The sequence below is a fragment of the Silene latifolia genome, chromosome 10 (genome assembly GCF_048544455.1).
Source record: "Silene latifolia isolate original U9 population chromosome 10, ASM4854445v1, whole genome shotgun sequence".
Classification (NCBI taxonomy): domain Eukaryota; kingdom Viridiplantae; phylum Streptophyta; class Magnoliopsida; order Caryophyllales; family Caryophyllaceae; genus Silene; species Silene latifolia.
In genome coordinates this window covers 6,585,855-6,730,033 of record NC_133535.1, presented here as the reverse complement: position 1 = coordinate 6,730,033, position 144,179 = coordinate 6,585,855, and the positions used below count along the sequence as shown (strand labels likewise).

Genomic DNA, 144,179 nt, shown 5'->3' with positions numbered 1-144,179 from the left:
AAACTTTGCGTGACCGCTTTATCTGACACGGGGAACTTTCTATGTGATTTTAGGAGAATTTTTTTAGGGACCAGGAATCTGAAAACCAGTATATTATATACTTCAATTTGAGTCGTTCGAAGGTCGATCTGGGACCTGTTTCTTTTTCTCCATGTTTTTCAATCACGCGTCGAGCTCGTTTCGGAATTAACATGTACGATTTCACCTCAAATTACGAGCTTTTAACACATTTTAACAATATTTTCACGATAACCCGAGGATCGTGAATGATGGTTTGTGGCACACCGGCACCCCCAGGATGTCTTCCGTTGGTACTCAAACTTTGCGTGGACGCTTTATCGACACGAGGAACTTTCGATGTGATTTAGGAGAATTTTGTTCGGGGACCCCGGAATCAGAAAACCGTGTATTATACACTTCAATTTGAGCCTTTCGGAAGGTCGTACTGGACCCTGTTTCTTTTTCTCCCTGTTTTTCAATCACGCTTCCGAGCTCGTTTGGGAATTAACATGTTCGATTTGACCTCAAATAACGAGCTTTTAACACATTTTTCACGATAACCCGAGGATCGGCGAATGCTGGTTTGTGGCATACCGACACCCCCAAACATCTTCCGTTGGTACTCAAACTTTGCGTGACCGCTTTATCTGACACGAGGAACTTTCTATGTGATTTCCGGAGAATTTTGTTCCGGGACCCGGAATCCCGAAAAACCGTGTATTACACTTCAATTTCAGCCGTTCGGAAGGTCGCACGGACCTGTTTCTTTTTCTCCTGTTTTTCAATCACGGGTCCGAGCTCGTTTAAGGAATTAACATGATCGATTTCAACCTCAAATAACGAGCTTTTAACACATTTTAACACTTTTTCACGATAACGAGAATCGGCGAATCTTTGGTTTGTGGCACACCGGCACCCCAAACGTCTTCCGTTGGTACTCAAACTTTGCGTGACCGCTTTATCGACACGGGAACTTTCTATGTGATTTCGGAGAATTTTTTTCAGGGACCAGATCTGAAAAACCGTGTATTATATACTTCAATTTGAGCCGTTCGGAAGGTCGTACCGGACCCTGTTTCTTTTTCTCCATGTTTTTCAATCACGCGTCCGAGCTCGTTTCAGGAATTAACATGTACGATTTCAGCCTCAAATAACGAGCTTTTAACACATTTTAACACTATTTTCACGATAACCCGAGGATCGGCGAATGATGGTTTGTGGCACACCGGCACCCCCAGATGTCTGCCGTTGGTACTCAAACTTTGCATGGACGCTTTATCTGACACGAGCAACTTTCTATGTGATTTCCGTAGAATTTTGTTCCGGAACCGGAATCCGAAAAGTGTATTTATAAACTTCAATTTGAGCGTTGGAAGGTCGATCAGGAACTGTTTCTTTTTCTCCCTATTTTTCAATCACGCGTCCGAGGTCATTTCAGGAATTAACATGTTCGATTTAAGCCTCAAATAACGAGCTTCTAACACATTTTAACACTATTTTCACGATAACCCGAGGATCGGCGAATGCTGGTTTGTGGCACACCGTCACCCCCAGATGTCTTCCGTTGGTACTCCAACTTTGCGTGGCCACTATATCTGATACGAGGAACTTTCTATGAGATTTCCGGAGAATTTTGTTCTGGGACCTCGGAATCCCGAAAAACCGTGTATTATACACTTCAATTTGAGCCGTTTGGAAGGTTGTACCGGACCCTGTTTCCTTTTCTCCCTGTTTTTCAATCACGCGTCCGAGCTCGTTTCAGGAATTAACATGTTCGATTTGACCTCAAATAACGAGCTTCTAAACATTTTTCTTGATAACCGAGGATCGGTGAATCTTTGGTTTGTGGCATACCGACACCCCCAAACATCTTTCGTTGGTACTCAAACTTTGCGTGACCGCTTTATCTGACACGAGGAACTTTCTATGTGATTTACGGAGAATTTTGTTAGGGACCGGAATCCAAAACCGTGTATTACACTTCAATTTGAGCCGTTCGGAAGGTCGTACCGGACCCTGTTTCTTTTTCTCCCTATTTTTCAATCACGGGTCCGAGCTCGTTTCAGGAATTAACATGATCGATTTCAACCTCAAATAACGAGCTTGTAACACATTTTAACACATTTTTCACGATAACCCGAGGATCGGCGAATGCTGGTTTGTGGCACACCGGCCACCCCAAATGTCTTCCGTTGGTACTCAAACTTTGCGTGGCCGCTTTATCTGACACGAGGAATTTTCTATGTGATTTCCGGAGAATTTTGTTCAGGGACCCGGAATCAGAAAAACCGTGTCATATACATTTCAATTTGAGCCGTTCGGAAGGTCGTATCAGGACCCATTTTCATTTTCTCCTGTTTCTAAATCACGCGTTCGAGTTTGTTTCAGGAATTAACATATTCGATTTGACCTCAAATAACGAGCTTTTAACACATTTTAACACATTTTCACGATAACCCGAGGATCGGCGAATCTTTGGTTTTGGCACACCGTCACCCCAGGATGTCTTCCGTTGGTACTCCAACTTTGCGTGGCCACTATATCTGATACGAGGAACTTTCTATGAGATTTCCGGAGAATTTTGTTCCGGACCTCGGAATCCCGAAAAACCGTGTATTATACACTTCAATTTGAGTAGTTTGGAAGGTTCAGGACCGACTGTTTCCTTTTCTCCTGTTTTTTTTTCAATCACGCGTCCGAGCTCGTTTGAGAAATTAACATGTTCGATTTGACCTCAAATAACGAGCTTCTAACACATTTTTCTTGATAACTTGAGGATCGGCGAATCTTTGGTTTGTGGCATATCTGACACCCCCAAACATCTTTCGTTGGTACTCAAACTTTGCGTGACCACTTTATCTGACACGAGGAACTTTCTATGTGATTTCCGGAGAATTTTGTTCCGGGACCCCGGAATCCCGAAAAACCGTGTATTATACAATTCAATTTGAGCCGTTCGGAAGGTCGTACCGGACCCTGTTTCTTTTTCTCCTAATTTTCAATCACGCGTCCGAGCTCGTTTCAGGAATTAACATGATCGATTTCAACCTCAAATAACGAGCTTGTAACACATTTTAACACATTTTTCACGATAACCCGAGGATCGGCGAATGCTGGTTTGTGGCACACCGGCCACCCCAAATGTCTTCCGTTGGTACTCAAACTTTGCGTGGCCGCTTTATCTGACACGAGGAAATTTCTATGTGATTTCCGGAGAATTTTGTTCAGGGACCCCGGAATCCCGAAAAACCGTGTCATATACATTTCAATTTGAGCCGTTCGGAAGGTCGTACCAAACCTGTTTCTTTTTCTCCCTGTTTTTCAATCACACGTCGAGCCCATTTCAGAATTAACATGTTCGATTTGACCTCAAATAACGAGCTTTTAACACATTTTAACACATTTTTCACGATAACCCGGGGAACGGCGAATGCTGGTTTGTGGCACACCGACACCCAAAAAGTTCTTCCGTTGGTACTCAAACTTTGCGTGGCCGCTTTATCTGACACGAGGAACTTTCTATGTGATTTCCGGAGAATTTTGTTTCGGGACCCCGAAAAACCGTGTATTATACACTTCAATTTCAGCCGTTCGAAGGTCGTCTAGGACCACTGTTTCTTTTTCTCCGGTTTTTCAATCACGCGCCCGAGCTCATTTCAAGAATTAACATGTTCAATTTAAGCCTCAAAAAACGAGCTTCTAACACATTTTAACACTATTTTCACGATAACTCGAGGATCGGCGAATGCTCGTTTTGGCACACCGGCACCCCTGGATGTCTTCCGTTGGTACTCAAACTTTGCGTACGCTTTATCGACACGAGAAACTTTCTATGTGATTTCCGGAGAATTTTGTTAGGGATCCCGAATCCAAAAACCGTGTTTCTTTTGAGCCTTTCGGAAGGTCATACTAGGACTGTTTCTTTTTCTCCTATTTTTCAATCACGCGTCCGAGCTCATTTCAGAATTAACATGTTCGATTTCAGCCTCAAATAACGAGCTTTTAACATATTTTAACACATTTTTCACGATAACCCGGAGATCGGCGAATGCTGGCAATTTGAGCCGTTCGGAAGGTCGTACCGGACCCTGTTTGTTTTTCTCGCTGTTTTTCAATCATCGTCTGAGCTCATTTCAGGAATTAACATGTTCGATTTCAGCCTCAAATAACGAGCTTTTAACATATTTTAACACATTTTCACGATAACCGAGGATCGTGAATCTTTGGTTTGTGGCACATCGGCACCCCAAATGTCTTCCGTTAGTACTCAAACTTTGCGTGGTGCTTTACCTTTAACGAGGAATTTTCTATGTGATTTCCGGAGAATTTTGTTTCGGGACTAAATCGAAAAACCGTTTATTATACACTTCAATTTGAGCCGTTCGGAAGGTCGATAGGACCATGTTTCTTTTGCTCCTTTTTCAATCACTCGTCCGAGCTCATTTGAGGAATTAACATGTTCGATTTCAGCCTCGAATAACAAGCTTTTAACACATTTTAACACATTTTTCACGATAACCCGAGGATGAGCGAATGCTGGTTTGTGGCACACCGGCACCCCCAAACGTCTTCCGTTGTTACTCAAACTTTGCGTGACCGCTTTATCTGACACGAGGAACTTTCTATGTGATTTCTGGAGAATTTTGTTCCGGGACCCCGGAATCCGAAAAACCGTGTATTACACTTCAATTTGAGCCGTTCGGAAGGTCGTACTGACTGTTTCTTTTTTCTCCTGTTTTTCAATCACGGGTCCGAGCTCGTTTGAGGAATTAACATGATCGATTTCAACCTCAAATAACTAGCTTTTAACACATTTTAACACATTTTTCACGATAACCCGGGGATCGGCGAATGCTGGTTTGTGGCACACCGGCACTCCAAAAAGTCTTCCGTTGGCACTCAAACTTTGCGTGGCCGCTTTATCTGACACGAGGAACTTTCTATGTGATTTTCCGAGAATTTTGTTCCCGGATCAGGAATCCGAAAAACGTGTCATATACATTTCAATTTGAGCGTTCGAAAGGTCGTCTGGGACCCAATTTCATTTTCTCCTGTTTTTTAATCACGCGTCCGAGCTCGTTTCAAAAATTAACATGTTCGATTTAAGCCTCAAATAACGAGCTTCTAACACATTTTAACACTATTTTCACGATAACCCGAGGATCGGCGAATGCTCGTTTGTGGCACACCGGCACCCCCATATGTCTTCCGTTGGTACTCAAACTTTGCGTGGCGCTTTATCGACACGAGAAACTTTCTATGTGATTTCCGGAGAATTTTGTGCGGGACCGGAATCCAGAAAAACCGTGTATTATACACTTCAATTTGAGCCTTTCGGAAGGTCATATCGGACCCTGTTTCTTTTTCTCCCTGTTTTTCAATCACGCGTCCGAGCTCGTTTCAGGAATTAACATGTTCGATTTCAGCCTCAAATAACGAGCTTTTAACACATTTTAACACATTTTTCACGATAACCCGGGGATCGGCGAATCTTGGTTTTGGCACACCGCACCCCAAAACTCTTCCGTTGGTACTCAAACTTTGCGTGGCCGCTTTATCGACACGAGGAACCTTCTATGTGATTTCCGGAGAATTTTGTTCGGGACCCCTTTAATCCCAAAACCGCTTTATACACTTCAATTTGAGCGTTCGGAAGGTCGTATCAGGACCCGTTTCTTTTTCTCCTGTTTTTCAATCACGCGTCCGAGCCCATTTCAGGAATTAACATGTTCGATTTCAGCCTCAAATAACGAGCTTTAACACATTTTAACACATTTTTCACGATAACCCGAGGATCGACGAATCTTTGGTTTGTGGCACACGGCACCCCAAAAAGTCTTTCGTTGGTACTCAAACTTTGCGTGGCCGCTTTATCTGACACAAGGAACTCTCTATGTGATTTCCGGAGAATTTTGTTCCGGGACCGGAATCCCAGAAAAAAACCGTGTATTATACACTTCAATTTGACCGTTCGGAAGGCGAGGACCCTGTTTCTTTTTCCCTGTTTTCCAATCACGCGTCCGAGCCCATTTCAGGAATTAACATGTTCGATTTCAGCCTCAAATAACGAGCTTTTAACACATTTTAACACATTTTTCACGATAACTTGGGGATCGGCGAATCTTTGGTTTGTGGCACACCGCACACCCAAAAAGTCTTCCGTTGGTACTCAAATTTTGCGTGACCGCTTTATCTGACACGAGGAACTTTCTATGTGATTTTCGGAGAATTTTGTTCCGGGACCCGAATTGAAAAAGTGTATTATACACTTCAATTTGAGCCGTTCGGAAGGTCGTCACGTGCACTGTTTCTTTTTCTCCCTGTTTTTCAATCACGCGTCCGAGCCCATTTAAGGAATTAACATGTTCGATTTCAGCCTCAAATAACGAGCTTTAACACATTTTAACACATTTTTCACGATAACCCGAGGATCGACGAATGCTAGTTTGTGACACACCGGCACCCCCAAATGTCTTCCGTTAGTACTCAAACTTTGCGTGGCCGCTTTACCTCAAACGAGGAACTTTCTATATGATTTCCGGAGAATTTTGTTCAGGGACCCCGGAATCCCGGAAAACCGTGTATTACACTTCAATTTAAGTCATTCGGAAGGTCGTCACAGGACCCTGTCTCTTTTTCTCCTTGTTTTTCAATCACGCGTGCGAGCTCATTTGAGAAATTAACATGTTCGATTTGACCTCAAATAACGAGCTTTTAACACATTTTTCATGATAACCCGAGGATCGGCGAATCTTTGGTTTGTGGCATACCGGCACCCCAAATGTCTTCCGTTGGTGCTCAAACTTTGCGTGATCGCTTTATCGACACGAAGAAATTTCTATGTGATTTTAGGAAAATTTTGTTAGGAATCCCAAAAATCGTGTATTATACACTTCAATTTAAGCCGTTCGGAAGGTCGCAGGACCATGTTTCTTTTGCTCCCTTTTTTTCAATCACGCGTCCGAGCTCATTTCGGGAATTAACATGTTCGATTTCAGCCTCAAATAACGAGCTTTAACACATTTTTCATGATAACTCGAGGATCGTCGAATCTTCGGTTTGTGGCACGCCGGCACCCCCAAATGTCTTCCGTTGGTACTGAAACTTTGCGTGGCCGCTTTATCCGACACGAGGAACTTTCTTTGTGATTTCCGGAGAATTTTGTTCAGGGATCCCGGAATCCCGAAAAACCGTGTTTCTTTTGAGCCTTTCGGAAGGTCATACTGGGACCCTGTTTCTTTTTCTCCCTATTTTTCAATCACGCGTCCGAGCTCGTTTCAGGAATTAACATGTTCGATTTCGCCTCAAATAACGAGCTTTTAACACATTTTAATATATTTTTCACGATAACCCGGGGATCGGCGAATCGGCAATTTGAGCGTTCGGAAGGTAAATCTTAGGACCCTGTTTGTTTTCTCGCTGTTTTTCAATCACGCGTCGAGCTCATTTCGGGAATTAAAATGTTCGACTTGACCTCAAATAACGAGCTTTTAACATATTTTAACACATTTTCACGATAACCGAGGATCGACGAATCTTTGGTTTGTGGCACATCGGCACCCCCAAATGTCATCCGTTAGTACTCAAACTTTGCGTGGTGCTTTACAAACGAGGAAATTTCTATGTGATTTCGGAGAATTTTGTTTCGGGACTCGGAATCCGAAAAACCGTTTATTATACACTTCAATTTGAGCCGTTCGGAAGGTCGTACCGGACCATGTTTCTTTTGCTCCCTGTTTTTCAATCACTCGTCCGAGCTCATTTGAGGAATTAACATGTTCGATTTCAGCCTCGAATAACGAGCTTTTAACACATTTTAACACATTTTTCACGATAACCCGAGGATGAGCGAATCTTTGGTTTGTGGCACACGGCACCCCAAACGTCTTCCGTTGTTACTCAAACTTTGCGTGACCGCTTTATCTGACACGAGGAACTTTCTATGGTATTTATGGAGAATTTTGTTCAGGGACCGGAATCCAGAAAAGCCGTATTACACTTCAATTTGAGTAGTTCGGAAGGTCGTCAGGACCCCTGTTTCTTTTTCTCCTGTTTTTCAATCACGGGTCCGAGCTCGTTTCAGGAATTAACATGATCGATTTCAACCTCAAATAACTAGCTTTTAACACATTTTAACACATTTTTCACGATAACCCGGGGATCGGCGAATCTTTGGTTTTAGGCACACAGGCACTCAAAAAGTCTTCCGTTGGCACTCAAACTTTGCGTGGCCGCTTTATCTGACACGAGGAACTTTCTATGTGATTTTCGAGAATTTTGTTCGGGATCCGGGAATCAAAAACCGTGTCATATACACTTCAATTTGAGCCGTTCGGAAGGTCGTCTTAGGACCGTTTCTTTTTCTCCTGTTTTTCAATCACGCGTCCGAGCCCATTTCAGGAATTAACATGTTCGATTTAAGCCTCAAATAACGAGCTTCTAACACATTTTAACACTATTTTCACGATAACCCGAGGATCGGCGAATGCTCGTTTGTGGCACACCGGCACCCCCATATGTCTTCCGTTGGTACTCAAACTTTGCGTGGCCGCTTTATCTGACACGAGAAACTTTCTATGTGATTTCCGGAGAATTTTGTGCGGGACGAGGAATCCGGAAACCGTGTATTATACACTTCAATTTGAGCCTTTCGGAAGGTCATATCAAACCCTGTTTCTTTTTCTCCCTGTTTTTCAATCACGCGTCCGAGCTCGTTTCAGGAATTAACATGTTCGATTTCAGCCTCAAATAACGAGCTTTTAACACATTTTAATATATTTTTCACGATAACCCGGGGATCGGCGAATCTTGGTTTGTGGCACACCGCACCCCAAAAATTCTTCCGTTGGTACTCAAATTTTGCGTGACCGCTTTATCTGACACGAGGAACTTTCTATGTGATTTTCGGATAATTTTGTTCCGGGACCCCGGAATTCGAAAAACCGTGTATTATACACTTCAATTTGAGCCGTTCGGAAGGTCGTACCGTACCATGTTTCTTTTTCTCCTTGTTTTTCAATCACGCGTCCGAGCTTATTTCAGGAATTAACATGTTCGGTTTCAGCCTCAAATAACGAGCTTTAACACATTTTAACACATTTTTCACGATAACCCGAGGATCGTGAAAGCTAGTTTGTGACACACCGGCACCCCCAAATGTCTTCCGTTAGTACTCAAACTTTGCGTGGCCGCTTTTCCTCAAACGAGGAACTTTCTATATGATTTCCGGAGAATTTTGTTCCGGGACCCCGGAATCCGGAAAAACCGTGTATTAAACACTTCAATTTGAGCCGTTCGGAAGGTCGTCTTTAGGACCCTGTCTCTTTTCTCCTTGTTTTTCAATCACGCGTCGAGCTCATTTCGAAATTAACATGTTCGATTTGACCTCAAATAACGAGCTTTTAACACATTTTTCATGATAACCCGAGGATCGCGAATCTTTGGTTTGTGGCATACCGGCACCCCAAATGTCTTCCGTTGGTGCTCAAACTTTGCGTGGATGCTTTATCGACACGAAGAACTTTCTATGTGATTTCAGGAAAATTTTGTTAGGCACCGAGAATCCGAAAAATCGTGTATTATACACTTCAATTTAAGCCGTTCGGAAGGTAAACCGGACCATATTTCTTTTGCTCCTGTTTTTCAATCACGCGTCCGAGCTCATTTCAGGAATTAACATGTTCGATTTGAGCCTCAAATAACGAGCTTTAACACATTTTTCATGATAACCGAGGATCGCGAATCTTGTTTTAGGCACGCCATGAGTACCCCAAATGTCTTCCGTTGGTCTCGAAACTTTGCGTGGCCGCTTTATCCGACACGAGGAACTTTCTATGTGATTTTCGGAGAATTTCTTTAGGGCCCCCGGAATCCCAAAAAAAGTGTATTATACACTTCAATTTAAGCCGTTCGGAAGGTCGTCGGACCTGTTTCTTTCTCTCCCTGTTTTTGAATCACGCGTTCGAGCTTGTTTCAGGAATTAACATGTTCGATTTGACCTCAAATAACGAGCTTCTAACACATTTTAACACATTTTTCACGATAACCCGAGGATCGGCGAATCTTTGGTTTGTGGCACACCGGAACCCCAAATGTCTTCCGTTGGTACTCAAACTTTGCGTGGCCGCTTTATCTGACACAAGGAACTTTCTATGTGATTTCCGAAAATTTTTGTTCCGGGACCGGATTCAAAACCGTGTATTATACACTTCAATTTGAGCGTTCGGAAGGTAAATGACCAGGACCTGTTTGTTTTTTCTTTGTTTTTCAATCACGCGTCCGAGCTCATTTCAGGAATTAACATGTTCGATTTGAGCCTCAAATAACGAGCTTTTAACACATTTTAACACATTTTTCACGATAACCGAGGATCGATTTGAATCTTTGGTTTGTGGCACATCGGCACCCCAAATGTCTTCCATTAGTACTCAAACTTTGCGTGGTGCTTTACTGAAACGAGGAACTTTCTATGTGATTTCCGGAGAATTTTATTTCGGGACTCCGGAATCCCGAAAAACCGTTTATTATACACTTCAATTTGAGCTGTTCGGAAGGTCGTAGGACCATGTTTCTTTTGCTCCTGTTTTTCAATCACTCGTCCGAGCTCATTTGAGGAATTAACATGTTCGATTTCAGCCTCGAATAACGAGCTTTTAACACATTTTAACACATTTTTCACGATAACCTAGAGGATCGGCCGAATCTTTGGTTTGGCACACGGCACCCCAAACGTCTTCCGTTGGTACTCAAACTTTGCGTGACCGCTTTATCTGACACGAGGAACTTTCTATGTGATTTACGGAGAATTTTGTTCCGGGACCCGAATCCGAAAAACCGTGTATTACACTTCAAATTGAGCCGTTCGGAAGGTCGTAAATAGGACCTGTTTCTTTTTCTCCTGTTTTTCAATCACGGGTCCGAGCTCGTTTCAGGAATTAACATGATCGATTTCAACCTCAAATAACTAGCTTTTAACACATTTTAACACATTTTTCACGATAACCCGGGGATCGGCGAATGCTGGTTTGTGGCACACCGGCACCCCAAAAAGTCTTCCGTTGGCACTCAAACTTTGCGTGGCCGCTTTATCTGACACGAGGAACTTTCTATGTGATTTTCGGAGAATTTTGTTAGGGATCGGGAATCCAAAAACCGTGTCATATACATTTCAATTTGAGCCGTTCGAAAGGTCGTCAGGACCCAATTTCATTTTCTCCTGTTTTTCAATCACGCGTCCGAGCTCGTTTCAAAAATTAACATGTTCGATTTAAGCCTCAAATAACGAGCTTCTAACACATTTTAACACTATTTTCACGATAACCCGAGGATCGGCGAATGCTCGTTTGTGGCACACCGGCACCCCCATATGTCTTCCGTTGGTACTCAAACTTTGCGTGGCCGCTTTATCTGACACGAGAAACTTTCTATGTGATTTCCGGAGAATTTTGTGCCGGGACCCCGGAATCCCGAAAAACCGTGTATTATACACTTCAATATGAGCCTTTCGGAAGGTCATATCGGACCCTGTTTCTTTTTCTCCCTGTTTTTCAATCACGCGTCCGAGCTCATTTCAGGAATTAACATGTTCGATTTCAGCCTCAAATACAAGCTTTTAACACATTTTAACACATTTTTCACGATAACAGGGGATCGGCGAATGTTTGGTTTCAGGCACACCGGCACCCCAAAACTCTTCCGTTGGTACTCAAACTTTGCGTGGCCGCTTTATCGACACGAGGAACCTTCTATGTGATTTCCGGAGAATTTTGTTCAGGGACCCTGAATCCCGAAAAACCGTGTATTATACACTTCAATTTGAGCCGTTCGGAAGGTCGTAGGACCCTGTTTGTTTTTCTCCCTGTTTTTCAATCACGCGTCCTAGCCCATTTCAGGAATTAACATGTTCGATTTAAGCCTCAAATAACGAGCTTTTAACACATTTTAACACATTTTTCACGATAACCTCGGGATCGGCGAATGCTGGTTTGTGGCACACCGGCACCCCAAAAAGTCTTTCGTTGGTACTCAAACTTTGCGTGGCCGCTTTATCTGACACAAGGAACTCTCTATGTGATTTCCGGAGAATTTTGTTCCGGGACCCCGGAATCCCGAAAAACCGTGTATTATACACTTCAATTTGACCGTTCGGAAGGTCGTACCGGACTCTATTTCTTTTTCTCCCTGTTTTTCAATCACGCGTCCGAGCCCATTTCAGGAATTAACATGTTCGATTTCAGCCTCAAATAACGAGCTTTTAACACATTTTAACACATTTTTCATGATAACCCGGGGATCGGCGAATCTTTGGTTTGTGGCACACGGCACCCCAAAAAGTCTTCCGTTGGTACTCAAATTTTGCGTGACCGCTTTATCTGACACGAGGAACTTTCTATGTGATTTTCGAGAATTTTGTTCGGGACCGAATTAAAAACCGTGTATTATACACTTCAATTTGAGCCGTTCGGAAGGTCGTACCGTGCACTGTTTCTTTTTCTCCTGTTTTTTCAATCACGCGTCCGAGCTTATTTCAGGAATTAACATGTTCGGTTTCAGCCTCAAATAACGAGCTTTAACACATTTTAACACATTTTTCACGATAACCCGAGGATTGAATGCTAGTTTGTGACACACCGGCACCCCCAAATGTCTTCCGTTAGTACTCAAACTTTGCGTGGCCGCTTTTCCTCAAACGAGGAACTTTCTATATGATTTCCGGAGAATTTTGTTCGGGACCAGAATCCGGAAAAACCGTGTATTAAACACTTCAATTTGAGCCGTTCGGAAGGTCGCATTTAGGACCTGTCTCTTTTTCTCCTTGTTTTTCAATCACGCGTCGAGCTCATTTTAAATTAACATGTTCCATTTCAGCCTCAAATAACGAGCTTTTAACACATTTTTCATGATAACCCGAGGATCGGCGAATCTTCAGTTTGTGGCACACCGGCACCCCCAAACGTCTTCCGTTGGTACTCAAACTTTGCGTGACCGCTTTATCTGACACGAGGAACTTTCTATGTGATTTCTGGAGAATTTTGTTCCGGGACCCCGGAATCCCGAAAAACCGTGTATTACACTTCAATTTGAGCCGTTCGGAAGGTCGCATCGGGGACCTGTTTCTTTTTCTCCTGTTTTTCAATCACGGGTCCGAGCTCGTTTCAGGAATTAACATGATCGATTTCAACCTCAAATAACTAGCTTTTAACACATTTTAACACATTTTTCACGATAACCCGGGGATCGGCGAATGCTGGTTTGTGGCACACCGGCACCCCAAAAAGTCTTCCGTTGGCACTCAAACTTTGCGTGGCCGCTTTTTACGACACGAGGAACTTTCTATGTGATTTTCGGAGAATTTTGTTCGGGATCCGGGAATCCCGAAAAACCGTGTCATATACATTTCAATTTGAGCCGTTCGAAAGGTCGTCAGGACCCAATTTCATTTTCTCCTGTTTTTCAATCACGCGTCCGAGCTCGTTTCAAAAATTAACATGTTCGATTTAAGCCTCAAATAACGAGCTTCTAACACATTTTAACACTATTTTCACGATAACCCTAGGATCGGCGAATGCTCGTTTGTGGCACACCGGCACCCCCATATGTCTTCCGTTGGTACTCAAACTTTGCGTGGCCGCTTTATCTGACACGAGAAACTTTCTATGTGATTTAGGAGAATTTTGTGTCGGGACCAGGAATCCCGAAAAACCGTTTATTATACACTTCAATATGAGCCTTTCGGAAGGTCATATCGGACCCTGTTTCTTTTTCTCCCTGTTTTTCAATCACGCGTCCGAGCTCGTTTGAGAATTAACATGTTCGATTTCACCTCAAATACAAGCTTTTAACACATTTTTCACGATAACCCGGGGATCGGCGAATCTTTGGTTTTGGCACACCGGCACCCAAAAACTCTTCCGTTGGTACTCAAACTTTGCGTGGCCGCTTATATCGACACGAGGAACCTTCTATGTGATTTCCGGAGAATTTTGTTAAAAGGGACCCTTAATCCCGAAAAACCGTGTATTATACACTTCAATTTGAGCCGTTCGGAAGGTCGCAGGACCTGTTTCTTTTTCTCCTGTTTTTCAATCACGCGTCCGAGCCCATTTCAGGAATTAACAAGTTCGAGTTAAGCCTCAAATAACGAGCTTTTAACACATTTTAACACATTTTTCACGATAACCTCGGGATCGGCGAATGCTGGTTTGTGGCACACCGGCACCCCAAAAAGTCTTTCGTTGGTACTCAAACTTTGCGTGGCCGCTTTATCTGACACAAGGAACTCTCTATGTGATTTCCGGAGAATTTTGTTCCGGGACCCCGGAATCCCGAAAAACCGTGTATTATACACTTCAATTTGACCGTTCGGAAGGTCGTACCGGACCATGTTTCTTTTTCTCCCTGTTTTTCAATCACGCGTCCGAGCCCATTTCAGGAATTAACATGTTCGATTTCAGCCTCAAATAACGAGCTTTTAACACATTTTAACACATTTTCACGATAACCGGGGATCGGCGAATCTTTGGTTTGTGGCACACCGGCACCCCAAAAAGTCTTCCGTTGGTACTCAAATTTTGCGTGACCGCTTTATCTGACACGAGGAACTTTCTATGTGATTTTCGGAGAATTTTGTTCGGGACCCGGATTAAAAAACGTGTATTATACACTTCAATTTGAGCCGTTCGGAAGGTCGTACCGTACCATGTTTCTTTTTCTCCCTGTTTTTCAATCACGCGTCCGAGCTTATTTCAGGAATTAACATGTTCGGTTTCAGCCTCAAATAACGAGCTTTAACACATTTTAACACATTTTTCACGATAACCCGAGGATCGACGAATGCTAGTTTGTGACACACCGGCACCCCCAAATGTCTTCCGTTAGTACTCAAACTTTGCGAGGCCGCTTTTCCTCAAACGAGGAACTTTCTATATGATTTCCGGAGAATTTTGTTCCGGGACCGGAATCCAAGCAAAACCGTGTATTAAACACTTCAATTTGAGCCGTTCGGAAGGTCGTACCGGACCCTGTCTCTTTTTCTCCTTGTTTTTCAATCACGCGTCTGAGCTCATTTCAGAAATTAACATGTTCGATTTCAGCCTCAAATAACGAGCTTTTAACACATTTTTCATGATAACCCGAGGATCGGCGAATGCTGGTTTGGGGCATACCGGCACCCCCAAATGTCTTCCGTTGGTACTCAAACTTTGCGTGACTGCTTTATCTGACACGAAGAACTTTCTATGTGATTTCCGGAAAATTTTGTCCCGGCACCCCGGAATCCCGAAAAATCGTGTATTATACACTTCAATTTAAGCCGTTCGGAAGGTCGTACCGGACCATGTTTCTTTTGCTCCCTGTTTTTCAATCACGCGTCCGAGCTCATTTCAGGAATTAACATGTTCGATTTCAGCCTCAAATAACGAGCTTTTAACACATTTTTCATGATAACCCGACGATCGACGAATGCTGGTTTGTGGCACACCGGCACCCCCAAATGTCTTCCGTTGGTACTGAAACTTTGCGTGGCCGCTTTATCCGACACGAGGAACTTTCTATGTGATTTCCGGAGAATTTCTTTCCGGGACCCCGGAATCCCGAAAAACCGTGTATTATACACTTCAATTTAAGCCGTTCGGAAGGTCGTACCGGACCCTGTTTCTTTCTCTCCCTGTTTTTGAATCACGCGTTCGAGCTCGTTTCAGGAATTAACATGTTCGATTTCAGCCTCAAATAACGAGCTTCTAACACATTTTAACACATTTTTCACGATAACCCGAGGATCGGCGAATCTTTGGTTTGTGGCACACCGGAACCCCCAAATGTCTTCCGTTGGTACTCAAACTTTGCGTGGCCGCTTTATCTGACACAAGGAACTTTCTATGTGATTTCCGAAAATTTTTGTTCTGGGACCCCGGAATTCCGAAAAACCGTGTATATGATTATACACTTCAATTTGAGCCGTTCGGAAGGTCGTACCGGACCCAGTTTGTTTTTCTCGCTGTTTTTCAATCACGCGTCCGAGCTCATTTCAGGAATTAACATGTTCGATCTCAGCCTCAAATAACGAGCTTTTAACATATTTTAACACATTTTTCACGATAACCCGAGGATCGACGAATGCTGATTTGTGGCACATCGGCACCCCCAAATGTCTTCCGTTAGTACTCAAACTTTGCGTGGCTGCTTTACCTGAAACGAGGAACTTTCTATGTGATTTCCGGAGAATTTTCTTTCGGGACTCCTAATCCCGAAAAACCGTTTATTATACACTTCAATTTGAGCCGTTCGGAAGGTCGTACCGGACCATGTTTCTTTTGCTCCCTGTTTTTCAATCACTCGTCCGAGCTCATTTGAGGAATTAACATGTTCGATTTCAGCCTCGAATAACGAGCTTTTAACACATTTTTACACATTTTTCACGATAACCCGAGGATCGCCGAATCTTTGGTTTTGGCACACCAAGCACCCCAAAAGTCTTCCGTTGGTACTCAAACTTTGCGTGACCGCTTTATCTGACACGAGGAACTTTCTATGTGATTTCGGAGAATTTTGTTCGGGACCCGGAATCCGAAAAACCGTGTATTACACTTCAATTTGAGCCGTTCGGAAGGTCGCACGGACCCTGTTTCTTTTTCTCCTGTTTTTCAATCACGGGTCCAAGCTCGTTTCAGGAATTAACATGATCGATTTCAACCTCAAATAACTAGCTTTTAACACATTTTAACACATTTTTCACGATAACCCGGGGATCGGCGAATGCTGGTTTGTGGCACACCGGCACCCCAAAAAGTCTTCCGTTGGCACTCAAACTTTGCGTGGCCGCTTTATCTGACACGAGGAACTTTCTATGTGATTTTCGGAGAATTTTGTTCCGGGATCGGGAATCCCGAAAAACCGTGTCATATACATTTCAATTTGAGCCGTTCGAAAGGTAAACGGACCCAATTTCATTTTCTCCTGTTTTTCAATCACGCGTCCGAGCTCGTTTCAAAAATTAACATGTTCGATTTAAGCCTCAAATAACGAGCTTCTAACACATTTTAACACTATTTTCACGATAACCCGAGGATCGGCGAATGCTCGTTTGTGGCACACCGGCACCCCCATATGTCTTCCGTTGGTACTCAAACTTTGCGTGGCCGCTTTATCTGACACGAGAAACTTTCTATGTGATTTCCAGAGAATTTTGTGCCGGGACCCCGGAATCCCGAAAAACCGTGTATTATACACTTCAATTTGAGCCTTTCGGAAGGTCATATCGGACCCTGTTTCTTTTTCTCCCTGCTTTTCAATCACGCGTCCGAGCTCGTTTCAGGAATTAACATGTTCGATTTCAGCCTCAAATAACGAGCTTTTAACACATTTTAACACATTTTTCACGATAACCCGGGGATCGGCGAATCTTTGGTTTGTAGGCACACCGGCACCCCAAAAAGTCTTTCGTTGGTACTCAAACTTTGCGTGGCCGCTTTATCTGACATAAGGAACTCTCTATGTGATTTCCGGAGAATTTTGTTCCGGGACCCCGTAATCCCGAAAACCGTGTATTATACACTTCAATTTGAGCCGTTCGGAAGGTCGTACGGCACTGTTTCTTTTTCTCCTGTTTTTCAATCACGCGTCCGAGCTCATTTCTGGAATTAACATGTTCGATTTCAGCCTCAAATAACGAGCTTTTAACACATTTTAACACATTTTTCACGATAACCGGGGATCGGCGAATCTTTGGTTTGTGGCACACCGGCACCCCAAAATGTCTTCCGTTGGTACTCAAATTTTGCGTGACCGCTTTATCTGACACGAGGAACTTTCTATGTGATTTTCGGAGAATTTTGTTCCGGGACCCCGGAATTCGAAAAACCGTGTATTATACTTCAATTTGAGCCGTTCGGAAGGTCGTACCGGACCCTGTCTCTTTTTCTCCTTGTTTTTCAATCACGCGTCTGAGCTCATTTCAGATATTAACATGTTCGATTTCAGCCTCAAATAACGAGCTTTTAACACATTTTTCATGATAACCCGAGGATCGCGAATCTTTGGTTTGTGGCATACCAAAGACCCCAAATGTCTTCCGTTGGTACTCAAACTTTGCGTGATCGCTTTATCGACACGAAGAACTTTCTATGTGATTTCGGAAAATTTTGTCCGGCACCGGAATCCCGAAAAATCGTGTATTATACACTTCAATTTAAGCCGTTCGGAAGGTCGTACCGGACCATGTTTCTTTTGCTCCCTGTTTTTCAATCACGCGTCCGAGCTCATTTCAGGAATTAACATGTTCGATTTCAGCCTCAAATAACGAGCTTTTAACACATTTTTCATGATAACCCGACGATCGGCGAATGCTGGTTTGTGGCACACCGGCACCCCCAAATGTCTTCCGTTGGTACTGAAACTTTGCGTGGCCGCTTTATCCGACACGAGGAACTTTCTATGTGATTTCCGGAGAATTTCTTTCCGGGACCCCGGAATCCCGAAAAACCGTGTATTATACACTTCAATTTAAGCCGTTCGGAAGGTCGTACCGGACCCTGTTTCTTTCTCTCCCTGTTTTTGAATCACGCGTTCGAGCTCGTTTCAGGAATTAACATGTTCGATTTCAGCCTCAAATAACGAGCTTCTAACACATTTTAACACATTTTTCACGATAACCCGAGGATCGGCGAATCTTTGGTTTGTGGCACACCGGAACCCCCAAATGTCTTCCGTTGGTACTCAAACTTTGCGTGGCCGCTTTATCTGACACAAGGAACTTTCTATGTGATTTCCGAAAATTTTTGTTCGGGACCCGGATTAGAAAAACCGTGTATATGATTATACACTTCAATTTGAGCCGTTCGGAAGGTCGACGGACCCGTTTGTTTTTTTCTCGCTGTTTTTCAATCACGCGTCCGAGCTCATTTCAGGAATTAACATGTTCGATCTCAGCCTCAAATAACGAGCTTTTAACATATTTTAACACATTTTTCACGATAACCCGAGGATCGACGAATGCTGATTTGTGGCACATCGGCACCCCCAAATGTCTTCCGTTAGTACTCAAACTTTGCGTGGTCGCTTTACGAAACGAGGAACTTTCTATGTGATTTCGGAGAATTTTCTTTCGGACTCGGAATCCCGAAAAACCGTTTATTATACACTTCAATTTGAGCTGTTCGGAAGGTCGTGACTGGGACCATGTTTCTTTTGCTCCTGTTTTTCAATCACTCGTCCGAGCTCATTTGAGGAATTAACATGTTCGATTTCAGCCTCGAATAACGAGCTTTTAACACATTTTTACACATTTTTCACGATAACCCGAGGATCGGCCGAATCTTTGGTTTCAGGGCACACCAAGCACACCCCAAAAGTCTTCCGTTGGTACTCAAACTTTGCGTGACCGCTTTATCTGACACGAGGAACTTTCTATGTGATTTACGGAGAATTTTGTTCGGGACCCCGGAATCCCGAAAAACCGTGTATTATACACTTCAATTTGAGCCGTTCGGAAGGTCGTACCGGACCCTGTTTCTTTTTCTCCCTGTTTTTCAATCACGGGTCCGAGCTCGTTTCAGGAATTAACATGATCGATTTCAACCTCAAATAACTAGCTTTTAACACATTTTAACACATTTTTCACGATAACCCGGGGATCGGCGAATGCTGGTTTGTGGCACACCGGCACCCCAAAATGTCTTTCGTTGGTACTCAAACTTTGCGTGGCCGCTTTATCTGACACGAGGAACTTTCTATGCGATTTCCGGAGAATTTTGTTCCGCGAACCCGGAATCCCGAAAAACCGTGTATTATACAGTTCAATTTGAGCCGTTCGGAAGGTCGTACCGTACCCTGTTTCCTTTTCTCCTTGTTTTTCAATCACGCATCCGAGCCCATTTCAGGAATTAACATGTTCGATTTCAGCCTCAAATAACGACCTTTTAACATATTTTTCACGATAACCTCAAATAACGAGCTTTTTAATCACGGATCAGCGAATGCTGGTTTGTGGCTTACCGGCACCCCCAAATGTCTTCCGTAAGTACTCAAACTTTGCGACGCCGCTTTATCTGACACGAGGTACTTTCTATTTGATTTCCGGAGAATTTTGTTGTTAGGGACCCTAATCCCGAAAAACCGTGTATTATTCACTTCAATTTGAGCCGTTCGTAAGGTCGTACCGGAACCTGTTTCTTTTTCTCCCTGTTTTTCAATCACGCGTCCGAGCTCATTTCAGGAATTAACATGTTCGATTTCAACCTCAAATAACGAGCTTTTAACACATTTTTCACGATAACCCGAGGATCGGCGAATGCTGGTTTGTGGCACACCGGCACCCCCAAATGTCTTCCGTTGGTACTCAAACTTTGCGTGGCAGCTTTATCTGAAACGAGGCACTTTCTATTTGATTTCAAGGAATTTTGTTCGGGACCCGGAATCCGAAAAACCGTGTATTATATACACTTCAATTTAAGCCATTCGGAAGGTCGTATCGGACCCTGTTTCTTTTTCTCCCTGTTTTTCAATCACGCGTCCGATGTCGTTTCAGGAATTAACATGTTCGATATCAGCCTCAAATAACGAGCTTTTATCACATTTTAACACATTTTTCACGATAACCCGAGGATTGGCGAATGCTGGTTTGTGGCACACCGGCACCCCCAAATCTCTTCCGTTGGTACTCAAACTTTGCGTGGCCGCTTTATCTGACACGAGGAACTTTCTATGCGATTTCCAGAGAATTTTGTTCCGGGAACCCGGAATCCCGAAAAACCGTGTATTATACACTTCAATTTGAGCCGTTCGGAAGGTCGTACCGGACCCTGTTTCTTTTTCTCCTTGTTTTTCAATCACGCATCCGAGCCCATTTCAGGAATTAACATGTTCGATTTCAGCCTCAAATAACGAGCTTTTAACATATTTTTCACGATAACCCGAGGATCAGCGAATGCTGTTTTGTGGCACACCGGCACCCCCAAATGTCTTCCGTTGGTACTCAATCTTTGCGTGGCCGCATTATCTGACACGAGGAACTTTCTATGTGATTTCCGGAGAATTTTGTTCCGGGACTCCGGAATCCCGAAAAACCGTGTATTATACACTTCAATTTGAGCCGTTCGAAAGGTCGCACGGACCTCGTTTTTTTTCTCTTTGTTTTTCAATCACGCGTCTGAGCTCATTTCAGAAATTAACATGTTCGATTTCAGGCTCAAATAACGAGCTTTTAACACATTTTTCACGATAACCCGAGGATCGGCGAATGCTGGTTTGTGGCATACCGGCACCCCCCAAATGTCTTCCGTTGGTACTCAAACTTTGCGTGGCCGCTTTATCTGACACGACGAACTTTCTATGTGATTTCCGGAAAATTTTGTTCCGGCACCCTGGAATCCCGATAAACCGTGTATTATACACTTCAATTTGAGCCGTTCGGAAGGTCGTACCGGACCATGTTTCTTTTGCCCCCTGTTTTTCAATCACGCGTCCGAGCTCATTTCAGGAATTAACATGTTCGATTTCAGCCTCAAATAACGAGCTTTTAACACATTTTAACACATTTTTCACGATAACCTGAGGATTGGCGAATGCTGGTTTGTGGCACACCGGCACCCCCAAATGTCTTTTGTTGGTACTCAAACTTTGCGTGGCCGCTTTATCTGACACGAGGAACTTTCTATGCGATTTCCGGAGAATTTTGTTCCGCGAACCCGTAATCCCGAAAAACCGTGTATTATACAGTTCAATTTGAGCCGTTCGGAAGGTCGTACCGTACCCTGTTTCTTTTTCTCCTTGTTTTTCAATCACGCATCCGAGCCCATTTCAGGAATTAACATGTTCGATTTCAGCCTCAAATAACGAGCTTTTAACATATTTTTCACGATAACCTCAAATAACGAGCTTTTTAATCACGGATCAGCGAATGCTGGTTTGTGGCTTACCGGCACCCCCAAATGTCTTCCGTAAGTACTCAAACTTTGCGACGCCGCTTTATCTGACACGAGGTACTTTCTATTTGATTTCCGGAGAATTTTGTTCCGGGACCCCGGAATCCCGAAAAACCGTGTATTATTCACTTCAATTTGAGCCGTTCGTAAGGTCGCATCGGAACTGTTTCTTTTTCTCCCTGTTTTTCAATCACGCGTCCGAGCTCATTTCAGGAATTAACATGTTCGATTTCAACCTCAAATAACGAGCTTTTAACACATTTTTCACAATAACCCGAGGATCGGCGAATGCTGGTTTGTGGCATACCGGCACCCCCAAATGTCTTCCGTTGGTACTCAAATTTGCGTGGCCGCTTTGTCTGACACTAGGAACTTTCTATGTGATTTCCGGAGAATTTTGTTCCCGGACACCGGAATCCCCAAAAACCGTGTATTATACACTTCAATTTAAGCCGTTCAGAAGGTTGTACCGGACCCTGTTTCTTTTTCTCACTATTTTTCAATCACGCGTCCGAGATCATTTCAGAAATTAACATGTTCGATTTCTGCCTCAAATAACGAGCTTTTAACACATTTTAACACATTTTTCACGATAACCCGAGGATCGGCGAATGCTGGTTTGTGGCACACCGGCACTCCCAAATGTCTTCCGTTGATACACAAATTTTGTGTGGCCGCCTTATCTGACACGAGGACCTTTCTATGTGATTTCCGGAGAATTTTGTTCCGGGACCCCGGAATCCCGAAAAACCGTGTATTATACACTTCAATTTGAGCCGTTCAGAAGGTCGTACCGGACCCTGTTTCTTTTTCTCCCTGTTTTTCAATCATGCGTCCGAGCTCATTTCAGGAATTAACATGTTCGATTTCAGCCTCAAATAACGAGCTTTTAACACATTTTAACACATTTTTCACGATAACCCGAGGATCGGTGAATCTTTGGTTTGTGCCAGGCACAACGGCACTCCCAAATGTCTTCCGTTGGTACTCAAACTTTGCGTGACCGCTTATATCGACACGAGGAACTTTCTATGTGATTTCAGAGAATTTTGTTCCAGGACCGGAATCCTGAAAAACCGTGTATTATCACTTCAATTTGAGCCGTTCGGAAGGTCTTACCGGACCCTGTTTATTTTTCTCCCTGTTTTTCAATCATGCATCCTTGCTCATTTCAGGAATTTACATGTTCGATTTCAGCCTCAAATAACGAGCTTTTAACACATTTTTCACGATAACCCGAGGATCGGCGAATGCTGGTTTATTTGTGGCACACCGGCACCCCCAAATGTCTTCCGTTGGTACTCAAACTTTGCGTGGCCGCTTTATCTGACACGAGGAACTTTCTATGTGATTTCCGGAGAATTTTGCTCCGGGACCCCGGAATCCCGAAAAACCGTGTATTATACACACTTCAATTTGAGCCGTTCGGAAGGTCGTACCGGACCGTGTTTCTTTTTCTCCCTGTTTTTCAATCACGCGTCCGAGCTCATTTCAGGAATTAACATGTTCGATTTCAGCCACAAATAACGAGCTTTTATCACATTTTAACACATTTTTCACGATAACCCGAGGATCGGCAAATGCTGGTTTGTGGCACACCGGCACACCCAAATGTCTTCCGTTGGTACTCAAACTTTGCGTGGCCGCTTTATCTGACACGAGGAACGTTCTATGTGATTTCCGGAGCATTTTGTCCCGGGACCCCGGAATCCCGAAAAACCGTGTATTATTACTTCAATTTGAGCCGTTCGTAAGGTCTTACCGGACCCTGTTTATTTTTATCCCTGTTTTTCAATCACGCGTCCGAGCTCATTTCAGGAATTAACATGTTCGATTTCAGCCTCAAATAACGAGCTTTTAACACATTTTTCACGATAACCCGAGTATCGGCGAATACTGGTTTGTGGCACACCGGCACCCTCAAATGTTTTCCGTTGGTACTCAAACTTTGCGTAGCCGCTTTATCTGACACGAGGAACTTTTTATGTGATTTCCGTAAAATTTTGTTACGGGACTCCGGAATCCCGAAAAACCGTGTATTATACACTTCAATTTGAGCCGTTCGGAAGGTCGTACCGGACCCTGTTTCTTTTTTCCCATTTTTTCAATCACGCGTCCGAGCTCATTTCAGGAATTAACATGTTCGATTTCAGCCTCAAATAACGAGCTTTTAACACATTTTAACACATTTTTCACGATAACCCGAGGATCGGCGAATGCTGGTTTGTGGCACACCGGCACCCCCAAATGTCTTCCGTTGATACTCAAACTTTGTGTGGCCGCCTTATCTGACACGAGGAACTTTCTATGTGATTTCCGGAGAATTTTGTTCCGGGACCTCGGAATCCCGAATAACCGAGTATTATACACTTCAATTTGAGCCGTTCGGAAGATCGTACCAGACCCTGTTTCTTTTTATCTCTGTTTTTCAATCACGCTTCCGAGCTCATTTCAGAAATTAACATGTTCGATTTCAGCCTCAAATAACGAGCTTTTAACACATTTTAACACATTTTTCACGATAACCCGAGGATCGACGAATGCTGGTTTGTGGCACACCGGCACCCCAAATGTCTACCGTTGATACTCAAACTTTGTGTGGCCGCCATATCTGACACGAGGAACTTTCTATGTGATTTCCGGAGAATTATGTTCCGGGACCCTGGAATCCCGAAAAACCGTGTATTATACACACTTCAATTTGAGCCGTTCGTAAAGTCGCACGACTGTTTTTTTCTCCTGTTTTTCAATCACGCGTCCGAGCTCATTTCAGAAATTAACATGTTCGATTTCAGCCTCAAATAACGAGCTTTTAACACATTTTTCACGATAACCCGAGGATCGGCGAATGCTGGTTTGTGGCACACCGGCAATCCCAAATGTCTTCCGTTGGTACTCAAACTTTGCGTGGCCGCTTTATCTGACACGAGGAATTTTCTATGTGATTTCCGGAGAATTTTGTTCTGGGACCCTAGAATCCCAAAAAACCGTGTATTATACACACTTTAATTTGAGCCGTTCGGAAGGTCGTACTGGACCCTGTTTCTTTTTCTCCCTGTTTTTCAATCACGCGTCCGAGCTTATTTCAGGAATTAACATGTTCGATTTCAGCCTCAAATAACGAGTCTTTAACACATTTTAACTCATTTTTCACGATAACCCGAGGATTGGCGAATGCTGTTTTGTGGCACACCGGCACCCCCAAATGTCTTTCGTTGGTACTCAAACTTTGTGTGGCCGCTTTATCTGACACGAGGAACTTTCTATGTGATTTCCGGAGAATTTTGTTCCGGGATCCCGGAATCCCGGAAAACAGTGTATTATACACTTCAATTTGAGCCGTTCGTAAGGTCGTACCGGAACCTGTTTCTTTTTCTCCCTTTTTTTCAATCACGCGTCCGAGCTCATTTCAGGAATTAACATGTTCCATTTCAGCCTCAAATAACGAGATTTTAACACATTTTTCACGATAACCCGAGGATCGGCGAATGCTGGTTTGTGACACACCGGCACTCCCAAATGTCTTCCGTTGGTACTCAAACTTTGCGTGGCCTCTTTATCTGACACGAGGAATTTTCTGTGTGATGTCCGGAGAATTTTGTTCCCGGACCCCGGAATCCTGAAAAACTGTGTATTATACACTTCAATTTAAGCCGTTCGGAAGGTCGTACCGGACCCTGTTTCTTTTTCTCACTATTTTTCAATCACGCGTCCGAGATCATTTCAGAAATTAACATGTTCGATTTCAGCCTCAAATAACGAGCTTTTAACACATTTTAACACATTTTTCACGATAACCCGAGAATCGGCGAATGCTGGTTTGTGGCACACCGGCACTCCCAAATGTCTTCCGTTGATACACAAATTTTGTGTGGCCGCCTTATCTGACACGAGGACCTTTCTATGTGATTTCCGTAGAATTTTGTTCCGGGACCCCGGAATCCCGAAAAACCGTGTATTATACACTTCAATTTGAGCCGTTCAGAAGGTCGTACCGGACCCTGTTTCTTTTTCTCCCTGTTTTTCAATCATGCGTCCGAGCTCATTTCAGGAATTAACATGTTCGATTTCAGCCTCAAATAACGAGCTTTTAACACATTTTAACACATTTTTCACGATAACCCGAGGATCAGTGAATGCTGGTTTGTGGCACAACGGCACTCCCAAATGTCTTCCGTTGGTACTCAAACTTTGCGTGACCGCTTTATCTGACACGAGGAACTTTCTATGTGATTTCCGGAGAATTTGGTTCCAGGACCCCGGAATCCTGAAAAACCGTGTATTATCACTTCAATTTGAGCCGTTCGGAAGGTCTTACCGGACCCTGTTTATTTTTCTCCCTGTTTTTCAATCATGCATCCTTGCTCATTTCAGGAATTTACATGTTCGATTTCAGCCTCAAATAACGAGCTTTTAATACATTTTTCACGATAACCCGAGGATCGGCGAATGCTGGTTTATTTGTGGCACACCGGCACCCCCAAATGTCTTCCGTTGGTACTCAAACTTTGCGTGGCCGCTTTATCTGACACGAGAAACTTTCTATGTGATTTCCGGAGAATTTTGCTCCGGGACCCCGGAATCCCGAAAAACCGTGTATTATACACACTTCAATTTGAGCCGTTCGGAAGGTCGTACCGGACCCTGTTTCTTTTTCTCCCTGTTTTTCAATCACGCGTCCGAGCTCATTTCAGGAATTAACATGTTCGATTTCAGCCACAAATAATGAGCTTTTATCACATTTTAACACATTTTTCACGATAACCCGAGGATCGGCAAATGCTGGTTTGTGGCACACCGGCACACCCAAATGTCTTCCGTTGGTACTCAAATTTTGCGTGGCCGCTTTATCTGACACGAGAAACGTTCTATGTGATTTCCGGAGAATTTTGTCCCGGAATCCCGAAAAACCGTGTATTATTACTTCAATTTGAGCCGTTCGTAAGGTCTTACCGGACCCTGTTTATTTTTCTCCCTGTTTTTCAATCACGCGTCCGAGCTCATTTCAGGAATTAACATGTTCGATTTCAGCCTCAAATAACGAGCTTTTAACACATTTGTCACGATAACCCGAGGATCGGCGAATGTTGGTTTGTGGCACACCGGCACCCTCAAATGTTTTCCGTTGGTACTCAAACTTTGCGTGGCCGCTTTATCTGACACGAGGAACTTTTTATGTGATTTCCGTAAAATTTTGTTACGGGACCCCGGAATCCCCAAAAACCGTGTATTATATACACTTCAATTTGAGCCGTTCGGAAGGTCGTACCGGACCCTGTTTCTTTTTTCCCAGTTTTTCAATCACGCGTCCGAGCTCATTTAAGGAATTAACATGTTCGATTTCAGCCTCAAATAACGAGCTTTTAACACATTTTAACACATTTTTCAAGATAATCCGAGGATCGGCGAATGCTGGTTTGTGGCATACCGGCACCCCCAAATGTCTTCCGTTGGTACTCAAACTTTGCGTGACTGCTTTATCTGACACGAAGAACTTTCTATGTGATTTCAGGAAAATTTTGTTCCGCACTGAATCCCGAAAAATCGTGTATTATACACTTCAATTTAAGCCGTTCGGAAGGTCGTACCGGACCATGTTTCTTTTGCTCCCTGTTTTTCAATCACGCGTCCGAGCTCATTTCAGAATTAACATGTTCGATTTGACCTCAAATAACGAGCTTTTAACACATTTTTCATGATAACCCGACGATCGGCGAATGCTGGTTTGTGGCACACCGGCACCCCCAAATGTCTTCCGTTGGTACTGAAACTTTGCGTGGCCGCTTTATCCGACACGAGGAACTTTCTATGTGATTTCCGGAGAATTTAATTCCGGGACTCCGGAATCCCGAAAAACCGTGTATTATACACTTCAATTTAAGCCGTTCGGAAGGTCGTACCAGACCCTGTTTCTTTCTCTCCCTGTTTTTGAATCACGCGTCCGACCTCGTTTCAGGAATTAACATGTTCGATTTCAGCCTCAAAGAACGAGCTTTTAACACATTTTAACACATTTTTCACGATAACCCGGGGATCGGTGAATGCTGGTTTGTGGCACACCGGCACCCCCAAATGTCTTCCGTTGGTACTCAAACATTGCGTTGCCGCTTTATCTGATACGAGGAACTTTTTATGTGATTTCCGGAGAATTTTGTTCCGGGACCCCGGAATCCCGAAAAACCGTGTATTATATACACTTCAATTTAAGCCATTCGGAAGGTCGTACCGGACCCTGTTTCTTTTTCTCCCTGTTTTTCAATCACGCGTCCGAGCCCAGTTCAGGATTTAACATGTTCGATTTCAGCCTCAAATAACGAGCTTTTAACACATTTTTCACGATAACCCGAGGATCGGCGAATGCTGGTTTGTGGCACACCGGCACCCCTAAATGTCTTCCGTTGGTACTCAAACTTTGCGTGGCAGCTTTATCTGAAACGAGGCACTTTCTATTTGATTTCCAAGGAATTTTGTTCCGGGACCCCGGAATCCCGAAAAACCGTGTATTATATACACTTCAATTTAAGCCATTCGGAAGGTCGTACCGGACCCTTTTTCTTTTTCTCCCTGTTTTTCAATCACGCGTCCGATGTCGTTTCAGGAATTAACATGTTCGATATCAGCCTCAAATAACGAGCTTTTATCACATTTTAACACATTTTTCACGATAACCCGAGGATTGGCGAATGCTGGTTTGTGGCACACCGGCACCCCCAAATGTCTTCCGTTGGTACTCAAACTTTGCGTGGCCGCTTTATCTGACACGAGGAACTTTCTATGCGATTTCCAGAGAATTTTGTTCCGGGAACCCGGAATCCCGAAAAACCGTGTACTATACACTTCAATTTGAGCCGTTCGGAAGGTCGTACCGGACCCTGTTTCTTTTTCTCCTTGTTTTTCAATCACGCATCCGAGCCCATTTCAGGAATTAACATGTTCGATTTCAGCCTCAAATAACGAGCTTTTAACATATTTTTCACGATAACCCGAGGATCGGCCGAATCTTTGTTTTTTGTGGCACACCGGCACCCCCAAATGTCTTCCGTTGGTACTCAATCTTTGCGTGGCCGCATTATCTGACACGAGGAACTTTCTATGTGATTTCCGGAAAATTTTGTTCCGGGACTCCGGAATCCCGAAAAACCGTGTATTATACACTTCAATTTGAGCCGTTCGAAAGGTCGTACCGGACCCTGTTTCTTTTTCTCGCTGTTTTTCAATCACGCGTCTGAGCTCATTTCAGAAATTAACATGTTCGATTTCAGGCTCAAATAACGAGCTTTTAACACATTTTTCACGATAACCCGAGGATCGGCGTATGCTGGTTTGTGGCATACCGGCACCCCCCAAATGTCTTCCGTTGATACTCAAACTTTGCGTGGCCGCTTTATCTGACACGACGAACTTTCTATGTGATTTCCGGAAAATTTTGTTCCGGCACCCCGGAATCCCGATAAACCGTGTATTATACACTTCAATTTGAGCCGTTCGGAAGGTCGTACCGGACCATGTTTCTTTTGCCCCCTGTTTTTCAATCACGCGTCCGAGCTCATTTCAGGAATTAACATGTTCGATTTCAGCCTCAAATAACGAGCTTTTAACACATTTTTCACGATAACCCGGGGATTGGCGAATGCTGGTTTGTGGCACACCGGCACCCCCAAATGCCTTTCGTTGGTACTCAAACTTTGCGTGGCCGCTTTATCTGACACGAGGAACTTTCTATGCGATTTCCGGAGAATTTTGTTCCGCGAACCCGGAATCCCGAAAAACCGTGTATTATACAGTTCAATTTGAGCCGTTCGGAAGGTCGTACCGTACCCTGTTTCTTTTTCTCCTTGTTTTTCAATCACGCATCCGAGCCCATTTCAGGAATTAACATGTTCGATTTCAGCCTCAAATAACGAGCTTTTAACATATTTTTCACGATAACCTCAAATAACGAGCTTTTTAATCACGGATCAGCGAATGCTGGTTTGTGGCTTACCGGCACCCCCAAATGTCTTCCGTAAGTACTCAAACTTTGCGACGCCGCTTTATCTGACACGAGGTACTTTCTATTTGATTTCCGGAGAATTTTGTTCCGGGACCCCGGAATCCCGAAAAACCGTGTATTATTCACTTCAATTTGAGCCGTTCGTAAGGTCGTACCGGAACCTGTTTCTTTTTCTCCCTGTTTTTCAATCACGCGTCCGAGCTCATTTCAGGAATTAACATGTTCGATTTCAACCTCAAATAACGAGCTTTTAACACATTTTTCACAATAACCCGAGGATCGGCGAATGCTGGTTTGTGGCATACCGGCACCCCAAATGTCTTCCGTTGGTGCTCAAATTTCGCGTGGCCGCTTTGTCCGACACTAGGAACTTTCTATGTGATTTCCGGAGAATTTTGTTCCGGACACCGGAATCCCCAAAACCGTGTATTATACACTTCAATTTAAGCGTTCGAAGGTAAACAGGACCTGTTTCTTTTTCTCACTATTTTTCAATCACGCGTCCGAGATCATTTCAGAAATTAACATGTTCGATTTCAGCCTCAAATAACGAGCTTTTAACACATTTTAACACATTTTTCACGATAACCCGAGGATCGGCAAATGCTGGTTTGTGGCACACCGGCACTCCCAAATGTCTTCCGTTGATACACAAATTTTGTGTGGCCGCCTTATCTGACACGAGGACCTTTCTATGTGATTTCCGGAGAATTTTGTTCCGGGACCCCGGAATCCCGAAAAACCGTGTATTATACACTTCAATTTGAGCCGTTCAGAAGGTCGTACCGGACCCTGTTTCTTTTTCTCCCTGTTTTTCAATCATGCGTCCGAGCTCATTTCAGGAATTAACATGTTCGATTTCAGCCTCAAATAACGAGCTTTTAACACATTTTAACACATTTTTCACGATAACCCGAGGATCGGTGAATGCTGGTTTGTGGCACAACGGCACTCCCAAATGTCTTCCGTTGGTACTCAAACTTTGCGTGACCGCTTTATCTGACACGAGGAACTTTCTATGTGATTTCCGGAGAATTTTGTTCCAGGACCCCGGAATCCTGAAAAACCGTGTATTATCACTTCAATTTGAGCCGTTCGGAAGGTCTTACCGGACCCTGTTTATTTTTCTCTCTGTTTTTCAATCATGCATCCTTGCTCATTTCAGGAATTTACATGTTCGATTTCAGCCTCAAATAACGAGCTTTTAACACATTTTTCACGATAACCCGAGGATCGGCGAATGCTGGTTTATTTGTGGCACACCGGCACCCCCAAATGTCTTCCGTTGGTACTCAAACTTTGCGTGGCCGCTTTATCTGACACGAGGAACTTTCTATGTGATTTCCGTAGAATTTTGCTCCGGGACCCCGGAATCCCGAAAAACCGTGTATTATACACACTTCAATTTGAGCCGTTCGGAAGGTCGACGGACCGTGTTTCTTTTTCTCCTGTTTTTCAATCACGCGTCCGAGCTCATTTCAGGAATTAACATGTTCGATTTCAGCCACAAATAACGAGCTTTTATCACATTTTAACACATTTTTCACGATAACCCGAGGATCGGCAAATGCTGGTTTGTGGCACACCGGCACACCCAAATGTCTTCCGTTGGTACTCAAACTTTGCGTGGCCGCTTTATCTGACACGAGGAACGTTCTATGTGATTTCCGGAGCATTTTGTCCCGGGACCCCGGAATCCCGAAAAACCGTGTATTATTACTTCAATTTGAGCCGTTCGTAAGGTCTTACCGGACCCTGTTTATTTTTATCCCTGTTTTTCAATCACGCGTCCGAGCTCATTTCAGGAATTAACATGTTCGATTTCAGCCTCAAATAACGAGCTTTTAACACATTTTTCACAATAACCCGAGGATCGGCGAATGCTGGTTTGTGGCACACCGGCACCCTCAAATGTTTTCCGTTGGTACTCAAACTTTGCGTAGCCGCTTTATCTGACACGAGGAACTTTTTATGTGATTTCCGTAAAATTTTGTTACGGGACTCCGGAATCCCGAAAAACCGTGTATTATACACTTCAATTTGAGCCGTTCGGAAGGTCGTACCGGACCCTGTTTCTTTTTTCCCATTTTTTCAATCACGCGTCCGAGCTCATTTCAGGAATTAACATGTTCGATTTCAACCTCAAATAACGAGCTTTTAACACATTTTAACACATTTTTCACGATAACCCGAGGATGTGAATGCCGGTTTGTGGCACACCGGCACCCCAAATGTCTTCCGTTGATGCTCAAACTTTGCGTGGCCGCCTTATCTGACACGAGGAACTTTCTATGTGATTTCCGGAGAATTTTGTTCCGGGACCTCGGAATCCCGAATAACCGAGTATTATACACTTCAATTTGAGCCGTTCGGAAGATCGTACCAGACCCTGTTTCTTTTTATCCCTGTTTTTCAATCACGCTTCCGAGCTCATTTCAGGAATTAACATGTTCGATTTCAGCCTCAAATAACGAGCTTTTAACACATTTTAACACATTTTTCACGATGACCCGAGGATCGACGAATGCTGGTTTGTGGCACACCGGCACCCCAAATGTCTACCGTTGATACTCAAACTTTGTGTGGCCGCCATATCTGACACGAGGAACTTTCTATGTGATTTCCGGAGAATTATGTTCCGGGACCCTGGAATCCCGAAAAACCGTGTATTATACACACTTCAATTTGAGCCGTTCGGAAAGTCGTACCGGACCCTGTTTCTTTTTTCCCAGTTTTTCAATCACGCGTCCGAGCTCATTTCAGGAATTAACATGTTCGATTTCAACCTCAAATAACGAGCCTTTAACACATTTTAACACATTTTTCACGATAACCCGAGGATCGGCGAATGCTGGTTTGTGGCACACCGGCACCCCCAAATGTCTTCCGTTGATACTCAAACTTTGTGTGACCGCCTTATCTGACACGAGGAACTTTCTATGTGATTTCCGGAGAATTTTTGTTCCGGGACCCCGGAATCCTGAAAAACCGAGTATTATACACTTCAATTTGAGCCGTTCGGAAGATCGTACCGGACCCTGTTTATTTTTCTCCCTGTTTTTCAATCACGTGTCCGAGCTCATTTCAGGAATTAACATGTTCGATTTCAGCCTCAAATAACGAGCTTTTAACACATTTTAACACATTTTTCACGATAACCCGAGGATCGGCGAATGCTGGTTTGTGGCACACCGGCACCCCCAAATGTCTTCCGTTGATACTCAAACTTTGTGTGGCCGCCTTATCTGACACGAGGAACTTTCTATGTGATTTCCGGAGAATTTTGTTCCGGGACCTCGGAATCCCGAATAACCGAGTATTATACACTTCAATTTGAGCCGTTCGGAAGATCGTACCAGACCCTGTTTCTTTTTATCCCTGTTTTTCAATCACGCTTCCGAGCTCATTTCAGGAATTAACATGTTCGATTTCAGCCTCAAATAACGAGCTTTTAACACATTTTAACACATTTTTCACGATAACCCGAGGATCGGCGAATGCTGGTTTGTGGCACACCGGCACCCCCAAATGTCTTCCGTTGGTACTCAAACTTTGCGTGGCCGCTTTATCTTACACGAGAAACGTTCTATGTGATTTCCGGAGAATTTTGTCCCGGGACCCCGGAATCCCGAAAAACCGTGTATTATCACTTCAATTTGAGCCGTTCAGAAGGTCTTACCGGACCCTGTTTATTTTTCTCCCTGTTTTTCAATCACGCGTCCGAGCTCATTTCAGGAATTAACATGTTCGATTTCAGCCTCAAATAACGAGCTTTTAACACATTTTTCACGATAACCCGAGGATCGGCGAATCTTGGTTTTAGGGCACACGGCACCCCCAAATGTCTACCGTTGATACTCAAACTTTGTGTGGCCGCCTTATCTGACACGAAGAACTTTCTTTGTGATTTCCGGAGAATTTTGTTCCGGAATCCCGAAAAACCGTGTATTATACACTTCAATTTGAGTCGTTCGGAAGGTCGTACAGACCTGTTTCTTTTTCTCCTGTTTTTCAATCACGTGTCCGAGCTCATTTCAGGAATTAACATGTTCGATTTCAACCTCAAATAACGAGCTTTTAACACATTTTAACACATTTTTCACGATAACCCGAGGATCGGCGAATGCTGGTTTTGTGGCACACCGGCACCCCAAATGTCTTCCGTTGATACTCAAACTTTGTGTGGCCGCCTTATCTGACACGAGGAACTTTCTATGTGATTTCCGGAGAATTTTGTTCCGGGACCCCGGAATCCCGAATAACCGAGTATTATACACTTCAATTTGAGCCGTTCGGAAGATCGTACCAGACCCTGTTTCTTTTTATCCCTGTTTTTCAATCACGCTTCCGAGCTCATTTCAGGAATTAACATGTTCGATTTCAGCCTCAAATAACGAGCTTTTAACACATTTTAACACATTTTTCACGATAACCCGAGGATCGGCGAATGCTGGTTTGTGGCACACCGGCACCCCCAAATGTCTTCCGTTGGTACTCAAACTTTGCGTGGCCGCCTTATCTTACACGAGAAACGTTCTATGTGATTTCCGGAGAATTTTGTCCCGGGACCCCGGAATCCCGAAAAACCGTGTATTATCACTTCAATTTGAGCCGTTCAGAAGGTCTTACCGGACCCTGTTTAATTTTCTCCCTGTTTTTCAATCACGCGTCCGAGCTCATTTCAGGAATTAACATGTTCGATTTCAGCCTCAAATAACGAGCTTTTAACACATTTTTCACGATAACCCGAGGATCGGCGAATGCTGGTTTGTGGCACACCGGCACCCCCAAATGTCTACCGTTGATACTCAAACTTTGTGTGGCCGCCTTATCTGACACGAAGAACTTTCTTTGTGATTTCCGGAGAATTTTGTTCCGGAATCCCGAAAAACCGTGTATTATACACTTCAATTTGAGCCGTTCGGAAGGTCGTACAGGACCCTGTTTCTTTTTCTCCCTGTTTTTCAATCACGTGTCCGAGCTCATTTCAGGAATTAACATGTTCGATTTCAACCTCAAATAACGAGCTTTTAACACATTTTAACACATTTTTCACGATAACCCGAGGATCGGCGAATGCTGGTTTGTGGCACACCGACACCCCCCAAATGTATTCCGTTGATACTCAAACTTTGCGTGGCCGCCTTATCTGACACGAGGAACTTTCTATGTGATTTCCGGAGAATTTTGTTCCGGGACCTCGGAATCCCGAAAAACCGTGTATTATTATACACTTCAATTTGAGCCGTTCGGAAGGTCGTACCAGACCCTGTTTCTTTTTCTCCTTGTTTTTCAATCACGCGTCCGAACTCATTTCAGGAATTAACATGTTCTATTTCAGCCTCAAATAACGAGCTTTTAACACATTTTTCACGATAACCCGAGGATCGGCGAATGCTGGTTTGTGGCACACCGGCACTCCCAAATGTCTTCCGTTGGTACTCAAACTTTGCGTGGCCGCTTTATCTGACACGAGGAATTTTCTATGTGATTTCCGGAGAATTTTGTTCTGGGACCCTAGAATCCCGAAAAACCGTGTATTATACACACTTCAATTTGAGCCGTTCGGAAGGTAAATCTTGGACCTGTTTCTTTTTCTCCCTGTTTTTCAATCACGCGTCCGAGCTCATTTCAGGAATTAACATGTTCGATTTCAGCCTCAAATAACGAGCCTTTAACACATTTTTCACGATAACCCGAGGATCGGCGAATGCTGGTTTGTGGCACACCGGCACCCCCAAATGTCTTTCGTTGGTATTCAAACTTTGCGTGGCCGCTTTATCTGACACGAGGAACTTTCTATGTGATTTCCGGAGAATTTTGTTCCGGGACCTGGAATCCCGAAAAACCGAGTATTATATATACACTTCAATTTGAGCCGTTCGGAAGATCGTACCGGACCCTGTTTCTTTTTCTCCCTTTTTTTCAATCACGCGTCCGAGCTCATTTCAGGAATTAACATGTTCGATTTCAGCCTCAAATAACGAGCTTTTAACACATTTTAACACATTTTTCACGATAACCCGAGGATCGGCGAATGCTGGTTTGTGGCACACCGGCACCCCCAACTGCCTTCCGTTGATACTCAAATTTTGTGTGGCCGCCTTACCTGACACGGGGAACTTTCTATGTGATTTCCGAATAATTTTGTTCCAAGACCCTGGAATCCCGAAAAACCGAGTATTATAAACTTCAATTTGAGCCGTTCGGAAGGTCGTACTGGACCCTGTTTCTTTTTCTCCCTGTTTTTCAATCACGCGTCCGAGCTCATTTCAGGAATTAACATGTTCGATTTCAGCCTCAAATAACGAGCCTTTAACACATTTTAACACATTTTTCACGATAACCCGAGGATCGGCGAATGCTGGTTTGTGGCACACCGGCACCCCCAAATGTCTTCCTTTGATACTCAAACTTTGTGTGACCGCCTTATCTGACACGAGGAACTTTCTATGTGAATTCCGGAGAATTTTTGTTCCGGGACCCCGGAATCCTGAAAAACCGAGTATTATACACTTCAATTTGAGCCGTTCGGAAGATCGTACCGGACCCTGTTTGTTTTTCTCCCTGTTTTTCAATCACGCGTCCGAGCTCATTTCAGGAATTAACATGTTCGATTTCAGCCTCAAATAACGAGCTTTTAACACATTTTAACACATTTTTCACGATAACCCGAGGATCGGCGAATGCTGGTTTGTGGCACACCGGCACCCCCAAATGTCTTCCGTTGATACTCAAACTTTGTGTGGCCGCCTTATCTGACACGAGGAACTTTCTATGTGATTTCCGGAGAATTTTGTTCCGGGACCCCGGAATCCCGAATAACCGAGTATTATACACTTCAATTTGAGCCGTTCGGAAGATCGTACGGCACTGTTTCTTTTTATCCCTGTTTTTCAATCACGCTTCCGAGCTCATTTCAGGAATTAACATGTTCGATTTCAGCCTCAAATAACGAGCTTTTAACACATTTTTCACGATAACCCGAGGATCGGCGAATCCTTGGTTTTTGGCACACCGGCACCCCCAAATGTCTTCCGTTGGTACTCAAACTTTGCGTGGCCGCTTTATCGACACGAGAAACGTTCTATGTGATTTCCGGAGAATTTTGTCCCGGAATCCCGAAAAACCGTGTATTATACACTTCAATTTGAGCCGTTCGGAAGGTCGTACCGGACCCTGTTTATTTTTCTCCCTGTTTTTCAATCACGCGTCCGAGCTCATTTCAGGAATTAACATGTTCGATTTCAGCCTCAAATAACGAGCTTTTAACACATTTTTCACGATAACCCGAGGATCGGCGAATGCTGGTTTGTGGCACACCGGCACCCCCAAATGTCTTTCGTTGGTATTCAAACTTTGCGTGGCCGCTTTATCTGACACGAGGAACTTTCTATGTGATTTCCGGAGAATTTTGTTCCGGGACCCCGGAATCCCGAATAACCGAGTATTATACACTTCAATTTGAGCCGTTCGGAAGATCGTACCAGACCCTGTTTCTTTTTATCCCTGTTTTTCAATCACGCTTCCGAGCTCATTTCAGGAATTAACATGTTCGATTTCAGCCTCAAATAACGAGCTTTTAACACATTTTTCACGATAACCCGAGGATCGGCGAATGCTGGTTTGTGGCACACCGGCACCCCCAAATGTCTTCCGTTGGTACTCAAACTTTGCGTGGCCGCTTTATCTGACACGAGAAACGTTCTATGTGATTTCCGGAGAATTTTGTCCCGGGACCCCGGAATCCCGAAAAACCGTGTATTATCACTTCAATTTGAGCCGTTCAGAAGGTCTTACCGGACCCTGTTTATTTTTCTCCCTGTTTTTCAATCACGCGTCCGAGCTCATTTCAGGAATTAACATGTTCCATTTCAGCCTCAAATAACGAGCTTTTAACACATTTTTCACGATAACCCGAGGATCGGCGTATGCTGGTTTGTGGCACACCGGCACCGCTAAATGTCTTTCGTTGGTAATCAAACTTTGCGCGGCCGCATTATCTGACACGAGGAACTTTCTATGTGATTTCCGGAGAATTTTGTTCCGGGACCCCGCAATCCTGAAAACCGAGTATTATACACTTCAATTTGAGCCGTTCGGAAGATCGTACTGGACCCTGTTTATTTTTCTCCCTGTTTTTCAATCACGCGTCCGAGCTCATTTCAGGAATTAACATGTTCGATTTCAGCCTCAAATAACGAGCTTTTAACACATTTTTCACGATAACCCGAGGATCGGCGAATGCTGGTTTGTGGCACACCGGCACCCCCAAATGTTTTCCGTTGGTACTCAAAATTTGCGTGGCCGCTTTATCTGACACGAGGAACTTTCTATGTTATTTTCGGAGAATTTTGTTCCGGGACCCCGTAATCCCGAAAAACCGTGTATTACACCTCAATTTGAGCCGTTCGGAAGGTCGTACCGGGCCCTGTTTATTTCTCTCCCTGTTTTTCAATCACGCGTCCGAGCTCATTTCAGGAATTAACATGTTCGATTTCAGCCTCAAATAACGAGCTTTTAACACATTTTTCACGATAACCCGAGGATCGGCGAATGCTGGTTTGTGGCACACCGGCACCCCCAAATGTCTTTCGTTGGTATTCAAACTTTGCGTGGCCGCTTTATCTGACACGAGGAACTTTCTATGTGATTTCCGGAGAATTTTGTTCCGGGACCCCGGAATCCCGAAAAACCGAGTATTATATATACACTTCAATTTGAGCCGTTCGGAAGATCGTACTGGACCCTGTTTCATTTTCTCCCTGTTTTTCAATCACGCGTCCGAGCTCATTTCAGGAATTAACATGTTCGATTTCAGCCTCAAATAACGAGCTTATAACACATTTTAACACATTTTTCACGATAACCCGAGGATCGGCGAATGCTGGTTTGTGGCACACCGGCACCCCCAAATCCCTTCCGTTGATACTCAAATTTTGTGTGGCCGCCTTACCTGACACGGGAAACTTTCTATGTGATTTCCGAAGAATTTTGTTCCAGGACCCTGGAATCCCGAAAAACCGAGTATTATAAACTTCAATTTGAGCCGTTCGGAAGATCGTACACGGACCCGTTTATTTTTCCCCTATTTTTCAATCACGCGTCCGAGCTCATTTAAGGAATTAACATGTTCGATTTCAGCCTCAAATAAGAGCTTTTAACACATTTATCACGATAACCCGAGGATCGGCGAATGCTGGTTTGTGGCACACTGGCACCGCCAAATGTCTTTCGTTGGTACTCAATCTTTGCGCGGCCGCTTTATCTGACACGAGGAACTTTCTATGTGATTTCCGGAGAATTTTGTTCCGGGACCCCGCAATCCTGAAAACCGAGTATTATACACTTCAATTTGAGCCGTTCGGAAGATCGTACCGGACCCTGTTTATTTTTCTCCCTGTTTTTTAATCACGCGTCCGAGCTCATTTCAGGAATTAACATGTTCGATTTCAGCCTCAAATAACGAGCTTTTAACACATTTTTCACGATAACCCGAGGATCGGCGGATGCTGGTTTGTGGCACACCGGCACCCCCAAATGTTTTCCGTTGGTACTCAAAATTTGCGTGGCCGCTTTATCTGACACGAGGAACTTTCTATGTTATTTTCGGAGAATTTTGTTCCGGGACCCCGGAATCCCGAAAAACCGTGTATTACACCTCAATTTGAGCCGTTCGGAAGGTCGTACCGGGCCCTGTTTATTTCTCTCCCTGTTTTTCAATCACGCGTCCGAGCTCATTTCAGGAATTAACATGTTCGATTTCAGCCTCAAATAACGAGCTTATAACACATTTTAACACATTTTTCACGATAACCCGAGGATCGGCGAATGCTGGTTTGTGGCACACCGGCACCCCCAAATCCCTTCCGTTGATACTCAAATTTTGTGTGGCCGCCTTACCTGACACGGGAAACTTTCTATGTGATTTCCGAAGAATTTTGTTCCAGGACCCTGGAATCCCGAAAAACCGAGTATTATAAACTTCAATTTGAGCCGTTCGGAAGATCGTACCGGACCCTGTTTATTTTTCCCCCTATTTTTCAATCACGCGTCCGAGCTCATTTAAGGAATTAACATGTTCGATTTCAGCCTCAAATAAGAGCTTTTAACACATTTATCACGATAACCCGAGGATCGGCGAATGCTGGTTTGTGGCACACTGGCACCGCCAAATGTCTTTCGTTGGTACTCAATCTTTGCGCGGCCGCTTTATCTGACACGAGGAACTTTCTATGTGATTTCCGGAGAATTTTGTTCCGGGACCCCGCAATCCTGAAAACCGAGTATTATACACTTCAATTTGAGCCGTTCGGAAGATCGTACCGGACCCTGTTTATTTTTCTCCCTGTTTTTTAATCACGCGTCCGAGCTCATTTCAGGAATTAACATGTTCGATTTCAGCCTCAAATAACGAGCTTTTAACACATTTTTCACGATAACCCGAGGATCGGCGGATGCTGGTTTGTGGCACACCGGCACCCCCAAATGTTTTCCGTTGGTACTCAAAATTTGCGTGGCCGCTTTATCTGACACGAGGAACTTTCTATGTGATTTCCGGAGAATTTTGTTCCGGGACCCCGGAATCCCGAAAAACCGAGTATTATATATACACTTCAATTTGAGCCGTTTTGCCAGGTCTATACCGGACCCTGTTTATTTTTCTCCTTGTTTTTCAATCATGTGTCCGAGCTCATTTCAGGAAATAACATGTTCGATTTCAGCCTCAAATAACGAGCTTTTAACACATTTTAACACATTTTTAACGATAACCCGAGGATCGGCGAATGCTGGTTTGTGGCACACCGGCACCCCCAAATGTCTTCCGTTGGTACTCAAACTTTGCGGGGCCGCTTTATCTGAAACGAGGAACTTTCTATGTGATTTCCGGAGAATTTTGTTCCGGGACCCCGGAATCCCGAAAAACCGTGTATTTATAAACTTCAATTTGAGCCTTTCGGAAGGTCGTACCGGACCTTGTTTCTTTTTCTCCCTGTTTTTCAATCACGCGTCCGAGCTCATTTAAGAAATTAACATGTTCGATTTCAGCCTCAAATAACGAGCTTTTAACACATTTTTCACGATAACCCGTGGATCGGCGAATGCTGGTTTGTAGCATACCGGCACCCGCAAATGTCTTCCGTTGGTACTCAAAATTTGCGTGGCCGCTTTATCTGACACGAGGAACTTTCTATGTGATTTCCGGAGAATTTTGTTCCGGGACCCCGGAATCCCGAAAAACCGTGTATTACACTTCAATTTGAGCCGTTCGGAAAGTCGTACCGGACCCTGTTTCTTTTTCTCCTTGTTTTTCAATCATGCGTCCGAGCTCATTTAAGGAATTAACATGTTCGATTTCAGCCACAAATAACGAGCTTTTAACACATTTTTCACGATAACCCGAGGATCGGCGACTGCTGGTTTGTGGCACACCGCCACCCCCAAATTTCTTCCGTTGGTACTCAAACTTTGCGTGGCCGCTTTATCTAACACGAGTAAATTTTTATGTGATTTTCGTAGAATTTTGTACCGAGGCCCCGGAATCTCGAAAAACCGTGTAGTGCACGTCAATTTGAGCAGTTCGGAAGGTCGTACCGGACCCTGTTTTTTTTTTATTCCTGTTTTGCAATCACGCGTCGGTGCTCATCTAAGGAATTAACATGTTCGATTTCAGCCTCAAATAACGAGCTTTTAACAAATTTTTCACGATAACCCGAGGATCGGCGAATGCTGGTTTGTTGCACACCGGCACCCCCAAATGTCTTCTATTGATACTCAAACTTTGCGTGGCCGCTTTATCTGACACGAGGAACTTTCTATTTAATTTCCGAAGAATTTTGTTCTAGGATTCCGGAATTCCGAAAAACCGTGTATTATACACTTCAATTTGAGCCGTTCGAAAGGTCGTACCGGACCCTGTTTCTTTTTCTCCCTGTTTTTCAATCACGCGTCCGAGCTCATTTCAGAAATTAACATGTTCGATTTCTGCCTCAAATAACGAGCTTTTAACACATTTTTCCCGATAACTCGAGGATCGGCGAATGCTGGTTTGTTGCACACCGGCACCCCCAAATGTCTTCCGTTGGTACTCAAACTTTGCGTGGCCGCTTTATCTGACACGAGGAACTTTTTATGTGATTTCCGGAGAAATTTTTTCCGTAATCCCGAAAAACCTTGTATTATACACTTCAATTTGAAACGTTCGGAAGTTCGTACCGGACCCTGTTTCTTTTTCTCCCTATTTTTCAATCACGCGTCCGAGCTCATTTCAGGAATTAACATGTTCGATTTGAGCCTCAAATAATGAGCTTTTAACACATTTTTCACAATAACCCGAGGATCGGCGAATGCTGGTTTGTGGCGCACCAGCACCCCAAAATGTCTTCCGTTAATACTCAAACTGTGCGTGACCGCCTTATCTGACACAAGGAACTTTCTATGTGATTTCCGGAGAATTTTGTTCAAGGACCCCGGAATCCCGAAAAACCGTGTATTATACACTTCAATTTGAGCCGCTCGAAAGGTCGTACCGGACCCTGTTTCTTTTTCTCCTTGTTTTTCAATCACGCGTCCGAGCTCATTTCAGGAAATAACATTTTCGATTTCAGCCTCAAATAACGAGCTTTTAACACATTTTAACACATTTTTCACGATAACCCGAGGTTCGGCGAATGCTGGTTTGTGGCACACCGGCACCCCCAAATGTCTTCCGTTGGTACTCAAACTTTGCGTGGCCGCTTTATCTCACACGAGGAACTTTCTATGTGATTTCCGGAGAATTTTGTTCTGGGACCCTGGAATCCCGAAAAACCGTGTATTAAACACTTCAATTTGAGCCGTTCCGATGGTCGTACCGGACCCTGTTTCTTTTTCTCCCTGTTTTTCAATCACGCGTCCGAGCTCATTTCAGGAATTAACATGTTCGATTTCAGCCTCAAATAACGAGCTTTTAACACATTTTTCTCGATAACCCGAGGATCGGCGAATGCTGGTTTATGGCACACCGGCACCCGCAAATGTCTTCCGTTGATACTCAAACTGTGCGTGACCGCCTTATCTGACACAAGGAACTTTCTATGTTATTTCCGGAGAATTTTGTTCCGGGACCCTGGAATCCCGAAAAACCGTGTATTATACACTTCAATTTGAGCCGTTCGGAAGGTCGTACCGGACCCTGTTTCTTTTTCTCCCTGTTTTTCAATCACGCGTCCGAGCTCATTTCAGGAATTAACATGTTCGATTTCAGCCTCAAATAACGAGCTTTTAACACATTTTTCACGATAACCCGAGGATCGGCGAATGCTCGTTTGTGGCACACTGGCACCCCCAAATGTCTTCCGTTGATACTCAAACTTTGCGTGGCCGCCTTATCTGACACGAGGAACTTTCTATGTGATTTCCGGAGAATTTTGTTCCGGGACATGGAATCCCGAAAAACCGTGTATTACACACTTCAATTTGAGCCGTTCGAAGGTCGTACCGGACCCTGTTTCTTTTTCTCCCTGTTTTTCAATCACGCGTCCGAGCTCATTTCAGAAATTAACATGTTCGATTTCAGCCTCAAATAACGAGCTTTTAACACATTTTTCACGATAACCCGAGGATCGGCGAATGCTTGTTTGTGGCACACCGGCACCCCCAAATGTCTCCCTTTGGTACTCAAACTTTGCTTGGCCGCTTTATCTGACACGAGGAACTTTTTATGTGATTTCCGGAGAATTTTGTTCCGTAATCCCGAAAAACCTTGTATTATACACTTCAATTTGAGCCGTTCGGAAGGTCGTACCGGACCCTGTTTCTTTTTCTCCCTATTTTTCAATCACGCGTCCGAGCTCATTTCAGGAATTAACATGTTCGATTTCAGCCTCAAATAACGAGATTTTAACACATTTTACACGATAACCCGGGGATCGGCGAATGCTGGTTTGTGGCACACCGGCACCCACAAATGTCTTCCGTTAATACTCAAACTGTGCGTGACCGCCTTATCTGACACAAAGAACTTTCTATGTGATTTCCGGAGAATTTTGTTCTGGGACCCCGGAATCCCGAAAAACCGTGTATTATACACTTCAATTTGAGCCACACGAAAGGTCGTACCGGACCCTAATTCTTTTTCTCCTTCTTTTTTAATCACGCGTCCGAGCTTATTTCAGGAAATAACATGTTCGATTTCAGCCTCAAATAACGTGCTTTTAACACATTTTAACACATTTTTCCCGATAACCCGAGGTTCGGCGAATGCTGGTTTGTGGTACACCGGCACCCCCAAATGTCTTGCGTTGGTACTCAAACTTTGCGTGGCCGCTTTATCTGACACGAGGAACTTTCTATGTGATTTCCGGAAAATTTTGTTCCGGGACCCTGGAATCCCGAAAAACCGTGAATTATGCACTTCAATTTGAGCCGTTCGGAAGGTCGTACCGGACCCTGTTTCCTTTTCTCCCTGTTTTTCAATTACGCGTCCGAGCTCATTTCAGGAATTAACATGTTCGATTTCAGCCTCAAATAACGAGCTTTTAACACATTTTTCACGATAACCTGAGGATCGGCGAATGCTGGTTTGTGGCACACCGGCACTCCCAAATGTCTTCCGTTGATACTCAAACTTTGCTGGCCGCCTAATCTGACACGAGGAACTTTCTATGTGATTTCCGGAGAATTTTGTTCCGGGACCCCGGAATCCCGAAAAACCGTGTATTACACTTCAATTTGAGCCGTTCGGAAGGTCGTACCGGACCCTGTTTCTTTTTCTCCCTGTTTTTCAATCAAGCATCCCAGCTCATTTCAGAAATTAAAATGTTCTATTTCAGCTTCAAATAACGAGCTTTTAACACATTTTACACGATAACCCGAGGATCGGCGAATGCTGGTTTGTGGCACACCGGCACCCACAAATGTCTTCCGTTAATACTCAAACTGTGCGTGACCGCCTTATCTGACACAAGGAACTTTCTATGTGATTTCCAGAGAATTTTTTTCTGGGACCCCGGAATCCCGAAAAACCGTGTATTTTACACTTCAATTTGAGCCACTCGAAAGGTCGTACCGGACCCTGTTTCTTTTTCTCCTTGTTTTTCAATGACGCGTCCGAGCTTATTTCAGGAAATAACATGTTCGATTTCAGCCTCAAATAACGAGCTTTTAACACATCTTAACACATTTTTCACGATAACCCGAGGATCGGCGAATGCTGGTTTGTGGCACACCGGCACCCTCAAATGTATTCCGTTGATACTCAAACTTTGCGTGACCGCCTTATCTGAAACGAGGAACGTTCTATCTGATTTCCGGAGAATTTTGTTCTGGGACCCCGGAATCTCGAAAAACCGTGTATTATACACTTCAATTTGAGCCACTCGAAAGGTCGTACCGGACCCTGTTTCTTTTTCTCCTTGTTTTTCAATGACGCGTCCGAGCACATTTCAGGAAATAACATGTTCGATTTCAGCCTCAAATAACGAGCTTTTAACACATTTTTCACGATAACCCTAGGATCGGCGAATGCTGGTTTGTGGCACACCGGCACCCTCAAATGTATTCCGTTGTAACTCAAACTTTGCGTGACCGCCTTATCTGAAACGAGGAACTTTCTATCTGATTTCCGGGACCCCGGAATCTCGAAAAACCGTGTATTATACACTTCAATTTGAGCTGTTCGAAAGGTCATACCGGACCCTGTTTCTTTTTCTCCTTGTTTTTCAATCACGTGTCCGAGCTCATTTCAGGAAATAACATGTTCGATTTCAACCTCAAATAACGAGCTTTTAACACATTTTAACACATTTTTCACGATAACCCGAGGATCGGCGAATGCTGGTTTGTGGCACACCGGCACCCCCAAATGTCTTCCGTTGGTACTCAAACTTTGCGGGGCCGCTTTATCTGAAACGAGGAACCTTCTAAGTGATTTCCAGAGAATTTTGTTCCGGAATCCCGAAAAACCGTGTATTATACACTTCAATTTGAGCCATTCGAAAGGTCATACCGGACCCTGTTTCTTTTTCTCCTTGTTTTTCAATCACGTGTCCGAGCTCATTTCAGGAAATAACATGTTCGAGTTCAACCTCAAATAACGAGCTTTTAACACATTTTTCACGATAACCCGAGGATCGGCGAATGCTGGTTTGTGGCACACCGGCACCCTCAAATGTATTCCGTTGATACTCAAACTTTGCGTGACCGCCTTATCTGAAACGATGAACTTTCTATCTGATTTCCGGAGAATTTTGTTCTGGGACCCCGGAATCTCGAAAAACCGTGTATTATACACTTCAATTTGAGCCACTCGAAAGGTCGTACCGGACCCTGTTTCTTTTTCTCCTTGTTTTTCAATGACGCGTCCGAGCTCATTTCAGGAAATAACATGTTCGATTTCAGCCTCAAATAACGAGCTTTTAACACATTTTTCACGATAACCCTAGGATCGGCGAATGCTGGTTTGTGGCACACCGGCACCCTCAAATGTATTCCGTTGATACTCAAACTTTGCGTGACCGCCTTATCTGAAACGAGGAACTTTCTATCTGATTTCCGGAGAATTTTGTTCTGGGACCCCGGAATCTCGAAAAACCGTGTATTATACACTTCAATTTGAGCTGTTCGAAAGGTCATACCGGACCCTGTTTCTTTTTCTCCTTGTTTTTCAATCACGTGTCCGAGCTCATTTCAGGAAATAACATGTTCGATTTCAACCTCAAATAACGAGCTTTTAACACATTTTAACACATTTTTCACGATAACCCGAGGATCGGCGAATGCTGGTTTGTGGAACACCGGCACCCCCAAATGTCTTCCGTTGGTACTCAAACTTTGCGGGGCCACTTTATCTGAAACGAGGAACCTTCTAAGTGATTTCCGGAGAATTTTGTTCCGGAATCCCGAAAAACCGTGTATTATACACTTCAATTTGAGCCATTCGAAAGGTCATACCGGACCCTGTTTCTTTTTCTCCTTGTTTTTCAATCACGTGTCCGAGCTCATTTCAGGAAATAACATGTTCGATTTCAACCTCAAATAACGAGCTTTTAACACATTTTTCACGATAACCCGAGGATCGGCGAATGCTGGTTTGTGGCACACCGGCACCCCCAAATGTCTTCCGTTGGTACTCAAACTTTGCGTGGCCGCTTTATCTGAAACGAGGAACTTTCTAAGTGATTTTCGGAGAATTTTGTTCCGGGACCCCGGAATCCCGAAAAACCGTGTATTATACACTTCAATTTGAGCCTTTCGGAAAGTCGTACCGGACCCTGTTTCTTGTTCTCCCTGTTTTTCAATCACGCATCCGAGGTCATTTTAGAAATTAACATGTTCGATTTCAGCCTCAAATAAAGAGCTTTTAACACATTTTTCACGATAACCCGTGGATCGGCGAATGCTGGTTTGTGGCATACCGGCACCCCCAAATGTCTTCCGTTGGTACTCAAACTTTGCGTGGCCGCTTTATCTGACACGAGGAACTTTCTATGTGATTTCCGGAGAATTTTGTTCCGGGACCCCGGAATCCCGAAAAACCGTGTATTGCACTTCAATTTTACCTGTTCGGAAGGTCGTACCGAAACCCTGTTTCTTTTTCTCCCTGTTTTTCAATCACGCGTCCGAGCTCATTTAAGGAATTAACATGTTCGATTTTAGCCTCAAATAACGAGCTTTTAACACATTTTTCACGATAACCCGAGGATCGGCGACTGCTGGTTTGTGGCACACAGGCACCCCCAAATGTCTTCCGTTGGTACTCAAACTTTGCGTGGCCGCTTTATCTGACACGAGTAAATTTCTATGTGATTTTCGGAGAATTTTGTTCCGAGGCCCCGGAATCTCGAAAAACCGTGTATTACACTTCAATTTGAGCCGTTCGAAAAATCGTACCGGACCCTATTTTTTTTTTTTTTCCTGTTTTTCAATCACGCGTCGGAGCTCATTTAAGGAATTAACAAGTTCGATTTCAGCCTCAAATAACGAGCTTTTAACACATTTTTCATGATAACCCGAGGATCGGCGAATGCTGGTTTGTGGTACACCCGCACCCCCAAATGTCTTCCGTTGGTACTCAAACTTTGAATGGCCGCTTTATCTGACACGAGGAACTTTCTATGTGATTTCCGGAGAATTTTGTTCCGGGACCCCGGAATCCCGAAAAACCGTGTATTATATACGCTTCAATTTGAGCCGTTCGGAAGGTCGTACCGGACCCTGTTTCTTTTTCTCCCTGTTTTTCAGTCACGCGTCCGAGATTTTTTCAGGAACATGTTCGATTTTAGCCTCAAATAACGAGCTTTTAACACATTTTTCACAATAACCCGAGGATCGGCGAATGCTTTTTTGTGGCACACCAGCACCCCCAAATATCTTCCGTTGGTACTCAACCTTTGCGTTGCCGCTTTATCTGACACGGGGAACTTTCTATGTGATTTCCGTAGAATTTTGTTCCGGGACCCCGGAATCCCGTAAAACCGTGTATTATACACTTCAATTTGAGCCGTTCGGAAGGTAAACGGACCTGTTTCTTTTTTCTCCTGTTTTTCAATCACGCGTCCGCGCTCATTTCAGGAATTAACATGTTCGATATCAGCCTCAAATAACGAGCTTTTAACACATTTTAACACATTTTTCACGATAACCCGAGGATCGGCGAATACTGGTTTGTGGCACACCGGCACCCCCAAATGTCTTCTGTTGGTACTCAAACTTTGCGTGACCGCTTTATCTGACATGAGGAACTATCTATGGGATTTTCGGAGAATTTTGTTCCGGGACCCCGGAATCCCGAAAAACAGTGTATTAATATACTTCAATTTGAGCCGTACGGAAGGTCGTACCAGACCATGTTTCTTTTTCTCCCTGTTTTTCAATCACGCGTCCGAGCTTATTTCAGGAATTAACATGTTCGATATCAGCCTCAAATAACGAGCTTTTAACACATTTTAGCACATTTTTCACGATAATCCGAGGATCGGCGAATGCTGGTTTGTGGCACACCGGCACCCCCAAATGTCTTCCGTTGGTACTCAAACTTTGCGTGGCCGCTTTATCTGACACGAGTAATTTTCTATGTGATTTCCGGAGAATTTAGTTCCGGGACCCCGGAATCCCGAAAAACCGTGTATTATACACTTCAATTTGAGCCGTTCGGAAGGTCGTACCGGACCCTGTTTCTTTTTCTCCTTGTTTTTCAATCACGCGACCGAGCTCATTTAAGGAATTAACATGTTCGATTTCAGCCTCAAATAACGAGCTTTTGACACATTTTTCACGATAATCCGAGAATCGGCGAATGCTGGTTTGTGGCACACCGGCACCCCCAAATGTCTTCCGTTAGTACTCAAACTTTGCGTGGCCTCTTTATCTGACACGCGGAACTTTCTATGTGATTTCCGGAGAATTTTGTTCCGGGACCCCGGAATCCCGTAAAACCGTGTATATACACTTCAATTTGAGCCGTTCGGAAGGTCGTACCGGACCCTGTTTCTTTTTCTCCCTGTTTTTCAATCACGCGTCCGCGCTGATTTCAGGAATTAACATGTTCGATATCAACCTCAAATAACGAGCTTTTAACACATTTTTCACGATAACCCGAGGATCGGCGAATGCTGGTTTGTGGTACACCCGCGCCCCCAAATGTCTTCCGTTGGTACTCAAACTTTGCGTGGCCTCTTTATCTAACACGAGGAACTTTCTATGTGATTTCCGGAGAATTTTGTTCCGGGACCCCGGAATCCCGAAAAACCGTGTATTATATGCACTTCAATTTGAGCCGTTCGGAAGGTCGTACCGTACCCTGTTTCTTTTTCTCCCTGTTTTTCAATCACGCGTCCTACATTTTTTCTGGAACATGTTCGATTTTAGCCTCAAATAACGAGCTTTTAACACATTTTAACACATTTTTCACGATAACCCGAGGATCGGCGAATGCTGGTTTGTGGCACATCGGCACCCCCAAATGTCTTCCGTTGGTACTCAACCTTTGCGTGGCCGCTTTATCTGACACGGGGACCTCTCTATGTGATTTCCGGAGAGTTTTGTTCCGGGACCCCGGAATCCCGAAAAACCGTGTATTATACACTTCAATTTGAGCCGTTCGGAAGGTCGTACCGGACCCTGTTTCTTTTTCTCCCTGTTTTTCAATCACGCGTCCGCGCTCATTTCAGGAATTAACATGTTCGATATCAGCCTCAAATAACAAGCTTTTAACACATTTTAACACATTTTTCACGATAACCCGAGGATCGGCGAATGCTGGTTTGTGGTACACCCGCACCCCCAAATGTCTTCCGTTGGTACTCAAACTTTGCGTGGCCACTTTATCTGACACGAGGAACTCTCTATGTGATTTCCGGAGAGTTTTGTTCCGGGACCCCGGAATCCCGAAAAACCGTGTATTATACACTTCAATTTGAGCCGTTCGGAAGGTCGTACCGGACCCTGTTTCTTTTTCTCCCTGTTTTTCAATCACGCGTCCGAGCTTATTTCAGGAATTAACATGTTCGATATCAGCCTCAAATAACGAGCTTTTAACACATTTTAACACATTTTTCACGATAATCCGAGGATCGGCGAATGCTGGTTTGTGGCACACCGGCACCCCCAAATGTCTTCCGTTGGTACTCAAACTTTGCGTGGCCGCTTTATCTGACACGAGTAATTTTCTATGTGATTTCCCCCGGAATCCCGAAAAACCGTGTATTATACACTTCAATTTGAGCCGTTCGGAAGGTCGTACCGGACCCTGTTTCTTTTTCTCCCTGTTTTTCAATCACGCGACCGAGCTCATTTAAGGAATTAACATGTTCGATTTCAGCCTCAAATAACGAGCTTTTAACACATTTTTCACGATAATCCGAGAATCGGCGAATGCTGGTTTGTGGCACATCGACACCCCCAAATGTCTTCCGTTGGTACTCAAACTTTGCGTGGCCTCTTTATCTGACACGAGGAACTTTCTATGTGATTTCCGGAGAATTTTGTTCCGGGACCCCGGAATCCCGTAAAACCGTGTATTATACACTTCAATTTGAGCCGTTCGGAAGGTCGTATCGGACCCTGTTTCTTTTTCTCCTTGTTTTTCAATCACGCGTCCGCGCTCATTTCAGGAATTAACATGTTCGATATCAGCCTCAAATAACGAGCTTTTAACACATTTTAACACATTTTTCACGATAACCCGAGGATCGGCGAATGCTGGTTTATGGTACACCCGCACCCCCAAATGTCTTCCGTTGGTACTCAAACTTTGCGTGGCCGCTTTATCTGACACGAGGAACTTTCTATGTGATTTCCGGAGAATTTTGTTCCAGGACCCCGGAATCCCGAAAAACCGTGTATTATATACACTTAAATTTGAGCCGTTCGGAAGGTCGTACCGGACCCTGTTTCTTTTTCTCCCTGTTATTCAATCACGCGTCCGAGATTTTTTCAGGAACATGTTCGATTTCAGCCTCAAATAACGAGCTTTTAACACATTTTAACACATTTTTCACAATAACCCGAGGATCAGCGAATGCTGGTTTGTGGCACACCGGCACCCCCAAATGTCTTCCGTTTGTACTCAACCTTTGCGTGGCCGCTTTATCTGACACAAGGAACTCTCTATGTGATTTCCGGAGAATTTTGTTCCGGAATCCCGAAAAACCGTGTATTATATACACTTCAATTTGAGCCGTTCGGAAGGTCGTACCGGACCCTGTTTCTTTTTCTACCTGTTTTTCAATCACGCGACCGAGCTCATTTAAGGAATTAACATGTTCGATTTCAGCCTCAAATAACGAGCTTTTAACACATTTTTCACGATAATCCGAGAATCGGCGAATGCTGGTTTGTGGCACACCAAGCACCCCCAAATGTCTTCCGTTGGTACTCAAACTTTGCGTGGCCTCTTTATCTGACACGAGGAACTTTCTATGTGATTTCCGGAGAATTTTGTTCCGGGACCCCGGAATCCCGTAAAACCGTGTATTATACACTTCAATTTGAGCCGTTCGGAAGGTCGTACCGGACCCTGTTTCTTTTTCTCCCTGTTTTTCAATCACGCGTCCGCGCTCATTTCAGGAATTAACATGTTCGATATCAGCCTCAAATAACGAGCTTTTAACACATTTTAACACATTATTCACGATAACCCGAGGATCGGCGAATGCTGGTTTGGGGTACACCTTGTGACACCCCTCGTTGAGGTAACTAAAAGAACTAGTAAATCGTGGCGGAAACATGATATTTTTGAAAACTTTTAAGGCTTCTAAAGAAGTCCAACACGAGGCATCACCAACACGATAAATAAGTTTAGTTAGTTAAATTTAAGTTTACAACACAAGTCTATTTATTGGGGAAAAGATATCCCACGAATTAACATAAATTCGAAAAGTAGGTGAGTCTATTATGTAATAACTAATAAGGTCCGAGGTAAGAACTCGCTAGCTCACACGGTCTTCCCCACTTAGCTTCATCACCAACCTGTCATTCATAATAGATATGAAAGCCAGGTCGGTGGGGAGTAACTCAGGGTTCTCCCAGCCACAATATGTCAAAATACAAGTAATTAGGAATTTAATTAAATAAACAAGCATGAGAGTAAATACTTACGGCATTACGAAAATCATGATTTAGCGGGCATAAGAAATTAGGAATGGTAAAGCACTAATGAGAGAAGAATTATTAGGTCAAACTGTCACATATCAACCCGACTCAAATGTACGACAATTACAAATTATAGACTCAAACAAGACAACCCTCTAGACTCCAACCTCTTGGTAGGACGACGATCATAATACGGTCCTAGTCTAAACCTGGCCAGACTCTCGGGATGGACGACACCCGATTCGACAAACGATACCAAATCGTATCCAAGACTCGAAATATGGTACACCTAACCGTGCCCGAAAGTCGAGTAACCTCAAGCGGAACCTTGTCACCTAACCGTGACCCCCGGTCCGAAGAGGCGGAAGGAAAAATAGCCCAACTCGGAAACAATGGCACCTAACCGTGACCCAATGTCCGAGGGCAAATAAATAGGGAATGTCGAGTAGTCTCACAATGTAAAACGTCACACTCGGGTCCGAACAAGAACCATAACCATTTTGCATGTTCATAACATTAATGAGTCTTAAAGTAACCAATTATCGATAGGATAGAAGATACATGCATAACTCAATCATTATTAGAAGTCGCAAGTGAAATAGAGCAAACAGGGGACTCCCAGCCGGGTGGTGTACCGGCCGCCGGGCCACCGGCTGGGACAACAGGCAAAAGTTGGAAATTAATAAAAAATTACAGTGCACTCCCAGCCGGTCAGTAGACCGGCTGCCGGTCCATCGGCTGGGAATACGGCCAAATTTCAAAAACACATAAAACCTTCAGTGCACTCCCAGCCGGTCAGTAGACCGGCACTGACCGGCTGCCGGTCACCCGGCTGGGAATACGCCCAAAACTCAAAATCACCTAAAACCTTTAGTGTACTCCCATGGCCAAGAGATGGCCGCATTGGCGGTCACCCTACTGGGAATACGCCCAAAACTCAAAATCACCTAAAACGTTCAGTGTACTCCCAGCCGGTCAGTAGACCGGCTGCCGGTCACCCGGCTGGGACTACAGGCTTACGAAATATGTTCAAAAACTTACAGGGATCTCCTAGCCGGTCAGTAGACCGGCTGCCGGTTCACCGGCTGGGACTACAAACACACGGGTTCAAAGCAAAACACTTCCAAACCATTTGAAACCAACAAAAATTGTTTCTCATCAATTGTTTACGTATCCTAGCATGATTCTAACTCGGAAAAACAACATATTTGAGCATGTGAATGGTTAATTTCGGATTCAAGAGATGTAGCATGAGATTTTCATCCAAACATGTGAGAATTGCAAACAAGCATGATATTCAACAACCAAATTAGCACCAATCATGAAAGATACAACTTTTATCATTCATATGAGATTATAACTACATAAAACCACACAATTTTAACATAAAAGTCGAGTAACCCATCACCGTTAGCTTTTTGCACTTCAATCTTCTAAAGACTCGTCAATGATGTAGCTATCCTCCTCCGGGTTATCCAAGTTCTCCCCTAAACACAAAAATAAAGGTATTAAGTCAAGAATCCACATCCTTGTAAGATGAGAATTTTGAAATAGAGGAAAAGATGACAACTTTCTTACTTAGAAAGAAGGGAAATGAGAAAAGGAAGAGAATGGCGCGAAAAGGAACGAGATTGGTGAAGAATTGAGTGAATTATGGTGATTTTAGGGTTGAGAGCAAAGGGTTGAACAATGGTGGAGTGGTTGTTGGGGAAATTTCAGAAATTAGAATGAGGGAGATTAAGTTGTGAGGGTTTAGTTGGGGGTTAGTGTAGAGGAAAGAGGAGAGAAAAGACCCATGAGTCAAGTTAAGCCCAATAACTCAAAATGAGTCGGTATCCACTAGAATCTTCGTCCCAAGTCTACTATAACTCGAGACGGAGAATAATATTATTAAAATCTACGCTATTATTACCGTTACACGGCTATGACGATGTTTTATGAAAATAAGCTTTAAATAATAATTATTTAATAAAAATTACTTAAAAGTTTATTTAAAAATATTAAGAAAGTGCGGGGTGTTACAATCACCCCACCTTTTAAAAGTTTCGTCCTCGAAACTTGAAACGAAAGGTATTACCTTAAGAAAACAAACTAGGGTACTTGACACGCATGGAAGCTTCCGGCTCCCAAGTCTCTTCTTCTACATCTCCACACTTCCACAAAACCTTCACCAAGGGCACCACTTTGCTCCTTAGCTTCTTCTCCTTCTTATCCAAGATACGAATCGGTCTCTCCTCGAAAGAAAGACTAGGCTCAAGCTCGGGAATCTCATTTTGCAACACATGACTAGGGTCGCTAATGTATTTCCTAAGTTGAGAAACATGAAAGACATCATGAACTTTACCCAAACTCGGGGGCAATTCCAACTTATAAGCCACGGCACCAATCCTCTCTACCACTTCATAAGGTCCAATGTACTTTGGACTCAACTTCCCTTTGACTCCAAATCTCTTTACTCCTTTCATCGGGGACACTTTCAAGAATACTTTATCTCCAACTTCAAACTCCAAGGGTCGACGGCGAACATCGGCATAAGACTTCTGTCGATCTTGGGCGGCTTTCATTCTTTCACGGATGAGCTTCACTTGATCAATCGTCTCGGCTAACTTGTCGGGTCCTAGGTCACGAACATCACTTGCTTGATCCCAACAAATCGGACTTCGGCATTTCCTTCCATAAAGGGCTTCATAAGGGGCCATCTTGATAGAAGCATGATAACTATTGTTGTAAGAGAATTCCACCAAAGGTAAGCTCTTCTCCCAACTAGAATGAAAATCAAGGGCACAAGCACGCAATAAGTCTTCTAGAGTTTGAATCGTCCTCTCGGATTGTCCATCGGTAGCGGCATAAAATGCGGTACTCATCAACAACTTACTACCCATAGCATCTTGTAAAGCTTTCCAAAATCTTGAACAAAACCTCGGGTCGCAATCCGAAATGATCTCCTTAGGAACACCATGGTAACGAACGATCTCATCAACATAAGCACTAGCAAGACGGTCTAGACTCCAAGTCTCTTTGATAGGAATGAACCTAGCACACTTGGTTAACCTATCTACCACAACCCAAATGGCGTCCTTTCCACCAACGGTCTTAGGCAAAGCCATCACAAAATCCATGGAAATGGACTCCCACTTCCATAAAGGAACATCCAATGGTTGTAGCAAACCACCGGGTCTCTTATGCTCAATCTTCACTTGTTGACAAGTAAGACACCTTCCAACATATGACACAATGTCATTCTTCATGTTAGGCCACCAAAACTGAAGCTTCAAATCCTTATACATCTTGTCTCCTCCGGGGTGAATCGAATAAGGTGATAGATGAGCTTCATCTAGAACTCTCTTCCTCAAGTCAACGGCATCGGGCACATACATGCGTCCTCGGTAACGAAGGTAACCTCTAGCATCAATCTCACAATCCTTAGCTTTCCCTTCAAGAAGCTTGGCTTGAAATATTTTAAAAGTAGCATCGTCCACAAGGCTATCTAGAATCTCACGGTGAAGAACGGGCTCGGCAACCATAGCACCAAAATAATCAAAACCACTCTCCACAAGTTGCAAACTCAACTTACGAAACTCGGCACAAAGGTCATCGGGGAGTACACGAATAGCACTCAAGGGATGAGTAGACTTCCTACTAAGGGCATCGGCAACCACATTTGCCTTTCCTTCATGATACAACAACTCCATGTCGTAATCATTCACCAATTCCAACCATCGTCGTTGTCTCATATTCAAATCCTTTTGGGTGAAGATGTACCTCAAACTCTTATGGTCGGTGTAGATACGGCAATGGACTCCAATGAGGTAGTGTCTCCACATCTTCAAAGCATGAACGATGGCGGCTAATTCCAAATCATGAGTGGGATAGTTCACCTCTTGAACCCTCAATTGTCGCGAAGCATAGGCAACAACTCTTCTATTTTGCATGAGAACACAACCCAAACCCATCTTAGAAGCATCACAAAACACATCAAAATCAACTCCATCCTCGGGCAAGGTCAACACGGGGGCGGTAGTCAACCTCTTCTTCAACTCTTGGAATGCACTTTCACAAGCTTCGGTCCACACAAACTTGGTCTCTTTCTTCAAAAGTTGAGTCATGGGTCTAGCAAGCTTGGAAAAATCTTTCACAAAGCGACGGTAGTAACCCGCCAAACCCAAGAAACTACGGATCTCACCAACATCGGTTGGACTCTTCCACTCAATCACGGCTTCAATCTTCGAAGGATCCACCATGACACCATCCTTAGATATAACATGGCCTAGAAAAGACACTTTAGACAACCAAAATTCACACTTGGAGAATTTGGCAAACCACTTTTGTCGACGGAGGATTCCCAAAATGATACGAAGGTGATCGGCATGCTCTTCTTCGGACTTGGAAAAGATGAGGATATCGTCAATGAAAACCACAACACACTTGTCTAAGAACTCACTAAAGGTCCGGTTCATTTGGTCCATGAAGATAGAAGGGGCATTGGTTAAACCAAAGGGCATCACCTTAAACTCGAAATGTCCATATCTCGTGCTAAAGGCGGTCTTAGGGATATCGGACTCACGAACGGGAATTTGGTGATAACCGGATCTCAAATCAATCTTGGAGAAAGTAGAAGCACCTTTGAGTTGATCAAACAAATCTTCAATCCTTGGTAGAGGATACTTGTTCTTGATGGTAACACGGTTAAGCTCACGGTAGTCAATGCAAAGTCTCATGGATCCATCTTTCTTCTTCACGAAGAGAACGGGAGCACCCCAAGGCGAGGCACTAGGTCTAATAAATCCTTTCTCAATCATCTCATCAAGTTGCTTTCTCAACTCCTTCAACTCGGTTGGCGCCATACGGTACGGGGCTTTAGCAATCGGACCGGTTCCGGGTACAAGGTCGATAGAGAACTCAACATCACGCTCGGGAGGAATTCCGGGCAACTCTTCGGGAAAGACATCGGCGAACTCACAAACCACGGGCACTTCTTCGATCTTTGGTAAGGGAGGGGAGGTAGAAGTCACCACACAAAGAAAGATTTGGTAACCTTTCCTCCTCATACTCATCAACTTCAAGGCGGAGATCAACTTCACACCTTCTTGGGAACGGACTCCTCTATAGGACACACGAGTGCCTAACGGACTCTTGAGGCGAATCTTTTGGTCTCTACACTCGAATCTTGCATCATACTTTGACAACCAATCCATACCCAAAATTACATCGAATTCCTCAAGGGGAAAACGAAGTAGGTTAGCGGGGAATAAGGTTCCCGAAATAGAGATAGGAATGTCGGAGAAAGAAAGGGAACAAGAGATCATCTCTCCGGAAGGTAAGGATATAGAAGTTTCCTCACTAGGAATTGGTTCAACGGCTAGCTTTTCGGAGAATTTGGAAGATATAAAGGATAAAGATGCGCCGGTATCAAATAAAATGAGGCAAGGTTGATCAAAAATTGAGAACATACCCGTGATGATATCGGGATGAGCGGCGGCTTCGGCCCGACTCATGACAAAGATGGTTCCTCTTGGCCTAGCATTTGGAGTAGGAGCATTCTTCTTCTCGGGGCAATCGGCAACACGATGTCCGGGCTTCTTACAGTGAAAGCAAGTCAAGGGCTTGCCATAACATCCAACTCTGGGGTGTAGAGCTTGTCTACAATGGTAGCACTTACGGTCCTTCTCAAGTTCATTAGTTGGTGTGGGAACTTGTCCTCTAGGTTCTTGAACTCTTGGTCCTTGTCCTCCATGGTCTTGCATCCTTGGCACAAACCTTCTCTTGTTGGCATAGTTGGAAGTAGAAGGCACAAATGGTCTCTTGCCATGAAAGTTAGAACGATAAGAATGAGAAGAGGAGTGGGTTTTGGAATCTTCTTCAATGGCCTTCAAAGAGCTTTCGGCCAAAATAGCATCATCATAGACTTCCACAAAGGTAGTTGAGCTTCTTCTCACCATGCTTTCCACCTTAGGATTCAACTTGTTCTTGTAGAAGTAGACACGATCCTCTTCATCTTTCACGAATTTGGAGGCATAATGAGCAAGTTCATTAAACTTGTCGGTGTAGGCTTGAATTGATAGCTTCCCTTGCTTGAATTCCATGAATTCCTTCAATCTTTGTTGCCTGAGCTCCTTAGGGTAGAAGCGGGTTTCCACAAGTGACTTGAAGCGGCTCCAATCAAAGTTGGGGTCTTGAGTAGCGGTAGGACCGGTCAAAGTCCACCACCTATCGGCTTCATTCACAAGAAAGTGAGAGGCTAATCTCACCTTGTCCTCCTCTCGGGCATCAAAGAGAGAGAAGTTCTTCTCCATATCACGAAACCACTCCGAGAGAGCAACGGGATCCACTTCACCACCATAGGTCCTAGCCTTGTTCCTTGCTAGTTGACTTGCAATCCAAGCATAACTTCCTTGACGGTTAGCTTCGGGTGCAGGGGGAGCGGGTTGAGCATTTTGTTGATTAGCAAGTACTTGAGTGAGGGCTTGCATGATAGCATTTTCCACATTGGTCGCTCGTACCATCTTTTCGCACAAGAGCAAACAAGTTAGAACCTATCACAAAACATACACAAAAAGGCTACCAACTTAGGTCCTTAATTCTACCCATCTCTCATTCATTATTCAAGGTCAAGTTGAAATTTAAGTTGGGGTACACGTGTGTGCGTCGGGAGCAATATATGCTCTGATACCAACTGTGACACCCCTCGTTGAGGTAACTAAAAGAACTAGTAAATCGTGGCGGAAACACGATATTTTTGAAAACTTTTAAGGCTTCTAAAGAAGTCCAACGCGAGGCATCACCAACACGATAAATAAGTTTAGTTAGTTAAATTTAAGTTTACAACACAAGTCTATTTATTGGGGAAAAGATATCCCACGAATTAACATAAATTCGAAAAGTAGGTGAGTCTATTATGTAATAACTAATAAGGTCCGAGGTAAGAACTCGCTAGCTCACACGGTCTTCCCCACTTAGCTTCATCACCAACCTGTCATTCATAATAGATATGAAAGCCACAGTCAGTGGGGAGTAACTCGGGTTCCTCCCAGCCACAATATGTCAAAATACAAGTAATTAGGAATTTAATTAAATAAACAAGCATGAGAGTAAATACTTACGGCATTACGAAAATCATGATTTAGCGGGCATAAGAAATTAGGAATGGTAAAGTACAAATGAGAGAAGAATTATTAGGTCAAACTGTCACATATCAACCCGACTCAAATGTACGACAATTACAAAGTATAGACTCAAACACGACAACCCTCTAGACTCCAACCTCTTGGTAGGACGACGATCATAATACGGTCCTAGTCTAAACCTGGCCAGACTCTCGGGATGGACGACACCCGATTCGACAAACGATACCAAATCGTATCCAAGACTCGAAATATGGTACACCTAACCGTGCCCGAAAGTCGAGTAACCTCAAGCGGAACCTTGTCACCTAACCGTGACCCCCGGTCCGAAGAGGCGGAAGGAAAAATAGCCCAACTCGGAAACAATGGCACCTAACCGTGACCCAATGTCCGAGGGCAAATAAATAGGGAATGTCGAGTAGTCTCACAATGTAAAACGTCACACTCAGGTCCGAACAAGAACCATAACCATTTTGCATGTTCATAACATTAATGAGTCTTAAAGTAACCAATTATCGATAGGAAAGAAGATACATGCATAACTCAATCATTATTAGAAGTCGCAAGTGAAATAGAGCAAACAGGGGACTCGGTAGGGTGGTGCCCTGCCGCCAAGCCACCGGGCTGGGACAACAGCAAAAGTTGGAAATTAATAAAAACTTACAGTGCACTCCCAGCCGGTCAAGAGACCTTTCGCCGGTCCACCTACTGGGAATACGCCAAATTTCAAAAACACATAAAACCTTCACAGAGTGCACTCCCAGTGGTCAAGAGACCGGCTGCCGGTCACCCGGCTGGGAATACGCCCAAAACTCAAAATCACCTAAAACCTTTAGTGTACTCCCAGCCGGTCAGTAGACCGGCTGCCGGTCACCCGGCTGGGAATACGCCCAAAACTCAAAATCACCTAAAACGTTCAGTGTACTCCCAGCCGGTCAGTAGACCGGCTGCCGGTCACCCGGCTGGGACTACAGGCTTACGAAATATGTTCAAAAACTTACAGGGATCTCCCAGCCGGTCAGTAGACCGGCTGCCGGTCCACCGGCTGGGACTACAAACACACGGGTTCAAAGCAAAACACTTCCAAACCATTTGAAACCAACAAAAATTGTTTCTCATCAATTGTTTACGTATCCTAGCATGATTCTAACTCGGAAAAACAACATATTTGAGCATGTGAATGGTTAATTTCGGATTCAAGAGATGTAGCATGAGATTTTCATCCAAACATGTGAGAATTGCAAACAAGCATGATATTCAACAACCAAATTAGCACCAATCATGAAAGATACAACTTTTATCATTCATATGAGATTATAACTACATAAAACCACACAATTTTAACATAAAAGTCGAGTAACCCATCACCGTTACCTTTTTGCACTTCAATCTTCTAAAGACTCGTCAATGATGTAGCTATCCTCCTCCGGGTTATCCAAGTTCTCCCCTAAACACAAAAATAAAGGTATTAAGTCAAGAATCCACATCCTTGTAAGATGAGAATTTTGAAATAGAGGAAAAGATGACAACTTTCTTACTTAGAAAGAAGGGAAATGAGAAAAGGAAGAGAATGGCGCGAAAAGGAACGAGATTGGTGAAGAATTGAGTGAATTATGGTGATTTTAGGGTTGAGAGCAAAGGGTTTAACAATGGTGGAGTGGTTGTTGGGGAAATTTCAGAAATTAGAATGAGGGAGATGAAGTTGTGAGGGTTTAGTTGGGGGTTAGTGTAGAGGAAAGAGGAGAGAAAAGACTCATGAGTCAAGTTAAGCCCAATAACTCAAAATGAGTCGGTATCCACTAGAATCTTCGTCCCAAGTCTACTATAACTCGAGACGGAGAATAATATTATTAAAATCTACACTATTATTACCGTTACACGGCTATGACGATGTTTTATGAAAATAAGCTTTAAATAATAATTATTTAATAAAAATTACTTAAAAGTTTATTTAAAAATATTAAGAAAGTGCGGGGTGTTACAACCTACACCCCCAAATGTCTTCCGTTGGTACTCAAACTTTGCGTGGCCGCATTATCTGACACGAGGAACTTTCTATGTGATTTCCGGAGAATTTTGTTCCGGGACCCCGGAATCCCGAAAAACCGTGTATTATATACACTTCAATTTGAGCCGTTCGGAAGGCCGTACCGGACCCTATTTCTTTTTCTCCCTGTTATTCAATCACGCGTCCGAGATTTTTTCAGGAACATGTTCGATTTCAACCTCAAATAACGAGCTTTTAACACATTTTAACACATTTTTCACAATAACCCGAGGATCGACGAATGCTGGTTTGTGGCACACCGGCACCCCCAAATGTCTTCCGTTGGTACTCAACCTTTGCGTGGCCGCTTTATCTAACACGGGGAACTTTCTATGTGATATCCGGAGAATTTTGTTCCGAGACCCCGGAATCCCGAAAACCGTGTATTATACACTTCAATTTGAGCCGTTCGGAAGGTCGTACCGGACCCTGTTTCTTTTTCTCCCTGTTTTTCAATCACGCGTCCGAGCTCATTTCAGTTATTAACATGTTCGATATCAGCCTCAAATAACGGGCTTTTAACACATTTTAACACATTTTTCACGATAACCCGAGGATCGGCGAATACTGGTTTGTGGCACACCGGCACCCCCAAATGTCTTCCGTTGGTAGTCAAACTTTGCGTGGCCGCTTTATCTGACACGAGGAACTTTCTATGTGATTTCCGGAGAATTTTGTTCCGGGACCCCGGAATCCCGAAAAACTGTGTATTAATATACTTCAATTTGAGCCGTACGGAAGGTCGTACCAGTCCATGTTTCTTTTTCTCCCTGTTTTTCAATCACGCGTCCGAGCTTATTTCAGGAATTAACATGTTCGATATCAGCCTCAAATAACGAGCTCTTAACACATTTTAACACATTTTTCACGATAACCCGAGGATCGGCGAATGCTGGTTTGTGGTACCCCCGCACCCCCAAATGTCTTCCGTTGGTACTCAAACTTTGCGTGGCCGCATTATCTGACACGAGGAACTTTCTATGTGATTTCCGGAGAATTTTGTTCCGGGACCCCGGAATCCCGAAAAACCGTGTATTATATACACTTCAATTTGAGCCGTTCGGAAGGTCGTACCGGACCCTATTTCTTTTTCTCCCTGTTTTTCAATCACGAGTCCGAGATTTTTTCAGGAACATGTTCGATTTCAGCCTCAAATAACGAGATTTTAACACATTTTAACACATTTTTCACAATAACCCGAGGATCGACGAATGCTAGTTTGTGGCACACCGGCACCCCCAAACGTCTTCCGTTGGTACTCAACCTTTGCGTGGCCGCTTTATCTAACACGGGGAACTTTCTATGTGATATCCGGAGAATTTTGTTCCGGAATCCCGAAAAACCGTGTATTATACACTTCAATTTGAGCCGTTCGGAAGGTCGTACCAGACCCTGTTTCTTTTTCTCCCTGTTTTTCAATCCCGCGTCCGAGCTCATTTCAGTTATTAACATGTTCGATATCAGCCTCAAATAACGAGCTTTTAACACATTTTAACACATTTTTCACGATAACCCGAGGATCGGCGAATACTGATTTGTGGCACACCGGCACCCCCAAATGTCTTCTGTTGGTACTCAAACTTTGCGTGGCCGCTTTATCTGACACGAGGAACTTTCTATGTGATTTCCGGAGAATTTTGTTCCGGGACCCCGGAATCCCGAAAAACTGTGTATTAATATACTTCAATTTGAGCCGTACGGAAGGTCGTACCAGACCATGTTTCTTTTTCTCCCTGTTTTTCAATCACGCGTCCGAGCTTATTTCAGGAATTAACATGTTCGATATCAGCCTCAAATAACGAGCTTTTAACACATTTTAACACATTTTTCACAATAACCCGAGGATCGACGAATGCTAGTTTGTGGCACACCGGCACCCCCAAACGTCTTCCGTTGGTACTCAACCTTTGCGTGGCCGCTTTATCTAACACGGGGAACTTTCTATGTGATATCCGGAGAATTTTGTTCCGAGACCCCGGAATCCCGAAAAACCGTGTATTATACACTTCAATTTGAGCCGTTCGGAAGGTCGTACCGGACCCTGTTTCTTTTTCTCCCTGTTTTTCAATCACGCGTCCGCGCTCATTTCAGGTATTAACATGTTTGATATCAGCCTCAAATAACGAGCTTTTAACACATTTTAACACATTTTTCACGATAACCCGAGGATCGGCGAATGCTGGTTTGTGGTACACCCGCACCCCCATATGTCTTCCGTTGGTACTCAAACTTTGCGTGGCCGCTTTATCTGACACGAGGAACTTTCTATGTGATTTCGGAGAATTTTGTTACGGGACCCGGAATCCGAAAAACCGTGTATTATATACACTTCAACTTGAGCCGTTCGGAAGGTCGCATCGGACCCTATTTCTTTTTTCTCCTGTTTTTCAATCACGCGTCCGAGATTTTTCAGAACATGTTCGATTTCAGCCTCAAATAACGAGATTTTAACACATTTTAACACATTTTTCACAATAACCCGAGGATCGACGAATGCTAGTTTGTGGCACACCGGCACCCCCAAACGTCTTCCGTTGGTACTCAACCTTTGCGTGGCCGCTTTATCTAACACGGGGAACTTTCTATGTGATATCCGGAGAATTTTGTTCCGAGACCCCGGAATCCCGAAAAACCGTGTATTATACACTTCAATTTGAGCCGTTCGGAAGGTCGTACCAGACCCTGTTTCTTTTTCTCCCTGTTTTTCAATCACGCGTCCGCGCTCATTTCAGGTATTAACATGTTTGATATCAGCCTCAAATAACGAGCTTTTAACACATTTTAACACATTTTTCACGATAACCCGAGGATCGGCGAATGCTGGTTTGTGGTACACCCGCACCCCCATATGTCTTCCGTTGGTACTCAAACTTTGCGTGGCCGCTTTATCTGACACGAGGAACTTTCTATGTGATTTCCGGAGAATTTTGTTACGGGACCCCGGAATCCCGAAAAACCGTGTATTATATACACTTCAACTTGAGCCGTTCGGAAGGTCGTACCGGGCCCTGTTTCTTTTTCTCCCTGTTTTTCAATCACGCGTCCGAGATTTTTTCAGGAACATGTTCGATTTGAGCCTCAAATAACGAGCTTTTAACACATTTTAACACATTTTTCACAATAACCCGAGGATCGGCGAATGCTGGTTTGTGGCACACCGGCACCCCCAAATGTCTTCCGTTGGTACTCAACCTTCGCGTGGCCGCTTTATCTGATACAAAGAACTTTCTATGTGATTTCCGGAAAATTTTGTTCCGAGACCCCGGAATCCCGAAAACCGTGTATTATACACTTCAATTTGAGCTGCTCGAAAGGTCATACCGGACCCTGTTTCTTTTTCTCCCTGTTTTTCAATCACGCGTCCGAGCTCGTTTCAGGAATTAACATGTTCGATTTCAGCCTCAAATAACGAGCTTTTAACACATTTTAACACATTTTTCACGATAACCTGAGAATTGGCGAATGCTGGTTTGTGGCACACCGGCACCCCCAAATGTCTTCCGTTGGTACTCAAACTTTGCGTGGCCGCTTTATCTAACACGAGTAATTTTCTATGTGATTTCCGGAGAATTTAGTTCCGGGATCCCGGAATCCCGAAAAACCGTGTATTATACACTTCAATTTGAGCCGTTCGGAAGGTCGTACCGGACCCTGTTTCTTTTTCTCCCTGTTTTTCAATCACGCGACCGAGCTCATTTAAGGAATTAACATGTTCGATTTCAGCCTTAATTAACGAGCTTTTAACACATTTTTCACGATAATCCGAGAATCGGCGAATGCTGGTTTGTGGCACACCGGCACCCCCAAATGTCTTCCGTTGGTACTCAAACATTGCGTGGCCTCTTTATCTGACACGAGGAACTTTCTATGTGATTTCCGGAGAATGTTGTTCCGGGACCCCGGATTCCCGTAAAACCGTGTATTATACACTTCAATTTGAGCCGTTCGGAAGGTCGTACCGGACCCTGTTTCTTTTTCTCCCTGTTTTTCAATCACGCGTCCGCGCTCATAACAGGAATTAACATGTTCGATATCAGCCTCAAATAACGAGCTCTTAACACATTTTAACACATTTTTCACGATAACCCGAGGATCGGCGAATGCTGGTTTGTGGTACCCCCGCACCCCCAAATGTCTTCCGTTGGTACTCAAACTTTGCGTGGCCGCATTATCTGACACGAGGAACTTTCTATGTGATTTCCGGAGAATTTTGTTCGGGACCCGAATCCAAAAACCGTGTATTATATACACTTCAATTTGAGCCGTTCGGAAGGTCGTACCGGACCCTATTTCTTTTTCTCCCTGTTTTTCAATCACGAGTCCGAGATTTTTTCAGGAACATGTTCGATTTCAGCCTCAAATAACGAGATTTTAACACATTTTAACACATTTTTCACAATAACCCGAGGATCGACGAATGCTAGTTCAGGCACACCGGCACCCCCAAACGTCTTCCGTTGGTACTCAACCTTTGCGTGGCCGCTTTATCTAACACGGGGAACTTTCTATGTGATATCCGGAGAATTTTGTTCCGAGACCCCGGAATCCCGAAAAACCGTGTATTATACACTTCAATTTGAGCCGTTCGGAAGGTCGTACTGCACTGTTTCTTTTTTCCTGTTTTTCAATCCGCGTCCGAGCTCATTTCAGTTATTAACATGTTCGATATCAGCCTCAAATAACGAGCTTTTAACACATTTTAACACATTTTTCACGATAACCCGAGGATCGCGAATCATCGATTTTAGGCACACCGGCACCCCCAAATGTCTTCTCGTTGGTACTCAAACTTTGCGTGGCCGCTTTATCGACACGAGGAACTTTCTATGTGATTTCCGGAGAATTTTGTTCGGGACCCCTAATCCCGAAAATCGTGTATTAATATACTTCAATTTGAGCGCACGGAAGGTCGTATCGGACCATGTTTCTTTTTCTCCTGCGTTTTTCAATCACGCGTCCGAGCTTATTTCAGGAATTAACATGTTCGATATCAGCCTCAAATAACGAGCTTTTAACACATTTTAACACATTTTTCACGATAATCCGAGGATCGGCGAATGCTGGTTTGTGGCACACCGGCACCCCCAAATGTCTTCCGTTGGTACTCAAACTTTGCGTGGCCGCTTTATCTAACACGAGTAATTTTCTATGTGATTTCCGGAGAATTTAGTTCCGGGACCGCGGAATCCCGAAAAACCGTGTATTATACACTTCAATTTGAGCCGTTCGGAAGGTCGTACCGGACCCTGTTTCTTTTTCTCCCTGTTTTTCAATCACGCGACCGAGCTCATTTAAGGAATTAACATGTTCGATTTCAGCCTCAATTAACGAGCTTTTAACACATTTTTCACGATAATCCGAGAATCGGCGAATGCTGGTTTGTGGCACACCGGCACCCCCAAATGTCTTCCGTTGGTACTCAAACTTTGCGTGGCCTCTTTATCTGACACGAGGAACTTTCTATGTGATTTCCGGAGAATGTTGTTCCGGGACCCCGGAATCCCGTAAAACCGTGTATTATACACTTCAATTTGAGCCGTTCGGAAGGTCGTACCAGACCCTGTTTCTTTTTCTCCCTGTTTTTCAATCCCGCGTCCGAGCTCATTTCAGTTATTAACATGTTCGATATCAGCCTCAAATAACGAGCTTTTAACACATTTTAACACATTTTTCACGATAACCCGAGGATCGGCGAATACTGATTTGTGGCACACCGGCACCCCCAAATGTCTTCTGTTGGTACTCAAACTTTGCGTGGCCGCTTTATCTGACACGAGGAACTTTCTATGTGATTTCCGGAGAATTTTGTTCCGGGACCCCTAATCCCGAAAAATCGTGTATTAATATACTTCAATTTGAGCGCACGGAAGGTCGTACTGGACCATGTTTCTTTTTCTCCCGTTTTTCAATCACGCGTCCGAGCTTATTTCAGGAATTAACATGTTCGATATCAGCCTCAAATAACGAGCTTTTAACACATTTTAACACATTTTTCACGATAATCCGAGGATCGGCGAATGCTGGTTTGTGGCACACCGGCACCCCCAAATGTCTTCCGTTGGTACTCAAACTTTGCGTGGCCGCTTTATCTAACACGAGTAATTTTCTATGTGATTTCCGGAGAATTTAGTTCCGGGACCGCGGAATCCTGAAAAACCGTGTATTATACACTTCAATTTGAGCCGTTCGGAAGGTCGTACCGGACCCTGTTTCTTTTTCTCCCTGTTTTTCAATCACGCGACCGAGCTCATTTAAGGAATTAACATGTTCGATTTCAGCCTCAATTAACGAGCTTTTAACACATTTTTCACGATAATCCGAGAATCGGCGAATTCGGTTTCAGGCACACCGGCACCCCAAATGTCTTCCGTTGGTACTCAAACTTTGCGTGGCCGCTTTATCCGACCCGAGGAACTTTCCATGTGATTTCCGGAGAATGTTGTTCGGGACCCCGGAATCCCGTAAAACCGTGTATTATACACTTCAATTTGAGCCGTTCGGAAGGTCGTACCAGACCCGTTTCTTTTTCTCCCTGTTTTTCAATCCCGCGTCCGAGCTCATTTCAGTTATTAACATGTTCGATATCAGCCTCAAATAACGAGCTTTTAACACATTTTAACACATTTTTCACGATAACCCGAGGATCGGCGAATACTGATTTGTGGCACACCGGCACCCCCAAATGTCTTCTGTTGGTACTCAAACTTTGCGTGGCCGCTTTATCTGACACGAGGAACTTTCTATGTGATTTCCGGAGAATTTTGTTCGGGACTTTAATCCCGAAAAATCGTGTATTAATATACTTCAATTTGAGCGCACGGAAGGTCGTACTGACCATGTTTCTTTTTCTCCCTGTTTTTCAATCACGCGTCCGAGCTTATTTCAGGAATTAACATGTTCGATATCAGCCTCAAATAACGAGCTTTTAACACATTTTAACACATTTTTCACGATAATCCGAGGATCGGCGAATCTTTGGTTTTCAGGCACACCGGCACCCCCAAATGTCTTCCGTTGGTACTCAAACTTTGCGTGGCCTCTTTATCTGACACGAGGAACTTTCTATGTGATTTCCGGAGAATGTTGTTCCGGGACCCCGGAATCCCGTAAAACCGTGTATTATACACTTCAATTTGAGCCGTTCGGAAGGTCGTACGGACCACTGTTTTTTCTTTTTCCCTGTTTTTCAATCCGCGTCCGAGCTCATTTCGAGTTATTAACATGTTCGATATCGCCTCAAATAACGAGCTTTTAACACATTTTAACACATTTTTCACGATAACCCGAGGATCGGCGAATCGATTTTGGCACACCGGCACCCCCAAATGTCTTCTGTTGGTACTCAAACTTTGCGTGGCCGCTTTATCTGACACGAGGAACTTTCTATGTGATTTCCGGAGAATTTTGTTCCGGGACCCCGGAATCCCGAAAAACTGTGTATTAATATACTTCAATTTGAGCCGTACGGAAGGTCGTACCAGACCATGTTTCTTTTTCTCCCTGTTTTTCAATCACGCGTCCGAGCTTATTTCAGGAATTAACATGTTCGATATCAGCCTCAAATAACGAGCTTTTAACACATTTTAACACATTTTTCACGATAATCCGAGGATCGGCGAATGCTGGTTTGTGGCACACCGGCACCCCCAAATGTCTTCCGTTGGTACTCAAACTTTGCGTGGCCGCTTTATCTAACACGAGTAATTTTCTATGTGATTTCCGGAGAATTTAGTTCCGGGACCGCGGAATCCCGAAAAACCGTGTATTATACACTTCAATTTGAGCCGTTCGGAAGGTCGTACCGGACCCTGTTTCTTTTTCTCCCTGTTTTTCAATCACGCGACCGAGCTCATTTAAGGAATTAACATGTTCGATTTCAGCCTCAATTAACGAGCTTTTAACACATTTTTCACGATAATCCGAGAATCGGCGAATGCTGGTTTGTGGCACACCGGCACCCCCAAATGTCTTCCGTTGGTACTCAAACTTTGCGTGGCCTCTTTATCTGACACGAGGAACTTTCTATGTGATTTCCGGAGAATTTTGTTCCGGGACCCCGGAATCCCGTAAAACCGTGTATTATACACTTCAATTTGAGCCGTTCGGAAGGTCGTACCGGACCCTGTTTTTCAATCACGCGTCCGCGCTCATTTCAGGTATTAACATGTTTGATATCAGCCTCAAATAACGAGCTTTTAACACATTTTAACACATTTTTCACGATAACCCGAGGATCGGCGAATGCTGGTTTGTGGTACACCCGCACCCCCAAATGTCTTCCGTTGGTACTCAAACTTTGCGTGGCCGCTTTATCTGACACGAGGAACTTTCTATGTGATTTCCGGAGAATTTTGTTTCGGGACCCCTGAATCCCAAGAAACCGTGTATTATATACACTTCAACTTGAGCCGTTCGGAAGGTCGTACCGGACCCTGTTTCTTTTTCTCCCTGTTTTTCAATCACGCGTCCGAGATTTTTTCAGGAACATGTTCGATTTGAGCCTCAAATAACGAGCTTTTAACACATTTTAACACATTTTTCACAATAACCCGAGGATCGGCGAATGCTGGTTTGTGGCACACCGGCACCCCCAAATGTCTTCCGTTGGTACTCAACCTTCGCGTGGCCGCTTTATCTGATTTAGAGAACTTTCTATGTGATTTCCGGAGAATTTTGTTCCGAGACCCCGGAATCCCGAAAACCGTGTACTATACACTTCAATTTGAGCCGTTCGGAAGGTCGTACCGGACCCTGTTTCTTTTTCTCCCTTTTTTTCAATCAAGCGTCCGAGCTCATTTCAGTTATTAACATGTTCGATATCAGCCTCAAATAACGAGCTTTTAACACATTTTAACACATTTTTCACGATAACCCGAGGATCGGCGAATACTGGTTTGTGGCAGACCGGCACCCCCAAATGTCTTCCGTTGGTACTCAAACTTGGCGTGGCCGCTTTATCTGACACGAGGAACTTTCTATGTGATTTCCGGAGAATTTTGTTCCGGGACCCCGGAATCCCGAAAAACCGTGTATTATACACTTTAATTTGAGCCGTTCGGAAGGTCGTACCGGACCCTGTTTCTTATTCTCCAAGTTTTTCAATCACGCGTCCGAGCTCATTTTAGGAATTAACATGTTCGATATCAGCCTCAAATAACGAGCTTTTAACACATTTTAAAACATTTTTTACGATAACCTGAGGATCAACGAATGCTAGTTTGTGGCACACCGGTACCCCCAAATGTCTTCCATTGGTACTTAAACTTTGCGTGGCCGCTTTATCTGACACGAAGAACTTTCTATGTGATTTCTGGAGAATTTTGTTCCGGGACCCCGGAATCCCGAAAAACCGTGTATTGTACACTTCAATTTGAACCGTTCGGAAGGTCGTACCGGAACCTGTTTCTTTTTCTCCCTGTTTATCAATCACGCGTCTGAGCTCATTTCAGGAATTAACATGTTCGAATTCAGCCTCAAATAACGAGCTTTTAACACATTTAAACACATTTTTTACGATTACCCGAGGATCGGCGAATGCTAGTTTGTGGCACACCGGCACCCCCAAATGTCTTCCGTTGGTACTCAAACTTTGCGTGGCCGCTTTATCTGACACGAGGAACTTTCTATGTGATTTTAGGAGAATTTTGTTCTGGGACCCCAGAATCTCGAAAAACCGTGTATTATACACTTCAATTTGAGCCGTTCGGAAGGTCGTACCGGACCCTGTTTCTTTTTCTCCCTGTTTTTCAATCACGCGTCCGAGCTTATTTCAGGAATTAACATGTTCGATTTCAGCCTCAAATAACGAGTTTTTAACACATTTTAACACATTTTTCACGATAACCCGAGGATCGGCGAATGCTAGTTTGTGGCACACCGGCACCCCCAAATGTCTTCTGTTGGTACTCAAACTTTGCATGGCCGCATTATCTTCTATGTGATTTCCGGAGAATTTTGTTCCGGGACCCCGGAATCCCGAAAAACCGTGTATTATATACTTCAATTTGAGCCGTTCGGAAGGTCGTACTAGACCATGTTTCTTTTTCTCCCTGTTTTTCAATCACGCGTCCAAGCTCATTTCAGGAATTAACAAGTTCGATATCAGCCTCAAATAACGAGCTTTTAACATATTTTAACACCTTTCTCACGATAACCCGAGGATCGGCAAATGCTGGTTTGTGGCACACCGGCACCCCCAAATGTCTTCCGTTGGTACTCAAACTTTGCGTGGCCGCTTTATCTGACACGAGGAACTTTCTATGTGATTTCCGGGAAATTTTGTTCCGGGACCCCGGAATCCCAAAAAACCGTGTATTATACACTTCATTTTGAGTCGTTCGGAAGGTCGTACCGGACCATGTTTCTTTTTCTCCATGTTTTTCAATCATGCGTCCGAGCTCATTTCTGGAATTAACATGTTCGGTTTCAGCCTCAAATAACGAGCTTTTAACACATTTTCCCGATAACCCGAGGATCGGCGAATACTGGTTTGTGGCAGACCGGCACCCCCAAATGTCTTCCGTTGATACTCAAACTTTGCGTGGCCGCTTTATCTGACACGAGGAACTTTCTATGTGATTTCCGGAGAATTTTGTTCCGGGACCCCGGAATCCCGAAAAACTGTGTATTATACACTTCAATTTGAGCCGTTCGGAAGGTCGTACCGGGCCCTGATTCTTTTTCTCCATGTTTATCAATCACGCATCCAAGCTCATTTTAGGAATTAACATGTTCGAATTCAGCCTCTAATAACGAGCTTTTAACACATTTTAACACATTTTTTACGATAACCCGAGGATCGGCGAATGCTAGTTTGTGGCACATCGGCACCCCCAAATGTCTTCCGTTGGTACTCAAACTTTGCGTGGCCGCTTTATCTGACACGAGAAACTTTCTATGTGATTTCCGGAGAATTTTGTTCCGGGACCCCGGAATCCCGAAAAACCGTGTATTATACACTTTAATTTGAGCCGTTCGGAAGGTCGTACCGGACCCTGTTTCTTATTCGCCCAGTTTTTCAATCACGCGTCCGAGCTCATTTTAGGAATTAACATGTTCGATATCACCCTCAAATAACGAGCTTTTAACACATTTTAAAACATTTTTTACGATAACCTGAGGATCAACGAATGCTAGTTTGTGGCACACCGGCACCCCCAAATGTCTTCCATTGGTACTTAAACTTTGCGTGGCCGCTTTATCTGACACGAAGAACTTTCTATGTGATTTCTGGAGAATTTTGTTCCGTGACCCCAGAATCCCGAAAAACCGTGTATTATACACTTCAATTTGAACCGTTCGGAAGGTTGTACCGGAACCTGTTTCTTTTTCTCCCTGTTTATCAATCAGGCGTCTGAGCTCATTTCAGGAATTAACATGTTCGAATTCAGCCTCAAATAACGAGGTTTTAACACATTTAAACACATTTTTTACGATAACACGAGGATCGGCGAATGCTAGTTTGTGGCACACCAGCACCCCCAAATGTCTTCCGTTGGTACTCAAACTTTGCGTGGCCTCTTTATCTGACACGAGGAACTTTCTATGTGATTTTAGAAGAATTTTGTTCCGGGACCCCAGAATCTCGAAAAACCGTGTATTATACACTTCAATTTGAGCCGTTCGGAAGGTTGTACCGGACCCTGTTTCTTTTTCTCCTTGTTTTTCAATCACGCGTCCGAGCTCATTTCAGGAATTAACATGTTCGATATCAGCCTCAAATAACGAGCTTTTAACACATTTTAACACATTTTTCACGATAACCCGATGATCGGCGAATGCTGGTTTGTGGCACACCAGCACCCCCAAATGTCTTCCGTTGGTACTCAAACTTTGCTTGGCCACTTTATCTGACACGAAGAACTTTCTATGTGATTTCCGGAGAATTTTGTTCCGGGACCCCGAAATCCCGAAAACCGTGTATTATACACTTCAATTTGAGCCGTTCGGAAGGTCGTACCGGACCCTGTTTCTTTTTCTCCCTGTTTATCAATCACGCGTCTGAGCTCATTTCAGGAATTAACATGTTCGAATTCAGCCTCAAATAACGAGCTTTTAACACATTTTAACACATATTGTACGATAACCCGAGGATCGGCGAATGCTAGTTTGTGGCACACCGGCACCCCCAAATGTCTTCCATTGGTACTCAAAATTTCCGTGGCCGCTTTATCTGACATGAGGAACTTTCTATGTGATTTCCGGAGAATTTTGTTCCGGGACCCCGGAATCCCGAAAAACCGTGTATTATACACTTCAATTTGAGTCGTTCGGTAGGTCGTACCGGACCCTGTTTCTTTTTCTCCCTGTTTATCAATCACGCGTCTGAGCTCATTTCAGGACTTAACATGTTCGAATCCAGCCTCAAATAACGAGCTTTTAACACATTTTAACACATTTTTCACGATAACCCGAGGATCGGCGAATGTTGGTTTGTGGCACACCGGCACCCCCAAATGTCTTCCGTTGGTACTCAAACTTTGCGTGGCCGCTTTATCTGACACGAGGAACTTTCTATGTGATTTCCGGAGAATTTTGTTACGGGACCCCGGAATCCCGAAAAACCATGTATTATACACTTCAATTTGAGCCGTTCGGAAGGTCGTACCAGACCCGGTTTCTTTTTCTCCCTGTTTTTCAATCACGCTTCCGAGCTCATTTTAGGAATTAACATGTTCGATATCAGCCTCAAATAACGAGCTTTTAACACATTTTAACACATTTTTCACGATAACCCGAGGATCGGCGAATGCTGGTTTTTGGCACACTGGCACCCCCAATTGTCTTCCGTTGGTTCTCAAACTTTGCATGGCCGCTTTATCTGACACGAGGAACTTTCTATGTGATTTCCGGAGAATTTTGTTCCGGGACCCCGGAATCCCAAAAAACCGTGTATTATACACTTTAATTTGAGCCGTTCGGAAGGTCGTACCGGACCCTGTTTCTTATTCGCCCAGTTTTTCAATCACGCGTCTGAGCTCATTTTAGGAATTAACATGTTCGATATCAGCCTCAAATAACGAGCTTTTAATACATTTTAACACATTTTTCACGATAACCCGATGATCGGCGAATGCTGGTTTGTGGCACACCGGCACCCCCAAATGTCTTCCGTTGGTACTCAAACTTTGCTTGGCCACTTTATCTGACACGAAGAACTTTCTATGTGATTTCCGGAGAATTTTGTTCCGGGACCCCGGAATCCCGAAAACCGTGTATTATACACTTCAATTTGAGCCGTTCGGAAGGTCGTACCGGACCCTATTTCTTTTTCTCCCTGTTTATCAATCACGCGTCCGAGCTCATTTCAGGAATTAACATGTTCGAATTCAGCCTCAAATAACGAGCTTTTAACACATTTTAACACATTTTGTACGATAACCCGAGGATCGGCGAATGCTAGTTTGTGGCACACCGGCACCCCCAAATGTCTTCCATTGGTACTCAAAATTTCCGTGGCCGCTTTATCTGACATGAGGAACTTTCTATGTGATTTCCGGAGAATTTTGTTCCGGGACCCCGGAATCTCGAAAAACCGTGTATTATACACTTCAATTTGAGTCGTTCGGTAGGTCGTACCGGACCCTGTTTCTTTTTCTCCCTGTTTATCAATCACGCGTCTGAGCTATTTCAGGAATTAACATGTTCGAATCCAGCCTCAAATAACGAGCTTTTAACACATTTTAACACATTTTTCACGATAACCCGAGGATCGGCGAATGTTGGTTTGTGGCATACCGGCTACCCCAAATGTCTTCCGTTGGTACTCAAACTTTGCTTGGCCGCTTTATCTGACACGAGGAACTTTCTATGTGATTTCCGGAGAATTTTGTTCCGGGACCCCGGAATCCCGAAAAACCATGTATTATACACTTCAATTTGAGCCGTTCGGAAGGTCGTACCAAACCCGGTTTCTTTTTCTCCCTGTTTTTCAATCACGCTTCCGAGCTCATTTTAGGAATTAACATGTTCGATATCAGCCTCAAATAACGAGCTTTTAACACATTTTAACACATTTTTCACGATAACCCGAGGATCGGCGAATGCTGGTTTTTGGCACACCGGCACCCCCAAATGTCTTCCGTTGGTTCTCAAACTTTGCATGGCCGCTTTATCTGACACGAGGAACTTTCTATGTGATTTCCGGAGAATTTTGTTCCGGGACTCCAGAATCCCGAAAAACTGTGTATTATACAATTAAATTTGAGCCGTTCGGAAGGTCGTACCGGACCCTGTTTCTTTTTCTCCCTGTTTTTCAATCACGCGTCCGAACTCATTTCAGGAATTAACATGTTCGATTTCAGCCTCAAATAACGATCTTTTAACACATTTTAACACATTTTTCACGATAACCCGAGGATCGGCGAATGCTGGTTTGTGGCACACCGGCACCCCTAAATGTCTTCCGTTGGTACTCAAACTTAGCTTGGCCGCTTAATCTGACACGAAGAACTTTCTATGTGATTTCAGGAGAATTTTGTTCCGGGCCCCCGGAATCCCGAAAACCGTGTATTATACACTTCAATTTGAGCCGTTCGGAAGGTCGTACCGAACGCTGTTTCTTTTTCTCCCTGTTTATCAATCACGCATCCGAGCTCATTTCAGGAATTAACATGTTCGAATTCAGCCTCAAATAACGAGCTTTTAACACATTTTAAAACATTTTTTACGATAACCCGAGGATCGGCGAATGCTAGTTTGTGGCACACCGGCACCCCCAAATGTCTTCCATTGGTACTCAAACTTTGCGTGGCCGCTTTATCTGACACGAAGAACTTTCTATGTGATTTCCGGAGAATTTTGTTCCGGGACCCCGGAATCCCGAAAAACCGTGTATTCTACAATTCAATTTGAGCCGTTCGGAAGGTCGTACCGGACCCTGTTTCTTTTTCTCCCTGTTTATCAATCACGCGTCCGAGCTCATTTCATGAATTAACATGTTCGAATTCAGCCTCAAATAACGAGCTTTTAACACATTTAAACACATTTTTTACGATAACCCGAGGATCGGCGAATGCTAGTTTGTGGCACACCGGCACCCCCAAATGTCTTTCGTTGCTACTAAAACTTTGCATGGCCGCTTTATCTGACACGGGGAACTTTCTATGTGATTTCTTGAAAATTTTGTTCCGGGACCCCGGAATCCCGAAAAACCGTGTATATTAATACACTTCAATTTGAGCCTTTCGGAAGGTCGTACCGGACCCTGTTTCTTTTTCTCCCTGTTTTTCAATCACGCGTCCGAGCTTATTTCAGGAATTAACATGTTCGATTTCAGCCTCAAATAACGAGTTTTTAACCCATTTTAACACATTTTTCACGATAACCCGCGGATCGGCGAATGCTGGTTTGTGGCACACCGGCACCCGTAAATGTCTTCCGTTGGTACTCAAACTTTGCGTGGCCGCTTTATCTTCTATGTGATTTCCGGAGAATTTTGTTCCGGGACCCCGGAATCCCGAAAAACCGTGTATTATATACTTCAATTTGAGCCGTTCGGAAGGTCGTACTAGACCATGTTTCTTTTTCTCCCTATTTTTCAATCACGCGTCCGAGCTCATTTCAGGAATTAACATGTTCGATATCAGCCTCAAATAACGAGTTTTTAACATATTTTAACACATTTCTCACGATAACCCGAGGATCGGCAAATGCTGAATTGTGGCACACCGGCACCCCCAAATGTCTTCCGTTGGTACTCAAACTTTGCGTGGCCGCTTTATCTGACACGAGGAACTTTCTATGTGATTTCCGGAAAATTTTGTTCCGGGACCCCGGAATCCCGAAAAACCGTGTATTATATACTTCAATTTGAGCCGTTCGGAATGTCGTACCAGACCGTGTTTCTTTTTCTCCCTGTTTTTCAATCACGCGTCTGAGCTCATTTCATGAATTAACAAGTTCGATATTAGCCTCAAATAACGAGCTTTTTACACATTTTAACACATTTTTCGCGATAACCCGAGGATCGACGAATGCTGGTTTGTGGCACACCGGCACCCTCAAATGTCTTCCGTTGGTACTCGAACTTTGCTTGGACGCTTTATCTGACACGAAGAACTTTCTATGTGATTTCCGGAGAATTTTGTTCCGGGACCCCGGAATCCCGAAAACCGTGTATTATACACTTCAATTTGAGCCGTGCGGAAAATCGTACCGGGCCCTGTTTCTTTTTCTCCCTGTTTATCAATCACGCGTCCAAGCTCATTTCAGGAATTAACATGTTCGAATTCAGCCTCAAATAACGAGCTTTTAACACATTTTGTACGATAACCCGAGGATCGGCGAATGCTAGTGTGTGGCACACCGGCACCCCCAAATGTCTTCCATTGGTACTTAAACTTTGCGTGGCCGCTTTATCTGACACGAGGAACTTTCTATGTAATTTCCGGAGAATTTTGTTCCGGGACCCCGGAATCCCGAAAAACCGTGTATTATACACTTCAATTTGAGACGTTCGGTTGGTCGTACCGGACCCTGTTTCTTTTTCTCCTTGTTTATCAATCACGCGTCCGAGCTCGTTTCAGGAATTATCATGTTCGAATTCAGCCTCAAATAACGAGCTTTTAACACATTTTAACACATTTTTTACGATAACCCTAGGATCGGCGAATGCTGGTTTGTGGCACACCGGCAACCCCAAATGTCTTTCGTTGGTACTAAAACTTTGCATGGCCGCTTTATCTGACACAAGGAACTTTCTATGTGATTTCCGGAGAATTTTATTCCGGGACCCCGGAATCTCGAAAAACCGTGTATTATACACTTCAATTTGAGCCGTTCGGTAGGTCGTACCGGACCCTAATTAGTTTTCTCCCTCTTTATCAATCACGCGTCTGAGCTCATTTCTGGAATTAACATGTTCGAATTCAGTCTCAAAAAACGAGCTTTTAACACATTTTTTTACGATAACCCGAGGATCGGCGAATGCTAGTTTGTGGCACACCGGCACCCCCAAATGTCTTCCGTTGGTACTCAAACTTTTTGTGGCCGCTTTAGCTAACATGAGTAACTTTCTATGTGATTTCCGGATAATTTTGTTCCGAGACTCCGGAATCTCGAAAAACCGTGTATTATACACTTCAATTTGAGCCGTTCGGAAGGTCGTACCAGACCCTGTTTCTTTTTCTCCCTTTTTTTCAATCACGCGTCCGAGCTCATTTCAGGAATTAACATGTTCGATATCAGCCTCAAATAACGAGCTTTTAACACATTTTAACACATTTTTCACGATAACCCGAGGATCGGCGAATGCTGGTTTGTGGCACACCGGCACCCCCAGATGTCTTCCCTTGGTACTCAAACTTTGTGTGGACGCTTTAGCTGACACAAGGAACTTTCTATGTGATTTCCGGATAATTTTGTTCCGAGACTCCGGAATCTCGAAAAACCGTGTATTATACACTTCAATTTGAGCCGTTCGGAAGGTCGTACCGGACCCTATTTCTTTTTCTCCCTATTTTTCAATCACGCTTCCAAGCTCATTTCAGGAATTAACATGTTCGAATTCAGCCTCAAATAACGAGCTTTTAACACATTTTAACACATTTTTTACGATAACCCTAGGATCGGCGAATGCTGGTTTGTGGCACACCGGCACCCCCAAATGTCTTCCGTTGGTACTCAAACTTTGCGTGGCCGCTTTATCTGACACGAGGAACTTTATATGTGATTTCCGGAGAATTTTGTTCCGGGACCCCGGAATCCCGAAAAACTGTGTATTAATATACTTCAATTTGAGCCGTACGGAAGGTCGTACCAGACCATGTTTCTTTTTCTCCCTGTTTTTCAATCACGCGTCTGAGCTCATTTCATGAATTAACAAGTTCGATATTAGCCTCAAATAACGAGCTTTTTACACATTTTAACACATTTTTCGCGATAACCCGAGGATCGACGAATGCTGGTTTGTGGCACACCGGCACCCCCAAATGTCTTCCGTTGGTACTCGAACTTTGCTTGGACGCTTTATCTGACACGAAGAACTTTCTATGTGGTTTCCGGAGAATTTTGTTCCGGGACCCCGGAATCCCGAAAACCGTGTATTATACACTTCAATTTGAGCCGTGCGGAAAATCGTACCGGACCCTGTTTCTTTTTCTCCCTGTTTATCAATCACGCGTCCAAGCTCATTTCAGGAATTAACATGTTCGAATTCAGCCTCAAATAACGAGCTTTTAACACATTTTGTACGATAACCCGAGGATCGGCGAATGCTAGTTTGTGGCACACCGGCACCCCCAAATGTCTTCCATTGGTACTTAAACTTTGCGTGGCCGCTTTATCTGACACGAGGAACTTTCTATGTAATTTCCGGAGAATTTTGTTCCGGGACCCCGGAATCCCGAAAAACCGTGTATTATACACTTCAATTTGAGTCGTTCGGTTGGTCGTACCGGACCCTGTTTCTTTTTCTCCTTGTTTATCAATCACGCGTCCGAGCTTATTTCAGGAATTAACATGTTCGAATTCAGCCTCAAATAACGAGCTTTTAACACATTTTAACACATTTTTCACGATAACCCAAGGATCGGCGAATGCTGGTTTGTGGAACACCGGCACCCCCAAATGTCTTTCGTTGGTACTCAAACTTTGCAAGGCCGCTTTATCTGACACGAGGAACTTTCTATGTGATTTCCGGAGAATTTTGTTCCGGGACCCCGGAATCCCGATAAACCGTGTATTATACAGTTCAATTTGAGCCGTTCGGAAGGTCGTACCGGACCCAGTTTCATTTTCACCCTATTTTTCAATCACGCGTCCGAGGTCGTTTCAGGAATTAACATGTTCGATTTCAGCCTCAAATAACGAGCTTTTAACACATTTTAACACATTTTTCCCGATAACCCGAGGATCGGCGAATGCTGGTTTGTGGCACACTGGCACCCCCAAATGTCTTCCGTTGGTACTCAAAATTTGCTTGGTCGCTTAATCTGACACGAAGAACTTTCTATGTGATTTCCGGAGAATTTTGTTCCGGGACCCCGGAATCCCGAAAAACCGTTTATTATACACTTCAATTTGTGCTTTATCACATACAAGGTTCCTCGGATCAGGTAAAGAGACCACATAAATTTGAGGAACAACGGAGGATATTTGGGGGGCGCAAGTTTGCGATAAACCAGTATTTTTCAAACTTCGGATAATCTTTAAAAATGGATTAATACTCGTTATTTAGCGCTGAAATCGAATAGGTTTACTCCTACAGTGACCTCAGACATGTGGTTGGAAAACCGGAAGAAAAAAACGTGGTCCGGTACGACCTCCCTAATGATCAAACTGTAGTGTATAATACACGATTTTAGAGATCGGGTAAATCAGCCACACAAAATAAAAGGAGCACTGAAGGACATTTGGGGGTGCCGGTATGCGATAAACCATCATTCGTCGATCCTCGAATAATCTTGAAAAATGGATTAATACTCGTTATTTGGCGCTGAAATCAAATAGGATTACTCTTGCAACAACCTCGGACATGCGGTTGAAAAATGGGGAGAAAACAAATGTGGTCCGGTACGACCTCCTGAACGGCTCAAACTGAAGTGCTTAATACATGGTTTCGAAATTTCAGGGATCCGGAACATAATTCTTTTGAAATCACAAAGAAGGTTACTCGGATCACGTAAAGCAACCACACAAAATTTGAGGAGCAACGAGGACATTTGTGGGTGCCGGTATATGATAAACCATTATTCGTCGAACCTCAAATAATCGTGAAAAATAAATTAATACTCGTTATTTGGGACTGATATCGAATAGGTTTACTCCAGCAATGACCTCGGACACGTGGTTGAAAAACCGGGACAAAAACAAACGTAATCCGATACAACCTCACGAACGGCTCAAACTGAAGTGTATAATACAAGGTTTTCGAGATTTCAGGGTCCCAGAACAAAATTCTTCGGAAATCACCCAGAAGGTTCCTTCGTTCAGGTAATGCAGCCACGCAGAATTTGAGGAGCAACGGGGGATATTTGGGGGTGTAAGTATGCCATAAGCTAGCGTTTATCGAACCTCGGATAATCTTCAAAAATGGATTACTACTCGTTATTTGGCGCTTCAATCAAATAGGTTTACTTCTGCAGTGACCTCGGACACGTGGTTGAAAAACCAGGAGAAAAACAAACGTGGTCCGATACGACCTCCCGAACGGCTCAAATTGAAGTGTATAATAAACCGTTTTCGAGATTCTAAGATCTAGGAACAAAATTCTTTGGAAATCACAAACAAGGTACCTCGGATCAGGTAAAGCGGCCACAGAAAATTTGAGGAGAAACGGAAGATATTTAAGATTTGGGAGTGCCGATATGCGATAAACTAGTATTCGTCGAACCTCTGATAATCTTGAAAAATGGATTAATACTCGTTATTTGGGGTTAAATCGAATAGGTATACTCCTGCAATGACCTCGGACACGTGGTTGAAAAACCGGGAGAAATAGAAACGTGTTTCGGTACGACCTCCCGAACGGCTCAAACTAAAGTGTATAACACACGGTTTTCGAGATTTCAAGGTCCCGGAACAAAATTCTTTTGAAATGATCACACATAAGGTTTCTCAGATCATGTAAAGCCGTAAAGCAGCCACACAAAATTTGAGGAGCAATGGAGGACATTTGGTGGTGGAGGAATGTTATAAACCAACATTCGTCGAACCTCGGATAATCTTGAAAAATAGGTTAATACTCGTTATTTGAGGCTGAAATTGAATAGGTTTACTCCGACAATGACCCCGGACAAGTGGTTGAAAAATCAAGAGAAAAAGAAACGTGGTTTTGTATAAACTCCCAAACGGCTCAAACTGAAGTGTATAATACACGGTTTTCGAGATTCTAGGATTCGGGAAAAAAATTCTTTGGAAATCACACACAAAGCTCCTCGGATCAGGTAAAGCGGCCACACACAATTTGAGGAACAATGGAGGATATTTTGGGGGGGGGTGCAAGTATACGATAAACCAGCATTTGTCGAACCTCGGATAATCTTGAAAAATAGATTAATACTCGTTATTTGGCGCTAAAATCGAATAGGTTTACTCCTACAGTGACCTTGAACACGTGGTTGAGAAACCGGGAAAAAAAACAAACGTGGTCCGGTACAACCTCCAGAACGGATCAAACTGATGTGTATAATACACGGTTTCGAGATTTCATGGTCCCGGAAACAAATTCTTTTGAAATCACACGAAAAGTAACTCAGATCAGGTAAAGCAACCACACAAAATTTGAGCAGCAACATAGGCCATTTGGAGGTGCCAGTACGTGATAAACCATCATTCGTCGAATCTCAAATAATCGTGAAAAGTGATTTAATACTCGTTATTTGAGGCTGAAATCAAATAGGTTTACTCCTGCAATGACCTTGAACACGTGGTTGAAAAACGTAGAGGAAAACAAAAGTGGTCATGTACGACCTCTCGAACGGCTCAAACTTAAGTGCATAATACACGGTTTTGAGATTTTAGGGTCCCGGAACAAAAATTTTCGAAAATCACACATAAGCTTCCTCGGATCAGATAAAGGAGCCACACAAAATTTCAGGAGCAACGGGGGATATTTGGGGTTGCAAGTATGCCATAAACCAACATTTATCGAACTTTGGATATTCTTGAAAAATGGATTAATACTCGTTATCTGGCGCTGAAATCGAATAGGTTTACTCCTGAAATGAACTCGGACATGTGGTTGAAAAACCGAGAGAAAAACAAACGTGGTCCGGTACGACCTCTCGAACGGCTCAAATTGAAGTGTATAATACGCGGCTTTCGAGATTTCAAGGTCCCAAAACAAAATTCTTTTTAAATCAAACACAAGGTTCCTCGGATCAGGCAAAGCAACCACACAAAATTTGAGGAGCAACAAGGGATATTTTTTGGTGCAACTATGCGATAAACTAGCATTTATCGAACCTCGGATAATCTTGAAAAATGGATTAATACTAGTTATTTGGCGCTGAAATCGAATAGGTTTACTCCTGAAATGAACTCGGACAGGTGGTTGAAAAACGAGAGAAAAACAAACGTGGTCCGGTACGACCTCTCGAACGGCTCAAACTGAAGTGTATAATACACAGTTTTCGAGATTTCAAGGTCCCGGAATAAAATTCTTTGGATGTCACACAAAAGGTTTTTCGGATCAGGTAAAGCAGCCACACAAAATTTGAGGAACAACGGAAGACATTTTTGGGTGCCAGTATACGATTAACCATTATTCTTCGAATCTCGAATAATCGAGCAAAATGAGTTAATACTCGTTATTTGGGGCTGAAATCTAATAGGTTTACACTTGCAATGACCTTAGACACGAGGTCCGATACGACCTCCAGAACGGATTAAACGGTAGTGTATAATACAAGGTTTTCGAGAATTCAGGGTCCTGGAAAATAATTCTTTAGAAATCCTACAGAAGGATCCTCGAAACAGGTGAAGCGGGCACACAAAATTTGAGGAGCAACGTAGGGCATTTAGGGGTGCAAGAATGCGATAAACCAACATTCGTCGAACCTCGGATAATCTTGAAAAAAAATTAATGCTCGTTATTTGGGGCTGAAATGTATATGTTTACTCTTGCAATGACGCCGAACATGTGGTTGAAAAACCGAGAGAAAAACAAACGTTGTTTGGTATGACCTCCCGAACGGCTCAAACTAAAGTGTATAAATACACGGTTTTCGAGATTCTAGGATCCAGGAAAAAAAATTCTTTGGAAATCACACAGAACGTTTCTCGGATCAGGTAAAGTAGCCACACAAAATTTAAGGAGCAATGGAGGACATTTGGTGGTGGAAGAATGTGATCGAACCTCGGATAATCTTGAAAAATAGATTAATACTCGTTATTTAGGGCTGAAATCGAATAGGTTTGCTCCTGCAATGACCCCGGACACGTGGTTGAAAAACCGAGAGAAAAAAAACGTGGTTTGGTACGACTTCCCAAACGGCTCACACTGAAGTGTATAATACACGGTTTTCGAGATTCTAGGTTCCAGGAATAAATTTTTTTGGAAATCACACAGAAGGTTCCTCGGATCAGGTTAAGCGGCCACACAGAATTTGAGGAACAAGAGAGGATATTTGGGGAGTGCAGATATGCGATAAACTAGCATTTGTCGAACCTTGAATAATCTTGAAAATTGGAATAATACTCGTTATTTGGCGCTGAAATCGAATAGGTTTACTGCTGCTGTGACCTCGGACAAGTGGTTGAAAAACCGGAACAAAAAAAACGTGGTCTGGTATGACCTCCCGAACGAATCAAACTAAAGTGTAGAATACCTTGTTTTTAGAGATTTCATGGTCATGGAATAAAATTATTTTGATATCAGATAGAAGGTTCCTCGGATCAGGTAAAGCAGCCAGACAAAATTTGAGGACCAACAGAGGACATTTGGGGGGTGTCGGTATTCGATAAACCATCATTCGTCGATCCTCCAATAATCTTGAAAAATGGATTAATACTCGTTATTTAGCGCTGAAATCAAATATGATTACTCCTACAATGACCTCGGACACGTGGTTGAGAAACCAGGAGAAAAAAACGTGGTCCAGTACGTTCTCCTGAATAACTCAAACTGAAGTGTATAATACACGGTTTCTAGATTTCAGGGTCCCCGAACAAAATTCTTTAGAAATCACACGTAAGGTTACTCGGATCAGGTAAAGCAGCTACACAAAATTTGAGGAGCAATGGAGGACATTTGTGGGTCCCGGTATACGATAAACCATCATTCGTTGAACCTCGAGTAATCGTGCAAAATGAAGTAATAGTCGTTATTTGGGGCTGAAATGGAATAGGTTTACTCATGCAATGACCTCAGAGTTATGGTTGAAAGACCGGGAGAAAAACAAACGTGGTCTGGTAGGACCTCCCAAACGGCTCAAATACACGGTTTTCGAGATTTCAGGGTCCCGAAACAAAATTCTTCTGAAATCACAAAGATGGTTCCTCAGATAAGGTAAAGCAGCCACACAAAATTTAAGGAGCAACAGAGGATATTTGGGGGTGCCGATATGCGATAAACCATCATTCGTAAAAAAAGGATTTAGACTCCTTATTTGGGGCTGAAATCAAATAGGTTTACTCCTGTAATGACCTCAGACACGTGGTCGAAAAAACGGGAGCAAAACAAACGTGATCCGATACGACCTCCCGAACTACTCAAACTGTAGTGTATAATAATACATGGTTTTAGGGATTCAAAGGTCCCAGAACAAAATTTTCCGGAAATCACATGGAAGGTTACTCGTATTAGGTAAAACAGCCACACAAAATTTGAGTAGCAACAGAGGACATTTGAGGGTACCGGTATGTGATAAACCATTATTCATTGAAACTCGAATAATCGTGAAAAAAGAATTAGTACTCGTTATTTGGGGCTGAAATTAAATAGGTTTACTCTTGCAATGGCCTCGGACATGTGGTTGAAAAACCGAGAGAAAAACAAACGTGGTCTGGTACTAGCTCCCGAACGGATCAAACTATAGTGTATAATACACGGTTTTAGAGATTTCATGGTCCCAGAATAAAATTCTTTTGATATGAGGCATAAGGTTCCCCGGATCATGTAAATCAGCCACACAAAATTTGAGGAGCAACGAAGGACATTTGGGGGTGTCGGTATGCGATAAACCATCATTCGTAGATCCTTGAATAATCTTGAAAAATGGATTAATACTCGTTATTTGACACTGAAATCAAATAGGATTACTCCTGCAATGACCCCAGACACGTGGTTGAAAAACCGGGTAAAAAACAAACGTGGTCCGGTATAACTTCCTGAATGGCTAAAACTGAAGTGTAATACACGGTTTCGAAATTTCAGGGTCCCGCAACAAAATTCTTTGAAATCACACAGAAGGTTCTTCGGAGCAGGTAAGGCAGCCGCATAAAATTTGAGGAGCAACGGAGGATATTTGGGGGGTGCAAGTATGCGATAAACCAGCATTTTTCGAACCTCGGATATCTTGAAAAATGGATTAATACTCGTTATTTGGGCTGAAATCAAGTAGGTTTACTCCTCTAATGACCTCGGACAAGTGGTTGAGAAAATGGGCGAAAAACAAACGTGATCCGATACGACCTCCTGAACTACTCAAACTGAAGTGTATAATAATACATGGTTTTAGAGATTCAAAGGTCCCAGAACAAAATTTTCCGGAAATCACTCGGAAGGTTACTTGTATCAGGTAAAACCGCCACACAAAATTTAAGTAGCGACGGAGGACATTTGAGGGTACCGGTATGTGATAAACCATCATTCATCGAACCACGAATAATCGTGAAAAAATAATTAGTACTCGTTATTTGGGGCTGAAATCGAATAAGTTGACTCTTGCAATGGCCTCGGACATGTGGTTGAAAAACCGAGAGAAAAACAAACGTGGTCCGGTACGACCTCCCGAACGGATCAAATTGTAGTGTATAATACACGGTTTTAGAGATTTCATGGTCTCGGAATAAAATTCTTTTGATTTTAGGAAGAAGGTTCCTTGGATCAGGTAAATCGGCCACACAAAATTTGAGGAGCAACGAAGGACATTTGGGAGTGCAGGTATGCGATAAACCATCATTCGTTGATCCTTGAATAATCTTGAAAAATGGATTAATACTCGTTATTTGGCGCTGAAATTAAATAGGATTACTCCTGCAATGACCCCGGACACGTGGTTTAAAAATCGAGAGAAAAACAAACGTGGTTTGGTACGACCTCCCGAACGGCTCAAACTAAAGTGTATAATACACGGTTTTCGAGATTTTAGGGTCCCAGAACAAAGTACTCTGGAAATCAGACAGAAGGTTCCTCTGATTAGGTAAAGCGGCCACACAAAATTTGAGCAGCAGCTGAGGATATTTGGGAGGTGCAAGTATGCGATAAACCAGCATTTGTCGAATCTCGGATAATCTTGAAAAATGGATTAATACTCGTTATTTGGCGCTGAAATCGAATAGGTTTACTCATGCAATGACTTCGGACACGTGATTAAAAAACCGGGAGAAAAACAATCGTGGTTCGCTACGACCTCTCAAACGGCTCAAACTGAAGTGTATAATACACGGTTTTCAAGATTTTAGGGTACGGGAACAAAGTTCTTTGGAAATCACACATAAGGTTCCGCGGATCAGGTAAAGCGGTCACACAAAATTTGAGAAGCAACAGAGGTTATTTGGGGGTGCAAGTATGCGATAAAACAGCATTTTTCGAACCTCGGATAATCTTGAAATATGGATTAATACTCGTTATTTGGCGCTGAAATCGAATAAATTTACTCCTGCAATGACCTCGGTCACGTGGTTGAAAAATCGGAAGAAAAAAACGTGGTCTTGTACGACCTCCAGAACTAATCAAACTGAAGTGTATAATACACGGTTTTCGAGATTTTTGGGTCCTGGAAACATATTCGGTTGATATCAGACAGAAGGTTCCTCGGATCAGGTATTGTAGCCACAAAATTTGAGGAGAAACAGAGGACATTTAGAGGTGCCGGTATGCGATAAACCATCATTCGTCGATTCTCGAATAATCTTGAAAAATGGATTAATACTCTTTATTTGGCGCTGAAATTAAATAGGATTACTCCTGCAATGACCTCGGACACGTGGTTGAAAAACCGGGAGAAAAACAAACGTGGTCCGGTACGATCGTCTCAACGTCTCAAACTGAAGTGTATAATACACGGTTTTCGAGATTTCATGGTTCCGGATAAAATTCTTTTGATATCACAAAGAAGGTTCCTCGGATCAGGTAAAGCAGTCACACAAAATTTGAGGAGCAACGGAGGACATTTGAGGGTGCCGGTATGCGATAAACCATCATTCGTCGAATCTCGAATAATCGTGAAAAATGAATTAATACTCGTTATTTGAGGCTGAAATCGAATAGGTTTACTTTTGCAATGACCTTAGACACGTGGTTGAAAAACCTGGAGAAAAACAAACGTGGACCGGTACGACCTCCTGAACGGTTCAAACTGAAGTATATAATACACGGTTTTCGAGATTCTAGGATCCCGGAACAAAATTCTTTGGAAATCACAAACAAGGTTCCTCGGATCTGGTAACGTAGCCACACAAATCTTGAGGAGCTACGGAGGGAATTTGGTGGTGCGAGATTGCGATAAACCTGCATTCGTCGAATCTCGGATAATCTTGAAAAATAGATTTTAATACTCGTTATTCGGGGCTGAAACCGAATAGGTTTACTCTTCGAATGACCTCAAACACGTGGTTGAAAAACTAAGAAAAAAACAAACGTGGTCGGGTACGACCTTCCGATCGGATCAAACGAAAGTGTATAATACACAGTTTTCGAGAATCCAGGGTCCCGGAAAAAAATTCTTTGGAAATCACACAGAAGGATCCTCGAAACAGGTAAAGCGGGCAAATAAAATTTGAGGAGCAACGGAGGGCATTTAGGAGTGCAAGTACGTGATAAAGTAGCATTCGTCGAATCTCATAATCTTGAAAAATGGACTAATAATCGTTATTTGGCACTTAAATCGAATAGGTTTACTACTGCAATGACCTTGGGCACGTGGTTGAAAACCGGGAGAAAAACAAACGTGGTCCGGTACGACTTCTCGAACGGCTCAAACTGAAGTGTATATTATACGGTTTTCGAGAGTTCAGGGTGCCGGAACAAAATTCTTTAAAAACTAGTTTTTGAACCCGTGCACTGCACGGGTGAAAACAGAAGGTATTATTAAAATAACAACTTACATATTTTTTGGATTTAGTAAATTATTAGATTTTAGAAAATTTCACTTTGTCTATTACCCATACACTTTTGATACTATGGTTTTTTTTAGTCCATATTCTATGATTTTTTTCTCAACTTTTGACAAGTTATTGGCAAGTAGTCAAAGTAAGTGGCTCAGGTAACTTAGACTTGTCAAAATTTAGTTGATCCAAATAACCCTACCCGACACCAAAATTCACGACCAAAGCTTGATCTGAACCCGAATTGTGTAAAACAATGGATAAGTAACTCCTTACATGAAACTCCCTTTGTCTCGCTCATTTGTTTGCTTATTCCTTTGTGGGTTGTCTCAATCAATTGTGTGCCTTTATATTTTAGGAATGTCTTTGATAAGCAATTTGATACTCCACACTCAATTAGATTCACTTGTTATTTAATAATTGAACCCCTCCTCCTTTCTTGGCATTTGTGTCCAGACCAAAAGCAAACGAATGATCGGGACGAAAGGACTCAAGGGAGTATGAAACTTCATATTTTATTTACCCAATAGTTATTACACAAACTGAAACTATTGCAATGCGACACATGTTATTTTCCTACCCCGTTGACGTATCAATGTTTATGTTCTCATACGCATTTAAGTAAAGATGTATAAAATGGTTTTCCTACCCCATTGGCATATCAATGTTTACGTTCTAAATTCTAATACCCCGTCTTAAACTTAAAACGGATCAAATAAAACACATAGGAAAAAAGCATAATATCTAGGGATTAATAATAAGCTTGTCCGATCCATCCAAGTACAGTGTTATTTAACCCCATCTTAAGAAATACCAACTATGCATTTATAATGTGAAGTATCAAAATGGTGATAAATACAACCATAACCGTTGTGAATTTATACGTCATTGGTTAGTATTGTATTGTTACCTGTGTAAAATTATATGGTAGATATATATTTGTAAATCAACCTTAATTAGAGTAACTGCAAGTTAAAAGAAGTACTGTAAAGAGTAGATTAGAGCGCACAAAAAAGATGAATCAAAGGATGATTTATTTAATATATCAATTTATACGAATTCAATATTAACCTCTATCTAACTCGTCTCTAATAAATTGTTCAATCAATCTGTGTTAGTTACATTTCTTGAAAGATACTTTCTTCGTCCAATTCATTTATTTTTATACCTTTGATTAAAAAACGCCTCACAAAGAATATCAAAGATAAACAAATGATTTTGACGGAGGGAGTAATATGGAGTACTCATGTCCAATATACTCATTGGAATATTAATGGGAAAGGAATCCTTTTTTGACGTTAATGAGGATAATCACAATTGGAATAATCATAATCGAAATCATTTTGAATGAATTTGGCCAAATTAATATGTTAATTTTCTAATTGGAAAGGAATCCCTTTTTTTCTTAATTTTGTGGGAGATGCTGTTTTTTGAAGTTATTGAGGATAGTATTCAAATTACAGCTGCCAAATTTAACGGAAATCACACTATTGTTATTTGATGTAAATTTACAATTCTTAACAATACAGTTTGGCAAATATAATATATGATTATGATAATATATGGTAATAATATTTCAATATATAGTCTTTCACCTGGTTATGACACATGGCATTCAATACGAAGTATATATCAAGATGTCCTACTATAAAAAAACATTTGGAGTTGTTTATGGTAAAAAAAAAAGTAACATTAATGTAAGATAGCAATAACACTATCGAGTACAAATTAACAATTTAACATAGATAATATCTTTCCTATTATCTTATTCTATCTAATATTCTCTAATATTTGAAGGATAAATATAAAACTATAAAAAGGGAAGAAGCGAAAAAACGCAACTAAATAAAACAATCAATGACAAATTGAAAATGAACAATATGATAAACAAAAAAAAAACAAAATTAATTGAAGGAATATTTCAATACTATTTCGTATAATTGAAGGAATATATCAATACTATTCGTATAATCGATTTGATTTGGGCGAGATTTCTGGCGAACTGAAATAGGGAATTTTTGTGATATTTTTCCTATAATCTTTCAACTAATTAAGGTTGCTAAAATCTTTTTCCTATAATCTTTCTAAAAAATGATTTTCGGTGTATCAGAGTAGGGCGAGATTTTTGGAGTTAAATTCGGCATTTTTTGTGTAATAATCGATTGGGCGAGAGTTTTGGCGAACTGAAATTGACAAAATTTGTGATATTTTTCCTATAATCTTTCTAACTAATTAAGGGTACAATCAATAATTAAAAATTCGGTAACAAAGAAAATCGTTTTCCTATAATCTTTCTATGAAAATGATTTCCAGTGTATCAAAGTAGGGCGAGATTTTTGGAGTTAAATTCGGCATTTTTTGTGTGCTTATATGGAATCATATATCATATATTATCTTTCAATCAGTTTTATACTTCGTAACAAATATAATATTTTTCCTATAATCTTTGTATCATAATATAATACGGAGTATATTTTTTGATACTTTTGGGCAACTTCTACTGAATATATTTCCTTTAAAATTGCGTAAATATCTCCTAATAAGATTATACCGAAAATATGTTAAAGAATATGTTAAAAAATCAGCAACTTCCAGTTTTTTTAGCAATGTTTACGTGATTGCTTTATATATTCTTATTTTTATTTTTTTAAATAAAGTGGAGAGTGACACGTGGCATCTAAAGGGGCAGTGACACATGGCAATCAAAGGGGTTGACGGTTATTGCTTTAATATTATATATGATCACACAGAAGGTTTCTCAATCAAAGGGGTTGACGGTTATTGCTTTAATATTATATATGATCACACAGAAGGTTTCTCAGATCAGTAAAAGCAGCCATACAAAATTTGAGGAGCAACGGAGGATATTTAAGGGTGCCGGTCATCTCAATTTTCTACTTCCCCGATTTTCGGGTCAAGAATTAAAAAGAAAAGAAAAAGAGGCATTGAGCTTAGAAACAAAATACGAGTCAGGATGGAATCTGAAGCAACATGCCCAGATTATCCCTCTTTTATGGATTACCTCCATAATGAACCCTTAAAAACACCATTAATGAACATGGAAATCAAGCATTCAACTTCCTTATCCTTCTGGTTTTATATGGAATATTTCCTCTTTCGCCCTTTATTTGCTCTTCTTTTCGTTCTCTTCGTCCTTGCTGCAGGTATGTTTTCACCACTTTATGATATGATCATACTTTTTACATGAATTTTTGTTCATTTAAGTGTTTAATCATAAATTCAATCATGAAATATTGAATCTTTCATTGGTGGGTATTTGCCTTATCTCTTGATTTTGATGATTGTTAAGTTATATCTGCAAATTTTGGGTATGATCATTACTTTTTTAATTACCCCAACACTTTGATGCCATTCGGCGACGTAATTTTCATCTTGGGTCATTCGGAAATAGTATGTTTGTGTTGCTAACACATGGTAAGACTGCGTACATCTGACCCCCTCGCGGCCTTACCCTGCAATTTACAGGAGTCGGGAGCCATTAAGGCACCTGGGTAATGATGATCATGTAAGTGATTAATCAACAGTTTTTTCATCAAAAATTGAATCTTTTGTTGATGGGTATTTGCCTTATCTTTCGATTTTGATGATTGTTGAGTTATAATCCCTCCGTCCCGGTCAATTGTTGTTCTTTGGTTTTGGCACAAAGACCAAGGAAAGAGAAAGGGGCAAATTACCAAATGACAAGTGGAACAAATTGTGTGTGAATGATCAAATTGTTCATCCAGTTCATTCTTAAAATAGAAAGGACAATAACTCACTGAGACACACCAATATGGAAAAGGATAACAAATGACCGGGACAGAGGGAGTATAAGCCAATTGTGGCTTTTGATGTATGTTATTCAACTAGAGTTTGCTAATTGTAAGTTTTATACGCGATTTTGAGTGTTTTTAAGTCATGGGTATCTTTCATATGCTCCTAAATTTAGCTTATTGTTGATTTATATCATTTGGAAACGGTTTCTTTTTTCAATTGTGCTGCTAATTCGAGTACTGGGGATATATTATTGTTGTTGTAGATTTAATCATCAAAGTTGGAGTCCTTTTAGATTATGGCCAGCTGACCAACTTTCTTATTCTTGTACATTGTGCTTAGTGTAAATTTCTGATGGAAGTTTGCGTCTTTTATCACTATGCGTAGTTGAAATCGTCTTTTATTATGTTGATTGTGAGCCTCATCAGCAAGTTTTAAGTTAGCGTATATTTGAAATTGATATTGGTTTGATTGTAGCATGGTGGGTGGCGTGGAAAACAGTATTGGTACATGTTCCACTAATGCAAGAAATCTTTGGATTGCGTAAAAAACCTCCCAAGCCTGCACCTCCGGAACGTCGATATACCAAATATTACAACTCTCTTAAGGGTGCTCGTAGCTCTGCTCCTTCTCCATCTTGATGGTATATTTGCCTTTTGTTTCCCTTACTCATGTTTTTTCCATTAATAATATTTTAACTCTTTGAATTGCTGCTTAAAGTGATATGACCCTTGTTTAGGGTGAAGATCGCTCCTATCATCGTGTATTTGTGTGTCATTTTGTCTCCCAGATATTAATAAGATATCATATATTCTTTGCCTTTCTTGACCCATGTATGTGAATTTTGGACCTCAAGAATCAATTGTACTTGATCAGCTCATGTATGGTTACGTAGGATGTTCCGGACTTTCTTCTTTGTCTTAATTGGATTATAGGTGGTTAGAGACGAGGATTTTGCTAGGGTTGAAAGTTTGCCTTCGCTGATGATAAATTGTGTTTTTTTATCAGTGCCTAGGATTTTTGAGCTCAATATTTTCCAAGAACCATTCTATTTTGACACTTTATCATGTGAGTCGTGCTTGTTGGCGTCATTAACTCCTTTGGTGAATGTTGAGGTTTTGAGGATGGGGTCATTTGCCACATACTTCGAATCTTTTGAAAAAACCGATCTTCTTAAACCAATGTAGATTCTTAATTTCTTATAGAACCATCTCCTGTAATTGACCTGTTTTTTGGGCTAAAGAGTAATAACGGCAATTTAGACTCTTTAGAGGTCATGAGTAACATTTTTTTATGAGTTTACCCCCTACTAAATGACTGACCTATCTCCTAGAAGTACCGTGATCTTTATTTTGCTATGCACTTGACTTTAAACTTTTGAGCTTAAAACTTGATCCAGATCAAGTGTCAACCATCCGCTCTTTGATATTGTTGTTAATTCTTTACTGTCCTTCACACGACTCTTGCCATGAATATTCAAGCAAATTTATAATACATCTAAAGAAGATGAACAAGAGGGAAAAGTCTTGGAATCGAACTGATGTTAGAATATTTGATATTGCAGTTTTGCTGTGAAAGCGCTCAAGTTTCCGAAATTCAAATCAACGAGCTTGGTGTTGGCAGGACCGACTAAATAGAATGTTTCTGATTGTGAAGCTTTTTGCTAGAGCATGCCAAGTGGGAAGATGATTGTTGTACTTGTACATGTGAGGTAGTGAAACCAGGCCAATTGTAAACTAATCCCTCCGTTTCAATCATTTGCTTACATTGATTAAAATACTTCTCACAAAGAATGTACTGTATAGTATTGAGGAGGTTTGAGTGAGTAAGCATTCTTCTGTGATTTGATACAGTATGTCATTTGCTGGCTTGCTGCTTGGCTCCTTGGCATATTCTTCTCCTCGTTTCTTTTTAAACATGTTTCTTGCTTACAAGGGAAACTCGGTTGGATGTATGACACTACAGAACACGGATATGTGTCAATGTGTCGTATGTGGTGGCTATTTCGAAATTCTTATGTTTTTGGCTAAACATCCAAGCATCTCTTTACCTTCAGCCGATACAGGTGCCCATGGCAGGGCTCCTTACCGGCATCTGAGGAACTAAAGAGAGATTCTTTTTATCAATCAAAAGCCCAAACGGCCATTAACCCCGCCTCCATGAAGCATTGAGCGATTATGGAGCGATCGATTGTTGGACAAGTCCATGCATCAATGGGCGGGTTGATGAGTTCGTAGGTTGGCTAATATGTAACTGGGTGGGTTAGTGAGTGCATTAATGAATCAACCAACGTACCCAGTTAACGGCCGGTAATCAACAAGGTCATATTAAAGAGTAAAGACTGACCATGTTCTCTTAGGCTGAAAATAGTTGAACAAAACTGAATTGAGTTGAATTGAGGTAAATTGAGGTAAATTGAACTGAATGAAAGCTTATATTATAGGGAAAAGTTGAGTAGAGTTGAGCAGAAGTGAAGTGAAATGAAATAAACTCTGAATTGAACTAAAGAGAAGTGAATTGAATTGAAATAAGCTGAATTTAACGAAAGTGCGTTGTAAGTGAATGTGAATCGGAATTTAGTTGAAAAGAACATTGTCTATGTTAGAATTTCAAAGAAGAATATCTCTTAGAATAGAGAAATTCAATATCCAAAAAAAAAAAAAATGTAAATTGAATCAACTAAAAACGAAAAGGATATGTTACCAAATGACTAGTTTGAACCAAATCCTCTATAATATCACACAACCAAGTCCAAAATGACGGAATTGTGGAACTGAAAAATGATCCGACTCCATATAACCTGACCAAAAAGGAGGACAACTAGACATGTACCCAAGAGAAGGATGCTATGGACCTTCTCCTTCCCACCTTCTCTTCTACCTTCTCCATTTTTCTCTCACAATTGATTAATTTAATATATACGGTGTGGGGTCGAAAAGCAAGTGAACAAAGCAAAAGAAACGATATTTTAATCGGTTGTGAGAGGAAAAGGTAGAAAAGAGAAGGTAGATAGTAATTCTTGTACCCAAAAAGGGCTCCGTTGAGTACTAACCAACTGAATCGACCTGAATCAAAAACGACGCTTTCGGCGGTCACATTGACCCAATGGACCCCGAAAAATGGCTCGATACGAAACTAAACCGGACGGACCGCCTCGACCCGACCCATTTTACGTGTCTCTACCTTGAACATGAACCAACAAAAAACGACAAGGACGAAGGTTTGTCGGGATGCAAAATCCCCTGCAAAAAATGGAGAGATAAACTCTCAAACTCCTCTGCTTCCAACCAAAAATCTATGGCCTTAACACTTCAAATTCTTCCTTAATTTTAACCCTAAATTTCTCTGTAAAATGTTCTTTACTGGATTATATCCTACCACTCCACTATACTACACTCCTAACCTTATCTTTTCACCATCATCATCTTTCAAAATTGAAGCAACATCTGCTGAAAAAACCATTCTTAATGATTTATCACGTCAAAATTACAAGTACCCAGAAGGCAAATTAATCTCAAAACATCAAATTAATAATGGGTTTCATAATTTGAGTTATAATAGTACAGAAAATGTGATAATTGAATGTATTAATGTGTTAGACAAAATTAGTAAAAATGGTGTGTCTGATTGTTGTTGTTCTTCTGTTTGTAGACAGGTGCATGGGAAGGTTGTTAAATTGGGTGGTTTAGATAGTAATGTTGTTGGGAATAAGTTGGTGGTGTGTTATGCGGCGAAAGCGGGTTTTTTGGATGATGCACGTAAGGTGTTTGATGAAATTCCTAAGAGAGAAGTGTCAGGTTTTGCGGCTTTGATTAGTGGGTTGTGTAAAGTGGAGAAGTGGGTTGATGTTTTTTCGGTGTTGGGGATGATGGTGAATGATAGGATGTTGCCTGATAGGTTTCTTGTACCGAGGATATTAAAAGCTTGTTCTGCAATGGAGGTGGGGAGAGTAGGTAGAATGGTTCATGGATTTGTGTTGAGAAGAGGGATGGAGAAGGATGTTTTCCTTGGGAATGCTCTTATTGATATGTATGCGAATTGTGGGGATTTGAGGTCGTCGAGGACTGTTTTTGATACTATGAGTGAAAGAGACGTGGTGTCGTGGACTGCGCTTATTGTAGCTTATATGGATCATGGTCTGGTTGATGAGGCAGTAGGTACATTTCGTAGGATGGAGTCAGACGGTGAGCAGGGTGATTTGATTTCTTGGAATGCACTCGTCTTTGGCTTTGCGCATAACGGGGAGATAGAATTGGCTTTAGGAACTGTAGAGGAGATGCAAGAAAAAGGGTTGAAGGCATATGTGAATACTTGGAATGGAATAATCTCGGGTTGCTCTCATAATGGATATTATGAAGATGCTATAGATTCGTATGTTAAGATGTTTTCGAGTTCATTAACCCCAAATACTGTGACAGTCGTCAGTATTTTACCCGCTTGTTCTGGCTTAGAGGATTTAGAATTAGGGCAAGTGATTCATGGACATGCTATCAAATTCGGCCTCTGTGGAAACACTCACATAGATGGGTCATTAATTGGAATGTACTGGAAATGCCATAGGATTGACTCTGCCGAAAGCATTTTCTGTAGGCTGAAGGACAAAAATTCTGCCATATGCAATGAGATGATTGCAGCTTATACGAGTGAGGGAAATGTCGAAGCTGCTCTAGAACTATTTCATTCCATGAAAGCTGTCGGTCCAAAGCCGGATGAGATAACTTATAACACAATACTTGCTGCTTACATTAGAGATGACAAAAAGAGTGAGACGTATGAATTGTTGTCTGAAATGTTGGAAACGGGTTTGCATCCAAATGTTGTTACATTCAATATTATAATATCTGGCTATCAGCAATCTGGTCATAACATTGAAGCTCTGAGTTTTTTCCAGGCCATGCAATCTCCTAACAGTGGTAGTGTCCAATCTTTGTTGATGAGAAAGTCAATTCAACCAAATTCCGTTACTGTAACAAGTGCACTTGCGGCTTGTGCTGATTTAGGGTCATTAGGTCATGGCAAGGAACTACATGGTTATGTTCTGAGAAATGGGCTTGAGTCTAGTTGTTTTGTTTCAGGCGCAATGGTTGATATGTACTCAAAATGCTACGAGATAGATTCAGCTACTGAAGTTTTCTGGAGAACAAAGGATAAGAATACGGTAATGTGGAACACCTTAATTGCGGGTTACACCAACACAAGGGGTGTATTTGAGGCATTTGGTCTATTTCAAAAAATGCTTGAAGAAAGGTTTGAACCTAGTTCGGTAACATTCAACATTCTTTTATCGGCCTGTGGAGAAGTTGGAGCCCTTAGATTAGGAAGAGAAATACACGGGTACCTTTTAAAGGGTCTTTTAGATGATTCTAGTAAGTTGTTCCTTAAGAGTGCCCTAATAGACATGTATGCTAAATGTGGCAGCATACCTGAAGCCAAACGGGTATTCGACTTGGAAACTTTCAAAGACAATGCAGTATGGAATGCTATGATCTTGTCCTTTTCAGCGCATGGGATGACCAAAAATGCCTTCGCTCTTTTTGAACAAATGGAAACGTCAGAAATCGTTCCAGATGGTAAAACTTTTACTGCACTTCTTTCAGCTTGTGCTCGTGATGGTTTGATATCAGAAGGTCGAAAGTATTTTACCCTAATGAGTAGTAATTTTGGGATTAGCCCTAGTTTGGAGCATTATACTTGTATGGTTGCTATAATGGGAACTGTCGGCTTGCTCGATGAGGCTTTGGAACTCATCAGGCAAATGCCCTTTAACCCTGACGCTTGCATTTGGTTCACTCTTCTTCGCTCATGCAAAACTCACGCGAACCCAGAGATAGCAGAGCAAGCTGCAAGAGCCCTTTTTGAACTTGAACCCGAAAATCCTTCCATTTACATTCTTCTGTCCAATATATATGGATCTTCAGGCTTATGGGATGCTTCAAAGGTTTCGAGGAAATTTGTCAATAATATGAAGTCATTGACAGTGAAAGAGTGCAGTTATATCAGTATAGGCTCTACACTACATTCATTCGAGAGAGGAAGGGTTTCTTCACCATTGTTGGACATAGCCATGGATACGTGGCATAAATTGGCCGAGGAAATGAAGATTGCAGGGCATTCCGTGCAGAATCCGATTCTTGGTAGCGAGGACGACTTAGATCCATGTTCATGTTCTCACACAGAAAAGCTGGCTATAAGTCTTGGGATTGTCTCTTCGAGCAATTCACAGCCGATTAGAGTGTCGAAAAATCTTAGAATGTGTTTCGATTGCCATACATCAGCTAAGCTCATATCGAAGATTGTCGGTAGGGAAATTTTTGTAAAAGATGTCAGTTTCTTTCATCATATGAAGAATGGGACTTGTAGTTGCCAGGATAGATGGTGATCGAAATTATGTAAAGATTTGTAGTGTGCATTGTTTCGAAAAGTTCTGTAAATTATTTACACCCCTTTCATCTGTTTTAGGTTGTAAGATAAAATTACAGGATAGGTAAATTAGTAAATACAGATACAGTTCACTATGCATGCAAAAATAAATTATAGCAAGTTCAGTAAACATCAATGAAGATTGATGTGGGCTGTCACAGATCCCTCCTAAAATGGATTTTTTTGGGTGACTTCTAAAAATGTCAAACATGAGTATTTGTAGTGTCGAGCAAGAACGTATTTTCCGACTCATTTTTGTGTCACATCTTGTGTTTCATCATCGTCTTTATGTAAAATATGAGTATTTGTAGTGTCGAGCAAGAACGTATTTTCTGACTCATTTTTGTATCTCATCTCGTGTTTCATCGTCTTTATGTTCCGTCACATCATTCTTATATGTTATTTACACCTGTTTCTTTATCGACTGATAGAGAGTACGTAATTGCTTATATATCAAATAAAAATGAGACACGAAGATGAAACAGATGATTCGAATCTGTCTCAAGCAAGTCAAATTGATGGAGAGTTATAAAAAAGATCTGGTCCTATCTGTTCTAAATTTCAAGATGAGGCCCCAAAATATATAGAAAATCAAATTACATAATAAAGTAATACTTAACAAAGTTCATTTCTCTAATAAATTACATTATTATGCCAAATGTTTTCCTAATGCTAATGTTTACAAAATAAGGTTGTCTGCCTTGCATTCATTGAAGCAAATTCATCGATCAAATCTTTGCAATCCAGCAGCTCCGAGAAATCATTTTCAATTGATATCAATGCCAAACCACCGAGTTTTTCTTGTAACATTGTTGATGCAAATATGATTTCAGCAATTTGAGTTTAGAAAAACATCTTTCGGCACTTGCAACAGTCACGGACTCACGGGAGTAGTGAACATTATTCTAAATGCAAATCACTACATTCGGAAAACAACCAAAACGCTTCACAAGCTTTCAAAAGATCAGCGGGTCCTATATTATTCTCCGTAGACAAGAACCCTCTTAAAAACTTCCAACCCTGTATACAAATCAGCTCCATCTACATTAGAATGCTCATCTTTCTTCAATGCACCCATTAATTCAACTCGTGCTTCCATCTTGAAGAAAGAACAATTAAAATTAGAGGCCATTCAATTACAACAGCAACAACAACAACATCAGAGCCTTAATCCCAAAATGATTTGGGGTTGGCTCACATGAATCATTCTTTAGAACCGTCCATGGGTGAACGCACACCTCAAAATGCGAAAAAAAAAAGAAAAGCGAAAAATGAAAAACAAAAGGAAGAGCGAAACATAATACAAAGTCAAACAGGATGAACGTATTTGGGCCACTGTTCTAAGAACGGGTTGAACATGTTGTTCAACGGGAGGTTCTACCACACGTTAAGAAGGCAAGTATTAATAAGGCCAGTTCTAGTCGAATAAGTTACCTATTATTAATAGACGTGATAGCATTCGATATACCGCGGGATGCTTTTTTCTTCCGGCCACCGTTTCTAGCTCTGTCTGCCTCCCGCGCAATTTTGGAAGCACTAAAGCCAGCAATCTCGAACTCCGACGCTTTGTGAGGAAGAAGAGCCTTTCGCACTGTCACCTCAACTCCATCATATGTCCAAACACCAATGACTGCCTCTCCATTGAGGCCAATGGAAAACCAACCCACACCAGCAGCCGCTACATCAACAGCATTTGCTTCCCAACTACTTCCAGTCACATGAAATTCCCTTCGTGCCCAGTTTCCAATCTCTTTGACACGATCTTCTCCAATAGGAGGCTGCAACAAAGACAAGATGGTCTCATGATAGAAAAAGGATGCAACAAATACTACTTTACAACATTAATCAGGATTAGCCTATCTACTCGACAACTATCGCTAGCATAATAGTGTATTGCAAATGCCAAATATCACAGGAAAGCCAATAACCAAGACTTCTTGTGACCCTGTGACCCGGACCACCAATGGCAGGTTTTAGACTAGAGCCTCCTTCAATACCCTAAAAGATCACACAAATCAAAAGCAAATATAATTTTATCTGCAAAATGATCATTTTTATCATGCACCAAGAAACATAAAATTACCTGCAACTGTTTCCCAAAAAATTCATTCTTCAGCTTATCAACATTTTCTGTTCTCGACATATGTAACGGCAGTAGAGGGGACGCCCAAACAGTGATATAAACAGTTTCTACAGACAACTTTTCTATATCTAGCCTCATAAGCCCAGCAATATGAACTGAACGACCAGCCTGTAGTAACAAATGATAGAAAAATGAAGCATCAGACAATGATTTTTTTTATAGTGGAATCTCAGAATAGGGCATTAACTAATATCTTTAAACACAAATAGTCAACATGCTGTCAATTATAATATGTCCCTACTCCCTAGTTAGAACCAAGTCCATATCATTCACAGTTTCACATTTCGGCAAGGCGCTCCAAGAAGACAGTCCATCGTAACTAATAAATTTAAGACACTTAAACATATTCCAATCGTCGGATCAACATATTCTAAACATAGCTAAAGATTATGATTTCCACGATGCTTAGGATTGAAAAGGAGAAAAAGAAAATGGCCTCTGCAAACGATAACATCATCATCATCACGCATAGCGACAATCACTTCCCATGGCATAACTTTACTAGAGCATGCCCACAAAAAATATCATGTCATTTTGCACTCCTATAAAATATTAATACATGTGGTAAAGTAAACCTAACGTTTTCCTCTCATTAATACTACCTCTTGTCCGGGTCATTTGTTTACCTTTGCTATTAGCACAAAGATTAAGGAAAGGGGAGGGGAGCATTTGAGGGTAGTGTTATTAGATGACAAGTGGACAATAATGAAATTGAACGATCAAATAACGAGGCATGCCTAATATAGAAAGGTAAATAAATGAATGAGACACCCTAAAATGGAAATGGTAAACAAATCAAAGGGACATAGGAAGTAATTCATCAGAAAAGAATACCAAAATAACGAACGCTTCTTCTGGTATGACCTATAGATTGAGACCTTAAGTGGCCAGGCCATCATTCATTGTGAAGAAAACAACTGCATCAAATAACTTTGACAAAAGTGCCTCAAATTCTTATATGACACCGTTTCTCGTGATAATTTATCATATTGCAGGGAATGAATGAACAAATAAAATCCCAAACAAAAAGCAGTGAAAGCAGACCTTGAGTCTGTAAGTCCTTGGTCTCAGCTCCTTCGTTATCTGAACAAGCCTTTGTTCATCCATCGTCAGCCGATTCACAAGATTATGTGGATTAAAAAGCCCCGGTGTATCAAACAGCTTGGCCTTTCCAGGAAGAATCCCCTCCACCCTTACAATCCCTAGGGTCGTCCCGGGCACTCCTGCTTCTGTTAAACATGGTAGTCCCCCCACCCCCGCCCCAGTTCCCATCCTCTTCCTCATCTTCTTCTCTTGCTTTGTCCTTGTTTTTGCCCTCGCCCACTCCCCCGTCTCCGTCTCCGTGACAAACTTCTGCATAGCATTGATTAGTGTGGATTTACCAGCATTTTGAGCACCTACAGCCCAAACATTACCTCTATCGCCGACCAATTGAACAACATCGTCAATCAAATGGCCCACACCCCAACCCCTAACTGCACTAACCAGATGAAGACTAGTCAATTTAAGAACCCCACATTCTCGAGCCCTTGCCCTAACCCAATGCTCTAATCCAGTCGGCGATATAGCATTGGGTAACAAATCAATCTTAGATAACACCAACACAAGTCGCGGAACATTCCCCGACTTTCCTTCCTTCCAATCCATGGAACACTTATCAATAGTCATCGATACCAAATCCGCAATCATTTTGGGAAAAGATCCATCAAAATCAGCCGCGTCAACAACCATCAAAACAACAGACCTAACCCCAGAAGCACTAGCAAGTTTCCTACCAACAGTACGATAAAAATCAAATTCTGGCAATGCGGTTTCGACCGCAACATCCATAACCTTACCATAATTTCTAAGGGAATGACATCGCTCACAAATTATAGGCTTATTCTGGGGCAATGGAGGGGGATCGGGCAACATAAGTTCATTGAGAAAACCTTTTTTGAACAGATTCGATGCCTCATATTCTTCAATAAAATGGTCGTGATTAATGTTTACCTTGTAATACGGACTTTTAACAGACGGCATTTTGTAAAAACCAGGTTGTTTACGGTCAATGTCTTGCATATGAACACCACAGCCATTGCAGATATCTTTAGTTTGACAAGCAATTTGATCGTAATTACCTTCTCTTGAGAAATTTTGAATTTGGGCATAGTTTGATACAGCGGTTTGCAATTCAATTGACGATTGTGGGTCCTTTATTTGGGCGTAGTTGGATACGGTTTGCAATTGAAATGGGTGAGATTGTGGGTCCTTTAATAGGGTTTGCAATTCAAATGGTGGAGATTGTGGGTCGTTTATTTGAGTTTCCAAAGGAGAAGGAGGAGAAGAAGTAGAGAAAAGTTTTGTAGCATGAAATCCATGGTGATAAGAGAGAGGAAGGAAGTGTTTGATCTTCCTTGTATGACAGATTCGAGCAGCAGTAAACATACCTGTAAATGTAAACAAATGAGTTGTAAAGCATCAACAGATCACGTCAAGCATGAATAATAAGCAAGGAGGTGAAATTGAGCAGCAATATAGTCATGAGCAACATAGATTTTCAAGCAATTTGAACACCCCAACCAAATGCTTCTATTAAAAACACATCAATTATTAAGAGAAGCAAGAATACCCAATCAAAAGCATCTATAATTACCCAAAATACAGAAATTAAACTCAAATAAGTGTCTAAATAACCGAAATTAATTGCTAAGAAAGTAAGTGAGTGATTTAGGGTTTTAGAAAAATGAGATAATTAAGCAATTATTCAATCTAAACTACCACAAATCTACAATTTCACAAATAGATTAACAAACCAACAATCACAAATTAACAACTAACAACTCTAATAGCATAGCTCAATAATCGAATTTTATTTTAGTAAAAAATAAAGCTTGAAATTTGGGGAAAATTTAAGAAATTACCTTGGAGAATGGAGAGAGGTCGGCAGACGGCAGGTAGGGCGGACGCCGGCGAGGATGAATATCGGCTAAGGCACGCCGGCGGCGAGGAGGCCGGCGATACGGTGGCAAGTGGAGTGGTGGACTAGGGTTGTAATTGGGGAAAAGTAATGGTTTTGTTCTGTTATTGTGTAGTCGACTAGTCGTTGGCTCGTTGCTCTTGCTTTCTCTTGGTAAACAGGTCAATCGGTTTGAGTCGGGTTAGTTTCGGGACTGTGAACTTCAGGTTAGATTGGGTCATTTTAGGCTCAGGCCAACTATTATCAAGTTATTTGTAATAATAAATTATCAATAACTCCCTTTTAAAATACACTTTTTAAAATTTGCTTCCTTTTAAAAAAAAAATTAAAAATTACACCCAGAATAATGCAAAAATTTAAAAATTGCTACCAAAACCCTAAGTTTCTATTCTCATATAACGAATATGATGGTGGATTTTGGGTGGAGGATTGTGGTTGTTTACCGTGGAGTCCTTAGGTGGTAGAAAGGTGGGTAGAGTTGTAATGGAGGTCGATAAACATATGAGAAATAAAAAAATGAGGGGTATTTTTGTCATAAAAATGCAAAAATATAGGTTAGGGAGCAATTTTTAAATTTTTGCAATATTTTGGGTGTAATTTTAGTTTGCAACAATAAACATTCCGATAAATTCGGGTTTGGGTCAAGCTCGAGTCTTGAGTTCGGTTGTCGGTCAAGTTCGGGTCAATTTTGTCAGGGCTAGTATAGGTGTACAACCATATTACATTTCACAAATTATCATTTAAGACAAGTGTCTTAAGACTAGTCAAATAATGATTCATTTGTGTAGATAAAACAACATTTTGTTATTCTCAAGACATTTTATTTTTGTCTCATCCACAGATGGGATACTACTTTACTCGTTTTAACTTAAGACAGATAGAATGTATAATTTTTTCGAGTTTTGGAAAAAAATTGGTTAAACCCTAGGTTTTTTGACATCAAACTGAAAATGTAAATGATTTTATACGTATTTGTTATAATTTTTTAATATCAATATATATATATAAAGGAACTCATAAAATTTACAATAAAATTCATAAACTTTAAACTCCAAGCTTGAATCCTTTATTGTAAGTCATTTGGTTGATAAGGAACTTAATTTTCCTATAAACTTCAATTTCATAGGAATTATCCAATTCGGGTGAATTTGGCAAAAGTGTTTGGTTGCACATGTAGGAATTAAATTTCATGGAAACTTCCAATGATCAAGGGGGAAGTAGGTAAGCCAATTCCTACATTATGTAGGCATTGAAAGTTTCCGGGAACTTCTAATTCCTCTATTTTTCAAAAATAATGGCAACCAAACAACCCAAGTTTTTGCAAATCATGGGATTTTTTGCGGTTTCTATAATTCTTACTTTAATAAATAAATTTTCTTCAATGCCATTTTGCTTTTTGCATTAAAATAAGGGTATTGTTTTTTCACATACGGATTTTACTATTTCATATACGTCATTTACAATTTTATTCTTGTCATTTTTTCATCCCCTCATCCAATTGACAAAACCTAATTTTAGCACCGCCCCCTCTACCGCACATCCCTCCCCCCCTGATCCGACCACCATACCCTCCCATCCGACGATCCAGAAGCACCGCCCACCAGGCCAAAAGCCACCGTCTCACCAACCAAACCACCACGCCTTCCACATTGATGGTAATTGATAACCAAAATACTAATTGACAAAACCTAATTTTAGAACAAAAATATTGATAAACGAGTTATTATTAATTGCAAAACAAAATAAATTACTTCACTACTTGAAAAAGTTGGAGATTTTAATTCTAAACATAATTAGAGTCGATTACTACACATTGACCCGTCTTTAACGGAAAAAAATTGTTATTATATATCTAATACTGAATAGTCAATAGAAAGACTTAGTCAGTAAATAAGGCCTCACATAGAATCAAACTCATTATAACTTAAGAAATACTTTCCTATATAAAACTACTATTGGCTTCTTATTTCTTCGATGTGGTACTTCATTTCAAATTTTCAACGATGAAACTTTATCATATTTTTCGCAGTGTTTCATGACGCTTGTATTACACTATTACTACATAAATACGAAAATATATTACGAAGTACGTATCTTTCTTTATTTTTCTTTATACAAATTCTCATTATTCGTCACAAGGGGTTAAATAAAACCCACATAGTGGTAGATAACCACAAGTTATTTGTAATTCCATATACACTTCTTATCTAATCATGTGAGTGATATTTAACATGTCAAAACTTATAAGGTAAAATCTTACTAGTTTAAAGTTGTCATGTCAAACTTAGGAGCCAACATTTATCAAGTTACTATGTTCTCTAATAGTCTAATCCTGATGTAATACTCTAATCAATTCGGTTGAGTTTCTTCTTCATTTTTTTTTCTATCATATTTTAAGTTGTGCGACGTGATTTCCGTCTGAGTTAGTGAATTTCTTTGTTATAATTTTTTTTGAGTATTATTTAAAAATGTTCAAAAATTAAAATCTAATACTCAATATTAGGGCTTAAATCAATTTATAAGGCCTAACATGGTATCAGACTATTAAGTGATGATATACTTTCTATATAAAATAGTTATTGGCCTTTTAGTTCTACGGTGTGGTACTTGATTTAAATGATCACATTAGCCTTACCAAGCCTCTAGTAAATTTCTTTTATCCGTACTTAAAAAGGACACGACGCCTGTTAATGATATGTTTCATATAAAGACGGCACAGAACAAGGCACGCCTGCTTCGAATCTACGTGTCAAAAATTTGATTTTTACGTGGATCCTATTTCCAAACATGATTTTTATTCAAATATCATTTGCTATTTTTTTTCGATAAAAGATTATGAGTATTACAAAAATTCACTATTTGTTAAACAAGAAGCCATATAAGATTGAAAATTTTCAAATTTGTACAAGATTTAATATTCATTCAATAATGTTTTCATTAAAGAAGCGTTTGTTTTGTATGGCGAGTGGTGACCTTATTATAGAATCGTTGTGCAAGGTTATGGTTCTAATCATTAGCTATACTCGGGTACTTAATATACTCTTATTCGACAAATATATGTTAATATCTTCATTTTACATTTACAAAATTATGGTATCACAAGTCACTTAATTTTTTTTTTTTTTTTTTTTTAATGACGAGGGGGTTGAATCCCCCCGGGCCCATGCATTCCCGCACCACCACATGGACCATGTAAGCCACCCCTTCGGGGGCTGCAGTGACAAAGTTATCATCGCCCCAGCTGGTAGTCGAATCCGGGACCTCTCAACTCCTGCATTTCTGCAAGCTTGAAGGTGTCACTTAAATTTATTTTCTAAAAAAAATTTGACAAATATATATTAATATCTTCATTTTACATTTAGAAAATTACGGTATCACAAGTCACTTAAATTTATTTTCTATACAAAAATTAAAATCTGATACTCAATAATAGGACTTAAATCAATTATAAGGCCTATTATGGTATCAGAGCTAATTAGTAGAGGAAATACTTCATATATAAACTGACAATTTGCTTCTTATCTCTTCGATGTGGGATTTGATTCAATGATTCTTAATGAAATCAAGGTTTGTCCGTATAGGTCTTCCACCTTTGAAATCATACTCGTAACATTAGCTTAATCTATATCTTGTTAATGTATAAAGTTATATACTATAGGTTATTAAAAAAACATGTAGCTAGCATTACATAAATGCGAAAATATACAAAGTATTCTTTGTAGAGTATTCTTTAATATTAGAAGCGTTCTTAATCCTCATACGGTGTTATTTATACCCTTTTTTTTATTGTCGATAGAGCCTTTTTTATATATATATATGATGTATCAGTTTTCATATGTCATAACCGTTTTATGGTTTCACCAAAAAAATTATTGTTCACGATGAGTATATTTTATTTATGAATTATTTTATGTTAGTTGTGATCATTTTATTAGTTTTGATACACTTTTTACGTATAATTGTGGAATGTTTTTACAATAACTTACAATTTGTACAAGTGAAAGATTATCAACATGAATATACTTAATACAAAAACACAAAGAAAAAAGATTGACACGCAAATTAGTAAAACGTAAAACGAACCACCAAACAGAGGGAACATGTAAGGATAAATCGGGGAATAGATAACCCTTTTCACTCAAAGTCGAATTTAGACATTTAAGAATTTTTTTAGATTGATTATTTGAAAGTACTAGAACATGAGCTTGGCCGACTCGGACTAGCTCATGAGTCGACTTTCCTCGACCCCCACCTCCCATGGTCTGTTTCAAGGCTTTATTTACACAGGTCGGTTTTAGGCTTTGCCCTAACCCCGACCCATGACACGTTTAATAAGAACATATGGCGGAACCGGTTCAAGGCTTTATTTACACAGGTCGGTCTAACCCCGACCCATGACATGTCTAATTAGAGCATATGGTTGAAAGACGCAGACTCAAGTCGCACCCCTAATCTCATGGTTAAGAAATGAAGCGAGCCACCGTCTCGAAAAAAGAACAAATTCATTTTCACCGGTTCATGTCAGCTGCTATCTTCCAAATATCCAATCTTTGGGGGACACTAATACTATCAGTCTTAAACCTCACACAAAAACCCCTTCGCCATTGTTGCACAATTTCACCTGCAACTGCAAGCTTATATAATCTTAATTCTACATGTAAGTATTTTTTTCGATTTTGTTATATTTCTGCAAATTTATGATATTATTACTCGTGTTTATTATGATTAGTCATGCTTAATTTGGTATTTGTTTGATTAAAGTTGCATTTTTTTTATATTTTTATGTGACAATATAGGGTTTTTTGTGGCTTTAATTATAGCAATAATTAGAAAAGAGGACATTTTGAGATAGGAGTCATTTTTTTGGATAAAGGGATTTGAAGTGTAATGAATGAAGGGTGTAAAATGATACTCCTTCCGTCCCGGTCAATTGTTGTTCTTTGGTTTTGGCACAAAAACCAAGGAAAAAGGAGGTGGCCAATTACTAAATGACAAGTGGACCAAATTGTGTGTGAATGACCAAATTGCTTATCAAGTTCATTCTTCACGGAGATACCCAAAATGGAACAGGACAACGGGACAGAGGGAGTAGAAGGTAATTTTTCGGGTTTAGTTAGCAAAATGAAGGTGGAGCGATGTGGAGGGAGGGAAAATGAACCCCTTCGACAAGGCGAATTAGAATTATTCGATATAGGAAAAGTTTAGAGGTGATACTCCATTGTTCGATACCCCTAGGCCCCTACCTCGCCCTTCCCCTCCACTTCTCTTTTTGTATTCGAACACTCTCTGAGTTCCTAAATGCCAATTGCCAAATAGATGGGATTGATATTTGGCATCGTGGTGTGGCGAAGATAAAGATCATGTTATAGATGAGTTTGTTGCATACCACATGATTCACTTAGCCACATTGACCCACGAGGCCACGACCTTAGACCCGCCAGATGCCACAACATTGCCAGAGATGAAGTTAATTTGGAGTTAGGAAGTTAGAGATGGAGTTTGTGATGTGTGAGAAAGTGAATGAATGAGGTTGTGAGGGTGAGTTTGGATATGGTGGCCGGAGAATGAGAGCTGTTGGTTGAAGTTGAAAAAGGGAGATCTTGGAGGCAAGTGATGGAGGTCCGGCAGTTCCCAACTGGGTTTTCGTATACTGTGGTAGAGGGTCACGCAGTTCCAGATAGCTCTTTGCTGTCAAAGCGGGAGTAGAGAGGTCATTAAGTATAATTAGGGTGGGAGAGGTTGTTAGGTTAAAGTTTAAGGTTAGTTGATTAATGCTAGTTTTTGAAAGTTTCGTAAATTGATTATGACAATTCGGTGTAAAGCTAGTTTAAAGGGAAAGAAAGTTAAGTTGAAAGAACAAAAAAAAATCTTGGAAAGGAATGTCGGAAGAAAACAGAAAGGAATGTGTATTATACTCTATGGCATGTTAGAGTTTTTTTTTTTTTTTTATACTTAATTTACGCCAGTACTTTTGAACTTTGTGGTTTCTTATGTTTGACGTTTTCTGTTTGTCGATATTGTAGTTTGACTCCTCAATTTTACAAAATAATGCGAGAAAAATATTTTCAATATTATACATTATGTTTATATATGCTCAAGTTATCTCTAAATACACGAACAATATATATGTTCAATTAATATTAGAGTGATAGTGTATTCAATTCCACCAAGAATAGACTAATTAAGATCTAAACAAGCTTGGTGTGACATATCCCAAAACTAGTTAAATACTACTGTAAGTTGATGTAGCTAGGTATATTTTTTTGGGTTTTGTTGTATAAGAAAGTCCATAAAAGAAGTGTAAGTAAACAAAGTAAGATGTGTGACTTCGTGAGTGGTGAAATGCAGAAGAAGATAAAGGAGAAAAGTTTAAAGGGGGAAAGGGGAGTTAGAAAAAAAAGAAGAAAATGGTGGCATCGTGTTGGTGTGTGCGAATTCAATGGGCTAGTGTTATTGGCAGACCAATCAGGGTGTTGTATCCGAGGAACAGTCGGAAATTTAATAGAGTATTCTCCCATGCTGCTTCTTTTCCTCAAACTGCTGAAACTGAAACTGTAACTGTAACTGAAACTGTATCTCCCAAATGGGAAGCCTTCCGGAAGAAGAAAGTAGTTATGCGGGTGGGGTATTCTGGTTCCAACTACAAAGGTACACCTCACCTCCCTCTTCTTTCCTTTTCCATTGTTCTCTTGTGAATTGAGTCCATTGACTTCCCTTGTTTATTTCTAAGGTTTGCAGAAGCAACGAGAGGATAACGTTCGGAGTAAGTGGCATGTTCATCCATCAATGATTGGCTGTCTTGCTTGATTAATGATTAATAATTTACTAAATTAAACAAACAAAAGCGCAGCAATCGAAGAAGCTCTGGAAATAGCACTGTACAAGGCCGGAGGAATCCGTGAAAGCAACTATGGGAAGCTGGAGAAGATAGGGTGGGGTCGGAGTAGTCGCACTGACAAAGGGGTCCACTCTCTCGCTACCACTATCTCTCTCAAATTGGAAATCCCCGACTTCGCTTGGATGTCTGATCCTAACGGCCTGCGCCTTGCCAACATCGTCAACTCTCATCTTCCTCCTGATATTTCTGTCTTCACCATCTTACCCTCTCAAAGGAGCTTCGATCCCAGAAGGGAATGCCACATTCGTAATTACTCTTACCTCCTTCCCGCCCAAATTATCGGCATTACTCCCGATTCTACACCTCATGAAGTTGATCATCATATTTCAGATTTCAACACCATTCTTAACTCTTTTGAGGTACTTTTTACTCGTTTTCTTTTTCAACACACATACATTCTGTTTTTCTTCACCCTTCAAATTATCTGTGTCCATGTTTTTGTTAGTTCCTTATTGTAAATACAATTTTCAGGGAAGCCACCCCTTCCATAATTACACAGCTAGAGCCAATTACCGTAGACAAACATCTAAAGGGCAAGCTAACAGAAGAAAGAAACAGTCTAACAAGTTGCCGCCCTTGGAGGTTGACGGTAATAGTGCTGATTCTCAGCTTGTGGCGGCTACTAAGGCTGAGGCATTAAACAATGAAGAATTGATTGATGACCTTTTAGACCCAAGTGATTCAGAAGAAGTGGTTAACTCTGAGGATGTACTTGAGCATAATAATGCTGGAAACACCAAGTCTACTTCTGCCATTTATGCAAGATGGCTTCATGAGACTGATGAGGCAGACTTACTTAGCTCGTCCCACTGGAGGAAGATATTTCAGTGTTCCTGTGGCCCGTTGGATCAATCTCTAGGAATGAGTTTTGTTGAGCTCTCCATATGTGGAGAGTCTTTCATGCTTCATCAAGTAAGTCTCAGCCTTGCACATTGAGTGTTTAAGCATTTTGATTGTGTACTAAGAGTATAAAGGACACTGCAAATTGACCTCGGTTTTCAGATTTCTGATCCTGTTTTACTCTACATGATCCTTGTATTTAGCTGGAACCCAAGTATTCAGTTGTTCTCTTTGATTTGTATAAACAATTTAAAATATCTTAGCAGAGTTTTGATTCTGGAGTGATAATGGTAACATACATTACTTAAAAAGGAGAGATAGATTATAGTGAATATATGAATGCTGTATGTTGTAGACGATTAAGGCCATAAATGCATTCAGAGATCTTACTCGATTTATGCATTATTACTAAATTATTCTCTAGCAAGGTCATTGCAGTAGATTTTCTATATAAAGTGGATTTTGGGTTGTGTGAGGTTCTTTTAACTAAGATTCCTTGAGTGAGAGGCTATTCTCTGGTTATTGGGTTGATATTTATTGGTGGGTGGTGTTTGTAGTCGTTCTCAAAATTGTACTTGTGAGGCCCTAATTTTATGGAGTTTAGGTTTACAAGCCTAAACACTTTGAAATTATTCTTTTTTATTTTCCTTCTTTTACGTGGGAGCGCTAAATTCCCTACGTTCATCTTTCCCTATTTAATACATTCTGCAAAGATGGAAATGATAGAAAAATTTGAGCGTTTTTGGACCAACTTCAAGACCAGCTAGCTAGTAATCGTTATGACTAGATATAATTTATATACGAGTGGTTTGATGGTTGGTGGGTTTTTTTTTTTAATTCAAAAATTTAATTAATCTTGATTCCTGATACATGACAATGAGGATGTCAATTGGACAGATTCGAAAAATGGTGGGCACTGCTGTCGCAATAAAACGTGATTTGCTTCCTAGAGACATTCTGGAGCTGTCACTCAATAAGTTCTCGAGGATCATCCTACCCCTTGCTCCATCAGAAGTTTTGCTGTTAAGAGGGAATGATTTCAAATTAAGAAAGCAACCTGGCAATAAGAAAAGACCTGAGATGCAAATTTTAGTTGATTCCGAGGACATTAACAAAGCAGTAGATAAGTTCTACAGAACGATACTACTGCCTCAGATTTCAGAGTTCCTGGACCCTTCGGAGTCTCCCTGGAAAAAATGGCTTGAAACTCTAGATGCCAATGTAAGCATGCCTGATTCTCAGTTAGCTGAAGTAAGGAATGCATGGAAGGCATGGAATGACGAGCGTCTCCGAAAGGTACCTTCTTCAATTCTTTAGCATATTGCTGTTTTCATATTTTGCACCCTTGCTAGTCTGCTACCTTTGTAGCCTTTCAGCTGTTTCAGTTTTTGTCATATACTTCGGATGTGCGGTATTAAGTACTCTGTATCATTTGTTCATGACGTAGAGGCTATCATAACAGTATTGCCACGGTTTTCACAATTTCCCTGTTGTGATTCAGATGTCCGAGTGAGTTTGACATCAGCTTGGTTCTATAAGCGATTATAACTTCGGCAAAAGTGGAGCATTAGGTGGGTCATATCAGTTTGGTGATACTCTGACAATTGCTATCTGGTTAGTCATAAAAATCCCCACTTGCCGCTCGGAGTTCATTAGGAACATTATAAAGCAGGATTATTTCGGTACGACCATACAGGTGAATCCACTAATTTAATATCTGTTTAGCCTTTTTATATTTATTATGTATTATGTCTGCTTGTAGATGAATTTTGCAAGATAAGAGTATAATCGGAAAAATGTTTGTTGTATTGAGTTGTGTGAATGCAATTCTGTCGGATCTGGCAAGTTGGAAGTCTTTCAGATGACTTAATTCCAATGAATTTCTGTACTCTTGTGCCAACCCCATACCATTTTGGCACTAAGGCTGTATTATCGCTATCGCCGTCGGTTGTCGACTGTCGTGGTGGTTTTTGTTTATCTTATGCCAACTTTCATACAATTGTGTGGTTGGTCTCTATAAAATGTTCTTCATCCTTGACGTCCTTTCAAATTAAGCCGTTGCTCTTGGTCTCTATTAAATGTCCTTTCATCTTTGACTTATTGGAAAATTCTTTAACTGTGTTCCTGTTACTGCTGTTAGCATGGTTAAATTTTGTATGACCACGGTTTTTGTTATCGTCTTTACTGGTAACAGTTAAGTTAGTACTCCATCCATCCCAAACAGAAACACCTTTTTTATTCTTTGCAAGAGAGATTTTGATCAAAGGTAAGCAAGTGAATGAGACGGAGACGGAGAGGGTATTATTATGGCGTCCCCACGCAGTAAGAGCTATGTCCGTATTCACAACTGCAAGTTTGGACTTATAGAAGAATATCATTATACCACATGAATGTTACATCAGGACTTAAAAAGACTAGTTGGGAGGTGAGGAGATAAAAAATTAAACCTATCAGCCTTTCTAGTAGCGTTTAGTCGTTTACAAAGCCCTAAGATGTTTTTTTTTTATAAGGTAAGAAAACTAGATTGATCTTCTAGAGTAGGACCAACCTATCTCATCCTTTCGAATGAGTGAGGTAAGTTAAAGCCACCGACTTTCAAACCACCTCGAAAGAGTACAAAGCCCTAAGATGTTGGCCCCCATAGTTGAAAAACTGATCAATAAGCTTGTGGGTTCTTATCAATATACTTCCTCCATTCAACTCCACCCTACCACTTTGCTTTTTTACGTTCGCCAACGCGTGTTTTACGTGGTAAATATCGTTAGCTACGTATTTGCAAAAATTATAAAAGTTAGATATTTTTAATGTGCTCGTAAAGACGAATCAAACAAGATCCCACATGAATATATTTTCACTTATGTATTGAGAGAAAATCGAGATTGAATATGCACTTGTGAATAGTGTAGAAAATAGAAATAGGTAGAGTGGAGTTGAAGGGAGGAAGTATTTCTCTTGTGTCCTCAACCGTCGAATCTCGGATGTGTATATTGGTTCCCGGTTCACTCAATCCCCAACAATGGCGAATTCCTTGGAGCATATTCTAGCATGACGCTTGCTAAATATATGCGTAATTGTAGGGGTGTTCATAGAACCGAACCGCTAATTTAATTCGGTTCGCAAACGGTTCGGTTTGGCAAAACTCCGAACCTAAACCGCACCGTTTCTAACGGTTATAAACGGTTCGGTTAACCACATTAAACGGTTATTAACGGTTCGATTATCGGTTAACCGATAATCGATCTACGTATACTTTTTTTTTCCAGTTTTCGTTAATTTTTTTTAGTAGTTTAATTAAATTTTCATTATATATTATACTCCCTCCATCCCAGTCATTTGTTATCCTTTGGTTTTGGCACAAAGAGCAAGGAAAGAGGGAGAGGGCCAATTACTAAATGACAAGTGGAATAAATTGAGTATCAATGATCAAATTACTCATCAAATTCATTCTTAAAATAGAAAGTACAACAAATGACTGAGACACCCAAAAATGGAAAAGACAATAAATGACCAGGACAGAGGGAGTACTTAACAATAAAGTTAATTAGGTAAACTTTAGTATTAATAAATTTAAGAAATTTTTAATTTGGATACACTAAGAAAATTAAACGAAAGAACAGTTTTTTATGTAATATTTTAATTTTTTGCTTACTTTTTTGTGAAATTGGAACTTTTATTCCGTGATGCTCGGACAAGGGTATGAGGACACAAATTTGAATATGGACCCGGAGGATATTAAGAAACACCCCGTCGGCCCACCATTGTCCTTTATATGATAGATCACAAATTCTTATATCAGACCGCCATATCCGTCTGAAATGTCAGACGGATACCATTTCCTCTCACAAAAAACCCATTTAGGGTGTGAGTGGGAAAGCACATGGGGGTGTCCCACCACCCATGTGCTTCTCACTTGTGAGAGGTCTTATTGCGGTCTGAAATAAGGCAATCTGAAGCAAGACGGACTGATGATAAATTACTTGTCAACATAAAAAAATCAGTGACAAGTCAAAGGGCTGGAGGTGTGATATCACTGAGACGTCAGAGTGATGAAGGTAGTAGTATTTGTTTCTCTATCTGAAATTAAGGATTGCTGTGGATGTAGTTGGAGATGTTAAATCGGGTTCGATTACAGCCACCCAACTCCCCCAAGTACATGCCCCATAGAGTAAATGCTCTTATGCCTGCCTCCCAACTGATTTCCAAATATCTGTCTACTGTTCTTTTTCTTCTTTTCCGAAAGTAAATACAGTAACTTTCTACTTTTAACTCTATGCTGGTTTAGAAAACTGCACTGTGTTTCGTATATAAGACTGCCTGATAAAAGTAAAAGACCGTCTCACTAAAGTTCTTGTAGCCAAGAACATGGTGTAACTGTTACATCCTACATTTACATATACTGATATACCTAGCCTTGATCACTGGCACTGGCACTGGCACTGCCGAATGTTACTAGCATCGAGTCTAATTCTATACTAGTGTACAAAAAATAACTAGAGTATATACTGTATAGTGTAGTATGGTGATTTAAGTGAGGTAACACGAAATCGTGTTGACCTTCATCCTACATTCCTACTACTACCTGGACTGCGAATAAAATTTGCGAGTCCGGAAATGGAGGAATAATGCAAGGGTGGTACCAAGCAAAGAAAGGGATCCCCAAATCATGAAAGTCTGGTTGTAACATTGTAAACCAATGCATCTTCCATGTTCATCTCCGTGTTTACGATACAGAAGAGCGGCTAAACCTCCAAATAGGAAGGACCCGACCGGGATGTTGGCTACCACAACATTGTGATTTACGGCGAAGTTGGCCGCCCCAAATAGCTCGGTGGTGGTTGTAACCGAGATGGCGGTGATTGCACCTGTGCTAAGCCCTATAATTGCTGTACTTAGTTGCAGACATACACTGCTTCCATGTCTAAGTAAGAAGAATGCTCCTGACATTGGCACCATGGCTGCTACTATGAAACTCGGTCCCGGAACCATCGACTTATTCCTTGAGTAGGCGTAGTCCAGAAGTGATGGGACGAGACGCCCTAGAAAAACAAACGCTGAAGCCAGTGAGACTAAAGACGATGTTTTGGAATAGCCTCTGGAATCTGCTATTTGTCCCAAGTTGTTGAGGTATACTAGTCCGAGGGTGGCGCCACAAAGGTATATGAGGAAATATAGCCAGAAATTAAGTCTCGTCAGCATCAATTTCACGCCGATATCCTCTATGGCGCTGCTCTTTTGCTCTGCAGTATTGTCGGCTTCTTCTTTCATCCTATTAGTCTCAAACTCCTCGGCTCCTTGATGAGGTTCGGCCTCAAGAGTAACATCACATACTCTCATTTCTCTACTAATGATACAACCGTGCTCCAGTGTTTCTCGGAAATATTCTGTCAGGGGAATCAAGAGGGGAAGTGCTAAGCATGCACCGAGTCCCATCACATTTAACCATGGCAAAGACCTCATAGACATCGGTCTCAAGCTAGTTACTACAGCATATATACCGGTGGCTAATGTCGTCATGAAAAGGACGACAAAGCCGATCTCGGTTTCTGTTTCTGTTTCCGCTCCTGTTTCCTTTTCAGGATGAACAGCGCGCATGAAGGGTGCTGTCACAAGACTTACTATTAAAGGAAATACAGAATTGAAGAGCATGTAGAGTTGAGCTGTTTTGACGGAGGTGGAACTCGAAGAAAACACATCAACAAAGGCTGTATACACGACAGGGCTTAAACCGAGATAACTGGTTGTTAATCCAACGGCAGCCTGACGGTGATGGGGGAAATTCCGAATTGTAACAATATAACATACAGTATTGATCCAACAAATGCCATTTCCGGAAAGAAGAGTAAGAAAGAAGACAATGGGATACGAAAGAGACGAAATTTGATGCGTAAGGAACAGATACTGAAAACCATACCCAACGAATCCAAGCGTAGAACCAACGAGAAGCAGCACCCATAGCGGAAGGCATAAGGCAGCCAACCCGGCTAAACATCCAAACAGCTTACCAGCATCAGAGGCAAGTGCCAGGTTGTTGAGTTGCAGTTGAGACAGAGACATCAGCTGTTTCAGGTCGGACGAGTACGCAGGGAAGTTTGAATTCGTTCCGTTTATCGACTGAAGCCATATCACGCCTACCAGACTCACCCATTGTAAACTCGCTCTTTTACCGCCCATGCTTTTTTTTTTTTTTTTTTTTTTTTTTTTTCTGTCGATATTTTTTCGGTGTCAGTAAGTATTTGTTGGACACAATTCTGTCTACTTAATTCTCTCTTTATAATTAGAATGTAGTTTTAATTCCATGATTTTAATTGTTGAAGTACGTGCCTTATAGGTGAGAATTACATTCACAATCAACATCCTTGATATTTATTGCTACTATTTGGATCTCAAACTTGATTGTCGTGTTCGGTCACGGTTGCGGTTGCGGTTGTGATTACAAATTCACAAAATCTCATTTGTGACGGCACGTATCATTTTCTCTCACAAATGATCCAAATTGAGGAGAAAGGGAAGCACATGGGGGTGCCCCCACCTTGTCCCCCCTTATTCGTTCTGTGAGTGGCATTATCCGTCACTTGCTCCGACCCGTCTTCAGCAAGACTTCCTGTTACACATTTTGTACGTTAATATAGGTATTTTGAACTAGTCTTTCTCCTTTTTGCTATTTTGGTTTGTACAACCATGTTTTTTGTTGCCCTACCGAAGGCCACACCCGTCACGTATCTTTGCTAACCCTCCACACAAGTTAGGGGACTCATATCGAATCTGGAGATAATATTTGTATTTTGAATGAGAGCCACAATTCCCACAAATAAAGATATTGATGCCGAATACCGAATTGTCACGTTACCCGACGATCTTAGACCATCCACAATAACGAAAACATTTGAAGAGCTAATTAATGTTTACTAAAAACATTACCGTAGTAACATTGTGGATAACTCTAAATCGACAATTTAAGAGACGGTTTAGAAATGAAGTCGGAAATGCTATGAAGTATGAACGTTCTCTTTCCTTCCTTCTAGGGGTCAAAGACCGGACCGGACCAAACTTGGTGGTTCGCAGACTAAACTAAAGATAAAAAGTGGACGAACTTGAACGTGATTACATCGGTCTCGTGTGGGCCGCACCGAGTATGAGTGGACCGGACCAAATGGACAAAATTTAGTTTTCCTATGCAGATGGTTGTAACTTGTAATGAACAATAAATAATTATAAATTTATTATTTCAAAAAAGTAATTCGTCAAAATTATGTATTTCATATTCACAAATTCTTGTTTGTGACGGAGGGTATCCGTCACAAACAAGAGACGGGTACCATATTGTCTCACAAAAAACCCATAGGGGGTGAGAGAAGGAGCACATGGGGTGGGTGCCCACCTTGTCCCCTCTACCCATTTCCACTCACAAAATATCCGTCGCAAGATCCGACCCGTCACAAGGGAGACCTACTGTTTCATATTATAGGCACATAAATTTAGGGAATGCATAATGTCACTTCGAAATTACTAGTAGTAACATGCCCTTATACTTAGCATGTATTGTTGTGGCTTTAACAAAATAGTGTACTACCAATGTTGGCTGGTGTGAGCGGTAAGAGCTCTCATATCTTAAACAAGTGGTCAGGGGTTCGATTTCTGACTCTTACAAATGAAAGAGCCATACTTGAGAGGGGTTTACCCATTAAATTGCCTTCAAAGTGTAGTGACGGTATCATTTCGCTAAATTTACTATAGTAAAGATAATTCAATCCATTCGGTTAAATTGTTGAACCATGGATTGGACCATATGTTCCGATCTGATCTTCAATCTGAACCATTGAGTGAACAACCCTACTTCCTTCTCCAATCACATAAACACAAAAGTGTTTTTGTGCCTCTACCTTTACTAGTGAAATTAGTGATCTATCTAAGCTACATCAATAAATACTACAAGTAGTATGCATTTGGTAATACATAGAGAGGTCTTTAACATTTTGCTTTAAAGAGATTCAAAATGAAGACCGCTAAATTAGGGGTTAACTTGTGTAGGCTCCGTTTGTGATTATTATCATTAAAAGCAAGGTTAAGAGTGAGTACACGAATACACTTTAAAATGGAAATTGGATACCTAAATATGTCAAGTGATAAAGATGGGAATTGAATGAATTCTACAATTTAATGTCCTTTCAAAATTGATGTAAATGTAAAATCCCAAATATTTCATTTTGTCTACAAATCTACAAGTTGCTAATATAACTTGTTAAGGTCCAACAGATTTAGAATCTATTCCAAGTCATAGTGACTTCAGATAGTCGAAAGCAATTTCGGAAAAATAACTCTTAACGGATCCTAACCCAAATATAACGTAGTTGCTCATTCATGGATAAAGATGACTCTTTTATGGACTTTTTATCATAACTTTTCCATAACTTACCTTTCCCTCAAAAATAAAATAAACAAACTCTCTCTAATTCTCTTCCCCCAAAATTAATCAAATCCGTTCAATTACTCAATTATGTACGTTAGTTCTCATGTCGATCAAGTAGTAATTCAAATTTATTAACTATCAAATTAGGGAAATTAAATTGCTTTAGACTAATGAAATGAGGGTTTGAAGAAATTTTTGAGAACGAAAAAGGGAACACGCCTGTACAAACTACATGGCATACATCCAATAGAATTGACGGGGAACGGACCTGCTCATGGATTAGTATCAATAGAATACTTTGGGAGGCTCAAATGCATGACAACTAAGTTACCAAATTCTTACTTTGCTTTACAAACATCACTGTATAATAAGAATTGATAAGTTTGCGCATGGATCTGCAATTGTGACGGAAATTGAGATGAGATAATAATGGATGAGGGTTGAGAGATCTCGCTTAGTACTCCTCTCGGATTTTAGGAAATGACCGACTCAGTTGAAACGGGTGGTCCGGTGGTCTGAGTGGTGCGGTGGTTAGTCTGGCCGGTGATTGGTTGGTGGTTCGTTGGTGTGGGTAATTGAGAGATTTATTAGATTCAATTAAGATTAAGATGGAAAATGAGAGGGCCTAGAAATGACAAGGGCATAATGGTCATTTATGTCCATGATTGAGTAAATCATGTCCATGAATGAGCATGACCCAAATATAATAGGCGAAATTTTTATACGTGTCTGGGCCGTATCACTAAAGAAGAATTTTAGTTTTTGTTTCCGAAAAGGTTATATTTTGGAATAGAAATTGAAATTTAATTCTCAATATCTTGTTTATGTTTCATTCTCGGAATTAAGCTATTTTACTACAAGGCAGAGAAAATAAAAATGGTTCAAGAAGTAAATGACATGATAAAACTTCAAGGACTTTTTATGACAAATTCTTCTTGTTTAAGATTGTCTTAATTTAAGACGGTTCTCACACCTGAATAAAATAAAGGTGAAAATAACAAGAGGTTAACAGACGTTTTATAAGACAATCTTAAATAAGACCAACAACATTACCCCATTGCTTCAATGGCTCCCGCAAATTGCAGGGTAAGGAGGGGTCGGATGTACGCACCCTTACGCCCAAGATGAAAATTGCGTCGAGAACGGCTACTTCACAAGAGAAAGAAGCGCAGCCACTTTAGTAAGCCATTTTTGCTTTACTCCATCATAATCCAGAACCAAAGAGTAATGAATCTTAAACAAGACCAACTATTTTTAAAATTCGATGTCATGTATGAGCTGCGCGCCTATACTCCTATTAATTACTCCGTACTCCATAGTCCATACTATTCCATTCCGATTATGGGAATGCCTGAATGCTATCATCTTCAGTAGATAATGACTCAGTAGATAATGAAATTGAAAGCTTATTGTTAGATTCAGCTCCCCAATTCCGATTACACTTCACCTGTTTTATGATACATGCTCTTAGCCTCTTATCCGGTCCAGGAGCTCCAATATAGGCCGCGCATAGTTGTGGCTTGTGAGCCATACAAAATAAACTTCATTGACGACTTGGCATTTTAAGAAGCACTAATTCTAGTACTCCCTCCTAGTCGCTCCTTTCTTCCTCCTTCCATTTTGCACAAGAAATAAGGAAATGATATTGGACCACACAAAACACTCTACCCACATGTATAATGAATTTGGACCACACAAAACTTTCCGAAAAAGGAAAGAGGGAAGAAAATCCGACTACCATGAGAAGGGAAGAGGGAAGAAATGAGCGACTAGGAGGGAGTATATAAGACGGATCTTACAAAACTGCGCAAAGTGTCACAAAAACCTAATTAAGTGGCTTGAATTGGGGATGCTTCCATTCTTCCTAGCAGAAATTATTTTCTATCACATGACATCATTCATGATGCCGGAAAGTACAAAGTAAAATTCAGAGGAAATGTTAAGGAAAATAACCGGTACCAGAAATGTCACCACATTAAGGGCGAAAGCGACCTCATCTCTGTTCCATTGCCATTAGAAAGGTAGTACATCTTCTTCCATTTCTCCTCTGTGAAAACTTCTCGGCGGATGAGTCTTTGCCTGTTATTAGCACACAAAACCACGAAACATATCGGTCAGGCATCACACGCTGTTTTAACAGATGCTCCAGACTCACAAATTTTCACAACTAAGGAATACGGAAGATTAAGTTTGCATGCCTTAGATTTGTCAATGCCTAAACAGTCGTATACCAAGTTAGCAATAAGCTGCAGCCAACATTGTATATCTCCGGACTACAGCAGTGCTTATACAGATAAAAGCACATAGAAATAGAAAGCACACCTGGCGTAATAATGGCAAACGACTCCAGCTTCATCTAGAGAGAAACGAGGGAAATCAACACGAGCACCATCAGGTACACCGGGCAAATCTTTGCGAAGCTTCCCCACTGCAGTGGAGTGTGAGAATGCACCAACCATCATGTCGTTATGTGTCATAGGTCTGAATGCATTTACCTGTACAAAATGCCAGCATGCTTAAGAAAAAAAAAATCTTATAACCAGCATGCTTCGGAGAAAAAACTTGATGCTAGCATTTACATGACTTGAGAAAATCAATAAGCCGGTAAAGAGAGGGAGGGGGAGAGAAAGAGAGATGGCATTCTAACCGTTGCAAGTTCTCTAGCATGAACAGGTCGGCAAGATCGAGGTGTTACAGCCTCCTGGTACTCGCTGAAAGTAAACCAGCTATTATACTGCAACGAAACAAAACAGGTCGAAACTATGAACATGAATATAAAGGCAATAATGCAAGAAGGACTATCTTAGAATAAATTCAATAATTATTGGCAGCAAATTAAATCAGATAAAAACACTAAAGCAATTGCACAAATGCCTTACTTGGTCAATTGCCAGCAGCACAGGAACGTCTTTCACAAGTGATAACTCCTTACGCAAACGGACCACCACTCCAACAGCTGCATGAGTTTGAGTAATTCCCTTTTGAACCAGATCAAAAAGAGTTGAACCCTCAGGCATTGTAATGGAGTCTGCTCCCTTGAAATATCCCACACCAACACCTTCCCCCAAAGGAATAGGATCATTTACTTGACAAGAGAGTTGTTGCAAGCGGGATTCATTAAATTTGAGGAAATCCTAAAACAGAGTGACATGAGTAAAAGTTTGTAAGTTGTAACGCACATAAATATGATAAAATTAAGTTACATGTATTCTCATTTTCCAAGTTATGAGCTGCAAAATAGATCTGAGAAATCTTCTCCTTCAAGTAGATGCGTTGACGGTTGAACGCACCAGAGAGAGTAAATAGGTTTCAACTTCTAAAAATTATCAAGGACTTAAAGAGAAAGTACCTTGAGAATATTTTCAGCCTGAAGAGGGGTATCCCAGAAACCAGTTTCTGGGTTTTTGTAGAAAAATCCACCATGGGTCCAGTCACGACCTCTAGGGACATAAAGCACCAGCCAACCTTCATCACGAGCCCAGTGAGCAAGCATTGCAAGTGCAATACTCTTGCCACAGCTACGAGGACCATCCAAGACAATCTGTTTTTTAAGCTTTGGAGCTGCAAAAAATCATAAACGATTAACGTAATGCAAAGTGTGACAAAAGGCAACAGCAAGGTCAGCACTCAGCATCAACTTCATGTATGGTGATAATAGGAAAGGCATGAAGATAACAATAAGATACTATAGGATTCAAAGTACCATATACTATTATACTCCCTCCATTTTGGCCATATGTTTACCTAATCCATTTTAAGGTGTCTCATTCATTTGTTTACCTTTCTATTTTAGAAATGCTTTTCATAGGTAAGTTAATCACCCACATCCATCTTTGTCCACATTTCATTCAATAACAATATCTACAATTGGTCTCTCCACTTTCCTTGGTCTTTGTACCAAAACCAAAGGTAGACAAATGACAGGGATAGAGTATCAGTATCATACACAAATCAACTTCTAGTAATGACAAGGATAGGGCAAGTTAAAAGTTAAACCAATACATGTTCCGACAAAGAGAACGAATACGCAAAAGTTCTCCTCTTTCCTTAAGTATAACGTGTATATGTAGTTGTCTTTTTTGTATCAGCATGTTCCCTTGATTTGTTTAGTCACGCCCACAGCTAATTTAACACTAATTCAAATCAAATACAGAGTATATAAAATGTACTTCTTCTGCGGTGGGATTGGGTTCCCTTGATTCACTTAAGTCATTTCCACGGCTAACTCAACAGTACGAACTCAAATCAAATACGTAGTATATAAAATGTACTTCTCTTATGCTGTGGGATCATGTTCCCTTGATTCGTTTAGTCATTTCCACAGCTAACTTAACACTAAGAACTCAAACAAAATACGTAGTATATAAAATTGAGAAACGGTGTGGAAAGAACCTTTAGAATTGGGAGAAGACCAGGAAGGAGGGTCAACAATCCGACGAAAGTTATCACGAAGATCAAGAAAGCTCTTACGAACAAGCAAAGCAGGGCGCATGGAATCCTTAAACTCCTCAAGCATTCCCTTTGGAAGGCCTTCAGGCAAAGTAGCATTCAAGTCGTCAATTACAAAACGAATGTAGGAGCACGTATCGCTGTGCGTGAGAAGCGAGAGAGACGGAGTCGACGTAAAGAGAGGTGCTCCATTGGGCCCCACATCCAATGCCTTGTTTTTTTCATCAACCTTCAGCTGCCGAATTCGCAACTGATCACCTTCCTCGGCCACATCCACCTCCGCCGATCCTAAACCGTCTTCGTGCCCCTTCGACATCGGTTTTGGCGCCCCCTTCTTTTTCTGAGCGTGTTTAAAAGCATAATGCCGACATTGGTTTCGCATCCCCATCCTCATCCCCGTCACCGTCACCACACGCTTCCACATCTTTATCAAATCAACAAACTGAACCCCCAAAATGAATCCCTAAAATTAACCCTAAGACAGAGTTCGGGAGCTACAAATCACCATTTTCAAATCAGAAAATTGAAATAACGAATCGCAAATCCAAATTCTTAGCTTAAAAATTAACAAATAACATGAAATTCTAGAATTCGGAACAACGAATAACCTAATCAATTACAAATGTAGTTCAACTAAAAACAGATTATTGAACAATGATTCGACATTTCGAGGCAACTGAGATTATCGAATTAAGTTCAACTAAAAATGAAGTTCTAATCTAAAGAAGTTAGATTCAAATTAAGTCATAGAAGGTGTAAATTATGCAGAAGAATAAGAAAACATACTTGAATTGAATTGGATTGAAGCGCGGTTGGATCAATCAATTGAGGATTTTTGCTTAAACCCTAGAAATTGAGTCTAATCGTTTTGTTGATTTAAGTTTGTTATTGGGCTATTTTCTAAACGGAACTAAAACGACCCAATTGTTATTTCATTTTTTATTTTATTTTCGGATGACGAGAAATCCGCATTCGTTACCTTCGAGACTTCGAGTAAGTTTTCTGTAAAACGGTTTTATAATATACTCCGTAGGCCGTAGCGTTGTAAAACCATACCTCATACCAAAAGACTTTAGAGTGCACTTATTATGGAAAGTGGTGATTGGTGGAAGTTATTTTAGTGTGGTTTTAAGATAAATAATCAACTGGTTTACACTAAATCAGTAATATTTATGTAAAACGGTTTTATTAAGGGTGGTGATTTTCGCAGTACGAATTTTACTCATTGTAGTACACTTTGACCATTCTACCCCTCGCATTTCTCCCACCCACCAAATTTCTTCCCCTCTCAATCTTTTCTATCCTTCCCTCCGTTCCACTATCTTTGACAACTTTGTCTCCGAAATCAGTCTCGGTCCAAGATACGCAATCACACGCGTGCCATGTCACCGCACCGACATAGGGAGCGTACTGTGAGGCCGCGACCATGGTGACGGAATTTTGGTTCATGATTTAAGTGGTGTTTTCGATGTATTGTCTGAACCCTAAAGATAATAAAATTAAGAAGTTAATGCGTATGAAAATGAAATTGGATTTTATGCTTTTGTTAAGCAATTAAATTATGCAGCATATTGATTCATGCTCTCGTAAAGCAATTGGATTATGCGGCATATTGGTGCAGTGAGTTTAAGAATGTTATTATCAATTATGTTGATTCAAGATTTCAATAATAGCAGTTATGGGGTCAATTGTCGATCTGATTTCAGAGTATATTGCTAAGGAATGTTCGACGGAGGGGGTGGTGGCTGGCCAGTCCTGATTAGACAGTGATCCGGCGGTGGGAGTCTACGGTGGTGGTGGTTTGAATTGGGTGGGTGGATGTTGAGTGATGTAGTACGTGTACTGCAAATCCTTTGTCTTGTCTATTTTTTCAATTAGGGATAGATAAATGGAAAATAATAGCCAAAATGTACTGTAATGAGTAAAATTTGTACTGCGAAAATAAATTACGTTTATTAATAATTGTTGGTTACCTCCATATCACCATATGAATATTTATGCATTATAATTAAAACGGGTCGAATATACTTTACGGCAATAATATAGTTGTTTTTAATCTAATAGCAAACATAGTATCTAAAATGAAATTTATACATACATTTATACAGAGTACTCCGTATAATTTCCATGTACATGTTTATTTTCTTACAAGTTTAACATCTGAAACCAAATCATTGATGTTGTCAAATTTATACTAGTTATCGTGAAAAAATATTTTTTTTCAATTTTTTTTAAAAAGATGCAATTACAGAATGTCGGGGCTCTATGAACTTTTATTACATCCATAATTATGCATATAAAATACAAATCATATAACTAAAACTACTACTAGCACATGGAGATAACTGCGTCGAGTAACCAATGCATGTCGATAGAGTAGTATAGATCAGGCACGAGCTTCATCATCCAACTAATCAGCCATGCTAACAAATCTTGTTGGTCATCAAGACGATTCATGTGCCGAAAGACAAGAACAAGATGCACTTACGCCACAAAAAGCGTAAAAATATACTCGAAAATTCACGCCACAAAAACCTTGCCTCTAGCGGAGAAGATTTTCCTACGTCTTGGTGATCGACCTCTAAAACCACAAAAAAATGATCCGATGTTTGCCTTACAAACGAAATATCACAGCAAAAACAGCTATACGCCTATACTGCAGTACTCTCTATTCTATTTTCAGATTACAGAACAATCTACACTGTCATATACAGTCGGTACATTATTATTATCAGTATGGTATACAAAAAGAGACAACTCCTGTCGCGTGGGACTGTACAGTTGTATATACTATCGAACCAGGGATGTTCTAACGACGTCTAGGAGCAAAGCAAGCTACATAGTTCTTCCAACCTTGCTGCTGAGACGTAGTTTGAAGACAGAATTCTGAACTTGTCATTTTTCAAACATGTCAAAGTCGTTTGCCCTCCGCTTTGAATTGTCTGCCATCAGAATACACAGCATTAGCAATGACAACCCCATACATCGAAACTCGACAATGCACGAAGCAAGAAGTCAGTTCAAGACGGAAACAGTGCTTTCTTTTCCAAACTCACTCCAAAAAAGTCGTCAGTTCAGCTCGTATGGATCCATTATTCCCTTGGCATCAAAACTTCCCTTACGAACTCCATTTACACGAAAAAGAAAAGTTCACAAAGACGGAACTTGATATAACTATTTTGGTGAAATGATTTTTTTTATAGCTAAGGTCAATTCTTTTATACTGCAATGTAACTGAAACATTTTATTTAAATTTATGCCAGTTAAAGCTTGTTGTACATTTTACCTTACAAGTCGGCACTTTGATGTCACAGACCCACTTTCTCGAAGGCACACAGTCAACATATTGGCACCAAGGGCAGTATTTGGTTGCATTAATGCCATAGAAAACTGCCAGAAGAAGACCAGATACCCTTCACACAAGCCACAATCATGTTAATTAGGCCTAATTCCGCAATTGATGAGGGAAATTCACGAACTGACTTATTATTGCAGCAAGTAAAAAAAAAAAAAACTTACATGAGGAGAAGCAAAACAAGAGAGACTGTTCTCAAAACAGGCTTGTCTAGCATCTGCTTAAGAGAGACGGACTTGTTTACACCGTAATCAAAGAGGCCTTTGTGTAGAGCTGGCTTCCTAAGCTGTGGAGAGAAAAACAAGACACATCCTATGAGGAACCCCGACACAAATCCTGCAATGTTTGAGAAGTTGTCGACAAAGGGCAGAAGCCCGATTGCAAAATTGATTGCCAGGACCAAGAGCAGTTCTGTCACTGCCTGGATCTGCACATGAACACAGTGGATGTTGTCAGTCAAACACCAAGGCAGCGATATTTTTGAAATCTAATGTATACTCTCCATTTTTTTAAATGCTTCGATTATACCCATGGACTCCGTGAATAGTTCTTTAAACAAATATAGGTACCAATGTACTATAAATTGGAATTATACTGTAAAGATTTGTCATGAAGAAATGTTTACTACCGAGTAAATGATGATTATTTTAATGTCCGGACTGCCAACAGATTACTCTGTGTTGTCAGTTATACGTGCTTAAATGAACCAATTCAAAGAGGCTGAATGGGTTACAGCATTGAATATAACCTTATTTGTGTACAGTTCCCAGTCTCGAAGGAGGCCTGAAAAGGAAGCACCTATCAAGCCGAAGAGAGCACCGGAAGAGCAAACATTTGGACTGTTTTGGACGAAGAGTGAGGCCATCAAACTACCCACAAAGGCAGACAGAAGATAGATGATTGCAGTCCTCCCTATTTGAAAAAAAAAAAAAGAGGTTAAATTCATGTCATTCCAAATGTTACTGAGGCTGAAATCTAAGTGTGAGGAGAAGAGTTTCTACATGGTCCATATTTCCGCTCAAGGTTGATCCCAATGAAGATAACACTGGCGAGGCTAATGACGAGGTGAAATGCACCAGCATGCAGCAAAGGGGAGGAAAACAGACGCCAGATTCCATGACCCTGAACAGCTCCCATGCGATCCAACCTGAAATCATGAGAATGTGGTACATAATACACCATAGTTTTAGACTTCAGTTTAGTACGATATGTAACAAGCCAGCTAAGAAGAGTCTGCATTTTATCGTTTCAGATCAAGTTTAAAAACAAGTAAAACATTTGCCATTTACTTGAACATACATACAAGCATTAAAGGTTGTGCACATACGGCCCTTCATGCTTCAGGGGAAGACAATCAGGTAAAGTTGTTTAAAAATGTCACCATCATAAAATAAACAGAAAATTACCACAGGAACCAGTGAAATCAAGGCTAGGTCAGTCTGTATCGCTTCAGACATCACCATAGCATACTCTAAACCCGTCAAACAGGTACTAAAAAACATATTCCTACAATACTAGCGCGTAAATTACAGAAGTTTTCATCCTTATCATCGCTTTTCAGCCACTTCATTATACTTCGTAGGAATTAACCTTATTAGGGCAACATTGAATCCTGAAGTTGGTAACTTTACTGCACAGACCAGATTACCAACTGTAGGCCACTAACCGAAATCATCAAATCCCATAATGGCCGAAATGTGATAGACATTGTAATCAATACCCGTGATTCAGAATTGGGACATGACAATTGAGTAAACTATATACACCCCACATAATATCAGTTGATGAAACCAGAAAAAGTTTGATTCTTAGCTACCTCATTTCAGCTAATCCAGTTAAGCATGAACAAAATGAGGGTTTTCGTATGAACGCACGCTAAAGGTCAAGATGTTTCAACAGCTACTGTGATTACTAAAAGTAAAACATTGTCATTCACATCCTCAAATCCACAATTCAATCGGAACGAGACTGATAAACCCTAATTCAATACATCCAACAAAAACTGTAACACCACATTGCAGGAACACATTCAAAACTAAAATTATACTTCACATACTAAACCACCATCAAAATTTCAATCAACAAACACCTGCATTTAAACCCAAATTCAAAACACAATCTTTTCGCTCAAACAAAATCAAGAACCCTAATTTATTATCACCCAATAAATTCAGAAGTATACAATTGTACTTCACATACTAAATCAAGAACCCTAATTAATTATAGATTAAATTCAAAACGCAATCTTTTGCTCATACGAAATCAAGAACCCTAATTCTTCACCACCGAATAAATTTCAAAACTCGACAAATCGAAAAAGAGAGAGACATACACAGAAGGAGAAGGCCCAAGAAAAGGGTTTTCAGCAAGAGGTTGAAAAACCATTAAAACGCAGTCTCCATGTGATTTAGCCCAACAACTGTTCATCACTAAAGTACTAAAGAAAACCACAATGTGAATGAACACAAACAAAGAAACCACCCAAGTTGTTTCTTTATTCTTAGAAATCGAACCGAAAAACGAGATCTTTTGCTCTTCTTGTTCTCCTCCATCATTACCAATTACAGTTTTAGCTGCATTATTCGTACCAAGAAACTCCTGGGATTTGCTTAAATCGATCAGAATTTGATGTTTCTTTGGAGAATCCATGATTTCTGGTTCTGGGTATGGATTAAAGTTGAGTTCTTTAATGGGTTTTTTTCTGGGAGAGGAAGAGAAAGATGATTGAGTGATCAATTTTTAGGGTTTATGAGGTAATGATTTGGGAATTTGTTGGGGATTTAAGGTTTGGCGGGAAATGGTGTAACTAATTCTTGGCTGTTACAGCTTACAACTTATAGCTGCCAGCTGGAATAATGACTAGTAAAGGTGGAAATGAGTCGTGTCGGGTTTGTGTAATGTGTTATGTTTAGTCATCGGATGATTTGGGTATGTTGAGCCGATGAAGAGGTTATGTTCTTGTCTGAAATTGAAGGCATGGCTCGCGGCCTCGTGGGTGGCGAGCTTTTTTTATTCACAAGTGAAGTTAATTTTACGATTTTTTTTATTTTAATTTTCATGAGTATCATTATTTCAAATTCATTCAGCAACCTAAATCATTGGGTGCTCAACTGTACATAGTATATCGTGCTCATGTAGAACAGAAGTGAATTAAAACTCAAAATGGAAGTAAAATAGGAAATTTTACTCCATTTTATATAGAAAATTAACAATTTACATATTTTAATTTGCCAATTACCAAACAGTCAAACTAGTTCTACTAATTATAATATGTCTGTTAAACCTTCTGATGAAATATGTCATTTATAATCTACTTGTACTGAAATTAATCTGCTAATTTCCATCTGACACTACCAATTGAATCTTACAAATATAACATGTTTCCTAATTTATAAATTACACTAATTTTTCTCTTTTTCTTTTCATCATTTTAAGCTTGCGAGGGTGAAAGCAATATACTTTGAGAGTAAACTGATAAAAAGATCATATTATTGAGAGTAAATGAAAGGTTATTACTCTGACAAAGTCGCAATACTTTTTGTATATTTAGTTTCTTAACAAGAAGTAATGTATTTGAACAAGCAATAATACTAATTTTGTTCCTTAGCATTTTTGTCTTTTATTTTTCTCAAGTAGATGGAGGTTGACAATTTGACCAGCATGTAAGTCTTGTTTAAGACGAGCATTACCCGTCTTAAGCTTAAGACAAATCAAACACTATTGCATGGTACCATGGTGGTAATAAGACAAAACTTTTGACATTTTTAGATAACTTGTCATGTGATTTGATATGAATTGACTCATCTTAAGTTTAAGACAAATAGTGATCGTCTTAAATAAGAATTTGTATTGACCAAATGACTTGCGTATTGATTCTCCATATTGTGAATATACTAAAGTATTACTACATCTAGAATTCACATGATCTTAATTGATCTCGTCTATACATGTCAATTTCAACTACCAAAATCTAATTTAACCGAATACTTCAAATAGTAATTAATGTTTAAACAATAATATGAGTAGAAAATATCGCGTAAACAAAAACCGTCTTATGCGAATTCAAAAATAAGTTTTCAGTCAAAATGCACCTAAACCCACACACCAATGTGGTCCTAGGCCTTTGGTTTCATACAAAGCGACACGAACATATATACAATCCATTGACACCATCACGGTCTGAATATATGTTTTCATTATTAATACATATCAGGCAAAATTATCAATTTTTTTTATTAGATTATATTGACATTGTTTTCTTAGGGATATTACAGATTTAGGTGAATTAACCAAACACCTCTTATTTTCAAACCTCGATAATTATTCCTTTTAAACCTAGAGCCTAATGGATGTATATATCCAACAATAAAATTGCGGAGTACCAAAATCAAATGTATATATAGATCCACTGGGTATCAATAATCTATTTATCCAATAAATTCGAGCGATTATTTTAACAACAAACGAAACAAATACGACCCAAATTCATAAACTCTAAATAACAACAAGTAGGATCAAGTATTCCCAAGTTTTAATTATTCCTATTAATTAACAAGCCATAGTCAACTTAATATAGTTAAGTAGTCTCCTCATGTCGGTCATCGCTTAAGAAGTTAGTTTATGACTATTTTTTTTGGGGTGTTGACCAAAGTATCCTCTACCGTCTACCCACAAGCGATAGCTGAGACAATTTTTTCCGAGGTACTAAAGACAATTTAATAGATAAACCCCTTATAAGTTTGACTTTTTTTATTTACAAGAGTAGGAATCGAATTTCTAACCATTTATTTAAGAGATGAGAGTCTTATCAGCCAACTTTAATAGGAGTAGTTAGTTTATGACTAATCAAATGGAATATTCTTATCTTGTAAGGGTTTTTTCTTGTTCCCCGAAATTAATACGTTATAATAGAAGAAAAATTGGCCGAAAGCATTAAATTGTGCGAAAATGACTTAGATGTAAGAAACTATGCAACGACAAATTGGTGGAATGAAAAATTCAAAACCTTGTAATCTAAGAAAGAGACCTTCATAAATACTCCCTCTCTCGCTCATTTGTTTACCTATTAATCTATTATTACGAGTAGATGTTTAATTCATTTATTTGCTTTTTGAATCGAAAAAAAAAAATATGATTAATACTCGTATAATTATCTAATTGCACTATTCTTCACATGTCATCCATTAACTACAACGATAAATAGCCACTTGAAATATTTTACGCTAAGGCTCTATTTGATAAAACTAACTGAAAAGGTAGAATTTGAAATCGAAAAGGAATTAAAAAGCAGAAAAAAGGTAGTCAAGGCTCCAGTTTTTAAGACGACACTTTAGGTAGCTTATTTGACCAAAATTTCAGCTACCTGATTTTTTTGCACGTGTTTGGCAAGTAGCTTATTTGGTCAAATAAGGTACCTGAAATGAAATGCTACCTCAGGTACCCCTTTATTCTATAATATTAAATAATTTTCATATCCTTTTACGTCATTTTAACAAAATCAGTTACATTTTCAGCTAGTTTGTCAAACACATTTTTATATAATCGATTCCTTATCACTCCTAATTTTCAAACTACCTTATCAATTACCTTTCGAGGTTTTCGTTAGCTTTTTTCGAGTTTAAGCTACCTTTTTAGGTTTCAACTACCTTTTCAGGTAGTTTTGCCTAGCTGAAAATTAAGAACTGATAAGGTAGCTGATTATTATAAAAAAGTGTTTGGCAAACTAACTGAAAAGGTAACTGATTTTGATGAAATAACGTAAAAGGTTATGATAATTATTTAATAGTATAAATTTAAGTTTTAAAAACGGAAAATTAAATCAAATCAGGTACCTGAAATCTCAAATGCTATTCTAGGTAGCATTTCATTTCAGTTAGCTTATTTGGTTAAATAGGCTACTTGTCAAACGCTTATAAAAAGATAAGGTACCTGAAATTTTGGTCAAATAAGCTACTTTGACCAAATCAGGTACCTGAAATACCATGTCAAACGGAGCCTAGAAGTAAAAGTAAATAAGCGGGACGGTGGAAGTAGGTAATTGGGCACTTGTTGAGTTGTTTCCTTAAATGAATTACACTAGTAGTGCGTTATTTCTACTTTCTAGCAACATTTAGTCATTTATGCCATCATTCATTGCATTAAGCCGTTGACTTTTATTGAGAATTAAGGTTGTTTGGTTACCCACTAAATAACACTGGAATTTAAATTTATGAGAAGTGTAAAATTAATATATTGTTTGGGTACCTCAATTCATATGAATTGAAAGTTTCCATGAATTTTAATTTCTCCATAATGGAGGAAGTTGTTTTACCTAGGTCCCCCTATGTAGATGGAAATGTTTACATGAATTGCACTTCCTTCGTGACAATCAAACAATATTTTCTAATTCACATGAATTCTGAAATCGTGTATTTTGGAGTACTTCATAGGCAATAAAATATAAGAGAATGATAATTATATTGAATGACTTGATTATAACAGAGAATACAAGATGTATATATATACTACAACTAATAACCTAACCTAGAGAATATACATAAGATACAAATAATAAGATAAAGATTACATCCTTGAGAAGCAAGGCAATATAAAGATTACGAAAGATAATATACAAGCTACGTAATATAATTAGTATCCTTAATACGCCCTTGCAAGTTGGACAATCCGGAGGATAGACCAATCTTGGATAACAACAATTCGAAACGGAGCCGGGGCAAAGGTTTGGTAAGAGCGTCAGCTAACTGATCGTTGGTGTGTACATGCTGAACGCGTATCTCATTTTTGCGAACATGTTCTCTAACAAAATGAAAGGAGATTGCAACATGCTTCATTCTAGAATGAAATACCGGATTTTCTGAATAATGGATTGCACCCATGTTATCACAATAGATGACGGGAACAGCAGAACACGAAACCGAAAGTTCCTGCAATAAAGAGCGGAGCCATAAAAGCTCAGCTGTCACGTCTGCAACCGCTCGAAATTCCGCTTCAGTGGAAGAACGAGCAAGTGTACGTTGCTTCCTAGAGACCCACGATATAGGGTTTGAGCCAAGGTACACAATAAAACCAGTAGTAGAGACACAGTCATCCTGATCACCCGCCAAATCGGCATCGCAAAAGGCATGTAAAGTAGGGGGGGTGGTATTATGCAATCGAAGGCCAAGATTAAGAGTCCCTTTAAGGTACCGTAGAAGACGCTTTAACGCAGACCAGTGACACTCCTTTGGAGCATTCAAGAATTGGGCAAGTTTGTTGACAGGGAATGCTATGTCCGGTCGGGTTAAAGATAGGTATTGAAGTGAGCCAAGGATGGCGCGGTATTCAGTGGTGTTGGCAATTGTGGGACTGTCTGATTTGGTAAGAGGAGGGTAAGGAGTAAGGGGTGTGGAAGCAGGTTTACAATCAAGGAGGTTGTAACGGGTAAGAAGGTCAGTAATGTATTTGGTTTGCGTGAGGAGAAGACCACGGGAAGTAGGGGTGACCTCAATACCAAGGAAGTACGACGGCGGTCCGAGATCTTTTAACGAGAAACGGGCATGAATGGTATTTAGAAATTCGGCAATGTGAGTAGAGGAAGGGCCGGTGACAATTATGTCATCGACGTAAACTAGAAGATACAGCGAGTAGGATGGCCGAGTAAGATAGAACAGAGAAGGATCGGATATAGAGTTAGTGAAGCCAAAGGAAGTGAGAAAGGAGCGGAGTTCGTTAAACCAAGCGCGGGGCGCTTGTTTCAGACCATAAATCGCTTTATTGAGCTTGCATACATGAGTGGGATAGGTAGTATCAGTGAATCCAATAGGTTGAGACATATAGACATTTTCGGAGAGCGATCCTTGTAGGAAGGCATTGTTGACGTCAAGATGACGAAGAGGCCATTTATGGGTAATAGCGAGAGAGAGAATCAGCCGAATGGTGGCAGGCTTGACAACAGGACTGTATGTTTCATTATAATCAATCCCGGGTCTTTGGTGGAAACCTTTAGCAACGAGGCGAGCTTTAAATTTATCGATTGAATTATCCGGTTTGTACTTAACTCGGAAGACCCATTTGCAGCCGATAGTATTGAAGGAGGGATTGGGAGGTACTAGAGACCATGTATTATTGGCGAGAAGTGCTTTGTACTCGGCCTCCATGGCATCACGCCAACGAGGATTGAGTAGAGCCTGTTTAACCGTGGTAGGAAGAGCAGTGGGAGAGGATTGAAGAGAGGCAGTCTTAGCATACTTGGGGTTTGGTTTAATAATGTTATTAGAGAGTCTAGTGACTACACGACTAGATGGATTAATAGGAGGGGCAGGCTGGTCAGAATCAGTAGTAGCAGTAGGCTGCACTGTAACAGTTGGTTGAGGAGTAGCCGTAGAGGGGGTGGCGGTGGCAGCTGTTTCAGGGGTAGAAGAATCGGTGGCAGGGGCAGTGGAGGAAGGTGGATGAGACAGGGGCTGGTTTGGTTTGGCTGGTGATACAGATGGGTTAGAATCGGGAAGGAGAGGGATGGATAAAGAGCACCAAGTTGTGGGTGTGGGGAGAGGCGAGGGAGAAGTAGAGCTGAGAGAGTGAAACGGAAACGTATGTTCAACAAATTTGACATGACGAGAGGTATAAAGACGATTGGTAGCGGGATCAAGACAATGGTAGGCACTTTGGGACGGTGAATATCCGACAAAGACACAGGGAATAGACCTAGGGGCGAGTTTGTGAGGCGTGTATGAGCGAAGCCATGGGTAGCAAAGGCAACCAAAGCTCCGTAATTTGGTATAATTAGGCTGTTGTTTAAAGAGTTTGAAAAAGGGAGAGGTATTATTTAAAGTGGCAGTGGGCATGCGATTTATGAGGTAAGTTGCAGTTGTGAAAGCGTGAGGCCAGAGTGTAAGAGGCAGATTGCCGTAGGTCATGAGGGCAAGACCGGTTTCGACGATGTGTCGATGTCTACGTTCGGCATAACCGTTGTGTTCCGGAGTTTGGGGCGGTGAAGTAAGATGAGAGATGCCGTGAGAGCCTAAGGTGGATGTTAATTTAAGATATTCACCACCATTGTCAGAGTAAACTTGAACAATGGGAGTATTAAAATATTTTTCAACAAGAGCGCAAAAACGAATGAAGGTAGCGGAAGTATCAGACTTTTTTTGAAGGGGATAGAGCCATGTGTATTTGGTGAAATGATCAACAAACACAACATAATATTTGAATTTATCGTAAGACAACGTAGGTGAGGTCCAAACATCGGAATAGATTAATTGCAAAGGAGCCGTAGTAGTTAAAGTAGAAATAGCAAATGGGAGCTTGTGGCTTTTATTGATATCACAAGCATTACAATTGTCTAAATGAGAATGCTTAAAAGGAAATTTAGCAATATTGCTAATAACATTAATAACTTTAGAAGTAGGGTGGCCTAAACGATGGTGCCAAACAGTGGAAGGAAGAACAATGCTTGGGCAGGCTTGAGGTGGAGAGAATGGGCACCAAACGAACAGACCATCTCGCTTAATTCCGTGGAGAAGAGTTTGTCCGGTCTTGATGTCCTTAATATAGCAGGAAGATGGTAAGAATACAGCCATGGCATTATTGTCATAACAGAATTTAGGAATAGAAATAATATTGCGCGAAATTGTAGGTACATGTAGTACATGATTAAATTGCAGAGTAAAGGAGGAAGTAGAGTAAGAAAAAGAACCTATATTTTGGATGGGTAGAGAGGTCCCGTCTCCAATTATCAAATCATCAACGCCGTCATACGGATTATGAAGAGCAAGTGTATTGAGGTCACTCGTGATATGGTGTGTCGCACCACTGTCAAGAAGGTAGGTATGAGGTTCGGCTGGGGTGTTGGAAGTAACATTATTGGCTTGAGGTTGATTGGTATAGCGACGAGCAGGTAATTGAACATTCGGGAATAGACGCTTAAAGTCCCTGCAAATTTCAAGATAATGTCCAGGGCGTTTACACCACTGGCATTTACCTTTGAAAGGAGCAGGGGTGTGGGCCGAGGAAGGTGAGTTGGACATAGTATTGGGAACTAGGGCAGGGGTGGAGGGACGGGGGAGAATACCGGGAGAGTTATTGGGTGTAGGATAACGACGGGTTTGGGAGGTCTGGGCATAATGAACAGAGGTGGGTAAGTCAGTGGATGGGGTAGCAGTAACAGGTTTGGAGGTGAGGTCATGATTTAATATTTTTTCATGAAATGCTTCAAAAGTAATAAGAGTGTCACGAGCACGTACCGCATCTATGACGGGCTTATAGGAATTATAGTCAAGACCCTCGATTACCTGTGCGATGATGTCCTCTGGATCCATAGGCTTACCCATATGAGCAAGCTCATCCGTGCAAGTCCTAATGGCTTGCATATAGTCAGTAGCGGACTTGTCGCCTTTAGAGATTGAACGAAGACGGTCCTTGATTTGCAAGATATGACCGCGAGATGTATTAGCATAAGTATTGGTGAGAGTAGTCCAAACTTCATGAGATGTCTTGGCTTGGAGAAGAAGAGGGGTGATAGACTCATGAATTGTGCCGAGGAGAGCACCTTTTATCAATCGATCTTGGCGAATCCAGGTATGGTAAGCAGGATTCGGGATTTCCTTCTTTTCAGCATTGGTAGTAGTAGCTGCAGGGCAGGGGTATGTTCCATCGACATACTTGAAGAGATCGAAGCCAAGCAGAAAATCTTCGATTTGTGTGGCCCATGAGCGAAACGTCAACGGTTTGAGTTGGATGACTTGATTGAGATTGAGAACAAGGAAGGGAACCAAAGGTTCATGTGAGTTGGGGATAGTTGAGCCGTGTGCAGCCATGAGGAAAAAAAATTGAGAAAGAACGAGGATGAAGATGAGAGATTTAGAAGTGGATCGTTATGCTCGATACCATATAAGAGAATGATAATTATATTGAATGACTTGATTATAACAGAGAATACAAGATGTATATATATACTACAACTAATAACCTAACCTAGAGAATATACATAAGATACAAAGAATAAGATAAAGATTACATCCTTGAGAAGCAAGGCAATATAAAGATTACGAAAGATAATATACAAGCTACGTAATATAATTAGTATCCTTAATATAAAATTCCTACATGCAACCAAACAACTCCTTAATATAAAAATAAAAATTATATATATGAAATGTAAGTAATACTCTAGTTGTTTGGTAGATATAACTTATAAGTATTGGAAATTCTTAAATTTTCGATTTACATGAACCAAGCTATATTTACTTGATCTTATAAATTGGACAAACTCGTTTTATTCACCAAATAAAAATCATGCAATTTTCGGCTTCATATTAAAATATTACATCAATAATTCGCCTAGCTCAAATTTTGGTTCAACTAAATTTATGAAACTTAGCTCAATACTTTCCACATATTTAAAGATGGTGAAAAAAAAGTCTCATATTCTTGTCATTTATTTGAATATTCTATTCGCAAGAAACAATTACTTTTCACAAGTAATCACTATTTTATTACAAGGAAATTTATTTTAAATTATTTGAGTTTTATTGTATTTATTTAAATTTTTGTATCTCACTAAACAAATAACTATCAAAAATAGTTACTTGTACTTTCATATGAGCTTTGCCATATAAATTCAAGAAATTAAGTTTTACAAAACTACTATTACTTTTCTTTTTCCCCCCGGATAAAACCACTAAAACGGTAAAGCTATGTCTCATGAATTTTAAAGCTGCTACATTTTCGGGAGTTAAAGCTGAATTTAAGGGAGTCCCGAATGGACCTGTTTATAATGACTATGACAACTTGGCAATATCTTCATATCTTGTGGTTCTAACATCTAAGTATCTAACTCACAAACGTATATACATCTATCTCTCTAAAATAGTAGGAGAAATCTCTCTGATGGGGCATATTCTGCACCGCTGACCAAGTCAACACACTGAGCAAGGTCAAAGATATCCACAGCAAGTCAACGACTTAGATAGCCTAGCCGATGCATACCATCGGCCTGCCACCTGGGTCTCGGCGTGACAACCTTCCAGCCGGGACACACATCCGCGTACTCATATCCAAGACCCCTCGGCGGCGAGTCAACATTGTCCGCCGGCCTGCCATAGGTCCCTCGGCCGAGGGGTAGATCAGTCTTTTCACCTGCTAGCCACTTGGCCACTTGGCCACTACGTGACAAAAGGTGAAAGTCTATAAATACTCCTCAACCTTCATTGAGGAAAGGCTCTCACAATTATAACCTAAATACACTATTCATCTGGTAATATCTCCCTTATCTCTCTACAATATATACCTAGCCAAGTTACACAGCTTGATCCTTTAAGTTTACTGACTTGAGCGTCGGAGTGAGTACGCTTGGCACACAGCCAAGCCCTCAGTTCGTTCATTGTTGCAGGGAAGGCCGCGAGGGACGATAGAAGCAAGAAGGATTCAACTCAAGGCATTATTCTACAAGCCACGGGTGGTAACTAATCACAGCTCTGGAATTATACCCGGAACAATTGGCGCCGTCTGTGGGAAAAGACACTAGAAGCTAGTCACATTCATTCCCAAAACAAAAAAAAAAAAACACAAAAACCCACCCAAAAAGCTAAGAAAATGTCGAAACAAAGAAGAGGTGTTCGTGAATCGACGAGCCCCTCCACCCGGATGATACCTTCAACAATACCCTCGAGTCGAGCAGCCCTCCACCGGCGGAGTAATCCAACCGGAGTTCGGGATGCCGATAATACCAATCTTGCGCCGCCGCGACCAACCAGGTCACCATCATGGGACATGTGGTTGACATAGCAAACCTGAAAATGGTCCTGGACCTAATTAGCAATGCGTCTCGCTCACACTGTCACACCGACAAGAGCGGCGGAAACCACCCAGGAAGCCAGGGCCCAAAACGTGACTCCGAGAAATCTGAACGGAGCACTAGGAGAAGTTGACCCAGTCAAGACGCCGGGGGAGCCCAAAGTGGGCGCGGTAGACCTAAGTCCTTCCCACACTCGCGGAAGGACAGCGTCCCCGCCACACGAACGAGGCACACCCCAAAGGAGCCAGAGGAGTCCGACTCAGCAGAGTTGGAGAAGGAGTCATAGTCGAAGAAGGAGCCCCTCCCGCTGCGAGGGGAGAAGCCAAGATAGGGATGCGAGGAGCCGATCGCCACGTGTCATTCAACACGTGGTCAGGCAACCCCTCAACGCCTACGTCCTAGAAGTCCCGGTGCCACCCAAGCTCAAGTTGCCACCGATTTCATACAAAGGAGATAGTGATCCTTCCGACCACGCTGAGGCTTTCGAGTCTTACATGTCGGTATGGGAGCAGCCCGATGAGGTCTGGTGCCGAGTCTTCCCAACAACTTTGCATGGGATGGCTCAGAGCTGGTACAAAGGGCTTCCCGACGGCTCGGTGTACTACTTCGCCGACCTAAGGAACGCCTTTCTAGCCCAAAGACTCTTGCAATAAGAGAAGGGTCGTGGAGACGTCGGACCTCCTAACTATCAAACAGGAGGGAGACGAGTCTCTGCGGAACTATGTGAAAAGGTTCGACGGAAAGGTCCAGCAAATTCGAGAAATCAATCCCGAACTGGCGGCCTTCGCACTAATGAAAGGCCTCCCGAAGGGAGATTTAAAAAATGAGCTCATCAAGTGCGGAGGCCTAGGTTTGACGCCGAGAAAATTGGCCGACCAAGCCATCAAGGTAGAAGACTACCACAAGACCCGGGTAGGCCCCAACGAGGCTGAGCAATCAGAAAGGAAGAACCGCCGGGAGGTTAACCCGAATGAAAAACGCCGTGACAACAACGGGTCACGGTCTGACGAAAGACGCCGTGAGAGTAACAGGCCACGGCCAGAAAAGTCTGCCAGAAAACAAAGCTCGGCGGATGCCGGGAGGAGCTGGGGGACGTACTACAAAAAACGGTACGATGATCACACCACCCTAGTCGTGTCGGCAGCCGAGGTCTTCGCTTTGAGCAAGAACGAGGGCCAGAAATGGGAAAGGCCCCCTAGGCCGAGGAGTGACGGTGACACGAGCCAGTACTGTAAGTACCACGGCCACACCGGACACTTAACCAACGATTGCCGACACCTGAAGGATGCCATTGAAGAGCTAATCCGGACAGAAGCCGGCAAGTATGTTGCCGGGGCCAAAAATCGACGCCGGCGGATCGAATAGCAAGTCCGCCTCGAGCGGATAGGAGTAGTCAATATCGTCATCGGGGACAACGAGAGCGGCGGATCCGCTAATGAGCACAAACGGCCCCAGGATGAACCTTATCCGGCCATCAACTTTGTGCCCAACACAAACGACCCCTCTCCCAAAGATCCCAGACATGACCATCGGACAAGGGGACTACGAGGGAGTCGCCGCCCTTCATAGCGACCCCCTTACAGTCCGCCTAGACATAGCCAACCACCTGGTGAAGGGGTGCCTAATTGACACAGGCGCCTACACGAATGTTATGAACAGAGAATGCTTTCTCGGCCTCGGTCTGAGGATTGAAAATTTGAGCCCCTGCACCAACCCGTTATACTGACTTTTCTCGGGGGCGGCTACTGGTACCCCACGGGGTCAATCGGTTTTGCGGTGAGGTTCGGGAAGGGAGGTGCGCCAAGAACGTTATGTCTAAATTCGTAGTCATCGACGGTACACCTGCCTACGACGTACTCATAGGCCGGATCACTTTGAGCGAGATCGACGCCAGTAATATCCATCCGGGCCCGACATTGATGTATGTCTCGGACCGGGGGGAGGCACATAAGCTCATCTCGGAAAAAGAGGAAGATCCCGGTTTGTGGGAGATTCACGCTAACGGCCTCTCCGCGACAAATGGCTCGAGGGCCGACATCGTCATCATCAGCCCAAACGGGGACGTATCCGAGCACGCCTTGAAGCTTACCTCAGTGACCCCCAGGGAATCCAAGTACGAGGCGGTGATAACCGGAATTGAGCTAGCTAAAGCCGCCGGGGCGAGCGCATCATGATAAGGGACCGATTCGCTCCTCGTGACCAACCAGGTTAGAGGAGAGTGCAAAGCCCAGGACTACAAGACAATAAGGTATCTAGTAAGGGTGAGAGCTGCCGCTTCGTAACTAGAATCGTTCCGAATACAAGACACCCCCGCATCCGGAACGACCGGACCATCGGCATGATCGAAGGAGCGAAACCGAGGAGGTAGAGATCGATCCGGCCGCACCGTAACCATCGGTGTCAACCTCGGAACAGAATTCAGAGCCAACCTTCTCGGGCCTCGCCGAGAAAGAACAAAGACGTTTTCGCATACTCGGCGGCCGAGATGCCAGCGAATCGAGAGGTGATTGTTCACAAGTCGAACGTGCTCCCCACCGCTCGCCCGTCAAACAGAGAATGAGGAACTCCTCGGTCGAGAAGGACGAGGCCATCAAAGCCGAAGTAGATAAATTACTAGCGGCAGGTTTCATCATGCCTTGTACTTACCCTGAGTGGCTAGCCAATGTTGTAATGGTGAAGAAGTCATCGGGGCATGGAGAATGTGTGTAGACTTTACCAACCTTAATAAAGCATGCCCCAAAGATTGTTATCCCTTGCCTCGGATAGATAGTTTAATCGACGCCACGGCAGCTACACCATGC

The 144,179-nt window shown here is 41.5% G+C and overlaps 6 protein-coding genes across 6 annotated transcripts; 2 read left to right on the top strand and 4 right to left on the bottom strand.

Moving 5' to 3' along the window:
* The first annotated feature begins 96,347 nt into the window (after positions 1-96,347).
* Positions 96,348-99,586, top strand: LOC141604886 (pentatricopeptide repeat-containing protein At1g20230-like). Its single transcript, XM_074423438.1, has one exon. The coding sequence runs from the start codon at positions 96,488-96,490 to the stop codon at positions 99,512-99,514; it is 3,027 nt and encodes a 1,008-aa protein (XP_074279539.1). The 5' UTR covers positions 96,348-96,487; the 3' UTR covers positions 99,515-99,586.
* A 554-nt stretch (positions 99,587-100,140) lies between these two features.
* On the bottom strand, positions 100,141-104,835 carry LOC141604884 (GTP-binding protein BRASSINAZOLE INSENSITIVE PALE GREEN 2, chloroplastic). The gene is made up of 5 exons (XM_074423437.1): positions 104,602-104,835; positions 102,743-104,127; positions 101,639-101,806; positions 100,990-101,333; positions 100,141-100,654 (listed from the first exon to the last, which is right to left on the bottom strand). The coding sequence occupies exons 2-5, from the start codon at positions 104,123-104,125 to the stop codon at positions 100,633-100,635; spliced, it is 1,917 nt and encodes a 638-aa protein (XP_074279538.1). The 5' UTR covers positions 104,126-104,127; positions 104,602-104,835; the 3' UTR covers positions 100,141-100,632.
* A 4,349-nt stretch (positions 104,836-109,184) lies between these two features.
* LOC141604889 (putative tRNA pseudouridine synthase) lies at positions 109,185-114,247 on the top strand. The gene is made up of 7 exons (XM_074423442.1): positions 109,185-109,314; positions 111,006-111,305; positions 111,388-111,420; positions 111,508-111,914; positions 112,027-112,467; positions 113,293-113,691; positions 113,897-114,247. Exons 2-7 carry the CDS (start codon positions 111,065-111,067, stop codon positions 113,906-113,908), a joined length of 1,533 nt encoding a protein of 510 aa, XP_074279543.1. The 5' UTR covers positions 109,185-109,314; positions 111,006-111,064; the 3' UTR covers positions 113,909-114,247.
* Positions 114,248-116,713: 2,466 nt separating this feature from the next.
* LOC141604888 (protein NUCLEAR FUSION DEFECTIVE 4) lies at positions 116,714-118,724 on the bottom strand. Its single transcript, XM_074423440.1, has one exon. The coding sequence runs from the start codon at positions 118,564-118,566 to the stop codon at positions 116,971-116,973; it is 1,596 nt and encodes a 531-aa protein (XP_074279541.1). The 5' UTR covers positions 118,567-118,724; the 3' UTR covers positions 116,714-116,970.
* Positions 118,725-122,615: 3,891 nt separating this feature from the next.
* Positions 122,616-126,168, bottom strand: LOC141604887 (uncharacterized). Its single transcript, XM_074423439.1, has 7 exons — positions 126,038-126,168; positions 125,195-125,745; positions 124,152-124,363; positions 123,682-123,936; positions 123,450-123,536; positions 123,125-123,297; positions 122,616-122,881 (listed from the first exon to the last, which is right to left on the bottom strand). The coding sequence occupies exons 2-7, from the start codon at positions 125,673-125,675 to the stop codon at positions 122,770-122,772; spliced, it is 1,320 nt and encodes a 439-aa protein (XP_074279540.1). The 5' UTR covers positions 125,676-125,745; positions 126,038-126,168; the 3' UTR covers positions 122,616-122,769.
* A 1,331-nt stretch (positions 126,169-127,499) lies between these two features.
* LOC141607049 (inactive RHOMBOID-like protein 8) lies at positions 127,500-131,589 on the bottom strand. Its single transcript, XM_074426421.1, has 6 exons — positions 130,939-131,589; positions 129,608-129,753; positions 129,355-129,518; positions 128,771-129,033; positions 128,538-128,664; positions 127,500-128,193 (listed from the first exon to the last, which is right to left on the bottom strand). The coding sequence occupies exons 1-6, from the start codon at positions 131,253-131,255 to the stop codon at positions 128,071-128,073; spliced, it is 1,140 nt and encodes a 379-aa protein (XP_074282522.1). The 5' UTR covers positions 131,256-131,589; the 3' UTR covers positions 127,500-128,070.
* Positions 131,590-144,179: the final 12,590 nt, after the last annotated feature.

Excerpts from the sequence above, each read along its gene's own strand:
- LOC141604888 (XM_074423440.1), bottom strand. The coding sequence starts at position 118,566 with ATGGGCGGTAAAAGAGCGAGTTTACAATGGGTGAGTCTGGTAGGCGTG.
- LOC141604886 (XM_074423438.1), top strand. The coding sequence starts at position 96,488 with ATGTTCTTTACTGGATTATATCCTACCACTCCACTATACTACACTCCT.
- LOC141607049 (XM_074426421.1), bottom strand. The coding sequence starts at position 131,255 with ATGGATTCTCCAAAGAAACATCAAATTCTGATCGATTTAAGCAAATCC. Across the intron at positions 129,519-129,607 it reads TGAGCGGAAATATGGACCAT|GGAGGACTGCAATCATCTAT; the intron begins GTAGAAACTCTT and ends TTTTTCAAATAG. Across the intron at positions 128,665-128,770 it reads CTTGTTTTGCTTCTCCTCAT|GGTATCTGGTCTTCTTCTGG; the intron begins GTAAGTTTTTTT and ends GCTTGTGTGAAG.
- LOC141604884 (XM_074423437.1), bottom strand. The coding sequence starts at position 104,125 with ATGTTTACTGCTGCTCGAATCTGTCATACAAGGAAGATCAAACACTTC. Across the intron at positions 101,807-102,742 it reads CAAGGACTTACAGACTCAAG|GCTGGTCGTTCAGTTCATAT; the intron begins GTCTGCTTTCAC and ends TTGTTACTACAG. Across the intron at positions 100,655-100,989 it reads ATCACGTCTATTAATAATAG|ATGGAAGCACGAGTTGAATT; the intron begins GTAACTTATTCG and ends TCTTTCTTCAAG.
- LOC141604889 (XM_074423442.1), top strand. The coding sequence starts at position 111,065 with ATGGTGGCATCGTGTTGGTGTGTGCGAATTCAATGGGCTAGTGTTATT. Across the intron at positions 111,306-111,387 it reads TTCTGGTTCCAACTACAAAG|GTTTGCAGAAGCAACGAGAG; the intron begins GTACACCTCACC and ends TTTATTTCTAAG. Across the intron at positions 111,915-112,026 it reads CCATTCTTAACTCTTTTGAG|GGAAGCCACCCCTTCCATAA; the intron begins GTACTTTTTACT and ends TACAATTTTCAG.
- LOC141604887 (XM_074423439.1), bottom strand. The coding sequence starts at position 125,675 with ATGTGGAAGCGTGTGGTGACGGTGACGGGGATGAGGATGGGGATGCGA. Across the intron at positions 123,537-123,681 it reads TGCTGCTGGCAATTGACCAA|TATAATAGCTGGTTTACTTT; the intron begins GTAAGGCATTTG and ends GTTTCGTTGCAG. Across the intron at positions 123,298-123,449 it reads ATGCTAGAGAACTTGCAACG|GTAAATGCATTCAGACCTAT; the intron begins GTTAGAATGCCA and ends CATTTTGTACAG.